The 141,005-nt window shown below is 32.7% G+C and overlaps 8 protein-coding genes across 9 annotated transcripts in view; all 8 read left to right on the top strand.

The window, feature by feature from the left end:
* Positions 1–9,468, top strand: part of LOC134229704 (uncharacterized) — an 11,893-nt gene extending 2,425 nt beyond the window's left edge. The window contains exons 3-8 of the mRNA XM_062711475.1: positions 406–549; positions 2,017–2,195; positions 5,982–6,144; positions 7,165–7,311; positions 8,089–8,323; positions 8,650–9,468. Of these exons, the coding sequence (XP_062567459.1) occupies positions 406–549; positions 2,017–2,195; positions 5,982–6,144; positions 7,165–7,311; positions 8,089–8,323; positions 8,650–9,311 (1,530 nt within the window). The 3' untranslated portion in view covers positions 9,312–9,468. The remainder of the gene's footprint in view (positions 1–405; positions 550–2,016; positions 2,196–5,981; positions 6,145–7,164; positions 7,312–8,088; positions 8,324–8,649) is intronic.
* Positions 9,469–14,113: 4,645 nt separating this feature from the next.
* Positions 14,114–16,343, top strand: LOC134229686 (uncharacterized). Of its 2 annotated transcripts, none has more exons than XM_062711453.1 (4): positions 14,114–14,236; positions 14,691–14,886; positions 15,303–15,449; positions 15,731–16,343. In XM_062711453.1, the coding sequence occupies exons 2-4, from the start codon at positions 14,692–14,694 to the stop codon at positions 16,229–16,231; spliced, it is 843 nt and encodes a 280-aa protein (XP_062567437.1). In that variant the 5' UTR covers positions 14,114–14,236; position 14,691; the 3' UTR covers positions 16,232–16,343. The 2 variants fall into 2 exon arrangements, with proteins under 2 accessions (XP_062567437.1, XP_062567438.1); XM_062711454.1 differs by lacking the exon at positions 14,114–14,236 and adding an exon at positions 14,290–14,380.
* A 4,236-nt stretch (positions 16,344–20,579) lies between these two features.
* On the top strand, positions 20,580–28,665 carry LOC134229694 (uncharacterized). Its single transcript, XM_062711462.1, has 3 exons — positions 20,580–20,674; positions 22,689–23,630; positions 25,417–28,665. The coding sequence occupies exons 2-3, from the start codon at positions 22,722–22,724 to the stop codon at positions 27,733–27,735; spliced, it is 3,228 nt and encodes a 1,075-aa protein (XP_062567446.1). The 5' UTR covers positions 20,580–20,674; positions 22,689–22,721; the 3' UTR covers positions 27,736–28,665.
* Positions 28,666–32,499: 3,834 nt separating this feature from the next.
* On the top strand, positions 32,500–39,485 carry LOC134229691 (uncharacterized). Its single transcript, XM_062711459.1, has 5 exons — positions 32,500–32,583; positions 33,470–33,740; positions 37,580–37,632; positions 38,213–38,219; positions 38,306–39,485. Exons 2-5 carry the CDS (start codon positions 33,477–33,479, stop codon positions 38,765–38,767), a joined length of 786 nt encoding a protein of 261 aa, XP_062567443.1. The 5' UTR covers positions 32,500–32,583; positions 33,470–33,476; the 3' UTR covers positions 38,768–39,485.
* Positions 39,486–42,714: 3,229 nt separating this feature from the next.
* Positions 42,715–45,927, top strand: LOC134229693 (uncharacterized). Its single transcript, XM_062711461.1, has 3 exons — positions 42,715–42,789; positions 43,681–43,963; positions 45,033–45,927. Exons 2-3 carry the CDS (start codon positions 43,682–43,684, stop codon positions 45,921–45,923), a joined length of 1,173 nt encoding a protein of 390 aa, XP_062567445.1. The 5' UTR covers positions 42,715–42,789; position 43,681; the 3' UTR covers positions 45,924–45,927.
* A 948-nt stretch (positions 45,928–46,875) lies between these two features.
* On the top strand, positions 46,876–47,513 carry LOC134229681 (uncharacterized). Its single transcript, XM_062711448.1, has one exon. It carries the CDS (start codon positions 46,886–46,888, stop codon positions 47,423–47,425), a length of 540 nt encoding a protein of 179 aa, XP_062567432.1. The 5' UTR covers positions 46,876–46,885; the 3' UTR covers positions 47,426–47,513.
* Positions 47,514–57,185: 9,672 nt separating this feature from the next.
* Positions 57,186–91,874, top strand: LOC134229680 (corticotropin-releasing factor receptor 2-like). The gene is made up of 14 exons (XM_062711447.1): positions 57,186–57,240; positions 71,104–71,756; positions 79,004–79,108; positions 79,546–79,673; positions 82,318–82,427; positions 82,772–82,898; positions 83,789–83,945; positions 84,370–84,500; positions 84,954–85,039; positions 85,439–85,574; positions 85,715–85,756; positions 85,867–85,977; positions 87,265–87,288; positions 90,998–91,874. Exons 2-14 carry the CDS (start codon positions 71,636–71,638, stop codon positions 91,820–91,822), a joined length of 2,103 nt encoding a protein of 700 aa, XP_062567431.1. The 5' UTR covers positions 57,186–57,240; positions 71,104–71,635; the 3' UTR covers positions 91,823–91,874.
* A 34,481-nt stretch (positions 91,875–126,355) lies between these two features.
* Positions 126,356–138,708, top strand: LOC134229692 (uncharacterized). Its single transcript, XM_062711460.1, has 15 exons — positions 126,356–126,602; positions 128,591–128,691; positions 129,064–129,209; positions 129,662–129,770; positions 130,579–130,688; positions 131,140–131,258; positions 131,832–131,962; positions 132,317–132,484; positions 132,806–132,933; positions 133,473–133,624; positions 133,733–133,803; positions 134,043–134,181; positions 137,303–137,584; positions 138,021–138,242; positions 138,340–138,708. The coding sequence occupies exons 1-15, from the start codon at positions 126,464–126,466 to the stop codon at positions 138,582–138,584; spliced, it is 2,262 nt and encodes a 753-aa protein (XP_062567444.1). The 5' UTR covers positions 126,356–126,463; the 3' UTR covers positions 138,585–138,708.
* Positions 138,709–141,005: the final 2,297 nt, after the last annotated feature.

The following is a 141,005-nucleotide window of genomic DNA, read 5'->3' as shown; positions in this document are numbered from 1 at the left end:
GCTCAAATTTTTCAACACAATAAAATATTTTTAATAAACTGAACTAAGGAAATAACTAGAATGAAACTCATTCTTTAATAAACGGAAATCCCAGTATGATTATGGTGTATTTCGTTGCCATGACAACTGAAATGATATTTTTTAATCATTTTCGGAAAATAAACAATACCTGCTTTCAGAATATATATACATTCGTATATACAAAATTTACAAAACATACCCTCAAAAATGAATTGAAATCTTAATATCAATTTGTCTAGAAATGCTTAAAATCTTTGCCATGGAAGGGGTTAAAGTAGCTTAATGGCGACTTGAATATTTTTAAGCCTCCAAAAAGCTTATCTTTAAGCTTCAGCTTAAAAAAGAAATGTTTGCATCAGCTTTTTTTTTAATTCTCTATACAAGGTGGTCGTTAATGAGGAACTCAGGAACCCGATGAAAACGTACGATATCGCAACGGCAGAAATCAGACAGATGCTGAAAAAATACGCACAAGGAGAAGAAGCCACCATAACTAAAACGAGACACAATGATATCGGAGCTCAAGAGGTAAATTAGGGGTCATACAAATAAACCAAATAAAGCTTATGAAATAATGCATCCAAAAAATGTCTTAATAGTTCCTAGTGGACTATTACAAGGAACGCTGACTAGTAGACTATTGCAAGGAGCGCTGACTAGTAGACTATTGCAAGGAAGCTGACTAGTAGGCTATTGAAAGGAGCGCAAAATAGTAGACTATTGCAAGGAACGCTGACTAATGGACTATTAGAAGGAACGCTGACTAATAGACTATTGCGAGGAACGCTGACTAGTAGGGTATTGCAAGGAGCGCTGACTAGTGGACTATTGCAAGTAGCGCTGACTAGTGGACTATTGCGAGGGGCGCTGACTAGCATGGACTATTGCTAGGATTGCTGACCATTGGACAATTGAGAGGAACGCTGACTAGTGAACTAGTAGATTTTTGCAAGGAGCGCTGACTAGTAGACTGTTGCAAGGAGCGCTAAATAGTAAAATATTGCAAGAAGTGCTGACTAGTAGACAATTTTGAGGAACGCTGACTAATGTACTATTGCTAGGAACGCTGACTAGTAGGCTACTGCAAGGAACGCTGACTAATGGACTATTGCAAGGAATACTGACAAGTGCACTATTGCGCTGAATAGTGAACAGCCGCACAAGACTGACATGAATATCAGATACTTGACATTTTTACCAGGCGAAATTTACAATCAGGTTAAATTATCAAGAAGTTTAACTCTCAAAACTTTTTTCACAAGGAAAACAATTTGATACATAAAAATTGCAACATAAGTAAGGGATGTTGACAACTGAAGAATTAAAGTACTCATTTTAATTATTATAAAATTTGGTTGTTCGGTTACCATTGTTATTGTAGTACAATTTTCTGGTATCTCTAATTTTAGGCTACCTCACTTGAATTTATTGTGTCCAAAACTATTAGTAATGGATATTACAACGTTTATATATCTAAAGGCAAGTTAAATGCAACAGCATGTGTTCTTCACATGCATAAAAGTTTGAATATATCCTGCCTCATCTGAATTTGACGTTTAAACGGAACAGTTCTGCAATTCAGTCATTCAATAACTTTCAACACTTTTAAAAGAATGTTTTCTTAAATGACTTAAATCGTGATTTTATTTCTATGGAGATAACTATGCTTTGCTTTGTATTCAATATTTTTGTTATCTAATCTATTTTATTCCATTTTTTCAAATACACTTTCAAATTCAAACTGAATTTGTATTCTATAGATTTTTCTCCTTTTTCTCGTTCTCTTTAATGTTGGCCTCCCTAAAATGTGTATTAATATAATTGAAAAACTACTAGAATGTCTAATTTCTAGGCATAAAATGTACGATTTTCTAGATTAAAACATTTCGACCTATTTCATTATCATATGTGATAATAAACTTGTGATTAGAAAAAGCCGCTCATCTTTACTGCTGATTGAGAAACAGTAAATCTAAGATTATATATTTCTGACAGGTAATTACACTTGATTTGGAGAACTTCATAACAAAAAGCCGACCAAGGAGTGTAGAAATAAGCAACAAAGCCTCCCAATCCCCTCCCTTTTCAGGTGAATCTACCAAGGAATCAATGATGATGTCTGACGTCAGAACTGACGTCGCATTTTGCAGACATAGACGCAGACGCATTACTGGGCCTAGTCTCATTCCATAACAAAACGATATTTAATAAAACGGAATGTACTTGAGGATTTTTTTTATCCTATTTTTGTCTTGAAGTTCGTAAGGGGAAAATTGAAACTTAATATTTAAAATCGAAATTTAAAGCCGTTTGATTTACCGAAGAGGGAACACGCAAACAACAAAGATAGATCTGTGCAAGAATTAATTGACTTTTCAACTGTTAAACAAACATTTATATTAATTTACAATAGCAGTAGTTTCACGGCATGCATGTTGACAAAGAGTTTGCTCTTGACTCACGAAGTAGATCTTTTTGTCGTGGAATAGAGTAGAATCCTTCAAAGGAACGTGGATTCTTTGGAAGTGACTATATAACCTATAACTAGGCCCTGTAGGTGCTCACAGAAATGAGATATCTTACTGTAGTCACTGACCTGGAGCACCAGAGTCTTGGACTGAATTTGAAGGTCTCCACCGGCAATTAGTGGTGTCTCAATTAGTCAAAATATCTCGAAAGGGACGCTATGTCTTTTATCAGGTAAATTATTCTACAAGATGTGTGTGTTGAACGTTTTCTTAACGCCAAACTATATGAAAATTTTGAGAATTTGTATTGAACAACAGCTAGTAAAAGAACAACTATGTGCTAGGTTATTCCAAACCTTAGTCCATCTTCTGAAAGTGGATCCACAAAACATGAAGCAATCAAGATTTGATTTTTGCACCGTCAAAACCCCCCAGAACAAATCTATACAATATTACATAGTACAATAATATGGACATATCGAACAGTGTTCAAGATAAAAAGTCTTTGTAAACAGTGCAAAGCAGGAGAAGAGCAAAAAAAGAACTCCAAATCATCACAGGTGGTATCGGGTACTATGAAAAAGTAACCATCTGATAAATGGTCACAATCGCCCAGTGTTTACAGTCAATATCAAGAAAAAACGTAAAAAAACGTCGAAGTGTTTAATTAGATGTGTTTGTTAAACAAAATGCACCCGGCGGCAACAAAGTTGGAAAAACTATTTTTAGCAGATACCGGTAGGTAGCAGTCAATGTCACAAGGTCATTGACCTTTGTGTCATTTGAAAGAACTTAATTATTGGAGTATGCATGAAGTCTCTATCTCTTATGGTTAAAAAATTATGGCGAAAGTTCAAAAAAGCTATTTTTAGCATAAAGGTCACAGCCAAGGTAAAGGGTCAATGAACTCATCTGTGTCATTTAAATGAACTTAATTAGTGAAGTATGTCTACCAAATATGAAGTCTCTGTTTCTCTAGGTTCAAAAGTTATGACAAAGGTTAAAGTTGACAACAGATAGATAAACAGAGAAACAGGACAAAAACCATAAACGCCCTGGATCTATAGATTGGCTGAACATTTTCTATGATCAAAATCAGTCAGTATCTGACTAAAAGGGGGAGGAAACAGATTAAAAGACGAAGTCAATATGTTCTCAGACTTTCTGTACAACATGACCTATATCTTGCTACAGTATTTTAGAAGAAAACACGATGTATAATAAAAATCGTTTTATCTGGAAATATTGAAGGAATATTAAACTATAGAATAGTTACATTCAGTGTAATTTTCTTTATGTTATCCATTTAAAATCCACGACGTTTAATTAAGAAATAAATAACAAGTTTATAAACTTCAATGGGAATTGAAGTGGGTCGGTCACGTGATCAAATCCTGTGAAGGCCGAGGGCCTTCTCAGAAGATTTGATCACGTACCGACCACTTCAATTCCCATTGAAGTTTATAAACTTGTTATTTATTACATATATATACATTTGAGACAGACGATTGAATACTTTCGAATATAAATTATTGCACTAACCGTCCGTCGTAGATTTTGAAAAATGACGCAAGGTGTAAATCGGCTTTAATAGCGGTTACGCTTCGAATTCACCAGGCTAAGGGTTTTATTTCTAAGGGACTATTTTGTGAAAGGCTACTTGTGATCAGTAATGGTGAACAAATTGTTATCTGGGAATATTTCTATTCGTGAAAATTGATAATCAATGCTGAAAAGACACAAGAAACACGTCCGAAGATCGATGATAAAAAGTTGGAGGAATTTCGGTCGCCAGAAAGGGATGGATGATCCGTTGGATGGAAACACCTGACCATGCCAGTTAATTTGCAATCAAGTATTTAAGATAAAAAAAACATTTAACCTACGATATCAATTATAACTAAAGGCACATTTATGATGTAAACAGAACACGGGGACACTAGCGAAAGCTTACATTGAACTATGACAGCGCCGAGGTGTTTGTCAGCTGTTCGTGGCGTGATTGCAGTCCTTTGATATTTTCCAACAGATTTACACATTTATCGTGAGTAGAATTTGTTGAAAAAATTAGTTTATCATGCAGATTTAACTAAAAGTCTTCCAAAAAAAATAATGATAAACTGTACAGCTGAAAAAAGTGACATAAAACTTGTGAAGGAAAGCTAGTTTCTATCGGTATATTCTCCATGTATACACAGGTTAAATTAATAGCCAAAAAACTGTATGAAATACTTGTTAAGGTTGTAAATAAAATAATTATTATTTTACTTGCATATTTTGTTCATTTTTATACATGAAAAGCAAGTAGAGCAAGTCATTTTATATTTATGCACCGGTAGATATTATTGCGCCGTGTGATTAGGTCACGTATTGACCTCTGACCTCAGACAAACTTCATACAGAATTGAAGATATTTGTTCTCCGTATGTTTATATAGCAGAGAGATACCACAAATGTATATATATCTCTGTAACACACGCAAAACCCTGTCACCGCGCGTTAGAATACACAGTGGGAATTATATGTATTTTCAATACTCTAGGAACACCAAATTGTACATTGTTTAGACATAATTTCATTAGAAAGAATTAACCCCGTTGAATTAACGTGAAAATGCAACAAACCTGCGTTTATTATTTGTAAGTTTTTTCCTCGCAATGTTCGTTTGCGTTACTTAACTTTGCACGGTCGAAACGACTTCTATGTCTATAAAGTACAAAGATTTTGAAGGGCGCTAAACTCACATTAAAGATTACTAAAATAAACAGTTATGAAGAGGAAAAAATTAGAAAATGTAAATATAAGAATTGAATTCAATTAAGTTTTAGATTTACTAGTATTAATATTCTTTGTAATAATGCTCCCTTTCGCCCTTTGTTTTATATCTGCGTCGTGTTCGTAGACAAATTACACGCTCCTCATTTAATTAATTGAATCATTAACATTGATGAATGAAAGAGGTCTAAAACAAACCATTATTTTAATGCACAGTTGCACTGGTTTAATGAGACGTAAAGAACAGGAAAGTGCGTTAACTTAACCTACGGAAATTAATGATCGATATCGATTAAAGAATGAAATAAAGTCAAATAAATAGGCATCGAACTTGATGTTTAATTGAAGGCTATTCGCAGTAAGGAGTTAATCGCAAGAATCAGGTCTGGTTCTGACTTTTGATTTTATGCTTATTGTTTTCTATACATTTATATTATCCTCTTTTCATCCCCAACCCTTTTTTTGTTTATTTTATTTTAAAAAAAATATATGCTTTTATATACAATTTTTCAAAAAGACATTTTTCAATTGTATCGGATATAGGGATTTTGTATTATTTATTGACTGGAAGGGAGTTGAGGTAAAGGGGGTGACTAAAATTGTAGTTAGTTAAAATATAAAAAGGAAGAAAATTGAAACACAGTTTCGTTTTGTATAAAATATATAGGTTTTTCTTTCAATTTATTAAATTATTATTTCCATTCAATCATAAAACAGGATGAAAACCAAGCTACATTTCGTCATTTTGCTTGGATTCATGTGCACAGTTTTCGGACAGTTACCCTCTGCAAATGACGTCATGATATCCCAAGATCCCCTGCAACAAGAGACAACTGCATTAACTGGTGAAACCGAATCAATATCTGCAGGTGGACTACAGGTTGTTTTATTATTTTTATTGATTTTTTTTTACCTTTTATTTGTTGTTATTATCCAAAATAACATTTGATGTTTTAGTAACATTTGATTTACCGTGAAAGTTCACTTGCCCGAATGTTTTGTATTCTGAAATCTTATTTTATATGACGTTTAATATTTTGCCTGCTCCGGAATATAGTCCAAACCGAATAATGTCTTTGGAAAAAGTGTTGGTCAGATTAGACAAGTATAACTGTACTACTGTGAAATCTCTACTTTTCTTGGGGTATAATTTTCGTCGTGCTTTTCAAAGTATGAAGAGACTTCGGAATTTATATCTGCCGCTAAATGCAATTTTCCACATATATTACTACTGAACAATTCCTAAACTACTAAATCAAACTCCAATAAATCAATATATTTTCCTGAAACCACGAAAATTTGACCCCTTGAATATATGTGATTTTACAGTATTCGCACAAGAAGCAACTCGATCATTCAGTCATTTGAATGTTCACTGAATTTTAAAAAAAGACTATAAATGGCAGAACCCTGCCATGCGATAAACTTCAGTAATCTTTGGAGAACTATTTAGTGTGAAGGGAAAATTGGAAACCTGTGACATTACCTGTACATCATTTGCAAATTACTTTTTAGGTTTAATTCAATCTATTTTATTCATTTTTCGGAGCTCAAGGTTGCTATGTCATTTTAAAAACATTGATATAGATCTATCTAAAGCAAGAACTGTATCTTGAAATTAGAAATACAAAGCAATATCCAATAGCCATAAATGACATTGCATGTTATAATTTGATACTGATTATCATCAGATGTATCGTTTTAAGAATTTCACAACCAGGAATTTACATGTACCGTGTTTATTGTGATTATGCGAAATAAAACCTTGTTTCAACCAGTCCTTGTCATACGATTTGCCTTAAATGATCATTTCTGTGGCTATTTAAACTACTTTACATGCATCAAGAACCTTTTTTCCTATGTTAGAATTTTTTGTTCCTTTTCAATTTCGGATTCCCAGGTGGTGTACAATGACGAGTTAAGGTCTATTATGAGTGAATACAACATTACGGTGGAGGATATACGCCGTATGTTAGAGGTGTATGCCAAGGGAGGTAATGCAGAAATCGTCCGGACAAGAATAAATCCAGAAAATGGACTCCAAGAGGTAGGGAAAAAAATCCATGCTTAAAATGAATTTCAATTGCATTTTGACACCTGCATATTAATTTTCTGCGATTACGTAATTTAATTGTACAGACATATATTAATGAGAGTGTTTCTTCTTTTGTCAAAAGTTTTATTGGCGGATGATTTTAAACAGAAGAACAACAAAAGATGTCAAATGAAAATTTGGTTAATAATATACATGAAGAGAATATGATATCTAGAAATTTCAACATTTATCATCACCACATTTAATTCATTAATACACGAGAAATTTCTGATTTTCCACGCGCAATTGTTAAGAATTTAAGTTTGACAATTTCTTTAAAATTATTTATAAGCAGAATTTTTTGCGATGATTCACTTTGGCCACCATGATATGAGTGGAGGTTTTCTAATCAGGGTAATGTAGCAATTCTATATAGAAATTTTGTATCAGTGGTTTCATATATCTTTTTTGAAATTTAAAAATCCTTAAAAGTATTTTCAACCCAAAACTCTCCTGGCATTTAAAATAAACTTCTTATTTTGTTCCTCGCAAAATATCCTGATACAATATACAGTACTGCTTTCCCGATATTTGTGATACCATAACTCATTTATTAGTCGCGTGTTTTGTATAATTTTGAATCTAGTCAAAATTCTACTACTGAGGAAATATTCTCTACAAATACAGTCCAAAAGGGTTCGTGGCGAATAAATAGACTCGAGAAATTATTTGTTATTTCTCGAAGTCGAATAAAGGTTTGTTTACAGTTTTATTTTTTTTCGTCAACAGATAATAACCTTAGATTTTGAACAATTTACGACTCCCAAAAATGACGGAAGTTCATCCTCAACTGTAACTTCGACAGAGAATCTACTTCCGGGACAGAAACCTGACAGTCAGGCAAATAGAGAAAACTTGCTGATAAAAACATTGGCGGATCTCAGAGGAGCGGAGGCGTACTTACGGGAGAGGATCAAAGATCTGGACGCCCAGCTACCAGCTTTGAATATTGCTTATCGTCAAGGTAATCAATTTCGCCGTAAATTAGCTAAAAAGAAATATGTATTTGCATATATTTATGTATCGAAATATGCAAAACAAAAACACGTCTGATTTTATTTTCTTTTTCATTTTGCTGTAAATTTTACCAAAAATATTAATTATTTTGACTGAATACTGATATCTTTTGAGTCAACAAGAACATATTATGTAAAACATTATATTGTATGATGAAGTGGATTAAGTAAATAATGTTTTGAGACCACATTTTGCTTATTTACATGTATCCCATAGAATGTTTTCCTGTAATGTATATTATATTTTCATTTTGACGTTCTTGTTCTTTTCCAGGACATATCTCATTATTAACAAGAAACCAAAACGCTATAGAAAACAGAAAAGAGCGGCGGAAAACAGAAAGAGAACTTCGAACCGTTCTACATGAGATAGAGCGATTAATAAGGGAAGAAATGCGAAAAAATAACCGCAACACAGATAACAGGGAACCGGCCTCAGATCTGGACAGAGAGATACAAGTTATGCAGGAGCAAAATAGAATTCTAGCTGAGATACTCAGAAGTATTCCAGACACGCCTAAACTACCGATTGATAATCAATCGGGATCGGGATCCAGCACTATTGATCGTTCCTTATCCACTTCCGGTGACGTTGCAGGAACTGATCCTTCGTACGAGGCACTTAGACAAGAGGTTCTTAGAAAGAGAGCCAGGGAGCTGTACTTACTTAGACAACTAAGACTATTATCTGGGAGATTTTCTAGCCTTTCTGGTAGGCGGGGGTTTCCTGTTACCAGAAATACACTTTTGAGGCGACAACCAATCAGAAGGCAGATTAATTTTAACCGTACCCCTCAGCGTACTAACCGACGAATGTTAACCGGAAGTGTAACCGGGGGAAACATGAGCGTGGATCCAAGAATACGAGTCATCAGCCAGACAACAAGCAATTATCCGGATTTCAAACAATTATCCAGGGAAGAAACGATTATATAGGCAACAAACAAATATCCAGAAAAGAACAAGAAGCGAGACAACAAACTCTATATTATATTGTGATTATATCATATTTCCATGGCATACATATTGTTTTATGATATTGTTTATCTTTATCAAAATACAAAGATTAAAAAGTATTTTCTAAGATTAAAAAGTATTTTCAAGTAATAAGAAATTAGTTGTAAACAGTTGTATTTTGAAAGTTCACCTTGAAAGAGAACCGATTCACGTCAATCACCATTTGACTCATTGATAGGTAATTTTATTTTTATCTTTCTTTCCTTTTATTGGCTGGGGAAAGATTTATTGTATCAACCATAAAACATGCCAAGTGACGATTTCTAAAGATGCTTCTTTCATCAACTTTTTTGTCATTAGCTTGCCTTGTTTAAGAATTTGTTCATTCGTAGCAACAGCTTTTGCCTACTAAATCATTTGAGATATATTAAGGTTAATATACTTAAAGGAATATTACTAAATGAGTAAGGATGATGACCATCGAAAAGTTGAAGAAATCACGTTTATCATAAATTTTGGTTGCTAGGTTACCATTTACGGCTTATTCTAGTTCTATTTTACATTTATCAACACGTTATCGTCCAGGTGATTATAAGGATTTTTTATTGCCTAAAATATAGGCCTATCGGCAAATTGCAAATCGTTACAAATAGTTTTAAAAACTTTACATGAAACAAGCATTGTAACACTTCTTTTTAGGAATATGTGACCTGCCGCGGGGTTGACATTAGTAGAGATAACTTACGCAATTAACTTTGAAGAGTGTTTTATAGAGGGTTTAAGAACATACTTTTTTAAGGTTTGTGTTAGCTGTTTTCATACTGTATAAATCACTTAATTTCAGCGAAACTTTATTTTCGTGAGATAGTTATTGTCCTTTTTTTAGCGAGACAAAATGTTCACAAATTGTTGTTTTTGATCTTTATAATCTGAGGGAATACAATTATAGGCGAAATTGAAATTTCGTCTCGCGTAATTACGCGAAAATTAAGTTCTCGTGAACAAAAAGTGATTAACAGTACGCAAATTACGTGGTCAAAGAAGATTTCGAATTGTTAGCAAATACAAGTCATCATTAAGTCATAAGCTTGCTAGCCCTCCCCCAAACTGAAAATGCTTGTGCCCCCTTCCCCATGGGTTCCTTAAAAGCATTATGTTGTATATCCTTGCCTCTATAGCGATTAAGTCTACCTGTTTTGATAATCTCAGAAGAATTTAATTGAATAACTTCTACAGCTGTATAATGAAATATATGGAAATAAGGAGTATTAAAGCCCAAAATAAGAGTAGAGCAAACACGGACCTCCGAAACACTAAAGATGGGATCAGGTGCCATGGAGGAGTGAGAATCCCCTGCTGACCGGTCACATCTGCCGGGTTATCCTTGTCATGATTAAAAAAATCCGTCTTCAATTCAGTGTATAAATAATGGATAAACAATTGGTATGAAAAATGTCAGTCGGCATTTGGCTCAATAATAAATTGTATTTGCTGACAAGGACATTGTATCAACCATAAAACTTACGACATGATGATTTTAAACGATTATTCTGATATCCTTTTTCTCATCAACTTGTTTATCAATTATATACCTCCTTTCAGAAATTGTGCAAACGTAGAGCATGCTCTTGCATATGAAATGAACGGAGAGATATAAACTCCGTATGCACATAATGGACGTATATTGCTCAATTAGTAAGGGGATTTGACTATTGAAAATATAAGTCATCTCTTTTATCATAAAGCTTGGTTGTTAGATTGCCATTAATGTCTTTTTTCAAGTAAAATATTCAAACATGAAACAGATTTGTCAGTCTCTGTGGTATCTTTTATCTCAAGATCGTCGGGATATATCGTATCGACATTAGAAAGAAAAGAACAATTTTATTTGACAATACGTCGTCAATATATGTAAATGTCGAGTTGATAGCCACACCAAGTGATTTTTCTTTTCACCAATCTGATTCTGTACAAATGCTGCTTCATATGAAAAAAAAAATTTGGGTCTGTTAAGAATATATTCATGGGTATTCCAAAAGATTGTTGGAAGACCTGTAGTCCGAAAACGACATAGATATTGTTAATCAGAAACGCAAGCATCTTTTGTATGTCAACTTCAGACAATTTGTGTGTACAATCAGAATACAAAAAGTAGAAAACATTCCCTGTGGTATTCTGCTTGAGCTTCAGGTGATGTTTAAATAATAACTATTATAAATTGCCATTCATCGACTCTATATGTCCCCCTGCATTTGAAATAAAAAGATACACTGCAATGTCTTTCACTTCTATTTTCTGCTTGATTAAATTTACGACAATAGACGACTAAGGACATGTGAATTGTATGTTAAACAATTTTTCTATCATAAAATTACCTAATTTGTGATTTATCAATATTAACATTACACATGTGTTTAGCATAAAGTGATTGGAAATCTATTGCAGTTACAACACCATAACACGGAAAGGGAGTCAAAAGATTAAAGATGACGTTTAATTTTGACGTCACAAACGTTGAACGCCGTGGAAAAGCAATGTCATAAGCGAAAATGAAATATCAAGCTCATTTTGAACATGAGCGGTTGCTTTGGCTATTCCATTAACTGGATCTTACCCGAACGATAATACAGGAATTTTGAAATATAAATCACATTTGCAATGAAAGGCAATATTAGTTAAAAATGTAAATATAAGCAATATATCATTATTTTTTTTTTTTTTGAAAGATATAGTATCATAACTGCAACGTTGTGTGCAAACAAATTTTCATAGCGCTTAATTCAACTTGTTTGCACACACCATTGCAGTTATGAGATTATGTCTTTTAAAGTATAATAAATTCATATCCGATTCTATTACTGTAACGTAATATTTAAGGAATCACTGTCTATTTAGTATAGTATGCCAGGGCACCAACTATAGTGAGAAACATGGAATAATTTGCATAACGGGCGATCCCATGTTTCCCACTATCGTTGATGTCCCTGGCTTACTATACTAACTAGACAGTGATTTCTTATATTTCCATTTTATTGTGAAATAAAATTGTAGATTTAGACTTTTAAAATATAGACATAAATTTTTAATTACACGAGGACTCCCATGCCAATTTCAATAGTTCTCGCCCACTGACGTCAAACACAAAGGCAGCCGCACGAGATTTTCATGCAAATTTGGCCTCCTAAGCGTCAGACACAGAGACAGATGCGCACGAGGTTTGCATGCATATTAGGATTCCTTAGCTCCTGACCTATAGACCTGCCAAATTTTCATTCCAGTAGAATTATCAAGAAATCAACTCCGCTAACTTTCAAAGAGTTATCACAGAAAAAAAATTAGAAATGGAAATATTTCGCTATCATCTGCTTATGTCTCCAAATCCCTTTTTTCTTACTGAAGAGCTAGTTCAAAGTACGGTCAATTTTAAACTGAGTCATTTTGTTATTGCTACACGGTTTGTTTAAACTTAAAGAAGTGTGGTCGGTATAATTATCTTGTTTATTAATGCATCCATTTTTGTGCAAGGAATATTGAATTTTAAGGTAAACGTTTTTTTAATCCAATTGTTAAGCTTTGGCTTATTCATTTAATTTGAATACAGAGTATCCCGTGTACTTGATTAACACGAAGGGGTCAGGTTGGGTGTGACCAGTCAACAGGGGATGTTCTGTCGTCTTACGCACCTGATCCTACCTGTCACAGGAATTTTGAGGACCCTGCGTTTTATCAAATTAAACTATTTTCAGGTTTGATTGGTTTGTACTTTTTTTCATTAAATAAATCAACTTTATTTCAGTTTATTTCAGTTATTTCAGTTTTCAGGGTTTTTTTTTACTTATTGCACTATGAAAAAATAAGGCATTTGTTTAAGATTGAAAAGATATCCTGCCAAATGCTATGTATATTGTATGCTATGTTTTAAGCCCAGGGATTTGTTCTTGTCCCTTACAATAGGGTCGCAAGTTTGGGAATTAAAACGGGACGTATAAGAGTAAAACTTTTTTTTTCGTTTACAAAATTATATTTTTACGAATTCAAAAAAAAAGGCAAAATATTTCAATCATGGAGATTGGAAAGGTCTCGAAATTATACTTTGCAAAAATAATGCAGCATAAAGGTAAATGAAAATAAAAATAATGTAAAAATTAAATTTTAATCAATGATATTTAAAAAAAAATGATCATAACAGGAAATCATATGACAACACAATGCATGCGAAAGATATGGAATTCTTTAAAGCAAAATGTTTATTATACTTATATTTATATACATTGGAGGATCTAAATACAAAGAAATCATTGAATAAATTTATAAGAAATTAAAGTTTTTTTTTTCTTTTTTGGGCTTTCAAAAATTCAAATCAGGGATATAAGTAAAAATATTTACATAAATAGAACATTATTCTCTCAGAAAAAAATGACAGAAAAAAATATTCATGGTACCCTTGGGGTTACGAGGGATCAGTTATCACATTCAGCCTTTGTAATACATATAATCCAGTTAAATAATAAAAACCATTCCTTGGCAAAACTTTCTAAAGCCTTTGATCGGGCCAATATTATATCACAAGGAGAAAATCTATTTTTCTGATTCCCATTCTTAATCAGAATTAAAAGTGGCTGGACTGTGATGTATGATATCTAGTTTGTAAACGGATTCCATTGTTGTGGTTTAAAATTACGTTTTTCAAACTTTTTTGATCAATTAGAAAGACCCTGAAATGACCATTATTTGAAAGCAATGAATCAATGGACAAAACCACAGTCTACTGAAAGATAGAGAGGACTAATTGATCGATATAGAATGATTGTCGTTTTAACTGAGAACGATACATAAACTTGAAATTTTTATTTGGCGACTAATTGTTTTAGCAATTCATTTGGGGAATTCATCTTCTCACTCAGGTTAGGCTATTACTTTTGAAAAACATTTCCGTTGCTATAATGATATAAATTTCTTTTTTATTTATTTTGTAATGTTTAACCTTAATTAAATATTTTGTTAATCCTTTTTCGCCATAATTTGCAAATTACAGTCCTTCCAAAAAGGTAACGTTGTTTTACAGATTTATTCAGTCAGCAAATACACAAAAATGTTAGGTAGTCTTCAGCTACAGTAGAGGTCTTCAGAGGAGACTCTAATCGATAAAAAATCTCTTAGTGCAGTTTGAGTATCATTTGCAAAGATACATTGTTTCCGGTTATTTTAAGCTTCAGAATCTATGCATTCTGTATATGGTTATTTGGTTCTTTACTTCGTGTATATGGTAATATTGGTTGTGTATAGTTTAACCTCCGTTAGATTTTACGTAGACTTTTGTCTTCCATACATAATACATTTCCCTATATCCTTAACTAGGATGGGTGGCTTACTACTACTGACAGCTGTTTTATGTTTGGCTAACACTGTTCCTGGCCAAACACCTGATGGCTTCAAAGGACAGGAACTGGACCCAACAAAAAACCCAACCGTGGAGACTCCAAGCATTCAGAAAGAACAGCAGCAAGAGGCTTCTGTCTCCAGTGATGGAACACTAACTATAGGGAATTTTCAGGTGTGTTACTTTTCAGATACAATGTCTTATTGGTGTCTATATTTAAAATCAGTATATATAATGCATATTTTCTAAAACGACACGTGGTTTAGAAACCATTTCCCTCAGCCTCTCCTGAAATTCAATTCCTGATGATTATTAGCATCTCCACGTTTCTCCTTCTGTTGTATGCATTCCGTATGTATGTTACATTTTAGTCTACCTTAGCTATAAACATGAAACAGAAGTTTTATATTTCTTTCCCCCCAAAAACACTTTATTACACTTGTAAAATTTGAAATACAGAATGGTGGAAATAAGAATCTACAAGTTAATTGAGAGTTTCCTTTCAATCTGCTAAAGTTTAATTAAGTAATTATCACAAAGGTTAATTCGTACTTTTTGTATTAATTACAATTTCATTAACTCCTACACAGGTTGTGTTTGACTACGCTTTGAAGGAGATAATGTCCACATATAACATCACAGTTGAGGAAGTCCAACAAATGCTTGAAAACTATTCACAAGGGGGAATTGCAGCCATCATGAAAACAATAACGGATCCAGAGACTGGAAAAGAGGAGGTTGAATGTTTATTCTGAATACTAAAAAATTGATGAACCATTCGTGAAATGCATAATTCTTATTAACATTTATGATAAAAAAATATTAAACATGTATTAATATTGCTAATTTATGAACCTCCTTTTTTAAAATACATGCAACCCTTTTATTACGTATAAGAGATATTTCTTTACAAATACTAAGACTTCAAATTACATGTTCAAGGTTTTTTAAGGCTGCTTATTCTACAGCTTCAATTAATTTATCCTAGTTTTATAAAATCTAACAATTATTGTTTCAGGTCATTTCTATTGATTTTACCGATGCCATCCTTAACAAACAGAAGGAAGAACATGTGAACGCTCAAAAAGAAATTGACGGAACAATGTCGACACAACAAAATGGTGTTAACCCTATGGAACTTAACACAGGAGCAGCAGATCCGATTTTAAATTTGAATAGAGAAGCGGGAAATAATGAGATATCTGCTCAACCTTCTGGTACAGCGCCCCCTATGATTCCCCGCCCATTCGACTCCAATCAGCCATCATATGATCAATTGAGACAAGAACTTTCCAGAATGCAGGCCAGAGAAGTTTACCTGCTCAGACAGCTTAGAATCCTCTCCGCTAGGTATTTACAAATGCTAAGAAGACGGGGGACCACTGTTCCGGGAAATGCGCAAAACATACGAATTCCGTTCCTCACACCCATCAACTTCCGGCGTTCGTCACCACGAACCTTATCTGGGATTGTAACAGGCGGAAACGTGAGAAGGGGTCCTCAAGTTCGTGTGATCTAATCAACTGATTTTTTCCAAGAAACACTAAAAATGGTTTCCATTCGTATCGTTCCTCTGTACATCTTTCATTAAAATTATAATTTTGAAAATAAAGTAGCTAGAACGTGATAAAGCGTGTTACGTGTTATGTATATTATTTTTAAGGACGCTGGGGGTCAACAAGTAAACCATCATATATATCTTCATTTTTTTTAGATATGATAACTAAAGCTGTCAACTATCATTTGGCAAAGAAAAATTGCATACATTTTAGTTTTAAAATTTGATTATTTTTGTATATCTTGATATGGAGCTTTCTTCTAAAGGAGATCAACATAATCTAAAATGGTCACAACCCCCAGCCCCTTTAAATCCAAACATTAAAAAAGATTAAATCTTGTCTCTTTTTAACAGTATAAAACCTTATTCCAGCCTGGAGGATCGTGGTTACTCTATACATATAAGTTTAAGTGTTGGTGTATGGGGATTGAGGTGGGAGAAGTTATTCAGAAAGGTTTTCGAAACATTAAAAAGATTATCAATCAGAATGTTCTTTCCCTCTATGAATTACAAGATACATAATATATTTACTTTCATAAAGTGAATATGTAGAAATATATATGTTTTTGATTTTTAATATATAAACCTGCTTCTCATTTACTATCAAGAAAACGACAGGTCCCTTGTTTTGTAGAACATCGATTTTTTCTAATCGTATAAACAGGTACTCGACACTGTTCGTGTGAAATATTCTTAAAATGAAAAACATTTTTGAAAATAGGTGTTGCATGAGTCTAGTTTTAATTTATATTTTATGCAGCTAACATTTACTTGTGGAATTGATAAAGTTTTCAAAAGGGCATCGTTGTTGTTCGATTTTCATCCGGCATTACGTTTTCAAAATATTTTCGACTATCGTTTCCATCAGCTAGAGGCATTTTTTACACAAGTTGAAGTGGTTTAATGATCAAGACTCATTTCCATTTTTTACTTTATCTATTTCCCGCGCGACAATTGATGGTTACATCAATGTTTTCTTGGTAGAGTTCCATATACAGAGGGTACTTTTAGATTTGTGGATCTTTAAGTTTATTTAGACTCAAGAAACATTTTATGAGAACTTCGAGTCAGCATCAATATGATAACCTAACAATGAAGGTCAGTATTGGATCAACATCGCTGTGCAAAGATGATCTTGTTTGGGCAAATATATTGGCATTGCATTGGCTCAACATTGCATTGTGATTGCATGGACGTTGGCCCAATATCGCGTCTTTGATGTCTACTTAAGCGCACTTTAAGTTTCCTCTCCATTTCTCCTTTCCAGCCAAGTTACTTCAAAATCTCTTTCATGCATGGAGCTGTTTCTCATTTGTACTCCACATTTCGGCAAAAACGGAGAATAAAGTGCGTGTGACACAAAGACAGATATAAGCGTATCAGACGCGGTTTGACTCGAGGTAACAGCTTAAAAATATATTTGACGTGCTCTCAAGCACTTTACACTGCACTGACATCCTAGTATACTAAAAAAAGACAGGATTTACTTTATAGATGATCTGATACACAAGAAAATACTAGGTAAAGTTTTGGTACCCATCTGTTTGGTACCAATCGTCTGTTGTCCCAACAAATTCCGGTGTAAAGTATCAAACAAAACCTATACATTCAGACAGCATAATTCCGGTACTGTACAAAGTACATCTCACTAGTTGTAAGAGGTATTAGTGGGAAAAAATATTATACATATATCACATAATTGTAATAGTGAGGGAAATATGATAACTTAATCAGCCAAGAAAAAACATACATGTATTTTGATATTATGATATTTCTTGGAAGAATAAATATTCATGTTTCCCGATCATTCATGCAATGAATTATTTCTTATACCGGTACAAGCAAAAACTTTTAAATTCGGCACCGCTCTCAAATTCACTTTCCTTTTGAACGTAAAGTACTGAAATCCTTTGACACATCACTTATTAGCAATTTTGTGACGTAAACAAGGCTATTGTGACCTGTACTACTCTCTCGCGTTTTCTGTAAACGAACAATAACTATAGTGCGGGAAAACGAACTAGGTATCCGAAGAAGTGGAACATGCCGACGACCGTGAAATATGAAGTTTTATGACTCGATCGCGTGTTGGTCTCGAACCAATCAGATAACGCGTTTTGTTGAATAATAATTATGAGGTATGGTAATATAAAATACATAAAATACATTTGATTTTTTTTATTGTAAATGTTTAAATAAAAAAAATATTATTGCATTATAAGATATATATCGGACTTATATTGGCCCACCTTTGTTAATTTTACTTTTGGTGAGACAGCCAAAAAGCGATCTATAGACTTAACTATAAACATTTTTATGCCAAACAATGTGCTTCGTGAAAAATTCAGAAACAGACGATTCCTCAATATGCTTCCGTGTCCTAACGTTGGGCAGATCTGAAAATACATTTAACACACCTCTCGATCTCGTAAAAAGCAAATATCGGTCAGACATTACTTATTAAAACCACATAGCTAAATTCATAAAATTAAGGACAGAATATAATCCACGAACATTTATACAATAGCTATAAAGCAACATTCTAATAAGTACCATTGACACAAATACTTAATCAACACATCATTTACTAGGCAATGGTCCAAAGTTGGTCCAATCATGATACAGCATCATGCATTGAACAATAGGCCAACGTAGGCACAACCAAATAAAACCAGTAATTAATTTGATATTGCAGAGCAATGGGTCAACATTGGTCCAACTACTGCTAATCAGCAACTGTTTGTATTACTCTTAAACTAATCAACTTAAGGTCAACGTAAATGCAATATGTGCATGTTTCTTGCTTTCTTAATTACACCATGAATGTAAAAATATCATGGATTGAGCCAACGTTTACTTAACTATTTAAGACAAATTAAACATTATTACTTTTCATGCATTAGGTGAAATATGGAAATAAGTAACAAACAGTATTCAATTTAAAAAGTCGATTTAAAACAAATAGAAAATTTTGAGCAGAGCAAACACGGATCTTCTAAACATCAGAGCTGAGATCAGATGCCACGGAGGAGTAAGCATCCCATGCCGATCTGTCACACCTGCCGTGTGCATTTTTCTTGTCCTTATCGGGATTAACGAATAATCCGTCGTCAATTCAATGAATTCAATAAATAGTGCCCCAACAGTAAGCATATACACGTCAGTTAGGATTTGATTTAATGATAAAATGTATTTGCTGACAAGGTCCCCGTATCAACCATAGAAGTTACGAAATGATGACTAAACTGCTGATATTCTTGATTCATCAGTTTGCCGGACAATGATTAACCTTGTTTTAGAATCTATTCTTACGTAGATTATGTCTTTGCGTATCAAATCAGTTGAGAGATATAAAATCCGTATGCAGGTAATGAAGATTTATTGTTGCATAAGTAAGGGTAGATGACGATAGAAAAAGATAAAGTCGTCACCTTTATCGTAAAACTTGGTTGTAAGATTACCAATAACGTCTTTCAGTTAAAATATCTAATTATAAAACAGTTCGTCAGATGTGTCAGACTAGATGGTATCTTTTCTTCCAAGCTCACTTTTAAATATCGTATCGACATAAGATTAAAAATAACCATTCAAAATAAAGACACTGGGCCAACATTACCAAAGAACATGAGGTCAATGTACCCCGATATTACAAATAAGTGTACCGGTACAATATCCTACTTTGACCCAACATTGGCCCATCTACATTTATACAATTTATGACCAACGTTGTGTCAATGTCTGTATTGTGATTGAGCTGAAGTTTTTGAAAACTTAAGAATTTAAAGATGTTGTTTTAAATATATATATTATTTTCATAGCATTCAATCAATAATAAAGCCACATCGAGTAGATACCTATTCACTTCTATATAATAAAAAAGAATCAAGAGAAGGTAGAATGTTGATGTTAACATGGTGAAAGCACTAGTTTGTCGTCGTATATTTATCGTGTAGAATATCAACATAATATTTAATTAATCAGACATGTCAGTTAAATTAGCAGTTTCGAATCTAAATGAAATCTTTATAAGCTAATGAATGCATCTTCTTTTGTATAAATTATTGGCAATGTAAAACATGCACTTAATGAATCCACATAATTAATACAAACAAAAAAAGATTTACAAACAATTACACTGAAAACTGTTTCAGCCTTGCATCATTTACATAAAAAACTATAAATTTTCTTTGAAACCAAAATTGATTGTTTACACAATGAAGAAAAACTATTAAAATGCGGAAATTCAGAATACATGTGCATCAATTAAGTAGACTTTAACCGTCTTTCAAGTCCTTTGAGCAACCTTGCAAGCAGTTAACAGTGTGCGCTTTCTTGATAAATGGGCTCTAATTTATAAGAGCTGCTTTTGGTTTGAAAGACAAAGACAAGGAACCTTAGCTTAAGGTAAGTCGGGTTATTTTCTGATCAGAGTACTGTGTGTCTCCCTCCTGAAGAAACTGTGTTCTTTTAATTGCTAATGATACTGTTTTTCCTCTTCCATCTGATAACAAGAAAACACAATCTTGTCCTATAACATATATCTGTTTACCAAAAAAAAAAATCCCATGTAGCTTTCAAGGTCAAGATCTAGTGAATGAATGGTGCCTACAGATTTATCAAATTTGAGAAATAGATTCCTTTATTGATGCTTTACAACTTTAGCTTGGTCAAATAAGGTGTTTCGGGGCATAATTTGTAGGTAAATAAGATGAAGAACTGTATTTAAAACTGTCATTTTCAATGCAAAATCAAGAAAACCTGTCATGAATATGGGAGTTTTTATTATATTCGACAAAGGAAATGTATCCAGATTGCCCACAGTCTCTCAGAAAAGGGTAATTTGTTTGTTCATGGCCTCTTCTTTAAAATAATATCAAATTTAATATAGGTATCCGGTTTACTTTTCATATGATTTCAAATTGAATGTCATGAAATTACACTATTTTCTTCATAACTCTGCTAAAGCCGTAAAGTACGGGAAAAAGAAAGTTGAAATTGATTATGACGTCATAATGGATCTAGCACCAACAAGTTAGTCTAGAGTCATTTACTAGATCTTGACCTTTAGAAGCTATAAAACAACAAATGAATTTATTTATTTATTTTCTGATGATTTCTTGAACAAGGTAGGATATTCAAAAAAGTTGGAGCAAAAAGGAATTCATCGATCTTGTTAAAGAGTAAACTTTTTTTTCAAATTGTACCGTCGAACCAATGATCTTGCCAGCAAAGAAAATTTATCATCCTGTCGAATACTACTTAAAACTTCTCAAAATTATAAAGGCCAATATTCTACATGCCGAATTTTCTTAAGATTTTTCATATTGAAACAAAACAAAAAACATTTATTTTCAAAACAAAACTGGAGAGAGTTGAAATTAGTCAATTTGCGTATTTTTTGGACAATCTTTATTTTATAATGTGCTTGCTATTTATGTTCTACAAGAATTCGAAATATTTGCCAAATATTAAATTACCGGAAAAATAAAACATTCTTGTGGCCAAAACTACTTTTTGTCTATTGGTAAAACTCTAATAAACAGGGGAAAAAACGTCGTTTAACACCTGTTTGTCGTGAAAGTCTCGAATTTTTTTTATATTTTCAAAAATAGGCATTTTTTTCCTTGGTGTCATTTTTCTTTTAAATATTGCATTGACACTTATATCTCTCCATAATTGATGGACCTATTTTTTAAATATAATTTTGTACTTTTTTTTATTAAAAGCTAACCAAACTGCAAATTTGAGGCATTTAAAACAACACTGGAACATTCAAACACTTTTTTAAATTAAATTAGTAAAAACTACATTTTTGAATGTTATTATTCATTAATCAATTTATTACCTAATCAAAAAAAGCTAACAGGCACCTATGTATACTACGTCATATTGATGGAAGAGCAATGAGTTATCTGTCCTTTCGAATGTCTTAGTCCCATGTTTAAAAAAAGAAATCTGCGTTTTACTAATTTAGTAACCAAAACTGGTCTCCAGAAGTAAAAAATTGTTTATTTGATGGACACATCATATTTCTAAAAAAAAAAAAAAAAAATTAGCAAATAAAAAAAAAATCAATTAATGGTCATTTCCATGAATGTAGTTTTTTTTATCGGCTATCCTTATACTTATATTCTATAAATAGATACACCTATATACTATAAATAGATATAAATCTTCATAGTAATTTAATGAAAATTATGCTTTATTATAATTATCATTGTCAGTGTTAAGATTGCTTGAAATTGTTTACTTTCCATAATTCTACTTTATAATAATAATAAAAATAGTTTATTTATCAACTTAGAAGAAAATTAACCCAATCTACTCAAATAGCATGTGTACAGTATACCTTACTCTGAAAAAAAAAATAAAAACCATACCAAACAACATTATAAATATATATTATTTTTCATTTCAGATAAAGATCATTCTAAGGAAGAAATCTACCACCATGTTCAAATTTTCGGCAGCTGTAATTGTATTGGCATCTCTGATTCAGATCTCCTCTTCACAATCTCCTCTACCACCTCTTCCTTCGGCTCCCCCGACTTTCGACTCCACCGCCGGACCTCCCGTCCTCGACTCTCTTCCTCCTACAGGACCTTCTTCATTCGACTCCCTCCCACCAACGGATCCCCCGCAGTTCGATTCTCCGACACCCACGGCTCCCCCTCAACTTGATCCTTTAGCACTTAGGGAACCACCTCAGTTCGACCCACTATCAACAAGCGAAATTCCACAGCTTGATCGTTTGCAACCGACGGATCCACCTCCATTCGACTCACTGACCCCAACAGCGCCTCCTCAGATCGATCGTTTGCCACCGACGGATCCACCTCGATTCGACTCACTGCCCCCAACAGCGCCTCCTCAGATCGATCGTTTGCCACCCACGGAGCCACCTGGATTCGACTCACTACCTCCAACGGCGCCTCCTCAGTTCGACTCTTTACCGTCTAGGAGATCCCTTCAATTAGACCCTCTACCACCAACGGAACCCCCGACATTCGTTGATTCCTTAGAACCCACAGACCCCCGTCAATTTGACTCCCTAACGCCTTCAGGACTTGCTCCTTTCGACTCTCCACTTCCGACAAGACCTCGTATCCTAAACTCTCCTCTACCCTCTGTGGTTCCTACATCTCTCGATTCCGCTCCCCCTGCCGTACCTTCATCCTTAGACAATTATGGCGGGAATGTTTCCAATTACAGTATCATGTACACCAAAAACCTACAGGACATAATGCAGAGGTTCAAGATCTCAGTAGCGGAGATGGAGTCGATGCTGGATGCTTACATAAGTGGTGGAAATCCAACAATAACAAAGACCGTGTATAACCCTGATACTGGTACAAACGAGGTAAGTCTCTCCCCCTAACCTCCCTCTCTCTCTCTCTCTCTCCTTAATGCTATTGCATACACATGTAGTTATCGATATTTCCATTTCTATTTGCTTTTTCCGAGATAACTCTTTGAAAGTTAGTTTAGTTGATTTCTTCATTTGTAGAAATGATGTTCATTCTCTACATTACTTATTGACCATATTGAAGATACAATGGGTACTAATTCCATAAGGGTTTTGAAGATAATAATGTATAGAACGTACAGAAAATGGGAATTTTTATATACTAACGATTTCGATTAAAGTTCTCCTGCCGATGGTTTGACTTTTTTTCATATCATCTACCGGAAATGACAATATTAATATTGTTGTTAAAAAAGTAAAAGTTGCGACCGCCTTTTCGATATGAAAATCCAAAGTGAGAGTATATTCTAGTCATAAGAAAAACCCAGAAGTAGTGTCTTAATCATTTTTGCGATAAAATGTAAGTGTTCATTGCAAGTTGGCAAAATCTTTTCACCGATCAAGAGGTGCACACGCATGTCTATTCTTTTAGAGATACAGATGATCTATCATTTCATGAAGGCGTTACGACCGCCTTTTAAAATTAAAAACAGTAATTTCTTGCATCAGTGTGACCAACATATTATTAAAAAAACGCTGTAATGAGTTGTCAACTGATAATCACAATCAAGTCTTCCTATATAAATATAACGGAGGGATAATGAAAAACAAAACATACTTGTAAGTTGTAATGTAAAATTTTAAAGAAATGGAAACTTTCGAGTTGATGCAGAATGTTATGAATATTAATTAGTAGTCAATTATGTTAGAGCAATCTCATTTATAAACTGCACATAATTTCTTCATACGGATAATTCAAATAGAATGTAAAATTCACCAGGCGAAAGGTCTTGAGCTAAAGAGACCTAATTTGCATAGAAATATCGTGCGACTGTCCCCCCGTGGGGATCCGGGTTAGAATAGGTCCTCAGTACTCCTTGCTTGTCGTAAAAGGCGACTAAATGGGGCGGTCCTTCGGATGAGACCGTATAAACCGAGGCCCCGTGTCACAGCAGATGTGGCACGATAAAGATCCCTCCCTGCTCAAAGGCCGTAAGTGCCGAGCATAGGCCTAAATTTGCAGCCCTTCACCGCCAATGGTGACGTCTCCATATCAGTGAAATATTCTTGAGAGGGACGTTAAACAGTATACAATCAATCAATCAATAGTGCGACTGTCTTTTTTTTCTGACATCACTTGGAAGGAATATTGACATTGGGGGCCTTGTGAAAATTCTAATGTATCAAACATTCTTTTTTAATATAATTTAAAATTTTATTGCACAGTAGAAAAATTCGCCTGTCAAGTAAATTATCCCAGGTTTCGAGCTATCCTTGATGACCTTGCGTACTCAACAAGCCAGATCTTGATTCTTTAATTTTATTTAATCTATCATTAATGAATCAGCAAGAAGCTCTAACAACATTCAAAGGTTAAGAAATCAATTTTTTGTTTTAGATAAACGAGTTACTTACAATCAAAATTTATATCTTACATATAAAGGCCAAATGTTTAGAGATTTAATAAATTCCAAAGGATTTTGACTGCGCTATAGTAAAATAATTATAAGATATAGAAATGAAAAAATTATAACACAAATTATTGTCATATTAATATCTTTTTAAAATATGAAATAAAAAACAAAGGAATTAAAATTTTTATTGATAAATTTTAAAAAGAGACTTTTAAAACAGTGATTTCTGAATAGGTTTTAACATGTACTTTTTTTCATGATTACAGACCGTGACACTTGATTTCAAGAGCATTGCTGAAGGTGACGGTTTTCCATCTGACGCCCTACAGAGACCGATATCGTCTGCTCGATCCGAACTTCCACGAACTACTGATGATGTCCTGAATGCTGGTCCTGGTACTTTGAACACAATACAACCCACACAAACAATTCCAGACACAGGTTCTTCACCGATGTCTGATTTTCTGAGGAATCCTACACCTGTAGTGGGGAACGCTAATTCACCTGAATCAAGAGATCTCGATCTTACTGCGTTCAGAGAACAAGAAGCAAAGCTTATCGATGACCTAAAACTACTGATGCGTCGCCGAGAGGCCTTAGATCAAAGTTTTTCCAGAGGGGAGTTAACTGACGAGAATTACCGAATTTCCTTGGAAAACACTGATATACAAATACGTGATAATTACGCAGTTTTAAAGCAAATTCAGGACGCCATCCGTGATTATCTGGGAATTGGAGCCCCAAGAGCGTTTAGTCAACAACCGCCAGTGGTTATACCAGAAGCTTCACCAATATCGAATTTTATGGGTCCGGACGGTTCAAGTGGAGGCCAACCTTTGACACCAGATGAAGAATTGGTTTTTATTCAGTCAGAAATCGAAAGGTTAAAACAAGCTAATGCTGGACTCTTGGAGAGACTTCAAAGTCTACAGATGCCAAATATTGACTCTGCTGTTCCTTCCGATATTAATGAAATGCCACTCAATCCAACAGTACGTGGGTCAAGCATGGATGCTATGAATTTTATGGATTCCTTTGATGGAGCAACCCCGTCCCCATCACCTCTACCATCCGTTTCTGGTGTAGACTCTATTCCTGGACTTCCAGGTGAAATCCCAGGCACTGGTTTTCCAAACACACCGAGTGATCCAATCCCTGGTAATCAAATGGGAGGAGTCATACCAGGTGACGATAGCAATGTTATTCCAAGAACTCAGATTCGTAATGACATTGAAAATCTGTTGAATGAGTACAATCGATTGAGCCAAAGGGAAGATGCAATTCTGAGTATTCTTAATCAGAATGGCCAAGCGCCTGATACTTTACCACAAGACATCACAGGACAAACACCCGGCGCCACAAGACCTGTTGGTGATTTCAGGACAGAAATGGGAAGACCACTTGATAATCAAAATGAAATGATTCCTATTGCAAGAAGAGCATCAGATCGTATAGCGCCCCAAGGAACACTGCCAAGTGAAATTGATATGAATGTTATAGGATCTCAAGACCCAACAGTGGAGCTGAATTCCTTTCCAGAAATTATGCCTCCAGTCCAGGGCACTGGTTTTCCACAAACGTCTAGGGATCCAGTCGACAATGCTCGAATGGACGAAGTTATTCCTACTGAGGAAAGAAACATTATCTCAAGAGCACAGATTCGTAATGATATCGAAAACCTTTTGAATGCGTATAACAGATTAAGCCAAAGAGAAGAGGAAATTATACGCACTCTAAATCAAAATGAACAAGACATGGTAGGACAAGCAGGAGCTACAACACAACCTGTTGATGATTTTCAGGGAGGGGTAAACATGGCTACTGAAAACCGCATGCAAATGCCTCTAGATAATATAAATGACATGCTTCCTCTTGATTCACCAGGGAGTGCAAGAAGAGATTTGGATCGTATTGCGACCCCAATGACATTGTCGATTGATCCTGAATTGGCTTTAGCTGGATCTCAAATCCCACCAGTTACACCAAGAGGAACGGAAATTATGAGACCAGGATTCCCCGAAACAATGGATATATTAACAGAAAACACGGGACCTCAATCCCAAATCTTCGATAGATCAAATATTGTAGATGATGTCGGTGATCGCCTGCCTGTCTTGGACTCTGACGTCAGCAGAATAGGAGACCCGTTTTTGAGTCAAAGGGGTCCTACCCAGACAGTGGATGAAGTCTCAGTCACGAGAACCGATCGTGTGCGACCAATTGTGAACCGAGGAGGAGATGTCTTATCCGATTCACAACCCTCAAGTGGAAGTTCACAGGGTGAAAATCTAATTTATAACGACGGTTTCATATCCATGTCTCCCGTTCAACCCGTTGGTTCTCTGGAGGGCGATAGGTCTGTACCTATAGGACCGGCGGTTCCTATCAGTGGGTTTTCTTCTGAAGCTTCCGGTCTCCTGTCACCACGAGACGATACTACGTCACTTCAAAGCAGACAGGTTCGATTCTTTAGGCGAAGACCGTTAGACAGGGGCACAACAAGTAGATTTCTCCTTCAAAATGGCGGACAGCTTCGTTATTTGGGTGGAAGAACAACATTAAGACAGCCTATACGGTTAATATAATACATGCGATGTCGTCTCAATCTATGATGGTCGTTAAATTAGCTGAGATTACGGTATTCAATTTATGTGTTTCATAGAATGTTCTCATAAAGAATCAGACAAAACGTCGTGTACAAGAAAGACATAAGCACCAAAAATTTTTATATACTTGTATGAGATAAAATTAGAAGAAAAAATTGTTTCATAGTTATATTTTAAAAAACTAATATAATTAAATGTTAGTGAAGTTACTCCTTATACTGTTGAGCATTATCACTGAAAGCAAGTATCTCAGGATGGGGACATTTCTTCCATAGGCAAGGATAAAGATAGAAGTGGATTTAAAATTAGGATAAGTATGACAAATCGAAGAAATAAATAGAGTCAGATTGGGAATGAGTTATTGGACATTTACGAGTAGCGCTGACTTTTACAGTTTACAGCTTACTTTTATACTCGAACAATGTACGGAAGCTCTTTTACGATATACGTATTGATCTAAACATTTAATTCAACCAATTAACAAATTATTTCAAAGCGTAAATTGGTTGTCCTTAAAGAAAACGACAACCACGCTACCCTCAGCTCCCGGTCTTCACATGTTAGTGCCCCTAACAACATTAGAGGCACTACCTATGACCACTATAAAGGCGTTCTTATCTATTATCAATTCTGTACCTCAATACATGATGCTGGTTTAAAAGTAAACCGTCAACTATGAAAGTCGGTTCTTCTCGTAAAAGTCCAATATTAGAAAGAGTGAGAATAACATAATGGCTATGACTAAAATAATTTCCTTGGTGACAACTCCATAGTCATTTTTGACTTCAATGTATTGTTTTTTTTTTCCTTTTTTGCAGTTAGGCGCTAGAACCGCTGTATTTTAAATATTGTTATAAATCAACGTGGATTTCTTTATGTCTTGTGAAATAAATTAAATCCAAACAAGAATTCTTTGTTTTAATTTATTATAATGAATTGGTTTCAAATGAAACTTGAAGAGGACTCGTTGTTTTAAATCTCTCTTTCCTCTGCTTTTTACACCTAGTTTAAATCAGAGTAAAACCAGGTCAAAAAGCATTGTTGCAGCCACTATTGCAATAACGACCACTCTTGAAATAATTATTTCAGTAGTGGTTTGAGAATGTATTTCAATAAGAACATAGGTTGCAACCATGAAATCATCATGAAATACGACCACTATTGAAATAATTATTTCAAAAGTGGTTGAGAGTGCATTTCAATAAGAAACATAGGCGGGCGGCAACCACTATTGAAATAATGTTCACATTTGAAATAAAGATTTCAATAGTGATTGAAATGGCAATTTCAAAAGTGATTTAAATCATTATTTTGTTAGTTGCTGAAAGTTAAATACAAAAACCACATTGCTAGACACATTGAAGTAACTTAACTATTACAAATACAAGGATTAATTGTTCATTAGGTTTTCAAACATTTTTAATTCTTTTAATGAGTTTACTATTAAAATTACAACTACTTGTGAATTATTATTTCAAAAGTTGAAAATACGTTTCACCTGGCATTGTAATAAACCGAATACTAACTTCACTAGAAATTTTGCTTTTTAATGTCCTGACATTAACGTCTTCTTTGAACTTTAATTGACTTTACTTATCCATATTTGTAGTGTAGGTAATCCCACGAATATGAATGACAATATAGTTCTATCTGATGAATATTTCATCAGAAAGTTTGTACTCAAAATTATCAGTCTTCTTCTTTTTCAATGTAGTCTAGATATTATAATTTCTACATCTAGATGTTTTGATGATCCTTTCATTTCCAGATCAATGACAAAAATGAACTATATATATAACAAATTATTTTCAACTTGAATATATCAATCGATTGTCTGTTGGTTTCAGCGGGAGCTTGCTTATAACATTCACAAACATGTTTGAATTACATGTATAGGTACATTTGTAAGTCAGTTTAATAAAGAAGTGTCCGTGTATTATTTGAAATTTCTACAAAAAAGGAAAACATAAAACAACTTTAGTTATCATATTTTAAACTCAATGAATTAGTTTATTAGACTAGACAATAGAATGTGTAAATTAGTTTATTGGGCTAGATAATAGAATGTGTAATTCATCTTAATATTTGTTTAAATAGTTGAGATACTTCCATAAAGCTTGCAATGCGGTTTTGGTATTTTTAGCACTATTAAAATAATTATTTTAATATCTTTTGGAATCATTGTTTAAAGAAATATTGAAATCAATATTTCAATTACTTTTGAAATCTATATTTAAATCACTATTCAAATCTTTATTTCAATAGTGAGCATTATGTCAATAGTGGTTGTAACCTGTGATTGTTATTGAAATACACTCTCAACAACTATTGGTCGAATTTCAATAGTGGTTGTAACCTGTGATTGTTATTGTTACTCTCAACAAATATTGAAATAATTACTGTAAATCACTTTTTATTCGCGGGAACTTTATTTTCGCGTAATTAGTGTGCTCGAATTTCATATAGTATTCATATGGATTATATAAAGCAATCACCACAATTCGTGAAAATTTTGTTGATAAAGAGGCAATGAAATAAAATTTAGTGATCTACAGTATTTCAATAGTGGTCGAATTTCAATAGTTGTTGCAAACTATGATTGTTATTGAAATACACCCTCAACCAATATTGAAATAATTATTTCGATAGTGGTTACAAACTATGATTGTTATTGAAATACACTCTCAATCACTATTGAAATAATTATTTCAATAGTGGTTTTATTTCAATAGTTGTTGCAAACTATGATTGTTATTGAAATACACTCTCAACCAATATTGATATAATTATTTCAATAGTGGTCGTTATTTTAACAGTGGTTGCAACAAAGCATGTTTACAAAGAATGAAGACAGGCCTTCTTCTTCAGAAGAAGTGATTTTTACGTCTAGTTTAAGAGTAAAAACTGTAGAACATGAAACATGTTAATAAAGGGAAAAAACAGAACTCAGATTCGCAATTTTAAACTAAAACCTGCATATATAAATGAGAATACGATGTCTAAGTAAAGCTTTAGTTATTTCACAATTGATGCTTGTCCCTCTTAGTCACCTAAACCCCTCTTTGGAACATACAGAGCCTGTGTTTGATGCAATCTTTACAAAGTATTTTTAATGTATTCTTGAACACTGTTCCTTATTTTAATCTTTAACGTTTCACTTTTTTCAATAGTTATGCATACGGTAAAAGTACTGTACATTTCCAGAAAAAAAAATACTTCATGCTATTAGTAAACTTATATAAAAGTTTAACTGTTGAGGAAAGATTATACTATTTAAAAATAATTTGGCTATTAAAAACAAATGTGTTTAATTTCATTCTCGTACATGTATACAGATTTGCAATTGGGAATCATTCCCAATTTTTTAAAAAAAAAAATAAACTGTGGTACAATTTAAATTTTCACTAGAATTTAGATTTATTTTTATATAAACAATGTCAAGACATGTATCAAAATATTTTATACGTCAAAAGAGGGGTAGATTTAATCATAAACTGCACATTCCCTTCATCAAATGTTTTTATGAAGCCAAAAAATAATAAAATAAAAAAAAAAACATTACGCCAAACATCACATAAATTATTCATCTTGTCCGATCCGCAAAAAAATAAGATATCGAACACTTTTAATTTCAATGCTTTAATTATTACTCGGAAACATTAAATTTGATGTAATTGATCAAACATAACAATATTACATATTCACGTGAACTATTATTGATGATACAATTTATATATGCCGTGAAATGATTGATGAAGGCCGTTGCGCTCTTCCCAGTAACTTTATACCTTCAATGAGTCCTATAAATATGCAGACACCTGAAAGTTATCATTCACGACAGAGATTTTTTTTTATTATATACATGCTTATAATTGAGTATTATTTGGGAATCTTTTGAAGTGAAGTTTTTTTTTAACAAAATAGAAGGGAATTAAAAATCGAGTGTGGTGTTATTTAATTTTCGAGAGTTGCCATTAGATGTAAGTATAATTGTATATACGTATATTTAACTGTGAATGCCATACATTTTCAAAAATAAAAATGTATACAGGTATTGAATATGGCTTTCTTATTTGATCTTCACGCCTATTCCGTGGTTTGAATGATAATTTTTTATTCAGGTATTTCATTCCGGCTTATAAAATGGATCATAATAACTATGATAATCATTATACCGGTTATTTAAAAGTTAAATAAATGTTTAAGGTAATACCGGTATAAGGTTACTTAAAATTATAGGGAATATTCTTAACTGAACCAAAAGCACTATATGTACTAGGCGTCTTAAATTAAGAGGAAAAAGTTTATTCTGGCCAATTCATTTTTTTTTTCATTAAATGAAAATAGATTAAGAGGGAATTAAAACAAATTAACATTGCTTATGCATTTTACAACCTATACGTATCCAGTGAATGTAATTTGTTGGCGGGGGATGCTCTCTTCTCCATGGCCCTTGGTTCCACTTCTTGTGTTTTGGGGAAGCTCTGCTCCTGATTTTTATTGTTTTGTGGACTTTGAAACTGAATACTGTTTGTTGTTTCCATATCCTTCTTCTAGCAACTGTTGTTTTATCTAAAGTATTTGACAGATTTCTCACTTTGCATATTTTTAATTTTTGTTAGGTGTGCCTCTAAATTATCTCTTAATCTCTAATGCGTTTCAATCAACTAATGTGTGTTTTTTAACTAAAACGTGTTCTTAAAATGCGCATGACGCATCATAAAAATTCCAATTTTTGTCAACATTTTTAATTATATAATAAATCCTAAGAAATGTAACACTCATCACTACTGACATAGGGAACCTTTCTCTTTAAAAGTTCTTAAGGTAAATGTTTTCTTTAATTTTTTTCTTTAAAAATGTCGCTAATAAAATAATAATTAATGAAACCAATCAATGAATTACTGTAACCGTTCATCGCATGTAGCTAGTATATATACAGAAGGAAGCGTGTGATGTTTTTGTTAAAAATATCTTTGTAAAAAAAACTGCTTGTAAATCATCACTATTCTGCTTCTTGTTCGTAACAAAAAGTAAACTGAATGAAGAATTTGTTACTTTTCGTGTGTAATTTTAACTTTACTAAAAAAAATGTATGTGGCTACCTTTATGCAATCATAACGTGTTCGTCAAACAAAACCTTTATAAATAAAACGTGTACGTCCCTTCAAAGTATGTAATTAACAGTTTGTTGCTATTTAAGTTGCAGAAGATATTCAATGACCATGCTTATCTTCATCTCCTTGTCGCTATTTTAGTTACAGAATGATGCGTGTCTTCAACTCTGTATTGCTATTTTAGTTACAGAATGATGCGTGTCTTTATCTCTTTGTTGATAAATATTTAATTTACAGAATGAGGCGTTCTTCAACATTTTGATGCTATTCAATTTACAGAATGGTGCGTGTCTTCATCTTTTTGATGCTATTTAAGTTATGGAATTGTGTATGTCTTCATCTCTTTGATGCTATTTTAGTTATAGAATGATGAGTGTCTTTATATTTTTGCTGCTTTTTAGTTAGAAAATGGTGCGTGTCTTTATATCTCTTTGTTTTTCATTAAGTTACAGAATGTTGCGTGGTTTCATCTCTTTGTTGCTATTTAAGTTACAGAATATTGCGTGGTTTCATCTCTTCGCTGCTACTTTTCTGTCGCAGTGCTATAAATTTATGTTACAGAACAATGCATGTCCTCATCTCTAGTGCTATTTTAGTTACAGAATGTTGCGTGGTTTTATCTCTTTGTTGCTACTTATCTGCACACTGAACAGAGCAGCAGCTGATCATCTCAGCAAAGACCCACCCCCGGGGGAATCCACGGACCCACAGCTACAAATCGTGTACAACGACAGGCTAAGGGAGGTGATGAGGAAATTCAACATCACAGAGGCAGACATGAATATGATGCTGTCAAATTTTGTAGAGGGTGGGAAGTCCCCAACTATAACGAAAAGCGTCCTCAATTCTAACACCGGTCTCCAAGAGGTAAGAATCTTAAGACTACGCTAGACAATTAAAGTACAGTACTAACTTCTAATAACTACTGTATACAGGGTTATTTTCGCCCTTTCACACTTGCGGAAAATTTTGTCCCATTTTAAATTTGCCCCGTCAAAAGTTTTATTTAAGTAATTATACTGTATTCTCAAAATACGCCCCGTTTTAAATTCGCCCAAATGAGGGTAGGGCGAAAATAAAACGGGGGTGAAAATTTCCCTGTTTACAGTACATGTATCATATATTATTTTCGTTCTTCAATTGTAAATCAATTGTTGATATGAAATTCTGCTAACCTGGACGATTGAGATGTGTGGTTTTATAAAATGCGCATGTGTGACATATGCAGTATGTACATGTATACATAAATGACCGTCATCTATTATAATAGCACATACTTTGGTTTTTATAGTGCTATCAACAAAGTCGTTTAATATTACACCCTCTGTTGCTCATTATAGTTACTTACTTTGATACTTTGTTATCCCCTCGCGCAACTAGTTGCGAATGTGCGTATGTGTGTGTGTGTTAGTGTGTTTGTTACAGCTTGTGGGCAAAATTTACAGAGAACCTTTGCATTAACCACTCTCAGCCTTTACAAACTTGTGTGGCATTATAAAAGGAAGAAGCCTATTCATTTTAAAATAATCGATGCAATATTTCTTAAAATATAGCTCTTTTACTACCTTCTTACCTTGAAATTTTATGTACGACTTGACAATGCCCACTTCCGCTTATTCGGGTTGCTTCAATAAACCAAAGTTTTATGTACGACTTGACAAATACCATTTCCGTTTAATCAACATGGTAAAGTCAAGCCTCAGTTAATTTTACTTCGTACTTGTATTTGCGCATTGTCATATAATTGTGCGTATTTTGAGACAGTCTGTATGAATTACCATGTCATATCGGACGCCAAGTAATTGAAGGAAGGATATGGAGATTACCTGATAACGAACAGTATTCAATATCAAAGTCTATGAAATAATTTGATGAACGTCGCGGTTTCATTACCAAACCCCAACAGATGTCTGGGAATTTGGGGTGCACATCATTCCTGAAAGCTGTAAATACAATTTCATTTGACCTCCCATATGAAAAAATACTATTGGAATTCAATCGGAGTATTCAGTATAAACCGAGGTCCCATGAATTTTTGCCATGTAGGTGCTGGCACTGTTGAATGCTCCTATATATCTCTCCGCTAGCTCAATGGCCCTGAGTGCCGCTAGTTGAATACTTATAACAAAATTTCCTTTACAGCAGTTGAATACTCTCCAGTGCACGTCTTTCATAAAATATTTGAAAAAAATGGTGGCGTCTCCAAAATATGAAAAGTGAAAAATAGAGTTTCTAAATTGACATAAATGTACTTGTAAATCTAAATGCATTATAAATGAATTGAGCTACACTCTCATAAGTTGTTACAACCATTTTCTAAAAAGGTTATATATAAATAGTCTAAAGCAATTGTATATTTTTACAACACACAAGAAACACAACAAGACACTTGATGCATAAACAGAATACTTTCAATATTTAAAAAAGTACACAAAAAAGGGACGTATACTGGCTTTTTTTTTTTCATTCCTATTATCTGTTTAAAAATAACAAGCTTAGTAAAAACAAATCCTTAAATTTTATATACTTACAATAGCACATGAGAAATTTCACACGCTGAATCATCACGAAGACAATAATAATGTTTCAAATCAAAATTCCCATCTTCTACACACATGTAGGTTGTTGTAATGTAACAAACCCGATCTATGATAATGTAATTTTGAACCCAACATAAATTTAGCGTGGGAGAAATTTTCTAACAAGTCGGAGTGTTCAACTAGTGGTCAACTCTTGTTCTGCATGAAATTTCAAAGTATTAGCATTCAACTAATGGTCAACTGGCCGTTTTATGCAGTATCGCTTTTCATTCAACTGGAGAACTGTTTTCGCATTAACAGTTGACGACTGAAATGTGTTAACATTTTCGTAGGGCTTGTTAACATTGTTATTTTTCATTACGAATAAAATGCATATTGAACTGGTAAATAGTTTTATTTTTACCTTTTGTAATACATGTTTAACCAGTGTGGCTGTTAAATTTTAGAAAGAATTAAACGGGGGTACGCGCATCATGACCAAACGTGTGGTCCACAAAATATGCTCGTGCAAAGTGATGGAAAGCTCTGTAAGTAAAATTTGATTAAAGATGTTGAAGAATTGTATTGCGAAAAAATATATGTTTATTGCAAAAATCAATTTTTCTCTCCCAAAGTTAGCGTATTCTGTGCCTTAACCACCAGGTTTGATACAACCAGATTTTTTATGCATAATTTAATAAAATCGGATGAATAAACAAACAATGTTTTGTTGAAAGTTAAACTACATATAAATCCGTTCCCCGGTATTACAAATTTTGTGTAATGAACATGTTATTAATCATTTTTCGACACTTTCTTCAGTGCCCGTCAGAATTTCCTCTGTCCTGTAAACAAACTTTTGTACTTCAGAAATGAGTTTAATAAAAACGAAAAGTAATTTATTATTTTGTTAAAATTGAATACAAAGGTGTAGACGAATCATTTTTGCATGTTTGTGCTTTTTTAAAAATATATATATTTTTTAAATAAGAAGAGTTATCGTTGGATTTCCAAGTTGCTTTACGAATGAATGGATTTCTGCTAGGTATAAGGGAAACTGCCCAATTACATATGCATGTTATGCCCCCTCCATACCCACTAAAATGCTAATGCAATTTGTTTTCTCTTAAAAAAAGACTCCCATCCCTGATAATTTTGTTAAAAAAAATAAATAGTGCTGAAAAACATTTTATTTCTTCATCTTAATATATTAAACTTAACTACCCCAACTTAGGTATCCATGTAATTCCTTCCTAACCAAGATACTATGCACTTTGCATTTTGTAAAAAAAATGGATCAACAACAACAACCCCCTTAATAATTTTGTCAAAAGTAAGGGAGCAAACATTGCAGGTTCAAATCCCACTGTGGGACGTGGAGACTGATCCTTCGAGCAAGCCTGTCGAGATGCTGGCACAAAAAAGATCCCTCACTGCTCCATGGCCGTCAGTGCCTATTATATGAAAAAATGTACTCTCCACCGGCAAGCCTTCATCCGTTCCTGAGAGGGACATTAAACAAAATACGTTGTACTATCAATCTTTAAAATTTTTAAAGTCCGAGAGAATTTACCATTACCGGGAACTTCTTGTCCGAGCAGGCCTTGTATTACTATGAAATTTAACACTAAGAATTCTAAGAATTAGTGCCTTTATATTATCTTTAATTGCTTCTAACTATAAATTGAAACATACAGAGATAACGAACAGTTTTCAAGCTTAAAAGCTTTAAGGCCATTAAAAATACAAAATAGGTGCAATGCTAACACGTGAAAACATCTGAAGTGGAGAGAGAGAGTATTCTATCCTAAATTTATGGTAAACGGTTAAAAACTGGTTTGCTAAACATGTGTTTTATATAAGATGAGGTTTTGTGGTTTCCTTCAGCTGGTTTATATGAAGAAAGATTATTTGAATAGTGTTTAGTTGCTTGCAGGTTTTATTGTGTTATCTATAGAATTTTATTTTTACCTTTTTTTCAAAAAAAATTATTAAATAATGATCTTTATTAATTTATAAAGTATTGAAAGAATTGGATGTATATCTTAGATTAAACAATGCTTGTGATTGTTTTTGACTATAGCAAGACGTTTATTTACTTGAATTTTTTTTTTACCATAGTAGACAATAAAAAATGTTATGCATACATACAACTTCTCTCTCATTTTCGTTATTTACTCATTTCAGACGATTACGTTGGATTTCCAAGGCTTTACGAATGAATGGATTTCGCAAAAAAAGTTGCCATAACGATAAAAATCCTTTTAAAAGACACACGGAAAAAAAATCCATTTATGCCTGGATGTCCGAGAGGATTTTTGGAAGAATTACTGAAAATGTATACCGAGAGAGGGCGCTTTCTAACAGACGACTGTACCGTGATCTGATGGAGAGACTATTTTATTGTTTAAAATCATGTACAGAGAAACTTCAGCATGAAAGCCATGGATTTTTATTTAAATGTACATTTTTCTTAAAGTCATGTGAAAGATCTTGCACTTCAGACACCTTACGTTTTCCTCCTTCATCGATGCATACATAAATTCATATTGTAAATTCTAAATTTAGCAGGTGGTAATAAATCAAACGTTAACAGTATAAAATCCTTTAAAAGAGCACAAAGAAAAATAGCAACACATTCATAAAGACACTAAAGCTCCTATTTTTTCTCGGAAGCCATTAAGAAATGACCAATGTAGCATTGATTTCTTAAAAGAAACAAAAAAGGTTCTATTACATATTGTACATATACACAAGTCTATTATAAAATTCAGAAGAAAATTATCTTTTTATACACGTAATTTATTTATTTCTCTTAAGAATACAAGTGCATGTTAAATTTTGTTTTTATATTAAGAGATCCATTTATATGTTTAAGATATTCTAAATGAATACAAAACTGCCATTTTTCAGGTACAAAATATTCTAAATGAATACGAGACTGCAATGGAGTCTACACCAAATGCAGTTATGGCGCGGAGAGATTCGTCACGTGTTATCTCAACAGGCACTTCCGGTCCAGTCGCAGAGGTAGCGCCCACACAGCAAGTCGTGTTGGAGAATGAACCAATAAAAAATGACGAAGCTCAAATGCAGGAAAAACTAGCTCAACTTGAAGAACTACGTAATCAAAATGCTCTACTTAATCTAAGACTTCGTGAAGAGCAAGAAATGTTATCACCTTCAGCCAACGGAATCTTACAAAGGCCTCAGACGCCACTTTCGTTTTCGACATCGATACCGGAAGGACGTGGGTCGTCTGCTCGCGCCCCAGAAAGTGTTCGAGAGAGGTTGCTTGCAGAATATCGAGCATTGCAAAACAGAAAACGAAATATTTACCAGCTCTTGCAACGATATAAAAGATTATTACTTTAACACAGTAGAATTGGTATCTGTGCATTTAAAACTTTGAAAATGCGACTGGTCTGTGTTGTGAAGATTTCTTCCAGTGAACACTTATAAAACAAACTTTGATCGTAAACACTGTTTCAAAATAACTTCTTTTCACATGCTGTCTGGCGAACTCGACAAAATATAACCTGCACAGGAGTAGAAGCTTGTCTATTGATAGACATGTAAAAACGAAATTCATGCGACAAAAAGATTTCTAACACATTGAACCTTTTTGTTGGAGCGATACGTGTCTCATGTGACAGAGAATATAAGGAATGTCTATGCATTGTGGTAAATATTCATGACATCTTGTTTGTAATCATGTTCGGATAATTGACATCTGATCTAAGAATGAGAAATGTCCTTAAATTCATGTAACTAAAACATTCGTCTTTTCAAATAACATGATCTTTTTTGGTATATTTTGTCTTGAATAATGGAAAATCATGGAACTTATCACCAACAATTGCTGCGACACGGGATATCCGTAGTTAAGGTTTCAACCGGATGTTCGTGACTTTCAGCACTATGCAATGGACCAATCACTACTGATATAACAAAGCGTAGAAAGAATGACACAGATCCCGGAAAGAACGTCGAACCCGATCCCTTTCGGTTGGTTCACGCTTTTATTAGCTGCATAACTGTCGTTCTCTGCTTCATCTGTCCGAATTTTCTCAAGCAGAGAACTACGCTACCATTTGATATAAGTACCGCAGGTGTACTATATCATTTTTCTGTTTGCAATATTTGGGATACCTTTCCAAAAACTGAAAAAATGATATACATTTATATCTATATATATATTTATACATTTTTGTATCCAATGTTTTAAATTAAAATAAAAAATGTCTTTATTTTCTTTCAAATGTTGTCTTAATTGCTCTTTATGTAAAAAATCAATCACAATTCATTAAAGATAAAAAGTGCCCTCTTACTGACATTTAACAATAAAACATTCTATCATGCACAAGGGTAATAAAATACATGACTGCGTGATGTACAGTAAAGAAAAATATATTAGATAGTAATTAAACATTTGCATATTCTAAAAATTCTTTCCATCCAGGTGCATAAAAATTCTTTAGAAAGGGTCCATATAAATAATTCTTTGATGCCTTCCTGAGAGTATATTTGTACGAATTTTTTTTTTTTTTATTATTATTATTATTTTAGAATTTATAATTAAAAGTAACTTGAATATTGGGTTTTATTATTTTAAAAATAATTGAATGTCTTTATAACGATAATAGACTTGAATAAAAACCACAAACAAAGACAAGTCTTAGAATTTTCTACATTTCCTGCATGCAGATACCAGTGATTCAAATTGGACAAATTAAACTGGAATTAGCATATTCTTAAAAAAAGTAGTTTCTTTTTAACTTCATATAGGGTTTAATGCGTTTCCATTTTTAAAATTTATAATTGTGAAAATAACAATCAATCATTACAAGTTATTAAACCAGAGCGAGAAATTATTACAAAAGAGGTGATCTATGCCATGTACGGTGTGGCGATACATCATTTTGAGTTGTCGATACAATACACCTTTTGTTAAAATTGGAATTTTAGTGTCAGAATTACATGTCTTTGCACTTTCTTGTGAATTGGTTGGTTTATAAAAGAATTACATCTTTTCATTAACGCAAACATTATTGTTTCCTATGACATATTTTACAGTATAGGCCCTCCTTGTTTATTAATTTGTAATTATTACAGCCAGTGGGATTGGTGCATTCTTTAATTATTTATTTTTAGACTTTTTGATTCATTTGATTTAAAATAGAAAAAAAATATACTTGCTAGAGAAGAAAAAGTAGAAATATATAATTAAAAATCGAATAGAAAAAATTAAAACGATGAAAAAAATCCAGAATTTGCATATAAACAAATAGAATTGGACTGGATTGACTTAAAATATATATACAATTTATTTTTTTTTTTAAAGTTTTTTTTGTGTCATTTGCAATTGGCATACACATATTTTATAACATCTTTTAAATAACGCAGTTTTTTTCCCCTTAATCCATCTTAACTGTACCTGAAGACTGTACAGGATATATGTACATGTACTAAGTGTGAGTAACAAAAGGTCGGTACTAACCAATCCATTCAACAAAGGACTAAAGTTTGCATGACAATGATGACCAGTTTATTTTCAATGCAACGTTGAATATGCAGGACAAGTCTACATAAAATAATATTTCTTTTCGAATAAATTGTATAACCGTTACGGTTTGGTATAAACAGATAAAATCTTGTGTTTATCTTCATTTAAATTACATTTTAATTTTCTTTCATTTTCTATCTTTTTTCTTTACCTAATAATTGACCAGAAATTTTAATATTGTTTTATTTAGTAAATTTTATCTACTTATTTTCATAAAAATGTTTCTGCTTATAAGGATTAATCGAAAAGACATTTAAGCTTCAAATGATTTGTTATTGGCCAAACCATTGAAAATGTTTGTAGATGAAGGAACTCTTGTCAAAATAAACCAAATTTTCTTTGTATTTTTCACAAAATTTGGTGTCGATTAATTTTATTGGTTAGATCGATGACAAAACGTATTTTACCAAATCACTTGTTCAACGATCGATCAAGAAGATCGACTATCCCATTATTCACCACAAAAAAGTGAGAAAAATTTAGAGATAATTCGAGAGGAAATACCTGTCGGAAAGGAAAGGTACACTTCGACATAAACAATCATATATCAATCGTCCCGTGATTCAATTCGGGCTCTATTGTGTAACCGCCCCCATCCGTCACAATTAAAAAAAAATCGAACAGCTGTTATAATTCCCTTTCTTGTTGAAATAAGTCGTCCTAGTTTGTGTCGATTGTTTTGAAGCTTGAATGTTAAATTTGATAATTTTTTAACGAATGACAGTAAAAAAAAAATGTGAGAAAAAAAAATTAATTGCTTAGAGGGTCTTTATTAAAATCAATATTTAATCATTATTCTTTTTTGGTACATCTATATGTTTTAAAACAAGTCAAGTCAAAAAAAAAAAAAAAGGAAAAACAAATACTCATGAAGCGAGGGGGTTTTCTTGTTCCTTATGGATCAGCAAATGAATCTATAATAATCAATTATAAAACTTTAAATATACACGTTTTCCTTTGATAAAATTATTTTTTCATAAAACTTCAAATTAAAAAAAAAAATAAGAGAAAGAAGAATTTTTTTAAAAAAAGGTTATAAAACCCGTATTGTTTTTAAGGAACATGAAATGAAATCTATTTAATTTTTTACATTTAATTAAAGACAGAAATTTGAATTTCAAATATTGTGATGAATTTAAATTTCTATTGCGCAGTAAAAATGACATTTTAAAGGTCTAAAGTTCTAATGTACTTTTTCTTTTTACGAAATAGATATGCAGGTTTAACGGGAAAATCCAGCATGTACATAGTTATACATCACTTCAAATCTTATTAATTTGATCGCCCCTTTGTTGATGGAATACTTTCTATGTTGACCTACCTTGACTATGCATATGTATGTGACGAACATTTGCGAAGAATTAAAAATATTTTTAATGAAATTCCTAACCTTGAAAATTTGAAGAAAAAAAAATGATTGATGTGCATCTAGGGTTTTCCCTTATGTATGTGATAATACAGCTGGAATTTTTCGTCTTTGTCACACTTTCTAGCTAAGTATTGTATTTAATTCTTTAACCATTATATTCCAATTGAATATAAAAATGAAGATTTAGGTATACATGTACTTCGTAAAATACATTTGAATAAATTATACGAAAAAATAAAACACGGTATAAACCAAATCACCAAATGATTCAAAAGAATTTGAATTTAAGGGAAAAAAAAGGAAAAATCCACACACCCATAGTTTAAAGTTCAGCTGATTACTCTGTAGATGATGCAAGCTACGGAAACTAAATTAATTACAGTTGATTAGTTTAATTGATTATCTATGTTAGGATATATTGGATCGTACTAGAGGTATCTACATACAAGAAAAACCAGATAGGTAAGTGAAACTTTCATTATTTAGTTTTCTTTCTGTATTTCTTCGTGAAATTATCTTATCAATATTTTGAGTAATAGAAAAATAAAAATTGTTGAATTTTGAAGGAGAATCAATAAGCTGAAAGCAATTACGATTGATTTATAAAATAAGGGAAAACATTATTTACGTTCTTGATGCAAAGTCATTGCAGGATTTTGCGATGTGATTTTCGTATACTTATTTATTAATTTCCAAGTAAGGTTTTCCAGAGTTAATTTTCTGACCGCATCCCATTCTCCTCAGTCTCAGATTTCATCGATCACACTCCCACCCACTTCTAAATTAATTAACGCAGTGGCGGAACAAGAATATTCATAACGGGGGGGGGGGGGTAGAAAAAGGACTGGGGCTGCATTGAAGGGCGACGGAAAAGTTCTGTGGGGTTCGGGAAGCCCGTGGAAACTGACGAATTCCTACAAATAAAAAGTGGATTTTTCCCTTGATCTTTGGAAACTAGACGTGACCTTATGTCAGAATACACATGGTCGAAAAATGATATTTAGGAATATTTCGTACCGAACACATGTCTGTTTCAAAAGCTAGTGCAAAAAATATAATAAAATAAATACAGAACTTGGATATGTTATCATTCCTTCAATTTATGTACCAAAATTAATTAAACTGAAGGTAAATGCTTGTTATACAAACAAAATAAAAAAAAAATAAGAATAAAAAACTTTAAAAGACGGCGGTGCTGGTTCCGCATTTGGTATGTGTAATACCCATTATGATTTTTTTATCAATTCAATTCTCTCAATAACCAAAAACTTTATAATAAGACGCCTCAAGAAAATATCAAACGATCTCAACATTTTTTTTAAAAGATAGGTACGTCTACTCTTTTTTTTTCAGGATGGCCCGTATTTTGACGTTGCTTGTATCGCTGTGTTTTTGTGGAGTTGTTTTATCTCAAGAACTAGACGATAACTCCACCTCAGTAGATCCGCCGGTCCCATCTGAGGTACCAAGGGATCATGCTGACGTACAGATTCTTTACACGGACGAGTTGATGAAGGTCATAGAGAAATACGGACTGACTGATGACGACATCATGCACGTCACTAATAAGGTCAAAGAGGGTAACCCTCCCACTGTGAAGAAACTTATAAAAAATGAAGAAACCGGAAACGAAGAGGTAAAGAGACATAAGGGGGGGGTTTGATCCTGGGCAGGGGGGCAATAAAACTTTGGAATATATACAGATAACGAACAGTGTTTAAGCTCAAAATTGAAGCAGAACAAACATCAGAATTTGGATCAGGTGTCATGGAGGAGTGAGCATCCCCTGCTGACCGGTCATACCCGCCGTGTGTTCTTTGTCATGATCAGGAAATAACGGAAATATCCGTCCACAATTTAGTGTATACAAAATGGTCTAACAATTAGTATGAGAAACGTCAGACAGCATTTGCATTTGCCAACAAAGTCATTGCATCGTCCATCGAACCTAAGAAATTACGACTTAGAACGAGACTGCTAATAATGAATTACATAAACTGCCTGCGAGGAAATTATTCGTCGTTGCTTGTACCACACACACCCATCTGCACTTAAAAGAAATTTGGAGTTTTGCGATTCCCTGAGTCTGCCACCTGTTTTTCATTTCCCCCCTTTTTTCCCCATTCGCTTTTAAGACTTTTTGTCTTATTTCACTTTTCTTTGATGATACACATTCTCTCATCAATCATCTTGGAAATACCATAATTGGTATGATAAAAAAGAGACCCGTAAAACTTGCACTGAAGCCCTTCGATATCCTTTCTCACGAACAATAATGGTCTCCTAAGTTGGTCCTTGTAGAATACATGTATAGTGTAGTATCAAATCTCTAAATCACATAAGTACATGTTGTATCGTCTTCTAGTAGAAAAAAATCTTAAAACATGTCTTGTAAAACTGCTAAAAAAAACAATTTTTAATTCCTCGACCTATTTTTTGGGGGTATCTGCTTCGTATTCAGAATAAGTTCCCTTCTCTACACAGTTACGAGCCTTGTCCACCGATTTACTCCAGTAATGTCCCCTTTTCTTTTATACATGTAATAGCTGAGTCTTTTCAAATTTTATATGAAACAGCTTGGTGTCATCATCCTAAAATCTTTATTATAAGTTATGCATCTATAAATATTAGGCGACATTTAAGCTTTTATTCTTGAGATAATTAAAGATTATTTTATCTTATTCCAATATTTGTCTTTTTTTCAGATGGTCGAGGTAAATCTTAAAAACTTCATTGCCGGAGGTCACGTGACAGACCTGACGCCGATTCTTTCTCCTACAGAAGCTCCATCAGAAAAACCAAGCGTCACAGACACCGTGTTACCCTCAATAACAAACCTAACACAGCCCGAACCCGAACCGGAAGTCATGATGCCAACAAGGGAAGAAATTGTGGCTGGTCTCCGAAAACGCGAGGAGGATTTACTGGTTAGATTGGAAGAAAATCGAAAGGAATACGAACAAATAGCCCAGGAATTGATGGAAGTTCGGAAGGAAATAGTGATGAATACTCCAGATGAGTATGACTTGTTAGCAGGTGACGTAGTAACCAGTCCTGATGTGCCTTCCCCAGTTATATTATCACAACCTCCCGAAGTGCCCCCACGTCCATTTAGTCAAACGCCTCGGGAAGCCATTCCCGACGATGAACAAATTAGGAATGAACAAATCGCCCGCGAGAATCTCCGAGCACAAAGACTGGCCGTTCTTCGGGGAATTCTTCGAAGGAATCTCCTGAGAAGACGTTTAGCAGCCTTGACCGGATTTCCGGCCAATCTTCCTAGATCTAGAGAATTCTTTGTTCAGCCATCACGAACCATTCTCATACCAACTCGCCGATTCGGTGCGCCTCTCGTTGTAAGAATTCGTCGCCGTCCATTACTGGTCATGCCTACTCCAGTTACTGTTCCCGTGGTGCAGAATCAGCTTCCGGTTGTTGTAGACGTACGCAATCCGGAAATCGAAACTAGACCTTTTGATCCTATACCACGTGTTACGAATATAGTGGTAGATACACCAGATGATGTGGATGAGCCGAGATCAGACGTGCCTCTTCCTACAGAAGACGAATCAGATAGCCCAATTCCCGTTGTTTAACCAATCAGATAGTCCAATTCCTGTTGTTTAACCAAAACAAAACAAATTAATCACATAACTTCCTGAATTTCCAAGGGCCATTGGAATGGCTTTAAATGGGAAAAATATTAAAATAAAAAAATGTTAAAAGCCAGTAAAAGGAATTAAATGATTTAATGTTTCGATTTTGTTTGTTTTTGCTTTATCTCTAAAAATGCAAAATGGAATAATTTGATGCATATGTTGAGGACTGAAGCTTATTTAGTTTGCCAATTCCTTCTAACAGAGGTTCCCTTCTGAGCTTTTGAGCACATTTTGTCTTTACCTGTATTTCAGAAATTCTGCATAATGTTTAACTTCTTGTTATAAATTTAAATTCTACTATGCCAATCAAATTATATTTAAATAAATGATCATGTTAAAAACATTGGGAACTTTTTTGTTGCCATAAATTTTTAATGTATTTTCAAAATGAAATAAGACTGTGCTTTTTCCTATAATTTATTTGATCAAAACAATATTGGAGAAAACGCTTCGAAAAATTGGTTTTTGTGTTTTGAAACACGATTGGTGTGTAAAGAGTACTACTGTGTATTAAACTATTTTTCTTTGTTCTCCATTATCATTCCTTCGTTGTTATAGTAGTTGAATGACCAAGGGTTCGTCAACTCATAATTTAAAGCCAATTAAACTTGATTTATCTTCAACAATCATCATCCACGATCATTCAACTAATTGATTTCAATCAAACTAACAGGTTTATATATTAAACTGACCTCAAGAAGTTTTACACCGTTTGGATTATTTCTTCACACGCCGGTAAGGCACTTTTGGTTTATATGCATGTACACATATAATAATAATAATATAATGAAGTTCATGAAATACAAGATTATTTGTTTATGGAAGAAACAAAAAATTCACTTATTTGGTTACCTAGGATATAAATACTTTTTTTTTTATATTGATCCAGAAAAATCATCATGATGGTCCGTTTTCTCTGCATGCTCGTGGTTCTGAGTTTCCTGGATCAAAACCCCTCTGCACAATTTACGTCAACACAAAACTCGGTACCAAGTCCCAATGTACCAACAACATCCGGGGATTTTCAGCCAATTACATACAATCATGAGTTCAGAGGTCAGGCCGAGCTATCAAAACGATTGGTGGAAATGATAAACCAACTACAGGGCTGGTCAACAGACGTGTCTCACATATCAACACACTCTGGGATAGGAGGAACAGGCAGCAAAATTCAGAGATTTCTATGTTATTACGATATATTTTGCAAAGAACTTTTACACATCAAAAATTCAGAGCGCCACCTGGATAATCCTAACGAGGAACAAAGCGAGCTGTACCGGATTTATCTTCCGGTTGGCTTCCTTAATCCTTTACCTGTCCAAGAGACCGAAGAAATGTATGCCGCGTTAAATCGGGACAGGAGTTATCGTTCCTCGGTCAACCCACTGACAGCAAAAGAATCTCCTTTATCGGAGGATAGAAAACCACACGTCTTGTAACTGTTTTTGTTGTTATAATGATATATATATTTTTAAAACTTTCTTACTTTGAGAATTTTAATGTAACAAGCAAACTTCAAAGAATTGTGGCCCCTCAATTTCGAAGTCTTTGTGAGCAAGATATTATTGTTGTGGCGTATTGCGTCAAATATGAACGCCCTATCAGGTGTTACTGGGATTCAAAAGTTATCAGCAGAGTTATTTTTTTGAAAAGTAAGTCAAGCATGAAGATCAAGGTCAAGGGGTCAGAAATCATAAGGTAGCATGCTCTGAAGTATCTCGTCGAACGTAATACACATGTCAAATATGAAAGCACTATTTTATCTCTATCAAAAGTTATTAGGAAAAAAAATTATAACATTTTTGAAAAGAAGGTAAAGCTTCAAGTTCACGGTGTAAAAAAAATCATGAGAGTGTATTTAGAAAGGTTTTATCACAAGTACAGAGGCACCTGACGTTACTTATTTTTCTTTTAATAAGAAAAAATATACACATACCTAATAATATTTTTTTTAAGTAACGTCAGGTGCCTGTGCACAAGTAGTATACACGTGAGAGGTGAACCTGGCTACTAATCTTTTCATCTAAAAGTTATGACCAAGGTTAAGGTTTTTTAAACATAAGGTCAAACTCCAAGGTCAAGGTCACGGGGTAAAAAAAAAATCATACAACATTTGGAAGGGTCTTGTCACAGGTAATAACATACTTAATATGAAAGTCCTATCTTTTCTCCTCATTTAAAAGAGAAGACCAAGGTTAAAGCTTTTGTGACAGACGGACAGACAAATGATATTTTTAAGTATCCCCTCGCTTTCGTGAAACTGGCAAGTGCGAAACGTGCTGAAAAAGTGCATTCTTATTGGACAAGCGATGGACGGATATTTACCCAGTTGCAGGAAAAGGGACGCAAATATATGATCCAGTCTATTAGAGATTTGTATGAACTGGCCCCACCACAGTCCTATCCACCACAGGATGTGTTTTCTGAGGAAATGTAAATTCAGTACCCATTAACTATTTAATGGTGTCATCATTTCATCCACAAACTTGAAATCAAAAGTGTTTAAAGCGATCTTAAATTTGGTCTTTTCAAGTTAATAATTACTAATGCATATCAGTATGGTCTATTTATGATATTTCTTAATTGTTTACCCTAAACTCTCCCAATACAATCACAGTATGATTACTGTTACTTGGAAAATCTTGTACATAGTACAAATACTTTTATTGTCTTTCAACAATGCTTCTGTCACTACACGCCATGTTTTGCCTAGTGACACAGAGGTGCCATTTTCCTCACGCTTGTTTACAATTTTTATTTTGTTTCCTTCATTATTGTTCTGTTCTTTTTTGTTTTTTGAATTCTTTCTACACAAACTTTTTTTTCAACGTTTTTTCGATTTTATTTTTAACCAAAGGTCATACAAACAAATTTGCATGTTTACTTATTATATGTCTCCTTGTGGCTGGTTCAAATATTGCTTTATACGTCTCTCTATGTCTTGAAAATGGCTAACTCAATAGAATAATATCGAGTCGCAATCGGACTTTTCTATTGTAAATGTAGATGTACATCAAAATCTCTGCTATTCTACGTACTACGATTTAATGATTTTGTTCATTTTTTTATTGAGTGTCTTAATTATATTTGGAAAAATACTAAATGCTTATTGTCAATTATCCCATGACCGACAAATTTTTCTTTGATCTTCACAAGGGTGTATTTCTCATATCAACAAAAGTGTTGTGATATATTAAATATCACATATGTGATATAAAGCTAGTGATATCCAACCGTTATACACTAGATGTAGGAGGAGCTATGCAAATGAGACAAAAATTCGTTTCTAGATTTTAATGAACTAACAGAAACAAGAAAAAACACACAATACAGATAGTTAACACAGTTTAAATCAAAATGCACAAATCTTTACAAAAAAAGACACTGACACGGTCTAGCGGAGCAATTCTCGAAGCGGATAGCTTCATCTCCCATAGGAATTCGCACATTCAATGGTAGTTTCCTTCCGGGCATCCTCTGAAAAGTTCATTTCATGAACACCTTGCTCTCATGCACAGTAGAATATCGGAACAGATTTGATATAAAGTCCTCGATCGGGGGTAGGGAAATCCGTATGCGCCCCTGGTTTCAATTACAGTGTACAAAACATGATATAGTGTTCGAAAGTTCTTGGTATATAAAAGTGAGTATTTCGGGAATTATTTTAAACTCACCAAGTTGTTGTTTCGCCGAGATTTCCAGTCGTTGAACACTTGAACCATGTTGACTGCCCATGAACTGATGAAGTGTTACGGCGTGTGGTTTTACTTTCTTGATTTTTTAAGCGCACTTATTTCACTGGCCGACACATGTTTTCCGAATCTGTATAGCTAGTATTTTCAGTCCATTCCGTAAAATTTTCCCGTTTCAATTCCGGAAATGATCCCAAACACCAACACCGTAAATCGAAATTCATAAAAGTCCTGGCCACATGGGCCATTTTTAAATCCGATCGCCTGAGTTCATACAATCTGAACTGCTTGACTCGATTGAAAATGATCCTCGTCGTAGGCTTGCTGCAAAAACGGCGATTCTTTACGCTATAGACCCCTTCTACTACTTTCTCCAAATCCATAGAATACAAATGAATTGATTATCTCAAGAAAATGATCACGTGGTACAGTACTAAGAAAATTTACCAAATTTGTAAATCCGTTACTTGGATACCAAAAACCCTTCGCGTTAAGACTATCACGTGGTTCTGATGCAGAGTCTTTATTAGTTGATGCAAAGAAAATACCTAATATGGGAAGAGGTCAAATGAAGGGTCATGGGATAAATCAGTTACATGATTGACAGCTCGATGATGCATACAAAATATCGTTTCGTTATTGCAAACTCGGAGGCTAACGCCTCCTCGCGTGCAATAACTCAACGATATTTTGTATGCATCATCTCGTGTCATCATGTAACTATTACAAGGGGCACAAGAAAACATTTTTTTAAATTATGTGTTACAAATTATGTACTTCCTTATTTTGTTGTCAGGCGACATAGAGACAAATCCGGGGCCATCTCAAAGTATACAATCCTCACTAGACATTTTTCATTTAAATGTGAGAAGTATTAGAAACAAGTTTGATAAGTTTCAGAGTATTGTGTCAGATTTCGATATTTTATGTTTCACAGAAACCCATCTTGATGCTAACATTTTAAATGAAGACATCGCTATTGACGGATTTAACTCAATTTTTCGTAAAGATAGAAACTCTCATGGGGGCGGTGTAATTATATATGCATCTGACTCGTTGCGCACTAATAGACGCCTTGATCTTGAACCTGTGAACTTTGAATGTGTATGGGTAGAAATTAGCGATCCTACCTGCAATATCTTGCTCTGTTGTGTTTATCGTCCACCTAACTCCGATAATTCCTTTTGGAAAAAATTCGAATGGTCTCTTGAAAAAGCTGTTGATATATCCGATAGAATTTTAGTCATAGGTGACCTAAATGTAAACTTTTTAAATCTTCAAATCACACATGTAGTCAACGAAATTCTTTTAAAATACTCCTTTCAAAACACAGTATGCGACGCTACTAGAGTCACGAAAAACACGAAATCTCTCATAGACCCAATTCTTGTCAGCGAAAATTTACATGCCGATGTACTGGACTCGGGGACAATAGATGTAGAACAATCTCTCAGCGATCACAAAGGCACATACATATATCTCAAATCACATACAATACAAGCACAATCATATGAAAGGAAAATATGGCTATATAAAAATGCAGATTTTGAAACACTGAACACACGCATACGCAATACAGATTGGAATACACTTAATAATGACGCTAAAGATATAGATCAGGCGGAGAGTAATTTCTCAACAAGTTTTTTAAACCATGTTAAAAATTGTATTCTCGAAAAAACAGTAACGATTAGGCCTAAAGATAAACCCTGGTTCGATTCCGCATTACGAAAAACAGTTCGACAGAGAAATCGTGCAAGAGATAAAGCCCACAAAACAAAAAAAGAATCAGATAAGGATAAGTTTAAAAAACTACGTAACAAAGTAAATAACATGAAAAAAGTAGCGATGACAAACTATTTTAACAATATAGAAACCAATCTTATCGAAGCAAGTATCAAAAGTTCTAAAATATATTGGAAATTATTAAAAGATGTTTTTAAAACCAAGGTTAGGTCCGATATTCCACCGCTGCAGGACACTACAGAAAATGGAAATGTACATATTACTTACAGCGATATTGACAAGGTTGAAGCGTTAAACAGCTATTTTGCTTCGATTTCGTCTTCGCATGATGTCGAACCCGAATTACCTGCCTTTTCTTTATTGTGTAATAGTGTTCTTAATAGTATTGAACTAGTTGAGCAGGACATTATTGATATAATTTCTATTCTCCCTGTGAGCAAGGCCATAGGACCTGACAATATCAGTCATAAAATGTTAAAAGCTACCATTTTTAGCGTCTCTTTTCCCTTGTGTATTTTGTTTAATAGATCTTTAAGGGAATGTGTATTTCCTAAACAGTGGAAGGTAGCTAATGTACTTCCTTTATTTAAAAAAGGTGACCCATCATTATTATCAAATTATAGACCTGTGTCATTATTAAGCTGCGTAGGTAAAATTATGGAGCGAGTTATTTTCAAATATGTTTATAATTATTTTCATTCTAACAATCTTTTTTATAAATATCAGGCTGGTTTTTTACCAGGTCATTCAACGGTTTATCAACTTATTGAGACATATGATTACATAGTTAAAGCTATTGATGAAGGAAAACACTGTTGTATGGTTTTTTGTGATTTGTCTAAGGCTTTTGATCGGGTGTGGCATAAAGGTCTTCTCTTTAAGCTACAAACATATGGTGTTAGTGATAAGTTATTACTATGGTTTCAAAGTTATTTAGATTTAAGGACACAAAGAGTATTGCATAGGAATACTATGTCTAGTTTTAAATCTTTACATGCTGGAGTCCCCCAGGGGTCTGTATTGGGGCCACTTTTATTCTTGATATATGTCAATGATGTTGCTGAAAATTTGTCTACCTTAAGCAGATTGTATGCTGATGATAATTCTTTACAGAAATGTTCAGAAAATGTACATGATATTCAATTAGGATTGAATAATGATTTAAATCAACTTGAGCGGTGGTCTAAACAGTGGCTATTGAAATTCAATCCTACGAAAACCAAAGCTGTATTTTTTAGCACTAAGAAAAATGTAGATTTACCATTGCTCAAATTTCAAGATTGTGACTTAGATTTTGTATCATCACATAATCACTTAGGTATTCTCTTTTCAAACGACCTCACTTGGTCAGCGTACATTGATTCTATCGTGGCCAATGCATATAAAAAATTAGGTCTACTTAAAAAACTGCAATTCAGGGCCAGTGCTAAAACTTTATCTCTTTTATATACTACTTTTATAAGACCTCAGTTAGAATACGCAACTGAAGTTTGGTGTGGGTGTTCTAGTCAAGATTCCGAAAAATTAGAAAAATTACAACTTGCAGCGGCAAGAATAGTCACTGGGTTAACTTCATTAGCATCGCGAGATTCTCTTTATTTTGAAACTGGTTGGGAACCACTTGCTGTAAGACGAATTTCCAAAGTTAGAACAACTATGTATAAAATATATAATAACATGGTACCCGAGTATCTGAAAGATATATTATATAAATATTGCATGTAGTTGAGTGTAACATTGAAAATTTTCACCCCAAGAAAACCATTGTCAACCGCGGCGCAGCCGAGGTTGACAATGGTTTTCGAGGGGTGAAAATTTTCAATGTTACACTCAACTACATGCAATATTTATTATATTATACTGAATATTTTTATATAAATACATATTACAGTGAACCGTGCGCGCATAAATTCTGCGCAGTCGCTATTTTTTTGTAATACTACCCGTCGTCAAGCAATGTTGACTGTTGCTACGCAGGAGAGCGTGGCTTCAATATTCAGCGGGTAGTAGTGTTTTTTATCAAATGTGTCTCGACGAATCAGATTCAAGTAATTTACATGAAAGTATAATATTTCCAAATATTCGATCACACGAATCAAATTACGTAACAAGACAGTCACAAAATTATTGCATCCCTAAGTGTATATTAAATATATATAAATCATCATTTGTTCCATTAGCAATAAGGGAGTGGAATTCTTTGTCTTTTGACACACGACAATCTACTACTACTGTATAGGTTCCTTCAAAAATTGTGTAAACTCTCAGAGAACACCCACCCCGTCCTTTTTTACTTTTGGTGATCGTTACTGGAGTGTAATTCATACTAGATTAAGACACAATTGTGTTCTAAATAAAGACTTATTTAGATGTAATATTATTGACAGTCCATTATGCACTTGTGGAAAAATAGAAGACGCATATCATTTCTTTTTCTCTTGTACGAAATACGCTGCTCCAAGAAACGACTTGTTCAATGCTATTTTTAGAATGATTAACTTACGTATTGTAGACACTCATGTTCTGTTATGGGGAGATAATTCGATCAGTATTTCTGAAAAGTTTATTTTTAAATGTGCAATTGTTTATCAAGAGATCTGGTTGTTTGTGAATGTATTTAGATTCGTTTGTACATACTACATCAATGTACATTTTGAACATGCATTACCTACGTTAGATAATCTTATTGACCTTTGGTTCCAGTGTAAATTAATATTTGAACAAAACTTTGTGTAATTAATTGTTATAAAGGAGAGGACGTTCTAAGTATTAAGTACTTGTGTCCAATCCTTTTGTTGTAACATCTTAACAATAAAATATGTTCAAACCAAAGCGGGGCCTAAATATATGTTCGTTTGAAATTTTGAATGAATTTGAATGATCGGATGTCGACTCGTACTATTTATTCAATCCATAACAAGAAGGACAACTCTTTATCAGGAAACAAATTGCACAGATGTCCGGAATAATATCGGTAAGACATAGCTACAAACCCACATCACAGAGAGAGAGAGAGAGAGAGAGAGAGAGAGAGAGAGAATTGCGTAATAACGTTTTGTTGGGAAAAAATTCCCAGGCAAGTTCATACGGCCGGTGTTTTATATAAACATATGTGCATACATGATCCCATTTTTACCTTCGATTTTTTTTATTAAAAATAAACAAACCTTTTGCAAGAATTAAAATGGTTAGAATTAATTAGCAAGAGATAGTTTCAAAAGTCGTTATTATATATTGTATGTTGTCAAAATTAATCTATCCTTTGTAACTATTTATACGAAACATATCTGAAAAAATTCTCTGTTTCAAAATATTTATCGCCAAATTTTGTAAATATCGTTTAGTAAAATTATCGTTTAAATCACACACAAAACTTATCTGAGTCAAAATAAGTAGTTACTTTTCTTGATTTAAAATACAGGTCCTTGATAAAACATGTAAAATATTAATTAATTTACACTACGTACGTTCAAAAGTTTAAATACATGTAAAAATACTTTAGTGCGTCGATGATTTCATTATTCTATTTAAAATATCATATAGATTTTTCTCTCGGTCTCGTTTCATGTATACGCTTTCTCGCTCACTGCATTCAGTTAAGCCTTGCCACGTCTTCTTTCAATTACGATTTCTTGTAAGATTTTTAATCGGATGAGGGAGGCTACTACAAAGGAAACTCCAAAGCTAATAAATAAAAAAAATAAAATAAAGAGAAAAATTAATAAACGAAATCTATTTTTACCAATGGATCCAAGCTTGAAGCTGTTACATGTACGTTTACTTTATACACGTGTATATCGGTAATTTTATTGGGGAACATTGCCCCTTTCCCCCGGTTCGTACAGCCACGATCGACACATGTAAAAATCTAATTTGTTTCGGAAACAGAAGGGAAAAGGAAAAGAGAACTGGAGTGACAGAATACCTATCAAATTACGGAAACTCGTCCTCTTGAAAATGAGTTAATGTAAAACATGCGTATGACCTTGAATTTTGATCAGAGTAATTTAAAACAATGTAAATGTTCTGATAAGCGTGCAATCTACAGACAATAGAATTAATCTGATACAAGGCAGATTAACGGCTGTTAAATGTCTGAAGAAAAATGCGATTCATTCATAACACCTTGTTTACGTTCTGAATGGTTAATATGAAAAATGGATGGCGGATCAATGAATTATCCTGCAAAAAAATCTCTAACAAAAGTGTACATATTTTTTTATCATTAAATAAATCTCTTTAAAAAGGAAAAAAGGAATTACTTTTAAAAAAAAATAATTTTAGATCCGCCCCATTAATTTTGATCGCTGGCAAACGTTCAGACCTCTCTCACTGGTCCTGTAAGAAAATGATTGACGTCTGCTGCAATCGATTATGTGCACATGCGTCATTGATGTCATTTACTTTGTACAGAGGTGTTACGAGTTTCAAGGAGATTGCTTAGTTATGCGGAAAAACACAAACGGAATTTTATAACATGTGAAGGGCAGAGCCCTCCAGCGAAGATATATAGCGGTATGATGGACAGGTGTGAATGTGCAATCCAAGACATGGAAAAATGTCATGTAGAAATCATTCAAGAAATTGAAAGAATGCTTATTTCTGAAATTGACGATACGTGAGTTAAGAATATTTCCGTTATGTTTCTTGTGTATTTTATCCCGAAAATTCGACCCCCCAATATAAATAAATAAATAACCTTTCCGTCAAACTCAATTAAGATAAGGAGGTATGTACTATAAAATATTGATATATTTCGCTAATTATTAAAAGGGTTTGGAAACCAGAAGAGAGCAGAAAAATAAATAATCTTCAAAGAGTTGCCGATCGGAGGCTAAGTGCATTTCCAGACAAACACTACCTTAAGGGCTTATTTCATTTATTTACTCAAACAATCATGAAAGAATACAAATACGTACACATTAAATCATTCAGAATTTCATGAAACTATACACTATCATTAAACTCCTTAAAAGATTAAATATATATATATATATATATATATATATATATATATATATATATATATATATATATATATATATATATATATATATATTAAGTTTCTTATTCTTTTACATGCTGATACTTAAAAACCCGTTTACTTTTGACAATAGAAATACATTAATTAGATTTTTTTTATTTCTTTGATGTAAGTAGTTAAAAATCGAATTCATTCTTGCTGTACCATAGAAATGTTGGAAATAACGAGCTGCAGATTCATTTAAATTAAAAGAAATATATACCGGTGTAGTATAAAAAAATATTCGCACACAAAATTAGAGATTTATATGAAGCAAATGAGGATTTTTGTTGTTGTTGAAGTTATTTTAAAATTCTGTCTTAACACCCCCCCCCCTCCCGCCACCACCACGACTAACAAGCACGAAAAAAAATATTGGAAAATGGGAAAAACAAACTATATTGTTTTTCGGAAAGAACAAAATAAATGCGTGTCCCTGTTTGTATTACAAAACAGTGCTCCTACTATCATAAGGTTAAATTAAAAACATAGGAAACCCTACAACTACCCAACAACAAGTTATTATGAATCCTAAGCCGAACTAATCTTTAATTGTGCCCGATCTCTTTTCTTTGGCAATTGACCGATAAAATATCTTGTCTGTGTATTGCCGCTAATCCTCGACTAGCTGCCAAAATCGACCAATGCCAAAGCTAGAATGAGTTAGTAATTTTTTTTTTAAAGTTCCATCCTTTTTCATACGTTGAAAACAACATTGAAGGGTATATCCGTAGATTTTCAATGGGAATCCGAATGGACAGCGTGTGTCTGTGTGATTGATCCGTTCTGACTAGTAAGTGAAATTTTACTTTCCCCCTAAATGATCGTTGGTAACCTGCAAATATGACGCAACATTTTTTTTCAGCCACCCCCACCCCAAAAGAATTTGATTTGAAACTACCTTGAAGTTCAAACATTTTTTTTTATTTATAAAAATAAGCATATTTAGAAATATTAAAGAGATTAACATTTCATAATGCCTTGACAATCCCGAGAATTTAATTGATGTTAAGTTGATTACTATGGTGCACATGTATATGTATATGTATTGTGATTGCAAACACTCATACTCGTATGTTAATGGGCCTGTTATGTATTATTAGTTTATGAAATTATTGCGCATTAATTGCAATTGTTTTTTTTTCTTTTAAAGATTCAAGAAATATATCTTAGTAAATAACATGAAGTTATAAAGAGTAAAATGTTAATTAACGCACTTTTTTTTTCTTGTGATATTAGCGTTCTCTAATGTTTACAGGGGACAAAAAGGAACACTGCATCGAAATATAATATTTTTAATTAATGGACAAGAATTTAACAAAGAACAGATGATGTTAAGAATTTTTAGGTAACGTTTTACACGAATCAATTTTGAAATCTTAAAGTGCATTTTCCTAAGATTTCTACAGAAAGATTCACCTGTACCCTAGTTAGGAATTTAACATCCCCACCCCGTCTTTCCTTAACATGCCTTTAGACGATGCTTGGCTCACATTTTTTATTACCTAATTAAGATACATAAATGATTACAAATTCTTGAGAAGATTGAGATAAAATTTAGTATAAACACAGAGAGTGCGATTCTTAGAGGTCCCTAATGTAAATGGCCTAGTTTTCATGACAGTCTTCGTACATCACTGATATCTGTTTCTGTCTTTGAATTTGAACCTTTAATTATCACTCCAATGGCTTTTGAAATTATACAAATAACATTGTCTTTTTTCCGTAATATTTTTTTTTACAAGTATGACGGTGAAGATTTATTTTAGTGTGATTATTTTATCACTGTGTGACATATATTTCATTTTCTTCTCATCCTTTAAACATGCCTGATTTTTTTCTTCATATATTTCATTTTCTTTTCACCTTTAAAACATGCCTGATTTTTTCTATCATATATTTCATCTTTTTTTCTTCATCTTTTAAACATGACAAAATCAAAGTACTTGTGTAATCACAAGACGCATTCATATTTCTTCATTGAACATGTTGAAAGCACACGTAAGTCAGCAGGTATAAAAATAAACGGGATAAGAAGGTTTGACTGAATGTAAATTCGCTAAATACAAATCATTACAAAGAATTGTGGCCTCCCGCTTTCAGTATCTTAGTGGTAATGCACATATGAAATATGAAAGTTCTGTCTCTTCTCTTTCAAAAGTTATGACAAAGGTTCAAGTTTTTATGACGAACGCACAGACGAATGCGAAGCGGGGACTAAAATGTCAATATTGCCAGCAATAGGGAAAATGTTTTGATAATGACCGTAGGATCTTAGAGGGGATGGTTATATGTACCGAGCATATTAATAAAATGAAACGATTCTCACTTGCATATATCAAAAGAAAAAAAGATTATTTAAGTCTAGTAACTGTTTCAATTGCATGGCACATTACCCATTAAAATCAAATTACTGAAAGCACTCATGGGAGTTGAACGTGATGTTAAATAAAATCTTTGATCGGGAGGTTAAGTGAATGAACAATATTATTATTTCAAATACACACAACTGTTTCAGATTTTTTGAGTTGCAAAAATCTTGAGAATTCAGAGACATTGAATAGCAAAAAAATGCAGGGACCATATTGTTGCCTGCTTACATTAGTCCTTTTTTATACCCCCTGCTTGAAAAGCGGGAGGGTATTATTAATCTGGATTTCCGTCTATCTGTTTGTTACGCTTTAGGCATACCCATCTCTTATCCGCAACTCCTCTTACACTACTGAACGAAATTTTCATAGAATCTTTATTACATATTGCCGTTGTGCATCTTCTATTACTTTTCCATCCTACACATATTTTGGGTTTCCCATTGCAAAACATGGACACTGCTATTATATTCATATTAGAGGCGGTTGATCATTTATATAATTCACTGCTCACAGTCTTCAAATTTGTAAGATATTTTTTCCTTGGCACCTTTACCCATGTGTTGTGAAAATTTCAGTTTCGCGGGAATAATATCAATGTTGATAAAATATGGATTTTAACACAGCATCCTTTTAAGAGCTAACAGGTTTGTTATATAAAACTTCTCTGTGAATATAAATGTATTTCAATTACACGAACATTGTACATGGAGTACGTCAGAACTTAATCTTTTTTAATATTGTGAAGAAAAAAGCAATACCAAGTTTAAAACAAATATTTAATGACAAACATAAAAACAGTGGTATATGTGAGAGTTTGTGTGCGCACGAGTTATCTGGTGTGTAAATGAGGTTTAATTTCCTTTTATTAAAAAAAAACAACTTCATTTTGTTGTTTTTACGAAATGATTTTACGAAAACATCAGTGTCCGTTTTTTTGTTTTAACATTTATAACAGAGTACTAGATTTACCGCTTTTGGCAGGTGATACTGCTGATTAAGTAATAGATACGCATGTTTCCTATAGTTTTTATGCATTAATGAATTCATTTAAACCAAGAAAATGTTCATGAAAAGCTTGAATAAATTCTGTGTACCGGTAAAAAAAAAAATTGCTAAAAATCCGGGACCGTCGGGCGTCGGGACGACTAGATTTACCGCTTGCTGTTAGTATGTAGAGTTGTCGATCGTATCTTTTTCAGTGTATGACGCCACACAAAAAATGAGTTCCATTACGAAAAACTTTTGAGGTTCTTTATAATCTAGTTTTACTTTGAACGAAATCTAATATTCAAAGTAAGATTACTTTATCATTATTACATTTACTTACATTTCAAAATATGAAAATTAGATCAATTCAGGAGAAAATGACATGAACTATTTGTGGCGGATGTTTATGCATGTTTTCTGTTGAATATCATCGGAGTAAATCAGCCGACACAATAGCCTCGCTTTCGGCTCTATGTAATCAACACAAATTACTGCGCATGTTAAATACGTGATGACCATGGGAGATTGAACATAGTTCAACTCCCAAAAAGTAATAATATTTAGATATATATATATTATAATTTTGGTAGATTAGCGTGCCTGCATTGGGAAAATTACTGAATAAGTGGGTAGAGTTACACTGTAAATGCAAAATTCGACTTTTATAGTGACTAAATAATTTCCTTTTAAACGAGACAAATAAAGATAAAACCTAAAAGAACTGACAGGCGATTCTTTAGAGTTGTTTGTAGTAGTTAGGTCTCGTTAACAAAGTGGTCACAACAAGTACATTTTTTAATACATGTACAATGTCAGTCATGGAAACAGAATTTTTTAAACGTTATTTTGTCTCTTTACAATTCAGATATCCGGAGAAATTGACGCATTGTACAATGTCAGACGTAAGCATTGTTAAGGGTACATTGAATCATGAGCTTAAGGCCGAGTGGATAAAACGAATGGCCAGTCACTGGTTAAGGGCTTAAACTATTGAATGTTTTTGTTGGGTATTAATATACTTCGGACTGAAGACTATATTTAACGATTAAATTGTAAAAATAGAACGAATTTCGAGACTTTTGACCTTTTAGACAGGTAGCCATCACTGTATATATACTTTAATCACTTTTTGGAATACGAATTTAAAGTCCGTTATCGCAAACATGTTACCATCAAATGTACTTATATACTGACACGCAAAAGAAACGCAACAAGCAGTAATCTACAAATGGGTTTTTTTTCCTTACGATTTGCAAAAGCGAATAAAGTACTGTTAAACTCACTTTTCAAAACATAAGAGATTTGATAAAAATGTTAAATGTTTATCAGTTTACTTCACTAAGTAAAATATGATTGTTAAAACACCCCCCTCCCAGCCATTCAAGTAAAACGTGCAAGACGGCCCTAAACAACAATTGCAGCTTAATTTCTATGATACAATAGGTTTATTGATATCGAGATCTGAACGAATCAATTATTCTTTGGCATTTTTAAATGCCCGTTTTTCAGATGATTAGGTCGAATTTTCTCTAACTGAGAGCAGTGTAGCCACCCCTGGACTTCCGGTACAAGGACTGCCCTTAATGCATTTGGTACGTAAGACCCTGTTGAGGCGTAATGTAGTGAAATTTCGCATCAGCAACTCTCCATAACCTTTACATTAAAATTTTCCAGTTAGAGCAATGGAAATGCGTACATAAGCCATTTTCAAGTATTTTTTGAAATTTGCTTTACTTATGATGAACAGTAAAAAATCCTTAAAACTCCATAATATTGCCAAATGTTGTGTTAAACATGCAATTTTTGATTTCTGTAAAGCAGACTCAAACTTGATTTCCGGTATGGTATGGAAATCGTTCAACCGTTAAATTACCGATGTTTACGAAATTGAAGATATTCATAATTTTAAGATACAAAATTCTTTACTTTACATAATTACACTGTACTTCCCCATAAAGTAGGGTGTTGCGTTTCTTTTGCGTGTCAGTATAATATGTATCTGACGTCCAAACCCATGTTTTAGAAACACGTTTAATGATGTTTATGAATTGTCAGCAATATTATTTTTTCATTGAAGTGTATTACTTCAGATTGGAAAAAAAATAATGTTGTTGTATCATGTTTATCCTGTTCAAAAAGTTTGATGTGTGTACATGTATTGGCATTTTTATTTTCTAAATAAAGAATAAACATGTAATTCCCATTCGTCATGAATAATTAGGGCCATTGAGCAGTGAAGGATCTTTTTCGTGCCAGCACCTACTGCTACACAGGATCTTTGTTTATACGGTCTCACCTGAAGGACCGGTCTCGACATTTAGAGTCTTTTGAAAAGTTGAAAATATGAAAAGTTTACAGATGTACGAATGGAAAAACTGGCAGACAGATCTATTTTTGTTTCTGTCTTTGAATTTGAACTTTCATTTATCACTTCCAGTGGCTTCTGAAATATTACCAAGTGAATAACATTGTCATTTTTTCCTCTTTATTTAACTTTTTTTTTTTACAAGTATGACAGTGACTGAGTGAGGGTTTATTTAAGTGTGATTTTTTATCATTTATATTTCATTTTCTTTTCACCTTTTAAACATGCCTCATTTTTTCTATCATATATTTTATCTTTTTTTTTCTTCACCTTTTAAACATGACAAAATCAAAGTACTTGACTGTGTAGTCACAAGGCGCATTCATATTTCTTCAATGAAAGTACACGTAAGCATGGTAAGTCAGCAGGTATAAAAATAAACAGGATAAGAAGGTTTGACTGCATGTAAATTCGCTAAATACAAACCACAACAAAAGAATTGTGGCCTCCTGCTCTCTGTGTTTTAGTGTAATGCACATATGAAATATGAAAATCCTGTCTCTTCTCGTTCAAAAGTTTTGACAAAGGTTAAAATTTTTATGACGGACGCACAGACGAATTTGAAGCGGGAACTAAAATGTCAATATTGCCAGCAATAGGGAAACATGTTTTGATATGTTAGAGGGAATGGTAATATGTACCGAGCATATTAATAAAATGAAACGGTCCTCACTGGCATATATCAATCTAAAACAAAGATCATTTAAGCCTAGTAGTTTTGAATTGCATGGCACATGTATACCCTGTTTTTAAAAAAATGAAAATAAGAAATATTTTCTTGTAGATTAGCTTGTGATAAATTTTGAATTAGTGAATAGAGATAAATACAAAATTCCACTAATGTAGTAAATCTAAATTTAACACGGTAGTTTTTTATAGAGAAGAAAAATAAAAATAAAACCAAATAGAACTGACAGACGATTCTTTAAAATTGTTTGTAGTAGTAAGAACTCATGCTCACTTCGGTCATCATAAGTACATTCAGTACATTTATGTAGGATATCAGCACTGTAAAGGGTACATGGTATAATGAGCATAAGCTCGAGTGGATACCCCGAATCGATGGTCACTAGTTAAGGGCTTAAACTATTGAAATTTTTGTTGGGTATTAATATACTCCGGACTTAAGATATTTAACGATTGAATTGTAAAAATTGAACCGACTGTAAGTCTCTTGACCTTTTAGAAAGGTAGCCATTATGTACTTAAGACACTTTTTTGAATACGAATTTAAAGGCCGTTATCGCAAACAAGTTACCATCAAATACATTTGTAACATGACGCCCCAACCCATGTTCAAGAAAAGAAAAACGTTAATGTTGTTTTATGAATTATTAGTAAATTGTAATATTATTTTTTCATTGAAGTGTATTCATTTAGTTCAGAATGAAAAAAAAGTTTTAGTATTATGTTTATCATGTTTAAAGAGTTTGATGCTTTTGCAGTTTTGGTTGAAGCCTTAAATGACTTTTCTATATTCTAAAAATTAAATAATGTACACATAATTCCTATCCGTAATACTTGTAATTGAAATTTGGTTAATCATGGTATCATTTGCAGAAGTTATATTCAAATGGATGAATAGGCAAGGCGCTGCTCGGCTAAATCTTGTAGGTTTTCTATGCGCATCAGAAAAAGAAATACAATTTTGAGGTTGAATATTTTAGTACATTTAAAACTTAAACCAGTTTTGCTGGGCAGAATGTGTGGCTCAATATGCAACTCTAATAAGAAGAATGAAAACAAGGCTACAAGGAAAGGGACTAGAAGAAGTTTTATGGTTTAAAAAGAAGAAACAACGTTATAAAAATCGTGAGCTTTACGACATATCAATAAATTAAGAAAAATACATAACAGAAAAACGAAACAATAAGCTAATAAGCCACAAGAATCACCTAGGAACTCTGGTCATGCTGTTCACCAGATTACCCCCCTTGTAATACCTTTATGGCCCCACCCTTACCCTGGAAGTCAAGATCTGGACAATTTAGAATATGCACCACCCCGGGATGCTTCCAGATAAAGTTCAGCTTTTCTGGCCCAATAGTTCTTGAGAGGAAGATTTTAAAAGATTTTTCTGAAATGTTTCAATGTTAATTTTAAATTTCCTATTGTAGCCCCCCACCATACCCCGGGGGTTATGAATTGTACAATTTAGAATCTGCACTGCCTGGGAGTGCTTCCACATAAGTTTCATGTTTTCTGGCCTAAATGTGCTGAAGAAGAATATTTTTAGATAACCTCTACCTAATTGTGTGTTTTCTTAATTGTGCTTGTCTCTTCTTTTTTTCATTCTCCTTTACCCAAGGGTGCTTTGTACAGTGTACAAAGTTTTGTTTTAATTGGCCAATTGGTCTCGAGTAGAAGTTTAAAATGTGAAAGTTTACAGACAGACGGGTGGACAAACGCTAGACAGACAGACGGGTGGACAAACGCTAGACAGACAGACGGATGATAAGAAAGGTTCACCTGAGCTCCAATGTACTAAAACATCATCTAAGTCAAATTTTACCTGCGCAAATAATCTTCTCCTTTGCATTACTTTCTAAATGATATCAAACAGAAAAACTTTAGGAGATTTCAAAGACATTTTTAATATAACTTTTGTATGACAACTTAAGGATATTTGGGGCCGAGGATTGTCATCGTATTTTATGATAATCCAATTGAAAACCAACACAAACTATGTACATATATATTAAACCTAAATTTTCTTATTTTGGCCTTCTTTCAATGGATTATATATATTCTCATGAACAAAAATAGGCTTTGGTCTTAAACATTGCATAAAATCGGAAAATGACCCTGTATTTCATGTATATTTAATTTAGAAGTGCATTTTCTCCCTATTTTTGATAAGATTTAAGGGCAAATGAACATTGCAATGTGGTATTAGCCATTCGCTTCTAAGCGTAGATTTACCAACCTGGCGACTTTCGGCTAAGTATAAACACGACTAATTCAATTTATTAACTGAAGTGAAAACGATAACTACAAATTAAAGTTTGCTCGGCGTCGGGACAGGCTAATTGCCTGTAAAACCTTTGAAGGGAAGATTTTAGTTAATATTCAGTTAAGCACCCCTAAGGTGAAAACATTTAATCATTGATAAATCAATATTTTGAAATCTGCTTTTCATTACAATGTCTATAGATAAGCACGTGTATTTTCTGTTTTGAGAAATGTACTTTCATGCTTAACCGCTGATCATACATGCACCAAAAATTAGACACAAAAATAGAATGTCTCTCATTTAGTGTACGACTCCCTGAACCTAATTCATATTTGTTCAGAATGACTTTTAACGTTCTACATTAATTATATGATAAAATAAATTAAATATTTCAATTTAATCTGCATTTTGCATTTTTACACTCTGAGTCAATCTTTATAAATATTGCACACGTTCTATACTCCTAACATATTTTATTGTGTTTAAAATAAACTGGGAATCGGAACTTCCACCTACAATGTAGAAGTGAAAACGGCATACTGTTATGAATATTGTTACACAAACTATTACGCATATTATTACAAAAACTGTTACACATATTGTTATACAAATTGTTACACATATTGTGAAACCAATGAAATACATATTGATAAATATATTGTTACAAATTTTGTTCCATGCACTGTTACAAATATAATTACATATTTTGTCAAACGTAATGTAACACACTATTTCTATACAATATTGTACACATCCAGTTCCTAATTTTTTATGTATTGGAATCATAGATAATAATCACGAATTTCTAGATAACCTATGCGTATTTTATAACATTAGTTAATAGGTTTAAGTTTTATTTGCTAACAAAACCAGTAAAATAAGATATCAGTTCTATTCTTCCTTAGATGTCTTTTTTGGCAATCATACACTAGTCTAGATTCAGCATATTTGCGATTAAAAAGTACATGATTTCCCCCGTTTGTTTCAATGAACACTTGTCTATAAAGGGATTGTACTCCGGTCGGTTTGTCTGACATAAAATACTGCGTAATTCGTCAGAGATTTGGATCGCTCATTACGGTTTTATTTTAAAACAGTTATTTTCTATACTTTGGTATAAAAATTACATAAATACATTAATGTAAATATTGACTTCTGATCCCATCTTATTTGCTGAGAAGCTTTAAACAAATTCTAGAGGGATAAATCTGCCATACTAAGTAAAACGTTTAGGAGACTACGATGACAATGTCATTAGACTTGAATTATAGATGGCGTCTTGTGACTTGAAGTGTCTTTATTAAAACGTTCTCAGTTTTTCTTTCTATACATTTGACTATAACTGAATTCCTCATATATATAACAGCTTTGTATTTTGTATCATTCTTTATAAATTCAACTGTTTTTTTTTCTTCGCATTGAGTACAAAGACTAACCCTCAAAACATAAGAAAAAGATTATAAAAGATTTGTTTTTTCATTGGGCTTCTCAGTGATATCTTGGATAGTTCTAAGGAAAAGTGTAGATTTCACTTTTCGCTAAATATAGTTTTCTTTGTAATATTAAAGATGGCCCTCTTTGTCATACAATTAAATATATAAATTAATATATAAATAATTTAATAAATAAAATAATCAATATAAAAACAAAATAGGAGAATGCATATTTCTATGATAGACCATATTCCTTTAAAAGCAGAACAGCATTGTTTAATGTCAGTTAAGAATAAATTGTATTTCCTAAAAATAATTTTCATGTTAAATGATGTTATATTTGTAATCCCAGTGGGAATATCTATACAAATACTTTTCTATTATAAGTCAAACCTTAATATTTAGTATGCAGTACACACCACTATTCTCATTTCCCATCTTTTGAATTTGATTTCTAAGACAGAGGTAACTTAGGCTTTTCTATAATTCTAGCTTTTACCAGAGTGATCTAGCGAATAGTTACACGGCGGGCTGCCTGGTCAATGTGATGATCAATCTAGAGTTGATGCTGCTGAAACGCGTGACAATAAAAAGACCCCATCCTTAGTTCACTTCACGAGTCGGTCTGTTGTGAATGGTGACTTTCATTTCAGGAAATTAAAAGCTAATAGTCAGTAAATAGAATGGATGTTCTTCATACAATTTTCTGGTTTGACACGCCATTGCTGTTTAGAATTGATTGAAGCTTGGTATCAATTAGCAAGAGTTCTGATTAACACCCTTGTATTATGAGTTAAAAATTAAAGGTATTGTTAAAATGTACATGAAATATTATAGTTACACAGTTTACAAATGCATCTGTTTTAAACATACAGGTAGGAAAATACATGACAATATTCTAGTATACTTTGAATAATTGTATTCATTTTATAATTGAACATGCCTCAATACCATGAAATTTTTATGTGAAGGATATGGAGATAACGAACAATATTTAATATCAAAGGCCATAAAACAATACAAAATAGGAGCAGAGCAAACACGGACCTCTAAAACATAAGAGGTGGGATCAAGTGCCATCGAGGAGTGAGCATCCCCTGCTGACCAGTCATGTCCGCCGTGTTCTCCTTGTCATGTTCGGTAAATATCGGAAAAATCCGTGGTCAATTCAGTGTATAAATAATAGACTAACAATTAGTATGAAAATCGCAGTCAGCATTTGACTCTGTGATAAATTTTATTTGCTGACAAGGTCATTGTATCGACCAAAGAACTTAAGAAATGATAAGTTTAAACAAGACTGTTGATATTCTTGTATCATCAACTTGTTTGTCAATAATTTACTTCGTTTTAGAAAATGTTCATACGTGGAGCATGTTCTTGCGTATCAAATCAACTGAGATATATAAACGCCATAAGCAGGTGATGAAGGTATATTCCTGCATAAGTAAGGGAAGTTGACGATAGAAAAGGTAAAGTCATGACGTTTATCATATAGCTTGATTATAGGATTACCATTAACGTCTTTTTCAAGTAACATACACAAGTATGATACAGATGTGTCAGACTCTGCTGTATCTTTTATCTCAAACTCACTAGGATATATCGTATCGACGTAGGAATGGAAATAACTATTGTTAATTGACAATAGGTCGTAGATATATCTAAATGTTGAAGGCCACAGTGAATGTTTTCTTCTTTTCACGCATAAGATTTTGCTCAAATTCTGCTTCATATAAATACAAAAAAGATCCGCTAATAACGATTAAAAGTTTTGTTTTTCAAAACTTTAATTCTTAACATATAACATTGTGGAACCACAAAATTAATTCATTATTTTGAGCTGTAATAAACGTTTGTCAAAATTCTGCTTGCTAAAACTTGATACAAAGCCTTGTAGAGCCACATAAAATATCTAAAGATTTTTCTTGCTAACAAGGCAAATATCAAAACTATATTTAAAAGGAAGAAACGTTTTCATTCATTAAGGTCATACGACACGTTTCTCAAAAATAGATAATTTATACTTAAAACAAGTTTCTTCTTAAAATAGTGCACCTGACCAGTTACCAGGCATTTGGACAAGATACCACAGGGTCATATTTCTTATAAAACCCTTATGGGTAATATGATGAATGGTCCAATATCACAATTTTTGTGTACTAATATTTAAAAACAATTTGAAAACAATGTAGAAATCAGAAGAAAATGTCAAATATGAACAATTTATTATATAATACCAATTTTAGGAATACAAAAAATTAATTTTAGGAACGTGTCGTCTGATCTTAATGTAAATAACTGCTATTATTAATCCTTCAATAGTTTTCGTTTAGCTTATAGTCGTTAAATTGCAAAGAAATCCCCTGGAAAAGTATATAAAAGTTAATATATTTTAGACGAATGTACTCTTATAATGGAGTCAGTAGTAATTATCTGATATTAATAACTTATTTTAATTTCAAGTTGTATAACGCATCAAGTAGATTTAAAGTAAAAGCTTTCATTTAATTATGTTGTGCGTCCACTCTAAATTTCCCACCTCTCTAAGTATATAAAGGGTTTAGACTGGTACTGAAATCCTCTTACAAATCGGTTAGCCGCGATTTCAATTTTACAAATCTCATTACACTTTGCTTCATTTCATTTTCTTTCTATGTTCATCAAAACCTGCAGTTTTTACATTGATTATTTTCTTCTATCGCTCCTTAAGCCTCACACACTTATAGAGGAACAACGCTCTCCTAATTTTAAATCTGTTAAGGATTGTTTGGTGAGGATTGGCCAGTTCTATTCTGGTCAAGATCAGCCATGTTTTTCCCTGTTCTTTTTTTCTTAATTCATCAGAATGTAGAATGTGAGGGATAATTACTATTATATGCATAGAGTAACTTTCCTGTAAACATGTATTGGTGAGTAGAATTATTTCACATTCTGAGAAACTGTAAAGAACTTTATACGGATTTAATTATTATAGTATATTCCATAGACTCCGTTCTGCTTAATGATTTTGTGTGCCGAGTATAGGACAAAATTTGCAGCTTTCCACCGGCAAGTGGTGGCGTACGTCTCCATGTAAGCGAAAAATTCTTAAGAGGGGCATTAAACAATATACAATATCAATCAATCAATATTGGATCTATTTCCATAAAAGCTTTTTAGCTGGTAAACTAATTACATTTTATTCCTTACTATGAACGTCTATCGGTGAAAATGATTTGAAAAATTTGAAGATAATAGCAGTAATATATTAAATATGATTTAAAACAATACAAGGTGGTCATACAACATGGATCTATGAAAATCCCAGTGGTGGGATCCGGTGCCTAGATCGAGGAAGTAACCCCTGTTGACCAGACACATCCGCTCTCAGTCTCATATATTGATCAGGTAGATGAAACATTCCTTTGTCAAAATCTGTACAAACTACAAAACCCCAGCAGCTGATGCGACCTAGTGATATAGGTAGCTACAGACATTATTCATTTCAATAAATGGTCCCATCTTTTTGATTACTAATATGGATCATAACCACCAATAATATAACCTATTAGTTTACATCCGAGATGTAAAGGATGTGGTTTTTATTCAACTTATTTTTTACAAGTGACATTTTACCTTTGAAAATTATTTCGGGTGTCAGCAACTTGACGTTCATGGCATCAATGGTAGGTGTTGACATGTTTATAAACGTGAAATTAATATCGACAGGGGATGCTCTAAGGGACCTGATCCCGTATCTTTAATTTCCAGTTGTCCCTGTTTATACACTTTTCATAGATTTGTATTGTTTTCAGATTTATTTTATACCGGGCACTTTCCATTATCTTAATCTTTCTTCATTGACATTACAGTGATATCAACAACCTCCTTTCGGTTGGCATGTCGGAATTATTTAGTTCTTATTTTGACCATTTTAGCAATATATTGGTTATGATCCATATTAGTAATCAAAAAGATGGGACCATTTATTAAAATGAATAATAATTGTAGCTACTTGTTAAGATGTTTAAAAGCTTATAACGTCAAGGATTAAATTTAAGAAATATCTTTTTAACATCAGTTAAACTTCAAAATTTGGATTTGGAAAAGGTTTACAACTGTGCTCGAATTTCATTTTTTTCCCTTACATTTGAAATTCAAATGTGTAAATTTATGAAGTTATAATCTTTTGTGGGTTAAGTTTTATAAATCATAAAAAAAACTCAAAGTCAGTCTTAGATTATAACAGAGATGATTTGTTACTTATACTCCCAAGAATCAATATATGAAACAAATTGATTGTCAACAAAGCAAAAAGCCAAGAACGTTGTACTTGGTGACTAGAAGATTGGACGATTAAGATTCAATCTGTTTTGGTGTTCCCGATTTACTTATATAATGCCTCCAATAATAAGACCTAGGAACATGTCAACGTCCGGTATCTCTTAGCATAACGTTAACAGGGTTCTGTCATCCTGCTCTTTGGAATGACGGATGGACCAAAGAGAAACATTTGTCAGATTCATCTCTTCAAGGAACTAAATATTCTCTTGTAATTTTTTAGATGACATCATTGATCAAGAGAGAAAGATCGAGGGATCCAGAGCGCCGGGGACTTCAGTGTGAAGAATACTAACTAGCTGTTATATACAAACGGACTTCTTATGTTAAAAGAAACAACCTCGAAGAAACTTCATTGGTTTTCTTATTATTATGTTAAAATTTGATCGTATGACATAAAAGAAGCATAAATGTAATTTCTATGCTTTGAGGATTAAAACGCGAACCCCAATATTCACCGTGTGGATAAGACAGACCAAGGAACAGAAATCTTCAAAGTAAAAGAAAATATTCGGAAACAGTGAATGGAACATCTTGATAATGGAATTCATGAATTATACGATATTGACATATAATAATTATTGTTGAACTTCGCTGACCGAGCGAACATTGTCATTTTTTCTTTTCCATTACCAGTGTTAGGAAAGGGAAGCAACGTCTTGCTGTGAACATTAAAAAAATGGCATTCTTGAAGTTATTTAGAAAAGGAATAGGACAAAGTGTTCACTTCTATAGATAAAGGATACCGTTAAGCTATGGATGCTTCTAGTCTGACGACAGAGGCCGTACCGGGAAGTACCGAGGCCATTTCTGAATACTTACGACTGCAGCTCCATTGTCACAGTGATTCAGAACTTAACATAATCAGGAGACCAAGTAAGAATACACAACAGCTTAAGGTTCATCGATACTCTGATAAGAGAGATAACTCTTAATGACATTAATGTCTATTATTCCTTTAAAGATTTGGCAAGTTGAAGTGTCTTTTTTATCCGATTTGCCCCGTAGGCTATGCTATAATTGTTTGTATTTTGCTTATAAAATACATTTGTGTAGAAAATCATTGAGGTTCAAGCAACATTTTATATGCGTGTGCAGAGGGTAATGAACTTTAAACCTAGCAATATTTATTTCTTTATAAATGAAGCCTATATCTATAACTATGTAGATAATCATAGCTATAGCTACATTGTATGTTAGTCATACGCGTGGTGCAGTGGCTAGGCGAAGAGCGTCTGCTCTAGAGTCGCGAAATAAGGAATGGATCCTTACGTTGCTGGTTTGAATCCTACTGTAGGACGTAGAGTAGAAACCGGTTCTTCGGATGAGACCGTAAAAACCGAGGCCCTGTGTTACTCTAGGTGCTGGTACGAAAAATTAACGAAAGGGACATTAAAACAATATACAATGAATCAATATAACTATGATAAATTGTTTAAGCAAGTAAACCCTCGGGCTTAAACCTGAAAATATTTTGCTTAGTTATAAATTATTATATTTATAGCTATGTTAAATTATATAAGCAATAAAGCCCCTGGGCTTAAACCTAAAATATTTAGATAAGTTTAAGGTGTTTCCACCCTCACAATTTTAATGGTTCAAAGTACAAAAACTGCATTTATTTTCTTTTTATATTCTTTACATTTTTCAATTATTGCAAAAAATGTATTGGTCACCATGTTATTTAAAAACTGGTTAAAAAGCATAATTCTGATGCTGAATGTTCCTAAATACTTACTACTTAAGCTTATAAAATACTTTTGAACTGTGAGTATCAGGGAAACTATTTTATATTAGAAGTACAATATAGCAAATGCCTGAATGAAGAGACCTTAGGAGGAGTTATTATATAGTTTATTCATAGTCCTAATATAATCTATACAAGCGCAAACAGTTTATAACATATTCACCGGATTTGAGGCCGTATTCATCGGAGAGTCAGTGCACGTGTGGCAGCATTGTGACGTCACAATCAACGTTGTAAACAATGCTTGCAACGGCTGAAGCCAGCTATGTATCTGAAAAATGTTAGACAAACCTATCGCAGAATTATTTTAAAACATTTGGACGTCTTACACATAACTAAACTCGAAAAGGAAAACACGGAGGTTACAAACTGTAATCTGTGTGTCTTTTAAAATTTTCAATAACGAAAGTTCATGAATGAAAATGGTGCCGTCGTGCAGCCTTCAATGTCTTATTTATTTAAATTCGGACTATATAATACAACAATTATGGACTCTTTTGGTGTTCAATATGGTTTGTTATTCACCAGAAATATATCAATATTGATATTTTTCTGGTGAATAACAAACCATATTCAACACCAAAAGAGTCTATAATTGTATATTATTGCCCTTGTCAACATTTTTAAAAGTTTGAATAATTGATTAAATAAAGAAAATATGCATTTTTAAAATTCTTTTACTAAACAATATTTATCATTACATCTTTTGTAAAGCATTCTTCTAAAAGATATTGTTCTATTAGGTATAAATTTAAACTAATTACAGTTTTTGCAAAAACCTATGACATCATAGGAGGGTGTAATTACCTTAATATAATTTTTAAATTACATTTATTGCTATGTTACATTTAAAAAATAAGAAAATCCACCAGGTTAAACTTTACCACTACCTTAACCATTAATTCGTTATAAATTATATATCTATTGTTATGTTTCATTATATAAAGAAGAAAACTTCATGGCTTTAACCCCACATTTAATACATCTCATTAATCATGATATATCTGTAACTTTGACTTCAGCAACTTTAATAATATTTGGATTTTACCAAATATTTCATTTTGATGTTTAAATAATGAAAAGAGTGTATATTTTCAACATTGGAAATGCATGATATATAGGGTTTCCCCTGGTAAAACATAAACATAAACTTCGCCAGTATTTTTATGTAGGAAAGGAGGATGCTAATTTTACCTCAGAATTTTCTGATCTCATCTCTAAATAAAAACTGATCATCAATGGTTTAATATAAGGCTTAATTTCGAAAGCTTTTCTATAATTAAAAAATGTAGGAATTTTTAAAACTATTTTAAATTATACGTTCTTTAATAAAATTTAATACTTTCTGACCTAAATAGGCAAGAATTATAATTTATTTAATACGTGGGCACATGCGGATGATTTCTTGTCGACAATACAAAAAGGTCTTAGTGATGTCATTTCCGGCGACAGCGGCAATAATTAACGTGTTCTTTATTTCATGGCTTCATCAGAGCACGCGATAATAGGATTGAAGAGCAAAGAATTGTGTCATTGTGTTATGATTGGGGAAATTACAAATCTTCTATGCGACATAATATTATCAAGAGAAGCAATCGCTCTCGCTAAGGCCCCAACTAATTACCGAGAGCAAAATCGTTAGATTCATTGAAATCATTGGAACCCAGGTACAATGTACCAGAACAAAATTTAAGCATGTTTTACCAATAGGCAAACGAAGATTTTCTAGTTGTGATAATTATGCGAGAAGTTTTATATACCTGCCAAAGTGTCTGTCGATTGAAGAACAATTAGTTGCAATTTAAGCAAAAAACTTTAATTTTACTAAATGCAAACAGATGCTTTTAATATTGAAACTATTGCTATGGATATCTCGCATAGTATAACATCTTAATGATGAAATATATTGAGAGAACAAACAGTACTAAAGCTCAAAAGCCTATTAAACAATGCATATAATGGAACAGAGCAAACAGGGATCTCTAAAATACCAAAGATGGGATCAGGGGCCATGGAGGAGTGAGCATCCCCTGTCGACCGATCACACCCGCCGTGTGCTCCTTGTCATGATCAGGAAATATATCGAAAGAAATTGACGACTATTCAATGTGTAGATGATCTCCTAACAATGAGTATGAAGAACGCCAGTCACCAATTCAGTTTATGATAAATTGTATTTACTGGCAAGGCCATTGTATCGACTATGAAACATGCGAAATGATGGATTTATACGACATTGTTGAAAGTTTTGTTTCATAAAAGCGTTTGTCAGTAACTTACCTTGTTTTAGAAATTAATCATACGTAGAGCATGCTTTTGAATTTCGAATCGAATGTAGGCGATGAAGGTATATTACTGCAAAAATAAGGAAAGTTGACTATTGAAAAGTTTAAGTAATAATGTTTAAAATGAAACTTTGTTGTTAGATTACCATATCCGTCCGTTTTTAGCAAAATATCAAAATATTAAACATAATATGCAACGAGTTTTTGTATCGTATAAAACAATGAAGTAAAGTAAAAAAGGTCTTTTCACATATAAACAATGTTAAAAGTAGAGATAACCTTTGGTATCGGCACGATGGTTCTAACCAACTAGTCAACTTCTGCCATCGACTGAAGAAGCGAAAATCCTGATTGGTTAGTTAATTTTTTCATTAGTTGAATAATGTATGAATTACAGTGGGAATTTCTGTAATATTTTAGAAAAATTCAATGCTTAATAGAGTCCATCATGCAAGAAAGCCAACAAGTCAATTGACAGACTCTTTGATTTTTATTTAAGACTTGCAAAACAAAAACACAAAAAGAAGGAAAAAGAAAAAAGAAAAAAAAAACAAGAAAAACAGGGCAGTGTGTCAATTGTTATATCAAGGTTTCAATCTTTAATCTTCCCCTTTACCGCTATTGATTGCTTTCGATTTGAGCTGAGCTGACTTCTTTTAATTAATTATAGGGCTTCATCACACAACAAATTACATAACATTTTGTTAAGTTATCGATAATGATTTTTCTCGATCTTTTACTTTTGTTTACTTTTTAAATGCCCGACAATGATTTATGTGACTGCTTTCTTTCCAAGCATTTGTTTAGAAATATGCAGTGCTTGAGGTGATATCTGATCGTTTGTTTTTATTTTGATTTAAGGTTAACCTTGACATAGTTATAAAGGGACATTTGAGAAATCAATTGGTATTTTGTTGGTCCTTTAATTGAATAATAATCAAGATATAAACATGCATGGTCACTTTAATGCTAGCTATTTTGTATACTAATTAATAATATTTTGATTTTTGTTAAAGGGACATGAACAAAGTTTCAACTGATTGTTTTAAAAAACATTTTTAATGTTTACAATTCCTAATTAACGCAATTGAAACGATAAGCAAAAAATTAAATATCATTCGTTCATTTACAAAAAAGGTACAGAATATGAAATTCTTCATAATATAAACAAGGCTCGTTCCTTGTTTTTGTTTATATACAGAAACTATATTTTCAACAATAAGAGATTCAGCAAATATCTAGAATATGTCATCATATTTAGAATTAACTTCTTTGTTTAAAATATCTTCTTTGAACGGACATATATTAGTATATCTAACCTATGTAAACACAAATATGACACGGGCCTTGTTTACATAGCAAAGGTTTTGAGCTCTAAATCTGTCATGTATCTGAACAACTGAAATTCATATTTTTAAAAATCATTTAAGAAAAAAATAACCTAGGTTAAGTATTTAGAAACATAAAAAATGAAAAAAAAGAATAACTTTCAGCTGAATCCGCGTCTCTTTAAATGTTACCTTATGAATGTGATAGATATGTAGAAAAAAATCATTTGATTCCTTTTTTTTATAGTGTACAAGAAAACACATGTAAATGTCACAGTGGGAGTGGAAGTGATAAGTTACAATTCTTTCCGTGAATTGTTCACTTCATGATTTTATTATAATTGTAAAAGCAAATACGTTATATTAATAGTACCTTTTCATTGAATGAAACATATGGAGAAAACGAACAGTATTCAAGCTAAAAAGCAATGAACAGAACAAACACGGACCTCTTAAACATCAGATGCCTTGGAGGAATTGGCATCTCACACCGTTCATTCTATCCAAATCATTGTCCAAGGTCTAAGATATACACGTTACTAAAGTGTATTCTCATTTACTGTTTGAACTCATGAGTAAATTACTCAGGAGCCATCTTTTTATATCCATCCTTCGTCAGAGAAGGATGAGGTAAGGTTAGGAGAGGGAGATACATAAATCGGTCCTAACTAAAAAAAAAGTACTATAGCAAACTAGTATATCAATATAGTAGATTATCTTAAATGAAATTCAGATAGATATTTTTTTTATTTTTAGCTCTTTTAAAGGCCACTCGAGTTGAAGGCTGAGGTTATCTTTAATGATTAAAATTTTCCGGTTGTCTGTCGTCGTCATTGTCATAGTCGTTATTTTCGTAAATTTTTAACATTTTCATCTTGTTCTTAAGAACCACTGGGACATTTTCAACCAAACACAAAGTATCCTTGCGTGAAGGGGTTTCAAGTTTGTTCAAATGAAGGGGAAACAATTTATTCTAAGGGGAAATATTTATGAATTAGTGAAATTATAATGATATCTTATAAGAAATTCCTCTTGAAGAACCTCTCGGCCACGAAAAATGAAATTCCTGCGCAAGAATATTCTACTAGACAGTGTGATTTTAAATTTTTAGTTTGCACTACGGCACAGGGTTGCGTTAGAATGAGGTATCACTGTTTCACATAGAAATACATAGAAATTTACAAAAAAAACTTCTTGTAAAACAATAAATTAGTGATAGGTCAAAAATTTAGAAAGCATCCTTAGGTAGTGTAGATTTCAGTTGTTCGTATCATGCCCCTTGGGGAATTGGCTGGGCAAAAGTGGTTGATCAAAGTTAAAAATAGGAATACATAGGTAAAACCTTAAAAAAATCTTTAAATAAAATGCTCACTCCTCCATGGCACTTGATCCCACCTCTGATGTTTCTGTGGTCCATGTTTGCTCTGCTCTTATTTTGTATTGTTTTATGGACTTTGAGACTGAATACTGTTCGTTATCTCCATATCCTTCTTTCTTAAGAGCAGGAGAGCCATGATTAGTTATAGCTATATTATATGAAAGCATCCTTAGGTAGTGTTAAATTAAGTTTAAATCATTTTCAAGTAGTATAGATTCTAGTTGTTATATCCTAACCTACGGGGTAGAGAAGGGGTAGAATGTGGAGTTTCAAAGTGTAATAACATTTTACCTAGAAATACATGTACATAAGTTAGGAAAAATGCATAAAAATCTTCTTGAAAACAGCAAAGCTGAGATAAGTCACCTTTATATGGAAGTATTAACAGGAAGTGTAGATTCAACTTTGTTAAAACCATTAGCCCCAGAGGTAGATACGAGCTATAACGGGTCCGTGATACATGTAGTAAAGATCATTAAAATTTTTCACAAGAACATTAGATCCATTATTGGTTATAAATATCTAAAATCATTCAAAAGCTTATGAAGATTTACATTTGTTCAAATCATGACCAACCAAGAGAATAGAGGAACCATTATAATGGATCATGATGAAATAAAGAAATATAAAGAATATATCAATAAAATCTTATAAACAGCAAACAGCCATTTTATGTCATATTAATTCAAAAGGATTCTTAAGAAGTGTTGATTTAAGTTTGTTCATATCCACCACGAGCAAGCAACGATTTTTATTTAAAATTCAATACTGAACAGATTTTTGCTTTTTCCTAAACGAAGTGCTAAGGTGAGCCTATTACTTAAATTCCTTGAGGTAATTTCCTGACACTGAATTTTTTTTTTTTGCATGTTTACAAATTTTTCCATATGAGTGAAAATTCTCGAAAGGGAAGTTAAACAACACACCCCATTATCAAATTGTTGCTAAAGAAATATTAAAATTTTTGATCTTCAAAAACGTTCTCGAGTAACTTTTAGAGTCGATTGAAATATTTATCAATTAACTCTAGTGAACAAATAGCTGACTATAGTAATTAAGTTTTTGTTAGGAGATTGCTATATTGTGACAAAAAAGGATAAAATATAAGTAGGTTAATGCAAACGTCCTACCTGTTAAACATCAATTGTATTTTTTTTCCCATCTGGAATAAAATCGTTGGAATAATATAAAAAAAACCTCTAGTACCATATATCAGTCTTATATCGAGCCTCATATCTCATATTCACAAAATGTACTTCTCTCTTATCTAACGGCTTATATCATTTAAAAGATAATTTTTAAAAAAAAATGTATTCGATTAACTCTTTTATAAACTCAGATACAATGATATTAGTAGAAGTCAAATTTTTTATATTTACTTTTAGATGAAACTTACTGTGAGCCTCATCACGACTCATTCCATTGTTGGTACGCGACAAAAAGTAACACCACAGTTACTGCCCCTTGTCCAGCTGCCATTGGTGCACCAGGTAAGGAAATAAAATATCTTAATAAGCGTTACTTACTAGCTAATATTCTAAAATTGGTACTTCTTGTCGTAGTGATGATAAATGAATCTTAATAATAATAAACAAAGGCAAAGATGAAATATTTGGGTATCTTTGAAATATTTGAAAGATGAAGACATTTTACTAAGACAATTTTAAAAATCTAAACAATCTAAATACTATCCCAATCATGATTTAGAGCAAACAATGTGTGTATCCGGTCGATAGGGGATTCTTTGTCCTCCATGGCACCTCATAAAATCTCTAATTGTTTTAAGGGGGCCATGTTGACTCTGCTTCAAATTGATAATTTTTAATTGCCTTTTTAACTTAAATACTGTTTGTCATCTCTATATTTCAATAAAAAGATGACCTTTATTTCTTTCTGCTGAAAAGTAATGGTGTGTAATTTTTTTCAGATCATGTCCTGGCATACCGACATTGTGGGTCAGATGGACGCTGGAAGAATATTACAGATTACCAACAGTGTATCGACTTCCTAGACAAATTGCTTCCACCACAAGATGTGACTAGCTTAACTCCCACTGTAAGCTATCATTTGAATACAAAAAAGTAGTTTATACTTTTATTCAATCCAATGTGTTGGGTCAAGCAAAAATAAGTGAAAAAAAATACATGACTATTATTTATTTGAATTCTTGGGTTGAGGAGTCATGAGGAACCAATGATAACTGGAATATAATTTTCCTGGTAATTTATAATAACAGTGTTCTCTTCCCGACTTTATTGATATGCAAACAGAAATATATGTTTGATTTTATACTTTTAATTGACGTCCCATTTGAGAATTTTTCACTAAAGATGTCACTGGATGATATCTCTCTGTGAAGTTAGATTGATTGATTAATTGTACATTATTTAATGTCTCATTCGAGAATTTTTCACTCATATTGAGACGTCAGCGTATGCTGGTAAAGATCTAGAGTTTCAAATTTAGACCTATACTCTTCATGCATGGACATTGAGCAGTGAGAGATTTTTCATCGTGCCAACGCCTACCGTGACATGGGACCTACGTTTGTAAGGTCATATCCGAAAGACCCATGACTTTCACTCATAGTTCCGAGCGAACAGTCACTGCTTATGTTTACTTCTTAGGGTTGAAGGGGCGCCGAGAACGAGAATCGAACCTGGGCTTCCCGATCACGAAGCGAACGCTCTACCACTAGGCTACCCTAACCGGTCTGTTAAGTTAGAAAGAAAAAAAATAATTTAGACTGGGGTGTCAAAATATGAGATTTCAAAAAAATTACATTTGTTTGTATTCACTATTATCCCTATTTACTAAACATATCACTGTTTAGCATTGTTTATTTTCAATAAAAATAAATGAAAATTGTCACTTGAAATTCATGAGAATTCTTTCAAATACTGTATTCAACTGCTCAGAACCTCAAGTTCTGATGAAACATTATTCAAGTATTAGCATTATTTCAACAGCCATGATTTTTTGTATTAAAAACTTATGACTTTTATTGATTCCTGAAATTTAAGTCGTATTTCCCTGCCGATCACGATGTAATGACACATTCCTCAGGTATCAGACTACATTTTCCTTTTGTAATACAAACTTATTAATATTTTCTAATCCCCGAAATTTTCGCCGAATTACTTGTTATTTCCTGATCATGACAAGGTACACACAGCGGGTGTGTCGGCAGGGAATGCTCAGTTCTCCACGGCACCTGATCCCACCTCTGACGCTTTAGAGGTCCGTGTTGTTCTTCTGATTAGTATTGCTTAAATGAAATAAAAAGACTTTTGAAAGAATCTTGTTTCTTATAGTACCTTCTGAAAGATTGTGTAATTTCATGTTAACATATTCCTTTTTTAAATTACGAGCTGTAAGACAACACTTCTGATCCCGGAAAAATTATAGATATGTTTTACTAATGTACTTATAATATGGTCTTAAAGATACTTAAACAAGTTCAGAGCTAATTATATAATCTTTAATGAAGTACAAAAATAATGAAATAATTTTCAACTTCCCAGGTAATCTTGGCTATAATTGAAATTATAAAAGATTACAAAATATGAAGTTTTATTACTCTAGGTTGTTGAACATTCCTGAGCTGTTTTGATTATGAGGGGCTTATTTCGAATTTAGTTAATATTATAATTTTTGGGTTCCTCCCTTATGCGGAACACTTCTGCGCTGTTCTAAATATGAGGTATACTTATTTTGGATAAGGTTAATATGGTGTTTTATTCCTCTGGTTAGCGGAACGTTAACATTCCCGAGTTGTTCTGATTATGGGGGATATTTATTTTGGATGTTGTTAATATGATGATATAACATAATAATTCATATTTCTTTAGTACCCATGCTTATTTATGTATTTTAGATTACAAATAAGTTTTGTCAACAAATTATATAAAAACCTTTTTATTCCGGTAGGTAGCGGAACATTTCCGAGCTGTTCTAAATATGTGGGATACTTTTTTGGATAAAGTTAATATGACGTTTTATTCTTTGGTAGGTAGCGGAACATTCCCGAGCTGCTCTGATTACGAGAAATATTTATTTCATGTAAATATGATGTAGGTGTTTTTTTTACGTGGAATATTTATTTAGAATGTTCTTAATATGATTTTTTACCCTGTAGGTAGCGGAACATTCCCGAGCTCTTCTGATTATGAAGAATATTTATTTTGGATGTACTAAATATGATTTTTTATTTCTGTAGATAGCGGAACATTCCCGAGCTGTTCTAAATATGTGGGATACTTTTTTTGGATAAAGTTAATATGATTGATTGATTGATTGATTGTATATTGTTTAACGCCGAGGCGGCAATCTCTCAGCCATATTTCGGCGGACTATTCCTATTAGGTTAATTGATCGGTAAAGTTTTTGTTGTGAGCCTACTCTTTTTCGAACTCCAGAGAAACGATCTTTTGCGTGCCAAGGGGGTTGTCATCCTTGACACGGGGCACCATTTAACGTCCCGTCCGACGGACTTTGTTAATATGACGTTTTATTACGTTTTATTCTTTTGTAGGTAGCGGAACATTCCCGAGCTGTTCTGATTACGAGGAATATTTACTTCGGATGAAGTTGATATGATGTTTTATTCTTTTGTAGGTAGCGGAACATTCCCGAGCTGTTCTGATTATGAAGAATATTTATTTGGATGAAGTTAATATGATGTTTTATTCTTTTGTAGGTAGCGGAACATTCCAGAGCTGTTCTGATTATGAGGGATATTTATTTCGGATGTAGTTTAGTTTCCTTGTTCTTCCTTTGCATTACTCTCTTCGTATTCTGTTATTTCCGGTGAGTATGAACGGATTTCTGAGTTTTGACTAGGGGTTACATAAGAAGAAATACAAAAATTGTATGCCTGTAGTAAAAGTGTGACTATTGAATGCAGGAATGAAATAAAAAATGTTGATATAAACTTTTTATATGTGCTTATATACCTTTGAAAAAAAGAAGATTTAATGAATTTTAAATTAAAAAAAAATCGATGAGAGTTTGTACCATCTGTCCTTCAATTTAAAATAATTCAGGTAAGTTGCACATATTTATTCAGTATCCATACCCTCTTCATGTATTCTAGACCTAAAATTAAAGTATTGTCAACAAATTGTATAAAAATCGATTTTTTGTCTATATAGGTCTCTTCAGTGCAGCCGAGTGTCTATACATAAACATCTAGTCGTCTCCTTCATCCTTCGCTTTGTCGTCATCGTTATTTTGTTCGAACCTTTAGTGTTTGGTCATGATGTCTACTATACCCGCGTGGTAAGTCATGTCTGTCTGTGTTTATACAGTTAACATTAGTGTTTGGTCATGATGTTTATTAAAGTCATGTCTCTAAATGTTTATAAAGCTAAAGTTAGTTTTTGGTCATGATGTTTATTAAATTAGGAATGTAAGTCCGGACCAAAATTGGTTTACAAAGCTAACATGAGTGTTTTTTTCATAATTTTTATAAAACAAGGGACGTAAATCCAGTCCAACATTGGTTTACAAAGCCTACTGTATACTAACTATAAGTGTCTTGTCATGATGTCTATCATACCAGAGTCACTGTGATAATACTTATCCAATACTACTTGTTTTAGATTACTTTTCGTATTTAGATGTTTATTATTCCGGAGTATTAAGTCCAAACATATTTACTAAGATTAGAAAAGGTATTTTATCATGATAGGTACTACACCAGGAATTGTAATTACTTTCCAACTCTATATCTAATACATAGCAGTGTATAAGCCTTGATACAGGCGTATTGGACAAGATGAAAGAGCGTCTTAGACCTAGCGATTTTTCCGCGGTAGTTTTGCTTTTTATTTTACATTCCTTTTTTAGGATACTTATTATGTTTATTTTCCCTACAAGACATGGAGTGTAAGATTATAAAATTGCTGCGATTTAAACATTCACCGATTTTTGACATTTTTTGAAGTACCTTTTTTGCCCCTAGAGGACTGGTGTGTAAGATTATAATATTGTTGTGTTTCTGTGAAGTTATTCATTCAGTGCGTCTTATTTTGACATTTTTTATTTTTTTTCTTGCTCTAAAGCTCTGGGCATGTCAGAATATAGTAGTTCAGGGACAGTACTTTGTAACCGTGAAGTCCGGCTTTCAGTACTTTAAGAAGTTTGATTATATCTTTTTTTCCCTACAGGACTGGGTCTGTAAGATTATAATAGTGCTAGGACAATACACAATGGTCAGTAACATTTTCTGGATGTTCGTGGAAGGCCTGTTTCTACACAATAGTATTGTTGTCACCGTATTCTCCACGGATGCTCCTTTTAAAATCTTTTGTGCCATAGGATGGGGTATGTATTACATGTATCAAAGATTGTACATGTTTGTTGTTTTCTGATAAATTAATTTCTCAAATACATACGATAAAGACCGAGCAACGAGTACCTTTTTATTTGTCTGTATCATAATAATTTTATTTTCAAGTTGTCAAAAATCAAACAAACAAAAAATATTACCTATCAAACAATAAATATCAAACAAAATGAAAGATACCGAAGGAAAGAAAATAGATACCATGCAAAAATTAAATGGATGCTCACTCATCTATGGAACCTGATCCAACCTCTAATGTTTTGGAGGTCCGTGTTTGCTCTGCTCCTGTTCTGTATTGTTTTATGGAATTTTGATCTTGAATACTGTTGGTTATCTCAATATGTTTCATTTAACCTGTTATAAAACGAGGTTACTGATTAAAATACCCTTTTATATTTTTAGGTCTGCCGGGAGTGATAGCTATATCCTGGGCGATCGCCATGCATTTTACAGTCTTCACGCCATGTTGGCAGAACAACTCTGATTCCCCCTACTCTTACATTGTGTCGGGGTCAATACTGCTAGCTTTAATTGTAAGAAGTATTTTGTAATACAATAATCCTCTTTTCACGCTAAAAAGAAATAAATGCAAATTATTTCGCAAAAGAATTGATAAAGGTCACATTTAAAAATGCCTGATGGGGTAAGTTCGAGAAATTAGCCGTTTATCTCGAGACTGTTAAAAGGAAAAAAATAATCATTTTCCAAGTGATAGTTGTTCCTCTAATCAAGAGGTTAGAGTTATATCTCCTATCAGCTTGTTAACTAACCTGATTGTTTTAGGCAAATATCCTTTAGTTGAACAGTAAGAATTGCTGTGAACAGTGGTTCCTAGACAGAGTTCAGATTTCATACATTAACCAGGTTTCGCCGATATATATCTGCAATATTGCCGATTCGGCGTCAAAAATTAATCAATCAAGCAAACAGAAAAACATTTTTGTACTGAAGTTTTTCTGAAAATGTTTGTTTTTTTTTTATTTCAGGTAAATTTGTTCTTTTTAGTCAACATTATAAGAGTGTTGGTGACGAAGTTAAGAGCTCATAATACTCATGAATCATCAAGAATTAAGTGAGTATAATGTTTGGATGAGTATAATGAGAAAGTCATTTGAAAGTGTAAAGTGAGTACAAATAAATCTGTATATTACATTATTATGTAATGTACAAATGAAGTGAGTGAGGTTAGTAAATAAATGAGTATATATATTGAAGAAATGAATGAACAATATGAATAAATGAACACATTTTAACATGAAAGAGATAATTAGAGGTATGTAAACCTCTCTCCAATGTTTTTGATTTGTATTGTGTGTGTGAAATCTATGAAGTATATTACATGAATATTGGGAAAATATTACCAATACATGTATTGCAGTACATTTGACACAAGAAAACGTCTACTCAGAATTCTTCAAATTGATTTTATCCTTCAATTTTTTATTGATTTATTTATTGTTTGATTTTGTAGGAAGGCCATACGAGCTACTGTAATTCTAATGCCGTTGCTGGGACTGACCAATCTTATAATGTTATTTAATCCAAATGATGGAGGATCCTACGCCTCCGTGTATCAAGTCACAAATGTTGTGCTTCATTCCAACCAGGTCTGGAACTTTTTATCTTATACTTTTACCGTTTACATTATTAAATATAAATGGAAAGCAATTGTTATATTTTCCCTCTTTAGATCTTTTTCAAAATATAATAATTATTGATTTTTTAACAATTTTTTTTTTCGTTTCAGGGAATCTTAATTTCTATTTTTTATTGTTTCTTAAATGGAGAGGTAAGTCAATATAACACAAACATCATCTCCTCGTAAGACATGATATTTTGTGAAACATATTTTTTTTAAGGAAAAGCCTTTTTATGAATTCCTTTACAATACCTTGACAGGTGAGAAGAGTAATAAAGCAGAAATACAGAAGAATGAAGATTCAGCGGATACTGAAAAACAGTAGTCGGCGCTACTCCAGAACATCATCATGTATTCTCTCTCAAACGGAGGTAAGATTGTTTAGAATCAGAGAAAACCGATATCAAACTTCATCATTTTCAATACTTATGTATAGTTGAATATGATTAACTATAGTAGTACAATTCTCTGTTATTCTTGGACTTTGAGAAAAGCATTGTATTCTTGACGTTACCTAACCAGAGTCAGATAATTGCACAGACTTTTATTCACTGATGATATATACATGGGATAGAAACTCGGACGAATAAAAACAAGGTTAGCAATAATCGCTGGCAACAACAATTTAAAGTTGCTACTGATATTAATATTTTAACTAATGAGAATCTATTCGCCATGTGACAGACGCTTATTACGTATCGCCGATAATACCACACCTTGCTGACAATCCAAGAATTACAGGGAATTGTAATAAATCAAAGTTCTGAAGTTTTTCCTATGGTCAATCAAAATTCTTTATGTTATAACGACTTAAAGCTTCAAATCTTCATTATAATAGTAAATCAAATTTTCACCATAGTAAATAAAAGTTCTACTTTTTTACTCTGGTCCTCCTACAGATAACTATTAATAATAGTAAACTTTAGTTTACTAGTTAACTCTAGTGTTTCGGTTAGTACAAAATTGTAGCATGTGAGATTAGTAACTGTTGATGCTCAATAGACCAGTTACTTTATTTCTTTATTTAAAATAGTTTTTTAAGATGATATATGATATACTAAAACGCATTAAACCCCTACTCCATCTCAACAGGTAATTTTTTAAATATACTAGGATAGCTGCTAGACTGTACCATGTAGTTCTCCTTTGAAGTTACATGTAAGACTTTGAATTAACCCCCTTGAGTATATTAACCTTAAGATAAATTGGAAGAATAAAGGTCTAACATAATTTTCGTCCCATTCAACATTTTGAATAAAAAAGTTTGTAATGACTCCTTAAAGTCACAGGCTGCTGCTTCTTTACATCTTAGCACTGTAGAATGGAAACATTAAAACTTTGATATGTTTTTGACAGTTTCTGTTAATATCAGTAACATTTATAGTAAGCTACTTTTTCTGCAATTGGAGACGTTTGTACATTTATTTTTTCATATACCATTTTTTTCCACAATAAAAACTAGACACAAGTGAAAGGAATATGCATTTTTATTACATTTTTATTTAATTCTGTTACCTTGTTATAACGTAAAACATAATTGAGCATAACAGACATATAGAGTTATTTTGATTTCAAGTTATCTTAAAAAAAATTCATTATACAATAAAAGCGACATAATTACATTAAATCTTAAGCTTATAAATGAATTCTTATTACAGCTAGATATGTCTTTGAGTTCATTGGTAAGGAAATAAATAAAATATCTAGATTAACATTATGCTTGCGCTGATGCAAATAGCTAACAATTACATGTAGCTACAGCTTTAAGAAAAGCTATTTAATATTCACTTTCATTTTCTAGAAAAATAAATCGAATTGAAGTGATAACATTGAGTTTTATGTTTTTTAAAATTAAATACTGAAGACTTTGTATAAATAATTATAAATCCTGACATAGATGTTATCTATTCAGAACGTTATTAGAGCCGCAGTATATATTTACTTTTGATAGAATACCAAGCATTTTAAGAGTACACTTCCCTACCAGCTTCTGGTTCCTTTTAAATATGATTGTCATTCTTACAAAAATAAACTGTAATTGAAGTGGAACAAAAAAAAACAGAATTTTTGTGAAACTCACCGAGGTCCAAACCAACCCCCCCATTATCTGTTCCCTTATAAGGAGAACTGTGGAAATCCAAATGAGACAGATTGGCATAGGGTAGGCTGCCAGGCAAAAACTGAATGAGAAAAAACTATAAACTTCCCTTGCTAGAGGAGTGATAGAGGACTTACAATGTTAAAGGATTATTATTACCAGTGTATATACGCAAATATTTACGTCCCTCGAACCTACCAACCTGATACATGTACATTGATTGATTGGATCTTGATTAATGTCTGTCTCCAAAATTTTTTACTCATATAGAGACGCCACCACTTGCCGGTGGAGAGCTGCAAAATGTGTCCCATACTCGGCATCTAGGGCTATTGAGTAGTGAGGAATCTTTTTTCATGTCAGCAGCTATACTGCGACACAAGACCTCAATTTATACGGTCTCATTCGAATGAGAACGCATCTCGGGGTGGAATTCGAACCCGCGACGTAAGGATCAACACGATACTTCGCGACTCTTGCCAAATTGATGTAAGAAACACGATTGCTTTCCTATACACCAATGTTCAAACAACGCTTTATGGTCAATCGTACAAATCCATTCAGGGTTCATTGACATGGTTTCATTATTCATTGTTGTTTCGTTTGTTTATTTGATTCTTTATTTGATTTTGTGTATTTTTAAGCGGTTAGCTTCGCTAACCGCTTTATGGCATGTGTCCCATTTTTATCGGTTTCTTAATAATTGTATTTGGTCGACACCGGAAACTTCCATAAGGCGCTACCTATTTTTGGGAAACTTCAACAAAGCCTCTACCTAGTACCTATGATTTGTTTCTAACACATATAACATATGTTAAATAAAATCAAGACTATCAAAACAACATAATCTTTCGGTTTTTTTTTTTATTTTTTTCTGATTTTGTTTGTCAATGAAATAAATTTATAATTGTTGTATTAAATAAAGTTTATGTAAAGGAGCATTTGGTGTCTAGATTAAATTTCCGTGACATCAGCTGATGGCGATCGGGCCCTGTGACGAAATTCGAAGTCAGCATGAAGTTTAGCTGATAACATTATCAACGCGTTAGATTTAAACTTTAGGAAGAAATGTATAGCGAGAAATATCATATTTGAACCTAATGTTACACGAAAACAAGTAGGCATTTCCGATTTATGTGTTAAATTGAAGCCTGAATCGAACAGGTGGTCGAAATGGCGTTGGACACCTTGTGTATTTATATATAGAGGGGGTAGAATGTTTCGATATTTGGCTAATTTAGAGACTTGCTGATAAAAATTCAGGTGCTGTGATTAATTATAAGGCACCCCTCATGAACAATAAATATTTGACCGAATTATGCTACTGGGCACAGGGAGGACGGGTTAATTACTGGCTAAATGGGGTTGAAGGTTATTACCGACTGCAAAACATCGGAGAATCTCTCGATCGAGTTTCATTTTCCAAAATATTTAGGCATCCCTTTAATTAACTTAAGTAATACTAGTACAAGAAGAAAGCCTTTATATAAATATACTGAATACATCTGTAAGTTGTACAGTTATGGATTACTTCCATAATGAAACGTTTGTTTTCTTCTTCTTTTTTTCTCAATTGAAATTATTTAAAAGATGATAAAAGCTTTGTTTCCAAGGAAAAAATTCTGTACTCAGTCTAATTATTACAAACGATTTTAAACGATCACATTTTTATTTAAAAAAAAAAAAATTATGGGAGCCTGAAAATACTAAAATTAATTTTAAAAAATTGGAGAAAAAAATTTAATCGGCATACGATCCTTTTCTAAAAATCAGCCGATATAAAATATGCACAGAAAAAAGAGGCATGAAAAATCTTGGATAAGCACAAATTGAAAATTATATCTAATGAATGATTATTTTTGAAAGTTTGCTAAATTCCTATGCAAGGTATAAGTTGTAAAAATACTCTTTAAATTTGAATTTGTCCAATTCGTTAATTATCATTTTGAGCCTTTGAGAAAAAATAAAAATTAAAATACAGATGCTTACAGACATATTGATAGAAGGTCGCATATTTGTTTTTACTTAAAAAAAAAACCAATGTATTGCATATTGAAGAAAGTGACAATGATACCTAGGTAATTCTTGCAATGGACAATTAAATTGTTCGTTATACACTGACTTCTAGTGAACCTTTGAATTTTTAAAATACTAGTTTTGATGGATTAAACAACAACTTTCCTTTTCACATTTTTTTTTTTTTTTTTTTTTTTTTTTTTTACAATATTTCATGAAAAATATTTGCCAAATACTCAGTATATGTTCGTTTATACATATCGTGCAAGACTCTTTTTTAAATAATTGTCATATACCATTTACTTATTCGAACATTTAATTGTATGAAAAGTCAATAATGTACATTTCTTAAAACTTTATTATCTTGTTTACTTGTCTTTCTTCCTGTGAGAGAAATAGTTCATAATATTAATAAACAGATGTACTCAGTATCTGTATCAAAATACAAATGAACAGTGATCGGTTCAAAAGAAAAACGGATCCTTGAAAGTTCCGGTGCCTAGGAGAAGTAAGCATCCCCAATGACAGGTCACACCTGCTGACCCGCAGTGAGCCTACGAAACTGAAGCTCTCTGAAATTAATTAATTCTCTGCTCGTCCATCCGTTTTTCTCAGACTAGCCAGTTAAAAAGATATATGTACAGTACTCCAAATCAATTAATCTAAAGAATTTGAATTATCATTTTATTTTCTTTTTGAGTTGTTTGCTATAGTAGTCTTTACAGTTACCTAATTTCAGAATCAATAGAGCATGAAAGCCAATTAAATTTGCAACATCAACATAATTTTTTTTTTCGTTCTGAGCACTTTTGGACGCCACCAATGGAGACAATTAGGGGGAAATTTTTGAAATTGAACTTCTTGTCTTTCAAACTGAAAATCTCATTGATATTTTGAAACAAAAATTTGTGACATCAGTCTGGGAGGTTATTGGTTATACCATTTAGTTAAGTACTACAAAATTCAGTGTGTCTGCTTCTTCGCTGATGACACTGGAAAAAGATATGCATGCCTACTTTAATATCATGATTCAATGCATTTTTTGTTATTGTACACTGTACATATTCGATGAAAGCATGCTAACCGCTTTTCAGTACTTTCAGTACTTTGATTTTATTTTCTTATCTGTGTTTTGGTTTCTTAATAATTGTATTTGGTCTGGTTCTGGTTTTATAATAATTTTCAGTTATTTTTTATATTTTTGGGAATTTTTTAATTTGCACATGTTTATTTTATTTTATTTTATTTCTCAGTTTTTCAATTTATTTTGTTCACAGACAAGGGGAGATCAATCGTCTTCCTCAGATAGTAACATCTGTATGGGAAATCTTAATAACAATTCCTATCAAAAACTGACTTTGATCACGGAAGTCCGAGAAAAACCGAGATCGGAAACCAACCTTACTAAGAAGAGTGACGTCATACAGCAGTCTGCTTCCGGTTCTGATCCATCAAACTTAAAAGTTACTCACTCTGTCAAATTTAGATTAAGTTCCAGTGAGAACGACTTACAAAAATGTAAAATGCCTTACTGTGAAATATCAGCTGAAAACGTGTTCGATTTGCCATTGGTAGAGGTTTCCGAGGCCGATTCCAGAAGCAAAGGCGTAAACGTCGGGATCGGCATTCTACGCAAGACTGATGCCAATGGAAATGCAGATAAAAACCAAATTATGAACGAAAATGGATTTACAAATGTAAAAAGGAGTGTAAATAGTCAAAGCATGACCCAGATTGATATTCTTAGCAAGGTAGACGTTGTATGCAGTGGCAATGCTACCATTTTTAAGAGTGAATCCAACAATAATAGTAGTGAATCTCAAAATCACATCAAGGAAGTGGATAGTAATTCTATCAGCTCCGTAAAAGAGTCCGATTCGGACTCGGGTAGCAGGTGCTCTAGAAAATCGGATTCGGATTTTAGGCGGACATTAAAGAGAGATAACTCTATTTCAAAATCAAGTGAAACTGACGTTGGCAAATTGCACGAAAGCAGATGGTCTCTTCTCAGCAGTAGTGAATTCAAATTAAATATTGTCGGAGGTTTTGCGGAAGAAGTTAAAGAGGAGTTATTTAGATTAATCCAGGAGACAGAATCTTGATGTTACTTCTTGTCTTATAATTTAATTTATTCTTCATGTATTTTTGTTTTATTTGTCAGATTTGTTTCATTTACCATAAACATAATAATTTATTTTTATTAAGCTTTTTTATTTATTTAGCTGTAAATTTTTATTTCTTATCGTTGTTTATAAATGTATTTTGTGAATCACTGATGCCCCCGCATGGCAGCTTATACATGCAAGATGGGCTGAAGTTTCTCAAATGCATTATGAAACAAAGCTCAAGGTCAAAAGGTAAAAATTGTTGGTAAGCAAAGTAAGGTCTTTGCATAAAGAAGACAACTGTAAAATTTGAAAGCCATAGTGTTTACTGTTCAAAAGTTATGGTTAAAATCAAAATTATTAAAAGTGGGTCAAACTCTATGGTCATGGCCAAAAGGTCTAAATAATTGATACCAACTGAAAAGTCGTGTCACAATAAATGCATATATGTGAAGTATAAAAGTCCTGACACAAACTGCTCAAGTTATGACCAAGGTTAAATTGTTATTATTGTGGGTTAAATAGGTCAGACTCCTAGGTCAAGAGGTCAAATTTGGTGGTACCCAAAGCAAGGTCGGTTTTGTCACAAGGAATATACATGTGAAATGTGAAATTGATTGCCCAACCCACTCTAAAATGATATGGAGGCTTTAAGTTTTTGCAGACAAATAGATTGAGAGAAAGACGGACGGGCAGGGCGACCAAAGCTCCACAGAACTTATGTAACCTATTTTTACATAACATTTTCTGGTTTTGATGATTCTGAGTGCAGAAACTATATCACCATATCGTCGTTTACGAAGCATAAAGATTACCATATTACTTCCAGTCGAAGACATTTTATGTCATGATTTAAAAAACTTAAATTATTGTTAGAATTTAAGGAACACTTATCGTACTTATACGTTTTAGAGGTACAATGTAAAATGTTCAAATAAATAGGACTTTGAACGTTCTGACGAGTAAAAATCATGTAATATTTATAACACGATTATGATCATAGATACATAGAATCTAAACTAATTAGAAATAAACAAAACGGCAGTATACAGCTCTGACGTTAAGAAAAAATAGGGTTTGGGAAAGAAGAAGGTATGGTTTTAGCTTTATTGTGCCCTAAAAATTTAATGTTTTCAAAAAGTTCTAAAACTGAGTTTATGAAAGATAGGAAAGAATTTGGCATGAAGGAGTACCATTCTGGAAATATGACGTCATTTATTTGATGTAATCGTCTATTTCAAACAGAAAGCTTCAAATGACCCATTTTAAGGGGAATTTTCCTTTAGAAAATAGTGTTCACAGCCGTCGCCCACTTTAATTTTTGGATATGTTGTGTAAAATACAATGAAAAATCAGATATCTAAAAAATCTTTGTTGGCGATGCCTGTGGACAATGTTTTCTGAAAGAAAATTCCATTGAAAATTTTTGTCTTATGCAACATTTTCAGAAAATACGGGAAAATGCACATGTTTATGACGTCACAATTAGCATTTAGAAATGCATGTGAGAAAAATGATTGGTATAATTTTTTTGCATGGAATTCCAATTTCAAAGTACAAAAGTTATTTTTTTTTTTTACATCTGATTCATTTTTAACTAAATCAAAGGGCAATATTTGTATTGAAACTGTACCTTCTTATAATTTGCCACATAAAGGAAAATCCAATACTATAGTTAGTTGTGTTTTTTTAAATCAGATTGACAAAGCCTGATATAAATTTGTTCTATGTCTTTTCAATTTTCTTTAAATATATTTTTTTTTCATATTTTTGCTTTGAAAAAGCAAAAATGATATTGATTGATATTGAATAAATGATCATGGATATATTCGAGTGGAATTTTTTTTTGCGTTTGCTCGACCTTGACGAGGAGTATAAAACGAGTTTGACATATCGACAGGGGGATCTTTCTCCCTCGTAGCACCTGAACCCTTTTGATGTTTTTAGACGTCTGTGTTTTGTTCAAATCTAATTTTTTTTATCGCAGAAATGTACTTCTTTGATTGTAATACATGTTCATTTTCGTCATATTTTATGCCTACATGTACTTCAACAAGAGTGTTCCCTAGAACACTTGTGTCGCCTGCACAAATTACAATAAATTAATGGTCATTTTATTTTCTTTTTATCCTTCTAGGAATATCATGATCTATAAAAGCAAAGAAAAAAAATTCATTTATGTTATGACCGAAAGGATAGTCTTTGTATATAAATTCTGATATACAATTAATAATATCTCGATGCTTTTCCTTGTATTTAAATTTCGGGTTATGTGATAATGAAAAGCAAAGAATTTTAAAGCCCATATTTTGTGATCATTATCATAATAGTGTACTTATATTAAAAACAATGCCTCAAAAATAAAAAAAAAAGAACACAAGTCACAACAACTCTTGGGAGTATACTCATAAAGGTAGGTGACGACGGTTGTAATGTTATTCCATACTATCATGATTAAATATTTAACTCTTAAATATCATGATTATGATAAATATCTCACAAAGAACTCTATTACAAAAGTTCAAAGGTCAAGAGAAAAAAAAATCTCAAAGTTGGTAACTATGGAATTTTACGAAAACAAAAGTGTGAAGAAATATATGACCAAAATATGAAACCCACGATATCTTTAACAGCTTACAAGATATCGATTACTACATGTAGTATGTCAGACAGACGGACTGAAAGACTCAAATTATGATTATCCTCAAGCTTTGCATTGCTCTTAAGGTCAGACGACACGTTCCTCAAATATATGTTTTATATCTCATGTTATTATATATTTTTTTTCATATTTGTCATTCTCTTCTAACTTCTACATTTTTTTCAAAATGTTTTTAAATATAAGTACACCAAAAATTGTGTTATAGGCCATTTAGAAGATTACCCATAAGAGTTATGTAAGAAATATGACTCAATGGTATCTTGGCCAAAAACCTGGCAAGCTACCCTAATTTTTTGCGAGAAAACTTGTTTAAGTACCTATACCTCCACGACAAATTCTTTTAAAATATATATTTTTTGGAGGGGAACGTGTCGTCTGACCTTAAGGCCACAAAAAAGTAGAAAATGCAATTTTAAGAGCTTTACTTTCGAACTAAATGTATGCACATTAATATTATATCGAAAATTCTACACCGTTCATATTAAATTTCAACTAGGGTATACGGATAAGTAGTTCCATAAAACCGATTAACATCTTTCAAATTTAAAATTTGATAAGAAATAGTTCCTTTTATAGTAGATAGTTGAAATATTTTGCCTTATTACTCCGAATAAATCCTTTTAAAAATAGTCCATAAAAAGTCCTCTTTACAAAAAATGTTTGACAATACCACATTAAACCTACATTGACATCAAAAGGGTCGACAGGTCGACAGTTGACACCTCTGACTAATGAAAAGTGTCACCACAAAGGTCGACAGGGTGACAGTTGACACCTCTTATTGGTTAACCTACATTGACATCAAAAGGGTCGACAGTTGACACCTCTTACTAATCAACAGTGTCACCACAAAGGTCGACAGGTCGACAGTTGACACCTCTTACTAATCAACAGTGTCACCACAAAGGTCGACAGGTCGACAATTGACACCTCTTATTGGTTAACCTACAATGTTATCACAAAGGTGGACAGGTCGACAGTTGACACCTCTTATGAATTTTCAAACCCATCTGAGATATTAGGGTTAGTTTTCAAATCCACTTGAGAGATAAGGGTTAGTATTCAAACCCGGCTAAGAGATTAGATTTAGTACTTGAACCCTCTGAGAGATAAGGGTTAGTTTCAAACCCACTTGAGAGATTAGGGTTAGTTTCAAACCCACTTGAGAGATTAAGGTTAGTTCTCGAATCCACCTGAGAGATTAGGGTTAGTTCTCGAATCCACCTGAGAGATTAGGGTTAGTTCCAGAACCCACCTGAGAGATTAGGGTTAGTTCCTGTCAACCCGTCGACCTGTCTACCCGTCCACCTGTCAACCCGTCGACAGGTCTACCCGTCGACCTGTCAACCAGTCGACCTGTCAACCCGTCGACCTGTCTACCCGTCAATAAGTCAACCCGTCGACCTATCTACCAGTCGACTTGTCAACCCGTCGACCTGTCTACCTGTCACCTTTCGACCTGTCAACCCGTCTTCTGCTGGAAAACATCTTCTAATTTCCTTTTCATTATCCAACAACGCGCATTAATTCGAATTTGGCGCATGAATCAGATTATAAAGCAAGGTGCATAAATTCAAGTTTGGCGAATGAAAATATTTTTATCGGGACTACTTATCCATATATCCTAGTTGAGCCCATATTGATTTATTCCTTTCATCATGGGTTGTTTGGAAGTTCGTGGACGATGGCAATCTTCGTTATATACCTTCTTCAAGATATTTCTTAAAAAAAGGAGATATGTATAAACCGAACGCGTTATGCTTCCTCTTTCCATATCGTTTTTTAAATCACTATATTAAGGAATGGCTGTAAAGCCTTCAGTTTATAAGTTAAATCGTAATGGATTTCAATTGGACACATCGGTTCATGATATAGCTTTGCAATTTCCAATCGTTTATTTCTATGCTTTTACTTTTTTTCTAATTAAGAAAAAGAGTTCTACGTCGAAAGATTAAATAATCGAGAAGTTAATGTTCTTTTTTTTGCTTTAATGATATAAAAGCTTATATCAGATAGAAAAGAAGAGAAATTTATTGAATTGAGAGGTATACACTTAGCTTATAACTGAGATTTAGTATACCCAATTTAAATTACAATTGCCGTGAGGCAGAGGTGCATTGAGACATCACGTTACAACCCGCAAGGATACATGTATATTGATAGCATAACAAGTACTTTAATGACCTCAACGCAAGTTGACTTCTTCGCCTGATAAACAATAGAATAAATTTTACAACATGATAAAAAGACATGAAAAAAGTATGTGCTGAATAGTATCATTTTTTTGAAAATGTAGGATGCAGCTGAATTATTGTTCTGGTGTTGCAATTGAAGTACTAGTATCTTTTTATTATCAAATAAATCATTTATAAGGATGTTTTTTTTTTCTTTCACAGATGAAGCTGATGTCTTCTGGATATTTCATTGTCGCCAATACGACCTTCACCGAAGGCCTAAGGAGAGCTTGACCTTTAGTTTAACCATCAGCATTCACAGATAAACTGCAAGGTTTTCCAGGTTCATCTGCCTCTCAGAGGAACCTATGGATATTAGAGTATTGAATGATATACGAAATCTTAGCTTGGAATATTCTTAAGAAGCGGAGACTTAGGAAAGAACTTGGACCAAAACATAGTTCAACAATTGTGTATTCTCTCATTTACTAAGTATTGTTGAATCTCAGTTCATTCTTGACAGTCATGTATAATCCCGTTAAATCCCTCTCTCTCTGTACACATTTATTGATCCTACATATGTAAAGGTATTATACCGACAAGTTAATCAAATGTTTAATTTGAATTTCGAATCCTTTAAAAATGTTTTAAACAATGCTGTCAAAGTCTTTTCCTTTTCAAATTGCATGCTTGATTTATGATTTGATAATAAACAAAAACGAAAATAAATTCATTAAATAATAAACGGAATATTTTTTTCACTCATTTGTAGGGGAAAAGAAAAAACTGTAACTTAACATCGAAATTCTGTTACATTGCTTATAAGTTTAAAGTGAAATCATCTTTGTATAAAGGAGTTCGAGGTTGATCTAAGGTACATGTACCAATTTAAACGCTTCATTAAAACTTTACAAACAAAGACAAAACAACAATAACGACAAAAAATTCAAGGCACTGGAATTGTTTTTAAAAGTCTTCATACGTATATTATTCAAAGAAAATTGACTCTGAAATATTGCATAGTGTGTTACAATATTTTCAAACCGTTAAGCAAATCAAATATAGATATTCTAAGAAACTTTCTACATATACGACGTAAGATATCAATGGTATTTAAATGAATTTACTTGAAACAAACAAACAAAAATAACGAAAAAGAACTATCCTTTCCTGTTTGTTTAATTCAGAAGAGAACAAGGTAATTCATAGAATTTGTGATCTCCACTTAAGGAAGAAAAGGAGGATGCTCAGATTTGGGGGTAGGTGGGTGAATAGAACCATTCTACGGGGAAGGGGGTGAGTTGAACCTCCCTACAAAGATCTGCAGAATTATTAAATATATGTACTAAAGTAAATAAAGACCAGGTTAGGTTAAAAAATGAACTGTCGATACTCAAAAGTACTTGAGATTTCCCCCGAAAATGTAAAGTTTCCGCACAGACAGAAAATATATTAACGACCTTGACTTTGAACTGTTTTTAACTCAAAATCAATAGAATTCTTCCTTAGGCAATAGATAATTGTAGTATAAAATTTATTTGAAAAGTTTAAAAGGTTCTTGAGACATCGCGCTGAAACGAACGTGTTAAAAGACAAAATTCGTGAGTTTATGATCTTGATCTCAAAATGAATTGGGTCTTTTTTAAGCCATGGGGAGTTGTGTAAATTTCACTACAAAAGCTCTAACGAAAGGCTTTTTGAGATATTGAGCGAGTGGAGGGGGGGGGGGGCAAAATGGATTGGATAGATATCAGGGGCAGAATATTTGTACTGATCCCTGCTGACGAAGCAGGTACATGTAACAACATTGTCTTTATTTGTAAGGCTTAATTATTCAATTAATTAAATTGTATTCAAGAGTAACTGGTATTATATTCTACTAGTGGTAATCCTACTTACACGCATTGCTCCCTTTCTAAGAAAAAAATTCTTCAAAATCATATACCATGTCTGAATATCTTTAAAATCCAAATAGCTTACATGAATTTGAATTACTTTATCTATATGTGATTCCAAAACTTCATAAAAATCTTTACAAACAAAAATACATAAAGGATTCGCGTAAAAATTCCACGAATTATCTATCTTTTCACATCACGAAAAAGATCCCTCACTGCTCAAAGGCCCTGAGTGCTGAGTATAGGACAAAATTTGCAGCTCTCCAACGGCAAATGGTGGCGTCTCCATATGAGTGAAAAATTCTCGAGAGGGGCGTTAAACAAAATACAATCAATCAAATAAAGCCCTGGCTTTTTGATATAATTGACAGTTGCTTGATTAATAAAAAAAGCACTCGTAAAGTTACCTTGTATAGGTCATTTGTTTTCGTTGGCAAAAAACATTTTGAAGTTCCACAATCTGCTGGAATTCTTGTTGGTACGTTTTGTGCCCTGTTAAAAAAAAACTATTGTATTTATTTAAAGTGAAATTTCTCTAAAATTTTGTAATTGAAGTGAAGGAAATACGTGTTTTGGCCTTTAACTCGATATTTAGATATATCAACTGCGTAATGTCAATGAACAATGGTTATTTCCTTCCTATGTCAATAGGATATATCCTGGAGAGCTTGAGATATAAGATGCTACAGAGTTTGAAACATTTGTTCCATATTTGGTATGTCACTTGAAAACAACGTTATGGTAATCTAACAACCAAGCTTCAAGATAAACCTGTTGACTTCTAATTTTTAATCGTCAACTTCCTTAAGTTATGCAGTATTCTACTACGATTATTGCTGAGATCAAAGAAAAGTCGCTGACATTTTTTTCCAATAAATCACGAACGTCATCAAAAAACTATCAGATCATAAACATGTATCAAACGTGTGCAGTTGAAATGTACATTTGACTTAAGAATGAAATACTTATTTAGACCACATCGATGTGTCGTCTTTTGCAATTTAAACACTGTGTATTGCAGAAGGTAGCTGATGAATGTAGGTTTCTAAAGAGAAGCGGGGCTGTTTCACGAACCTCACGACGCAATATTTAAACTCCGTGATTTTAGTGATAAAGTGGTAAAACAAGAAACTGATTTTGTTATTGCATTTTAAAGAGATTAATCTATATAAGCTATATAAGCTACAAACAGATTTAAAATTAATAAATGGTTAATCTTAATGCAGCGAAAGCACAAATCGTTCAATTCACAGGTAAACAGGTAAAAAAAATTACACTCTAGTGCTAAATGGAACAGCGTTATCACAACATCGTGACCTAATTCGTTTCTCTATCGAGAAATGATCAGTTGTATTTTAGAGCTGCTCGTACATGTAGTAGAATAGAAATAAAGTCCTTGTTGTCGTGAATGATGCAGAACGACCTCCTCGGTCTCGAAATGTTGTTTGAAATATAATAGACTCGGCTAACGTCTCGGCATTTATCTTTCAAACAACATTTCTCGACCTCGGAGGTTATTCTGCAACGTTCACGAAAATGCGGACTTTATTTCTTAAATATACCTTTATAATTTTTTATGGGTTTATATCTATAAGATTTTTCGATATGCAAGAACATGCTCTACGTACGAACAATTTCTAGAACGAGGTAAATTAGTAATAAAAAAGTTATGAAACAAGAATTCAGCAATCTCCTTTAAAGTCATGATTTCGAAAGGTTAATGGTCGTTACAATGACCTTGACATCAAATTCAATTTATCATTAAGTCAAATGCTCCGCAGGTAGGTTAAGATTACAACCAAATATTCAACTTGCCTATATGATATGACGACATAGTAAGCTATATGACGTGAAGTTTAGAGATAACAATTTCTTATAATCGATATCTAAGATTGATTTGAGGTCGTAAAAATTAATCAAAATATGCAGAGGCATAATACAAACAGAATTTTTGTCGTTTCTGGGTCTCTGTAGTTATCACAGAGGTTAATTACCAAACCCGTGACGTCATAACTGTTGATCATGCAGTAGCAGAGTGAAAGTGAAACGTAACGAGAATTCATGTAAACAAACACAAGAAAAGCATTTAGAATGAATATCACGTGTGATTCATGAGGGAATAAAGCTTATGAATAAGGTATGGTAATATACTTCAACAATTTCTTCGTAAAATTAAAGCAGGGAGGGTGTTTACTTGCCGATCAGCCTTTCCTCTGTCGTTCGTAACAAATTAGATGCAAAAGTTCAACACTACGCCGCACACTTTGAAACTTAATTTTTGTTTCTATCTAAAGTTCTTATTCTGTTGTTTTTGGAAACTGCTGTTAGAATCGTGGTTTACGGGAATTAATGCATTTTTTTCGATGTTATGAACAAAATATAAAAATTTTGGGAAGGTTTCGTCAGAAAGAGTTGAATAATTATTTCTGTGATAGGACAGTAGGATTCTAGCAGCACTTTTCATGGTACAGAGATGTTTTTACATAATTATTATTACAAAGTGAAATTAATTATCCCCGGGGTAGTGTTGAACTTTTCACTTTTTCATTAAGGGATATTTTCTAATTATAGACGTCACGTGGTGACGTCGTGGTGAAGTGCTTCATGTAGTATAAGTCCCATTGAAGTCAATAGAATGCATAATTATAACAAAAGTTTTATGCTTGACTTTTCCGATTTATTAGTGTTACATAATTATAAAAAAGTCCTTATTCGCCTAATTCTGGTCCATGTGCTGCCTTAACATACCCGCGTCACTGAAGTTTTTTTTCATTCTGATTGGTGGGCCATTATTTATAAATTGAATTGTCCAAGGATTTGTTTTCATATTTTTTCCGATCATGACAAGGAGCACACGGCGGATGTGACCGATCGACAGGTGATGCAGAGGTCAAAAGCACGTTATCCCACCTGTGATGTTTTGGGGATCCCTGTTTGCTCTGCTCCCATTTTAAATACTTTTCGTTTTCATCTATATATTTCATCTCATCATTTCAAACTCTGACAGAACAATGATAGTCCATTGCAATGAAGGATAAAGAGATAACAAACAGTATTCAATATAAAAGTCCACAAAACAATACAAAATAGGAGCAGAGCAAACACCGTGGTGGAATCAGGTGCTATGGAGGAGTGAGCATCCCCTGCTGACCGGTCACACCCGCCGTGTGATTCTTGTCATAATTGGGAAATAACAGAAAAATTCCCATCAATTCAGTGTATAAATAATGGTCTAACAATTAATATGAAAGACGTCAAATATATAAATTAGTCTACACATTCTCTTTATTTCTCTAGATTTTAAGAGATTTTATTGATATATGACATATATATCAATAACAATTGACAAATAAAAGATTTGTGTTCAGGCAAGAAAACATATATATTATTTAGGATAATTACCGTCATACTAATAGGTGTTGAAAAAGAATGACTCACATTAAGGTTCAGCGGAGAAGCAGGAAAGGCCTACTATTAGTACACATTCTTTGTTTTATCTGACTTCCTTGTCGGCAAGAAGAAAAGTTAAGTACCTTTTACCAATTGTGTGTATTGTCACATTTTAACACTACAAAAAACATTATTTATGTTCATATAATCAACAAGAATAGAGCTTTGATTGATAATTTTCTTATATATATTATATAACTTTGTGGAAGCACAATGAAAATGAAATATATTTTTTTTTACAACATTGCTTTTTGAAGTTTTGCAAAGAATTGATATCAAACAATCAGAATTTTAAATCTAACACGTGTAGGATATTGAATGATGTTGAAGATATAAATTAAAGCATATCAATAAAAATATTTATTAATTCACCAAGCCATCTTAATAAAAAGGAAATGCGGTGTTGAATTAATCATTTTTTTGTATCAAAACATTAATGGAAAATACATTTATCACCATTATTTATCACTATTAATTATCATATATTTTAGTTTAATTTACTCTTTGGCTTGATATTTAATTATTTATATGGATAATTAAAATCATGTTTTATTAAACTTTTATACAAATACTTTGAACCGACCATTTTTCGCGTCAAGTTTTCTTTCATGATTTGTCGGTTTGAAATCTTTCCAAGACGATTAATTTTCGCTGAGGAAATATTCTCTACAAATACTAAACAAAATGATTGGTTCGCGGCGTTTAATTTTTACGAATAATACTGGCATATGAATGAAGGTATATGTAGATTTATGGTAACCGTAGCTCACTTTCGTTCTAAACGACCATATAGTGTAGGATAGCACCGCGAAATTTCCATCGGCATCGAAAGAAACTTTTTTGACTTGTCTAGATGGCCGAGTGGTATAGCGCGCTGTACCTTTACTGCAAGGAAGACAGATTACGTTGGTCGAGAGTTCAACCCCGGAATGAGACGTAAGAGAGTTTCCTTATGCAAGGGATTTCTTTGTGCTTTCTTAATTGATATTCTTCCTAACTTATGGCAAATATATCAGTTTAAGCATTGTTGTAAAGTGTGCTTGATAAATAAAATTAGATTTTTAATTACAACTTGATTTTTGGTAAAACTAGTGTCTTAATAATGCTTTCTTACTCAGCCTCATTGATATGATTGCATCAGGATAATTTCATCGGCGTCATAGGTCCGTTTTAATTTATTTTAACGCTGTTCTTGTAATTCAAGGAAACAGATTCCATTGCACGAGAGTTCAACCCCGTGCTGAGGCGCAAGTCAGTATCCTTAGTAAAGGATCTGTACAAAACACGGTCATTGACCGTCTAAAACCTTAAGAGAAATTCGAATACAATAATTTTTTTTCTCTCACAAGCTGTGTCCGTACAATTCCTGTCCCCACCTATTGTTAATTACTAATGGTAGAAATTGTAAGACACGCTTTCATTCATTACAAGATTAACAATTACATAACGATCGTATAAACTTACATGATAGTAGACAACGTTAGACACGATTTCGTTTATAACAAGAATTACAATTACATAACGATCATATAATCAGAGCCAATAGGTTTGAACAAATAAAGGAAACAATAAAACAGAAAAACGATAAGTTTGTGATAATCTCCGGAAAGTCATTTATTATCGGTGATTTCATGCTAAGAATTATCATAAATTAGTTTCATTATTAATGTATTTAAATTCTGTGAAATCAAAGAATCTTTCACATCTACAGAAACCATGAACTGTGGAGGCATTTTTGCAACAATTGTCTGGGTATGTATTAAATGAGAACCATAATTAATAAGCTGTAAAATTATGGTTCATTTTATTTTATTTAATTTTTAAATTTTAATGCGAAGTCTTTTACAAGTTGTCTTTTGATAATTGACATTTTTCGACAAATATAAAAGTTGTAAAAATTTACTAAGGTTAAAGAAAAAAGAAAGTGAGACTATAAAAAACTATGGAATCATATAAGTCATCGCTTAAAAGTTAATAAATATAATTGAAATAATATTTTTTATTTGTTTAGTCATATTGACATGTAAGCATCCTCATGTAGTTAAGATTTGAATTTGTTCCAGTGAGGACCCCTGGGATTAGGGAGCGGCCACTGTAGAATCATCTTTTTTTTAAAGTAACACTGTAAACGTATTACATTTGGCTTTGTATTCTTTTTAGCGGCTTTTGTGGAACGCAGCAAGTACAACGCTAAATGTCTTGCACATATACACATAAAGAAGAAAAGGAAAAAGTGTGCTAAGTCAAATCTACGCTAACTTATTCAAAAGTCAATTTCCGCCAAATACCGTACACGCTAAATATAATACATTTACAGTATATAGGAAGAAAACTATTTTTTTTCTCAAGAACATCAAACTTATATGCTATGGTGATATGGAGTTATCCTCAGGTAGATTGAAATCCAAACCTTCCCTATTTCGTAAACCTCTTTTAATATTGAAGTGATTTGTGCTTTTTCCCCAGCCGATATGATTAATTGAGCGATGTTGCTTATAAGCCTCTTGTTTTTGTTTCCCGCTTAAATTTTGATCTCTCTGTCAGTCAGCGTGAAACATTTGTTTCCAAGCGAGTCTCCGAACCTTTGCAATGAACATTTACATGACCTATGTAATCCCTATTGTCTAAAAAAAAAAGTCGCCTGTTGATATTAAAGTCAAAAAGTTTAGTAAAGGCTAAAATAAATATACTCTTCAAAAAAAAAAGAAAAAAGAAAAAAAAAAAAGAAACGCATATTAGAATTTTAGTGACACATTGTACCTAGATGTTATTTAGTAAAATTATGTATTGATAATACAGAAATGTGGTTTACAATAGGAATACCATCTAAATGTCATAATTACTCAAGAGTTTTAAAATCCTAGACAGTTTAAGGTACCAGGTAATTAAAGATCAATATCTGGTAAGCCCCCCACAGACACAAATGATAGCCAAAAAAAAGCATCTAATGGAAGCAAATACGTGTTAAAAAACTGTATAGGAATACTCTTCCACACCTAATGTAAAGCTCCGGAGAGCTGTTGCGGAGTCTGAGGATGCGATTGTGTTTGATAAATAATGTCTTCCATTTTTTCCAATGCTGCTCGATTGGGTATAAATCTGGCGTTTTAGATGACTATGGCAGAAACAGGTTGTTGTTGTTGCTTTGCAAGAATGGGAGTGTCAAACGAGACGTATGTTGCTGTGTCAGACTGAACTACGGCTCTACAATTCCTCAAAATTGAAAAGGCATGTGCAGGTAGAAAATCGTAAGAGTACCTTTTTCTCTCAAAGTCCTTTGAATACGAACCATATTAGTCTTGTTTTATGTGATACCATTTTCCATATCATTACACTACCACTTCCAATGTTTTTAACGTCTTTGAGGCAGTTCTCTGTCTAACGTTTATTACGAAGCCTTTTCACTCTAAACTTTATAAAATGCTTTCCCATAAACATTCAAGACTAATAGCTAAATCAAATTTTCCGCGGTAATGGTGTGGTCATACTCTATTGATCGGAGATTTTTGAAGTCGATATTTGGGATGTTGTGGGGTCAGAACAATGGCATGAATAATCCTTATGTAATAATTCATAGTCAGCCGAAAACCACAATAGCAAATGCTGTAGATGACGTCATTGTGTTTTATTCATAAAGTTTACGTAATCCTCTGAAGTGAAGCTGTGCTGCTGATGTCACATGTGGTCTCCTGTATTTTTTGCGAACATTGGGTGTTCCAGATTAATGTTTTATGTTTTATAGGTTAGATATGGTGCTGTGCACAACATTAAAAACTTTTGCAATTGTAGACTGTGGTACATCTGCTACCAGTTGCCCATTTTCCTTTTTGTGCTATGCAACATTCAGCTGCAGCATTTTCAGAAAGGTTCAATTTTCAGATAAAACCAGATTGAAAATATCGAGAACCCCCGGAATTGATAGACCCTTTGTGTCTAAAGTAATTGTATCAAAAACAAGCAAAGGTAAATTGAGATCAAACATTTTAAGGAATTTTGCAAAATTGGGTCTTTTTGTCTGTGAGATTTGTAGAGTAGATGTAAAGTTAACAATTGCATTTAAGAAATATTGCATTTTACTCGAATGCGTCATATTCTTCTAAAAATGAAATTATGAAAAAAAATTATCAAACATTTTACAGGATATCGTTCCTACTATGCTTTTTTTGAAGAGTATTCTTTGTTTCGTGTAAAATTTTTACAGTGTAAAATAATGAAATATTTTTACACTTAAACAACAAGTATATGTGATTGCTGTTTGTGATTTATTTATCAAACGCTAGTGATAAGATGGTCCAATAATTTGTCGGTAAGATGAAATTCTTTAATTGTGTAATATGTTGTACCAGAGTTATAGGATGGTATTAAGTACATTTTAGGTTCATTATGATGCTAATAGTCCATTTATGTGACCACAAAATATTGTGTTAATCAACTGCACCGAAGTCATTGTTGCGAAACGCTTAAAAAATATACGAGGTCTGTCCAATAAATAATGTCCTAAACTGTATGACATGCAATACAGATATCATGTGACATTAAGATTAACTTTTTCGCATTACTGAATCTTTAATGAATTTAGAACAATTTATGTGACTATTTTTCATCACATAATTTCATTGTGAAAATCTGAAAAAAAAAGTCAATTTAGGACACTGCATTAAAAATGAATGGTAAGGAATCAGTAAACTAGAGTGAAATTACACGCTTCATAAAAAGCATATCTCATGATGAATTACAAAGAAAAATTCCCTGAAATATGTAAAATTTATGGCAACCAATCTCTGTTTATAGACAGAGGAACAGGTGGATTTCAGTAACAAAAAACATATATTGGGCATTAAAAAATGGCCACCGTTCTTGCTAACAAAAACAACTAATGTACTGTTTGCTAAGTTTCAACAAATAATCATTGATGATGTATGATTGACTTTAAGACACGTAGCAATTTATATTTTCATTTCGGGAGAAGTTCACATTGTTTTAAAGAAATGTTTGACTGTAAAAAAGTTTAGTACTCAAAGATCAACCTATGTTTTGAAAAGTGAGTGAAAACATAGCGTGTAAGAATATGTAAACAATTACATATTTTATGTATTTTAAAATATAAGTAATTGTTGCTATCCACATTTGTTTGAAGTTACAACAGATAATAAAACTTGAATATATTGCTTAAACCCTTGAAACGAAATTTACAATAATGTGCTTGACAAAAACAGGAAAGATCTGAGAAGAGTAACGAATTGCAAGAGCTCAAAGACAGATTTATATGCAATTTTCTTAAATATTAGAGGTTTTATTGTTCAAATTCGTATTCGCTGAGGCAGTTTAATTTCTGGAAGACTCTAGAAAGCAAATATTTTTGCAAAAGATCAAAAGGTTAATCAGTGAAAGGAACCAGAATCAGGAATCCACTGCATTAATTTTTTTTCATGACAGCGTCCAAACCCGTGCGCCCCGAAGAGTACAAGAGTTTTTGGGATAAACAGAAAGTTAATTTTTTTTGGCATTAGCAATATTCGCCAGATTTTTCTCCTCTTTACTTGTTTCATTTTTCCAATCTTGAAAAAATCACCTTTCAGGAAATCCTAAGATCTACCATTTTTCAGTATACTAGGGGTCATACTCAAAATGAGTTCCAAATACAATCAGAAATTGGATAAAAAAAAATTACAGACATGTGTTGGAATGAATAGAGAATATTAAGTTAAATCATTAAGACTCTAATCATTTTTAATTTTATTGTTTACGATGTCTACGCAGAATTTAATAACTGCTCTTTTCCTCAACTTTAATATTTTCCTTAAACGGTTTTTTTAAACAATGCCGATCACATCTTAATGGATTCTAACATCGATTTTTCAGTTTTTTTTTTAAAAACCATTGAACGTTCAGATGTGGCATATTAGACGTTATAACTGATTTCAATCTCAAACTGTAAAATGACACATATGAAAATTACAAACTATAATCAAGATCAAACGACTATTACTTGTAATACATCATTGCTTATTATACACGGGGTGCTCTGTTTCCATTTACTCAAAGGATAAAAGAACCAAATGTACTTTAAATAAATGAAACTGACAGCATTAGAAATAGCTTAGTTTCATTTGATGTTGATATAGGCCTCAAAGGTGTATATACTTGTTATTTTACGGAGGACTGTGTGCTGACAGACCACTGAAATACTTAAGCAATATGAATCATTATTTTTAAAGATAAAGTGTCATAACTGCAACAGTGTATGTAGACAAAGTGAGTAAGCGCGTTATGAAAATCTATTTGTAATTATGAGACTATATCTTTCAAAAAGACAAACAGTTATAGGACAAACAACAAATGTTCTCCCATAGATTCCATACAAAGTTGAAACCCTGTCAATGATATGTATATTAAATTTAGGGCAAGCGACTTTATTGCCGTAAAATTTCGAATTCTTGGAAAACAAAATATGCCAAAAATATACCGTTTGTTGCACTTTTAATTTACTTTCAAATTCTATTTGTTTGTCACATTGCCTTCAGCATCAAATAAAATGCATCCTTTCCTTAACCTACTATATTTTTTTTTACCTAACACTCCTATATATCTCAAAGAAGCTTAAGGCTTCATAATAATAAATTTTTGACTTAATAATGACTCCAAAAAGTCCTGTTGACAGCAGTAAATACCTTGGAATCATTGAACGAGGGATAATGCTACGTCATTATAATTATTGATCGCTTAATAATGACTTCTTAATCAAACTTTCTTTGATGGCGAAGTCAATGAACCGTTCCGCTGCACTAAAATTACGGAGACTGTTATATTATAAGAAGCATGTTTTCACCATTGTGACGTAATAACAGTCGAATCAGGTTGGCAAGTGTTGTGTTAGATCATTCCCTTCCAGTCCTTCTATAATAAAACTATTATGGACTTCAGTGAACGGTGTTTATGTGGTTATAAGAACTTACGTGAAATAGACCTAAAACATAGAAAATGGTATCGTTGGCTCGGTCGCTATTCTGTGTCTTCAGTCATTATCTCTTGCTATGGGTCCTTAAAACAACATATTGACCTACACTGAGATTTATTATTAGTCTACAATATATTTTATTGATTAAGAAATGGATTGAACAGCAGGCATAAATGCCTATGATCATTCTCTCCATATTTATTATTAAATGATATAGGAACAAATTTTTAAATGTATAACAAACTTCTTTCACTTGAAATCACAAAAACTTGAATAAGTTAAAATCAAAATTAATATTATATTTCTTAATACTGAATTGTCGTCAAATATTGCTCATATTTTTTTTCATAAGCCGAAGAACTTATAGAAATTGAAAATACATAATTTTACCAAAATCAATTGCACCAAAATCTACAGTAAAATTCGGTTATAGCTAAGTGCTGTGGACCTGTTATTTTAATTCGCTATATCCGGAATTCGTATAACCATATATAGCGAATTCGCAATATGCAAGTTTTACAGCAAGTATTACTATCAAATATGTTAGAGAAGCAAATTTTACAAAACCTACCTTTGATACCTAGGATTCTACAATTGAATTTCATTTACAAATTCTTAAAGAAAATAAAGTCAGTTCAATTAATAAAATTTTAAGAACTTAGAAAGTTCGTTATAAAAGATGTAAATTTCATTATATTTTACCTCAACGGGACTCAAAATCAGTTCGCTATATCCGTAAATTCGTTATATCAGAGTTCGTTATAACCGTATAAATTCTACAAGGATTTGAAAAGAATCTAAACGGGGTCCTTGAAAATGTTCGCTATATCCTCGAGTTCGCTATATCCGTGTTCGTACTAAACGAGTTTTACTGTATTACTTTTCAACACTTAAATGTCAAAAAACCAAATCAAGTCATACGAACAGATGAAAAAACAAGGTGTAGCTTTTGACAAATAAATTAATGATACACAGGAAACCGTGTATCTTAAGTGATTATTTTCCGAATTTTATGATCAATACAATGAAATTCTTAGCAAAACATGTACAATCTTATACGTAATCAAATTTTACTGTACCATTAAAATTGATTGACATTTATTTTCGTCCGTTTAGCTTGGCATGACAATCAGCGCATGGCGGGTGTATTTGTGTAGGGATTACCTACCAGCCCAGATTGTTATATCTTTAGAGGTCTGATTTTCTCTGCTTCTAATTTCATAGCTTTCCTAAGCTGGAAGCTCGGGTGAGCTTTTCTGGTCACATTTTGTCTGTGGTCCGTCCGTACGTCTAGCTGTCTGTTTGTCTGTATTTTTTTTCTTTTTCTTCACATTTCTGACCTCTCAGGAATCATTCGGTAAATTTCAATTACACATTCCACAAAGCATCCTAATATAAAGGGGATTCCAGATAGTTAAAATAAAAGGCCACACTTTCATTCAAGGACAGACAATTTACAACTAATGAAAAATTGGTGAATTGATTTAAAAATCTTTTCAAGAACCAGCGTGCCAGAAAAGATGATACTTAAATGGAAGGTAATGTAGATTCAAGATTGCTCAAATAATAACTCCCGTGGGCAGGGCAGAGCCACAAGTGGCAACCAAATATTTACAGAGGAATATGAAGGGAAACATATTTTTAAGAGTCATTCTCAAGAACAACAAAGACATGATTAGTCATTTTAATATAGAAGCATCTTAAGGTAATGATGAATCAGCTGGGGTAGGGTGGGGCAGCAATGGACGAGTAAAGTTTTACAAAGGAATATATTTTTTTTTAAAAATAAAAATATTTTTTCTTAAAAGAATAAAAAAAGAAAAGAAAATCCGTGATTGGTCACATTGATACATGTATGTAAGCATTCGGATGTAATGCAGATTTAAATTTGTGCCTATCATGAAGAGTGGTGGGGTCGGGGGTATGTTGTTAGAGTTCAGAGGTTAACAGTTAGTCATAGAAATATACAAGCATCCTTAGTAACCGTAGATTCTGGTTAATTCAAATCATATCTCCTTCCCTTATGTGTAGGTAAGTGCCAATTATAAATCTAAACTTTCAATACGTAGTTGATCCTTACGTCGCGGGTTTGAATCCTACTGTGGGACTCGGAGACCAGTCATTCGGATGAGTCCGTGTAAAACCGAGGTCGCAGTAGGTGCTGGCACAAAAATGTAACCTCCCTGCTCAGTGGCCCTGAATGTCGAGAATAAGACATTTGCAGCTCTCCACCGGCTAGTGCTGGCGTCTATAGATGAATGAAAAATTGTTAAGAGGGACGTTAAACGATATACAATCAATCAATTATTTTTTTCTTTCACAGATATTCGTATGGCTGGAGAAAAGTCAATTAATTGTTATACCTGATGATATATCTTTGCTATTGAACGGAATCTCTGAACAAAGGCTGAATTATTCGAATCCGGAAACAGTAGCCTTTATGTCAAACAGGAATCGCACTCTAAATTATACTAAGACAATTCAGAATGACGTAGCAAAGTTTCTCATCAGCAGTTTCTTGACGTATTGTCCTAACATTCCTCTGTGCTATGACCGGGGTGAGTTTTACCAAAATTATTCCGTTCCGTTCTACAGGAATTTATCCTCCGTTTGTCAAGAATGCAGCTGTGCCTCTGATTGCATAAATAACTGTTGTGTCAGCAAATATATTCCAATAAAAAGCAATACTTCAGTTAGTTTCGAACACGACAGAGCTGTTGATTCTAAAGAAGGGACATCTGTTCCATTGTCTTGCAGAAGTACCCGTTTTGGTGCAGTTTATAATAGCACAACGAATAAAGAAATTGAAATGTCTACACCGAAATATTTGCTGGTAGTAAACTGTCCCGAAGGATATCCTAGGAATTATGTCTGGCAGAGGTGCAAGAAGTTTCTACCAGATACACAGCTTAGGAATGAAGAAATTCATACACCTGTAACATCAGTTAAAACAAATCAAAGTTATCAGAATAAGTATTGTGCACAATGTTTTGATGAAAATCAAAATTATCTTCATTTCTGGAAAAAAGTTTTCGTCACAGATAATTCTGAAGAACTACACGGAGTAAAAGAAAACCTTTTCCTTTCTGCCTACGAGAACAGATTGATGGTGTTTTTCAAACCACCATCCTTTTTAGAACAAACTTTGGCATGTCATCAACCTGATGTAACCCGTTGTAATGTAACAGGACTTTGGAGACAATATGACGAGAGATTACTTTGGGCCTGTGAAAAAATGAAACAAACATTATTATTCTTTCATTCTAGATTTAACTTTAGATTTAAGAATCTTTATTGTGCAATGTGCAATACATTTTCTCCTGAATATACATTGCCAATTTCAGCTGAAGATAAACTACTGGAAGCAGACTTTTCTTTTGGGAACTATTTCAGGCAAACTCTGGGCTTATTTCCATCTCTTCTGGGTTTTACAGCAGTTCCAAAGATATCCAATTACAAAGTTGATAGTATCTGCGATTCTGAATTTTTTTACAGCCCTGTATTGGTAAGTTTTACTTTAGCTAATATCATACCCAGTTAGAAAGTAAGCGCGATTCTGAAATATTTCACAGTTATGTATTAGTAAGTTTTACATCAGACAAAACCATGCAGAATATCAGGGTTGACATTTGCAAGCAAGTTTTTTTTCCAAATTAACAATTGGTTTTATCGGAATCAAGACTCCTAGCTTTTCTGATTATACTGACAAAATCGGAAATAACTAAGCCGTCATCGTTGGTAACCTACGGATAAAAATTATATCATTTTTCTTATGTATCAGCTTGAGGAAGCTTCTGGACTGACAACCGTGGTTTGTAACGATGCAGAATCGTTGAAGTGAAGAAAACGTGACAAAGCCGTGATTACTGAGCACACAAGCGATAATGTTTGGTCTGGAAATTAAATTAAATTATGGGAAATCGTTGCTATGCCTCTGTAATTATTTTGCTTAGTACTGCAACGAAATATTGACAGATTAGAATTTGTTTTATATTGTCTCGTAAATCCTATGAAAGAATGGCTTGACCAACTCTACTTATATTTACATATGATGATTGATTGTCTATTGATTTTTTTCTAAACAATATTTGGATTTTCAACCTAAGTACATGTATCTCCTTTCCTGTAAATTGTTTATTGAGCTCGTTATATATCTTCGTGTTGCTCACTGCGCTTAGTATCATACATTTAATTTTAAGCGTTGCGAAAAGTGCCCGAGTTCTGTCTCTACGAAGTCTTAAAACAACAACTGAGTAAAACAAATCACTCTCATATGTTTAAGACATGAATATGTCCAAACTACTTTGAAAAATTCTATAACTATCAAATTGATATTATTTCGTTTTACTTCGTAAATACTGTGGTCGAAATACTATGATCTTTTTTGAAAGTATAAACTATTATCAGTTGTACTTAAGCTGGCTATCTTCATAACCAAGGCCTTTATATTTGTTTTTATTAGAAAAATTTCACAACTATCTGACCAATGCAAAGGACCTTAAAAAGCACCATTGCCAGACTTATCAGTATTTTCATACCTTAATAAATCGTTCTTTTTTATGAAATATAGACAAAATAGACAATTTCATTTATCTCTTGTCATGTATCTCTATTATATGGCCTTTACTTTGAAAGATTCGATTGATGAACTGTACATTGTTGTTGAAAATGTACAAAATCAAGACCTTCTTGTTCAAGAATTATACTGCAATATTATTGTAGAAAATATGCTAATGTACAGTCTAACTTTGCAGCTAAAGGTTTTTTTTGAAAGAGCTGAACTTGTCTTCCTATTCTGTTAATAAACTGTGTAATGCTCTTTTTTTCAGAGAATATGTTTGCCCATCATTTGTGATCCTGAATACATACAGCAAGGGCCTAAATGCCAGCGAAGAGTTTCAAATGATTTAGATAGACGGTTTTTCATTACGGCTTTGATTTGTTCTAAAGAACAAAACAAACCTGTGAATTTAGAGAAATTTATCAAATTTCTGACTAAGGAGCTGAAATTTATTTTTAAGAACTTTCGATTAATCAAAATTAGATTTCCCCCATCAGTTTTTACAAAAAAACATATGCATTGTCATCCTTTTATAATAGATACAACGACAGATAAGTTAGCAAATGAGGCTTTTATGACAAATTTTCTTTTGCTGTTCTTTCAAAACGTATCTTTAAATTATAATAATGTTTCATCGCATCTAGTAATTAAATCAACAAATTTTGATGATTATTTTCTATCTTCATTCGAAACAAGAACTTCAATTTTACTTCAGGATAAAAACAGATATTCATTTTTTTATTCCACAGTAAGGGTGTCAAAACTTAAGTACTGTCCAAAGATTTATTTACCAGAAGGTTACCATGTGAATTATAGTGACTTTGAAGTTTGTATCATCGAATACGATGTTTGTTTAAATAGTCATCTTGTGAAATTTGAACAAGAAAACCAAGTCATCGCTATATGTTTGGAAGATTATAGAAGAATGGTAGAGAACTATATAAGAAAATCTAGTGACGAAGGTTCACCGGAGACCTACTTCTCAATTGTCTGTCTCTCTGTCTCCTCCTTCGGTTGTATCCTCACGCTCATAACGTTCTGTGCTTCGCAAAATGCATTAAATACAGCAAAAAAGTTGTTAATAGCATTGTCCCTCTCTCTTTTTCTGGCCAATACTTTTTATACGACCTCTCGATGTTTCATCTATTATTATCCAGTATGCATGATATTTGGATTACTTTCTCACTTTTGTTGGCTGTTGGTCTTTTCTCTTATGACTGCTCTGTGCTTCGATATGTTTCTATTATTGTTTGGTGTTTTAAAATTTGAAACGTCTATCAGTTTTACTGCATATCTAATGTCTACCCTTACACTGGCCATGTCAATGGTGACAACACACATTAGACTCAGCCACCAATTCAGTGAAGGATCAAGCCTGGGTTATTCAAAAACTACTTGTTTTATTGAAAACCGGACACTGAAGGTGTTTACTTTTGTTCTGCCTGTAGCGATAATGGTACTTCTGAATACTCTCGTCTTCATTTTAACCATTTACTGTATTAAAAGGAACACTACGATTTCGAACTCTCGGGATAAGCAAAATTTTAAGATTTATCTTAAGTTATCGACAGTTACAGGGATGGCTTGGTTTTTTGGATTTATTTATGAGTTGGTTGACGTTCCCTTCTTTTCCCATATCCATAGCTTTTTCAGTGGCTGTATTGGGATGTTTATATTCATAGCATTTGGAAATCAAAGGGATACAAAAATAAATGACACAAAAGTTGTTTCAAAATCATTATCTACTCATTGTGAATTCTATCAAAAAAGGTCAGAGATATATAAAAATCAAAGGCAAGACTCTGGTATGTGTTGAATTCAATGATGTTGAGGCATAGAGGTCGGTAGATTTTAAAAATATCTAACATTTCGGTTATTTGATTTTGCAAAAAGCTACATTTGCTTTAAATAAAATTTCACAATTTTGTATCATAAGGCCACCAGAGTCTCTTAGACGCCGATTTGTAACGTATCTTAACATTTCTAGCTTCTTTATAGAGCCGATCTTAACAAAATTTGGTATGTGGAGAAATGATAGTAAAATAAAACAATTTTACGGTCCCTTTCCTTATTGAGTTTGAAGAGAGTGACAAAAACTATACAAATTTATGGTATCTTTCAAAATTTATATCTGAGATTGAAAACATTCCAACTGTGGCCATTAATATTAATGTAATAAGCATTGCGTCCAAAGACATAATTGAGAGATTTGTAACCCTTTGAAAGATTTCCTCTGATCAAGAATATTTCTTCAAAAGTCTAATTTAGCAAATATGCTGAGTATATAGCTATAGTTAAGAACAGACACGTCTTTTTAAATCCTGTAGCCACATAGTCAGGTTTCTACTGCAAGCGAGTAAAGTCTATTGATTTGAATGTTAATATGTAAGATTATTTTGAAATGGATATTTACCAAGCATGTTAATTAAGTGATTGGTTATAAATTAGGATATTTCTTTCAAACCTATGTGTTTCCCCGCAACCGAACGGGGTGTTAGAATGGAGCTTTGTTATTTACATATCTATTGGGCAGTGTATGTTATACTTTCAAAACCTTTCTTTCTGCTCCAAGGTAAATTGCAAATAAACTAAAAGCAAGATTATTGTCAGAAAAGGACCTTTATTCTAAAGTTATGGGTCAAGAGAATGCATTATTTCTGTTGAAGCCTTCTTCGTTGCTTTTTCCTGATTACTGATAAGACAAATTGTTTATTTATAGATAAAACAGTATGCATTGCGAATGCAAATGCAATTGAGGTCATGGAGTCAGTATTTTCTGTGCTGTTTTGAGGGAAAGGCAGTTTGCTTTTCGACAGGAGAGACATTAATTCTCATTTGTTTGTCAGACTGCCATTATGCCCGTCTGTCACAAACAATTCACCTTGTCTATAGCTTGTGACTGAGAAGTAAAAGGGCCTTTATATTCCATATATATATCACCTTTGACAAGACCAATTGGCTTTGAACTTGAAATCTTACCAACTGTTTTACAATGTAAAAATTACATCATTAAATGTTAAAATTACTCTGAATTGGTAATGGCTTTCAAAGAGAAAAAATAAGACTTTCATTTTACTCGAACATTATATGGAACAGAGACTCTTACTCCTATACGCAATCCTTCAAATTTGACCTCCATTTCAGGAATATCATCTTTCCTTTAGACTTCAGATCTTTAGGACATAGGCTTAAATGTTTGATATGTGTATTATGATTGAAAAAGCGGGGAGAGGGAAACAATTATTTGAATTGCTTGTAATATAAATGATTTAAAACATCGAACATTATATGGAACAGAGACGAATTTATATCTAAAAAGACAAAGGTTTTTGAATACTGTGTAAAATCATAGTTGAAGGAAATCAAAATATGGAGATAACGAACAATATTTAAGGTGGGATCATGTGAAATGGATGAGTGAGTTCCTCTTGTCAACCGGTCACATCTGGCGTGTGCTCCTTTTCATATTCGGGAAAAAACGGGATAACATGTTGTCAATTCAGTGTATCAAAAGAATGTAAAGAATGGATACAATTAGTATGAAAAACGTCTGTCAGCATTATCTCAATGATAAATTATTCATGTATATAGGTCTTTTACAGTGTTGTACTTTACTTGTATATGGATCTTTTTAAGTGTTGTATTTTACTTCTATATGGACATTTTGCAGCATTGTAATATTCTCAGGTCACCCATAGGGCCTTAAGAAATGTTTTGTTTTACTGAGATAAAGTAAAAAAAGGTGATGAATAATCCACCAGCAAATTGTCGTTACCGATATTTGTACCACTTATTTTGTATATTTAATGCCCAGCTATATTCTTACATGTTATCAATAATGGTATTTTCACGGAAGACAGGAAAACAAATACCATAACAAATATCTCCTTTGAAAATTAAACCTCTAACTTTGTTATAATATACAAAATAAAACCACCTGAGTATCAAATGTTCCTCTTTTTTCTTTTCCATATATATACAGCTACACTTTTATTCGATAATCCCAACTTTCTGGTAAAAGATGTATGTGTGTAAATATATGTAAATGTATATGTTCTAGATATAAAGATTATTTGCATTATTTATGCATACATTTGATGATCAAACTTCTTATGTACATTTAATAAAGTGTTTAAATGAATTTATAACTTTAAAAAAGTTGGTCACCTGAATATTGTTATCTGCATCCTTTTGACATCGTGTATTAACATTTGAAGATTTTTAACTTCACTGAATCTGATAAATTAAGTTTAACCAATTTTGACATGTATTGCCAAATGTTTCAAGGAAAATAAAGTTTGTGATTTTCTGGGTCCCTGCAACCCTGAGGACTGCGTGTTCAGGGCTAAAGCACTGAAATTTATGCAATCTTTAATTATTTTCCACTAGACTCCTGGATATCAGGCAGTCAAACTATTTGCATTATTGTTAAAAGCATTCAATCTGCTGCATAAAATGTGAAAATCATGGCCCAAGGCTCGGGGATTCTAGACTAGGATTGGGCTCTATAGATTACACAATGAAAGTATTTTAATTTTTCATGTTTTTGGCTGGTACTAACCAGACAGAATCTCTGTTATGACGAAGAGAGATGACTCTTCCTTGTGTGAAACCCAGAGGTTCTGCTGTTAGGGTGCGTGGGGATCTATTGAATATATATAGAAAATACATTAGATTTTGATATTCTTCTCCTCTGCTCATGGGCATTTCGAATATGAACTATCTACATAGTTATGATAAGCAAGAATGCTTCTCTAAGCAATGATTGTTCTTTAAATACAGTAATTTTTATGACCACAATAATGAGTTTGGTGTAGGGCTGGATGTATATATGAAATTATAAAGTAAAATGTAGATAGACTACAGGTATAGTCATAATCAATAAAAGGGTGTTTCTCATTGAATTATGAAATTCAAGGCCCGTGGGTCAGGGGTACCATAGAGGGGGTTCTCTTATAATATACTGAAAACGTATCATGCTTTGGAATCTGCTCCTTACTACATGGATCCATAAAGTGTAACCCAGAGTGAGAGGTTCCTGTGGGATAAGGGCACCAAATATAATGCTGATTATCACTTATTCGTTCATTTTGATTGTCTCCCAAGGTGAATCTTGGTATGGATTTCATGTAAATAAACTAAGCATGCTATATGTAAGTGCATAAGTATGAACGATTGATTTCATATTTCATATTATATTTCACTCATATGGAAACGTTATTTTTTGCCGGTTGAGAGCTTCAAATTTGTCGTATAATAGGCACTCAGGGCAATTTAGCAGGGAGGGATATTTTTCGTGCCAGCACCCACATTGACAGGGGGCCTTGGTTTATACGGTCTCATCCGAAGGAATGGTCTCCACGTCCCATGGTAGGATTCGAACGCGCGACGTAAAGATAAAGTCCTTTCTTTGTAACTCTAGAGCAGACGATCTAACCATTGGCGGTTGTGTAATTATGTTAGGCTTTTGATTAAACGGGAGGTGTATTTTATTGTTCAAAAGTTGTTACATGATGTTCACATGATCTATAAGGTCAAAGGGCCTTTAATTTTTTTTTGAAATTATTTATATGAATGTACGAAATATATATTTTGTTGTTTGCATGTTCATTTGAATGATTATGTATACATATGTTGAAGTGACTTTTCATAATAATAATTGTGTGGGATTAAATTATTAAAAAAAACTATTTATTATTTTTCTTTCATAAAAATATACTTACGGGTATGGTGAACAGTATTTTATTTTTGTTTTCAAGTATATTTACATAATTTATGTACTGTGAAATCACAAATTTTCGTGGGGGTTAATTTTTGTTGTTTTCTAGATATGAAGAGACCCACGAATTTATGTCCACCACGATATCCAATGTTCATTGATACTCTGATAAGAGAGATAACTCTTAATGACATGAATGACTATTATTCCTGAATATATTTGCCTAGTCAAAATGCCTTTTTTGTCCAATTTTGTCCCGCAAGCCATGCTATCATTGTTTGCATTTTACTTATAAAATACACCATTTTTCGAAATCATTCAGGTTCAAGCAGAATATTATTTAAGTGAGCAGAGGGTTTATGAACCTTAATTTGTCTTCAAATTTGTAAACGTTTAATTCAAACATATATGTTTTACAATGTCATATGGAATTGTATGAGGCAAATAGCACACTCAAAACATTGCCATTTAAATGTCCAAACCTTACCTAGAGGACAATAGTTTAGACACCAATAGCGTTTTCTTAACCCTTCTAAAACGTAGACAGAAAAAAGAGATTTTTTAAGTAGTGAAAAAACTTTGTTTCATTCTTTCATTCAATTGTTCAGGGGAGATCGAAAAGCTTCGCAAGAATTATTAACAATTATGAACAAAATTCCCTTTATGAATGATTTTTGTCGGGATGTTCTGTCGATTGGGAAGTGATGCAAAGGAAAGTGTGTCTGACGGGGAACGTTTCTAAAAATTTTTTTGTTTGGTTTCCTTTATTTGCTATTTTTAAGCAACTTAATTTCATTCATTTGTTTTCTGACATTTTTGTTGTTACTATTTTGTGTCTTTATATATCAAACACTGCACTCACTCTACATGTTGAGTTATAAATGATCTCCCTTTTTTGGACTGGTGATTACTATTATTGGACAGGTACAGGTACATTTTGAGACTGCAAGAACAAAGACATGACGTCACAGAAATGTTTTTAAGTGAAATGATCTTATAGGTACAATGATAGAATAAAATTGTAAAGAATAATTTTTTTTTAGAAGCGTTAACTTTTTTTATATGCGTGATAGTTTTTACATTGTCTACAATATAAACAACTGCATAATTATATGAAGAAATTTATAGGTTTGTAGGTTTTATGTTGTGTGTGGAATTATATAATCAATAAATTTAAGTATACATCAAATTTACACGCATTTAAATGAATGAAGTATACAAGAGACATAGAAGTATTAATAATGCTGATCAATCCTTACAAACAGCATCTACAATGCATTCAATACATACACATTAATTACAATATAAGTATGATTAGATTAAAATCTAAGATCCCTTTGCATACTCGCTACACTAACATTTAAAATATCCCATAGAGGGTCACATCAGAGGTCAATACAGAACAACTTAAGACATTTTCTTCAACAAAAATACGATGATTTTTTAGGCGACGATTTGATTGTTTTATAGAATTTGACCTTTGACGCGGACCTTTATAAAGGATGTTGGTAGATATTAGTGTTGCGGGTAAGCCAGAGTATCTTAGCATTTACTCTTGATAAGATTGCATTTATCATAGCATGAAATCAACCTTAATCATGTTATTCCAACCAATACACCAAAAGTAATTAATAAAATATTAAATTTATATTTAAAATATCATACAACAAAAACTTATATACATTAGCACTTATGTAAATGGGAATTGCATTTTTCTAAACTTTCAAAAGTAGAAATATTGGTTTCTTTCCCTTGTCAAAATATTATGTTCTTCTCGATTATTCATTTTGTATTAGTCGCCCGAATGGCGCAGTTCCTTGAGTGTCTCCTTTAGATTCGCTAAGTAAGGAACAGGCCTAGGGGCCATAAAACTTAGACGAGCTCACTTTTGATCCCAGTCCCACTTTTTCCAAAAGGAATTAATAGTGGAAAAGTGAGACTTAGATCAAAAGTGAGCTCGTCTAAGTTTTATGGCCCCAGGGCCAGAACCTTACATCGAGGGTTCCTAGTGCGTCTCCTCTTGATTGTTACTTATTTTTAATATACTGAAAGAAAACACAATGTAGGGTAGCATTATATTGTATTCCATATTTTTTTCTAAACTTGACCAAATGCTACTTTAAACCTAAATTGGAGTTCAAAAATGGCTTTGATTTTACGGAGACGTTCGTCTCAAACGCGCAAGTGAGCGCTTTATACCAATTTCATCCTTATGTTTACCCCAACCAAAATTGGCCAAGTTATATAAATTCTTTCCAGCAAAATATCACACAAACCTACCCGAGTGTATTCGTACAATTCACCTCGTCGGACAAACTGGAATATGAAGTAATAAGGTGTCTGAATATCCACTCTTGACCAGCTTAGGACTGTCTCGCTGGAAAGGTTTGATGAAATGTACATATGAGCTGTGACCGATGCATTAACGAGACATTCCTTTCAGTATTCATGTATTATAAAACATGGGTATTGTGTAGAAGTAGATGCAATTGTTATGAGTATAAAATGCTTTTAAGGTTTTTTCTATAATTTACCTTGTTTAAAGCTTTATGAAACATATGGAGTAATAAACAGTATTCAAGATTAAAAGGTCTGTAAAAGAATACAAAATAGGAACAGAGCAAACACGAACCGCCAAAACATCAGAGGTGGGATTAAGTGCCACTGAGGAATTTATGAACATCCCCTGCCGACCGGTCACACCAGCGTGTGCTCCTTGTCATGCTCGGGAAATAACAGAAAATCCGTCGTCAATTCAATGTATAAACAATGGACTAAGAATAAGTTTGAAAAACGTTAGTCAGCAATTGACTTAATGATAAATTGTATTTGCTGTATAGAAGTTCATTGTATCGACCATATAACCTACAAAATGACTTCAAACGAGACAGCTGAAATTCTTGTTTCATCAACTTGTTTGTCAATAATTTATCTCATTTTGCTTTTATTTTTTCTAAATTTATGCGCTGAACGCTTCTTTCAGAGGAATTGTATATCTCAGTATGCACACTGTTGTAACTAGACCTATTTTTGTATTAATGTTCAACAGAATTGAACAAATGGAATCATATTGATAAGAAAAGTAAATTGTTTGTTGTGGCAATCCACTCGACAGTAGAATACATCGACGACGTATCATCAGTTCACATTAATCATTTACAGTCATATATCGTTATGACATATCCCAGTGAGCTTGAAATAAAATACAACAAAGTCTGACATATCTCTGATTTCACAAATTGATATTTTTTCTAAAAAAAAAATACCGTCCTGGTAATATAAAAACAAAGCTTCATGAAATCGAATTTAAATTTTCAATTGTAAACTTAATTATAAAGCAATATACCCTTATCACATGTATATGTCTTAAATATTGTATAACAAAAAAAAAAAAAGAAAGGTTTACTCAACTTAGTAAAGTAGTATTAAGTGTTTTATCATATTTTAAATATTTTATCTTTTAGATTTGCATTTTTGTGTTTACACTGTATACATGTATAAATTAACACACTGCAGTCTATTATTCCGAAAAAAGTCTTTTCCGAAATAAATGCAAAATCCTATAAAAAATTTAAAATAGTATTTAACAAAGAAAAGACTGTTGTACAAAAAAGAAAAGAGATATAATATAGAACATGGACAGATAGAAGACATATAAACAAGGGGCCAATGGATCACACAGAATTTCACAGGAAGAAAAGGAAAGACCTACTATTGGTACACTTTCATTGTTAAGTATGACTTCCCTGTTGACAAGAGAAACAATATACAGTGTACCTTTAAACATATTTGTGTACGTCAAATGTTAACAATACTACAAACTTTATTTATTATGATCGTATTATCAAATTGTATGGAAATTTAATTAAAAGTTTCTATGACACATGCCACGTGCTTAAAGAGATTGTTTCTTGTTATCAAAAGTATTGAGATTTTTTTGTGAAGTGTATTTTGCACACATAGCTTAATAAAAATCAAAACAAAACATGGGGGTTAGTGCGCTTATTTTAGCACTATGGAGCAATTACTATGGCCATTTTGCGCTACATTCACGTTTAACACAGTAAAAACATTTTTCAAAGCTTTTCCTTTAATATTTTTTATCCAAAAATTATCATTGGATCGAAAACGGTCTTTTTTTTATCACATTAAAATTTGTAATATCAAAAATAGATTCAAATTACTTCGCAAAGTCAATTATTATACCTTTCTGCACTCAAAAATTGATAACTAATTTTTCTGGTTTATAAAATTCTTATAGTAATAAAAGAATTTGAAATTAATGTAAAATTGGGCTATTTTTTCAAAGACTTTCTCGATAATTTGATAGTGTTTGCAAAATATGTTAATAAAATTCACGAGTGTTAAATCAATATATAATTTAGGACCAGCATAAACATTCACAACAACAAATCAATCTTTTTTTTATGCTGCATGTAAAGAATAGGAATCTAAACTCAACAATGATGAATACATCGAAAGCAGAAAATTATATATTTTTTTCTTATAAAAATTCTTAAGCCGTAAGCTATAGATCCTCATAAAATGTTATCGGTATGATATTTAATCGTCGGGTTTTCATTGAATATAGCATTAAATTAAATTAAATTAAATTAGCATGATAGAATCTAAACATTCTGTAAGAACTAAAACTTTCTGTAGAATTTTTTAGATAGAGGTCATGACATATCTTAAAAAATGTCTTCCAAATTCTTACAGACAAGAATAAAAAAAATATGGATAGCAATACATTTCTGTAATATGTAAAATATGTTCAAAACAAACAAAACATCTTTAAAAAAGAAAAACTCCAATTGAAATTGTTTTGAAACAAATTTTCACAGAAATTATAATATGTTACTACATATACTAAAATATCATTTTTGTAGATTGAACACATTCTCAAAGGATTAGAATTCACTATATATTCTTTCAAGTTTGATTTTTTCCAAAATTACAATATAAAATTTTTTACAGGCTGAGTTTTCGATGTATTTTTAGTGTGTTTTTTTTTCGAACACAGCCAAGAGCACACGACAGGAGTGGCCGGTTGGCAGGAGATCCTCCACTCTCCATGAAACCTGATCCCACCTCGGATGGTTTGGTGGTTTAAATTTGCTCTGATCCTAATTTGTAATTTTTATAGACTTTTGAGCTCAAATACTGTTCGTTATCTCCCAGTATTTTAGAACTTTAATTTCTTTTACAGGCAGTGTGAGACAAATCTTCAGTACACAAACTAGATAAAACTGGAAGGAAAAGTATTTTTTCTCGATAAAAGTCACACGTAACACGGTTACAGTGAGTGGAAGGCCCGTGAAACAAAAAAAAAAAAACATTTTGAAAATTTCCATTGAACAATAAATGTCCATTATAAAAAAAACTTTAATTTATCTACATTTGTTTTAATAAATCTACATTATAGATGACATAAATATTGAAATTCTATAAACGTGTATTGTCAAACAATGCAATTCACATGTTTTTCCCTAAATGCAAAATCTTATGAAAAATCAAACTATAGCATTTTGACAAAGAAAAAAATTGTTGTTAAAACAATAAAAGAGATATATAATATAGGACATGAAAAAATTGAAGTCAAACAAACAAGGATCATTGACTCACAATAAGGTTCACAGGAAAAGTAGGAAAGGCCTCCTATTAGCTCACTTTCATTGTTAAGTATGACTTCCGTGTTTGCAAGAGAAAATATCTACCTTTAAACATATTTGTGCAAAACAGTTCAATTAACATTATTTATTATGTTCATATAATGAACCTCGATAAAGCTTAAATTCAACGTTTCCATGATAAATCTCACGTGCTTAACAATTCTTTTGAAATCTAATTTTGAAAATATTAGAGTTAAGTAGTAACAACCTTACAAAAAAGGAATACACATTTTATAGAAATTATTTTTGTTAATTCTAAAATATACATGTAGAATGAACACATTCGCAAATGATTTCACCAGGCTTTCAAATTTGATTTTGTCCAAGAAGAACAACTTAAAGATAATATGATTTATATCAATTAAGTTCGAAGTGCTTTAACTGAATACTTAGGGGTTTGACAGAAAAATAAGTTAAATACTAACTGACTTTCTCTCATACTGACTGTTATTCACACACTGATTTTTCCATTGATTTTTTAACTGTTTTCTTTCTTTTCCGAACTTGACAAGGAACACACGGCGGTTGTGACCGCTCGGCTGTGAATGCTTACTCATTCATGGTACATGATCCAATTTCTGGTGATTTGGAGGTCTGTGTTTACGCTGCTCCTATTTTGTTTTGTTTTATGGACTTTTGATCTTGATTTTGGCAATGTTCTGTGGACTTTGGAGATCATAATCTGTTCGTTATCAACCCATATTTCATAACAAAATGTAGAGAACAAATAAAAGTCATGCCGAAATTTGATGATATATATCGTGGCATAATAAACAAGCATCAAATCTATCTCATACACTGTATGCTGAATTGATTTGATTACGCCAATTGTTTGGATAAAAAATTATATTATATCGTGCATAAACATAAGCAGTGTTGCTTAATCATATTTCATAATGTCGTGTCAAAAACACATCAATCGACCTAATATAAAATTCAAATTTTGTACAACTTGAAGTTATTTTAGACAATCGGCTTTTTTCATATAATAAATAAAAGAAAATCAAATTATATTGAATCTGATTGCTTTCCGGTTTCAACAATGTAAATCGTTGCAATTGAAGCATAGAAGTCAAAATATTCAACATATATTGGAATCAAATATTTGATCTTCAATATGACGCAGAATCAAAGTTCGTTAAAAACAATAAAGAGTGGGATGTTTAATGATTTTATGTATGAACTGAGAACGTGGACAGAAAACAATTGGGGTATTATAGGAAAAGTGAGTAATTATTCCGGCCTAATATAATATATATATGTATACCTTTATTGTTAAAGTGAATTCACACGTACACTTTATTCGCTATGTCAAAAGCCCATTTTACTTTAATATTGCTGATGAAGGGGGTCACTTTTACAGCGCACTCGTAGCATTTCGTTTATTCTATACTGCTAGGATGTTTGTCTGTAGACAGCTTCTATATACGTTTCACCTACTTATTACAATCTGTTGCGTTGAGTCTGCTTTTAAACATGACGTCACACCCAGTTGTCCGGAGTCCGCCGAGGAATGCACCTTTAACTTTCGAGTGAACTACATAATGACCATGGTGTCCTATAACTGGACAATTGACGAAGGGAACCCAGTCTTTCTCAGAAATGGAACGTTCATGAAGAAGACTTCAGATGCCGAACATGGAGTGGCCTATTTTTGTGAAGAAATGCCGGTTACCTCGGAAGGTAAGACAAACTTAATGAATTGATATATGTTGATTGCCTTCACCTGACAATCTGCCTGAAAGTGGACATTTTTTTTTGCGAACATCAAGAAGACATTTTTATACATTTTGATAATTCGGCATTAATGATGAAATTATCTGTAGAAAAAGTACCCACCTTCCAACCAAATCATTTTTAAACTTTTTTAGATATTAACATTCAAATAAAAATAATGATGATATCTGTTCCATAGGCGTCGGAACCGGGGGGGGGGAAGCTAGGGGGGGGTCATCCCCCCCCCACTTTTTTTCCCAAATATATACTTAGTATAGGCATTGAACATTGCGTAGTAGGTTTAGCCCCCCCCCCCACTTTCCACAAACACGTCGCAGTATAGGTTAGAAATGGGTAAAGTAATGAAAAAGTAGTGAAGTTTGGGGAAAAAATTTCAATACTGAAGTTCGAACCTAACACCCCCCCCCCCCCCCCCACGAAATAGGATTTTCGTCTTTTTCTTTTTTTCTTTTTTTTTGCTTGTCAAGTTTTTTTGGAAGGTATAAAATTTTTTTTTTATACACTTAGCCCCCCCCCCACTTTCAATTTGCTTCCGACGCCAATGTCTTCATTTTTTTACTGTTCACTAATTTCAAAATTTGCAGACCAACAAAATGACCAATAAACTATATTGCAGTATTATTAAATACAGACCCGTAGGAAGCAATCTCAGTTAGTGGTGGGTGCTGTCATGCATACCAGGCATTTTTTGACAAGCGAAAAACAGGTCAAAAGACGTATATTTTAGGCGGTATAAGCATAAACTAGCTTTGTTTCTATAGTTTTCTATATATCGGCAAAAGAATTAGGGAACATCCCCCCGTGCACTCCCCCCGGTTCTTCGGCCATGGTATAATAAATTTTCTAATATTGTACTATAAAGAAAGTCCTATTAGATGTGCATTTTACTGCATGTAATGTATGTTCCTTTTACGTAATTTCTTTAAACAAATAAATTCACATTCTGAAAACAGACCTAGTAAGAATATGATTACATGTAAGTTATTTTGATGACATTTATCCTAATTGATTTTTGTCCATAATCCTAATGTTTTAAGCATCCCCCCGTGCACTCCCCCCGGTTCTTCGGCCATGGTATAATAAATTTTCTAATATTGTACTATAAAGAAAGTCCTATTTAGATGTGCATTTTACTGCATGTAATGTATGTTCCTTTTACGTAATTTCTTTAAACAAATAAATTCACATTCTGAAAACAGACCTTGTAAGAATATGATTACATGTAAGTTATTTTGATGAAATTTATCCTAATTGAATTTTGTCCATAATCCTAATGTTTTAAGCATCCCCCCGTGCACTCCCCCCAGTTCTTCGGCCATGGTATAATAAATTTTCTAATATTGTACTATAAAGAAAGTCCTATTTAGATGTGCATTTTACTGCATGTAATGTATGTTCCTTTTACGTAATTTCTATCAACAAATAAATACACATTCAGAAAACAGACCTAGTAAGAATATGATTACATGTAAGTTATTTTGATGAAATTTATCCTAATTAATTTTTTTTTTCATACTCCTAATGTTTTAAGCATTTTTTTCTCAGAATGGCTTAAAAGTAAGGCTCATTATAGCATTTGGCGTACGTTAAAAAATACAAGGAAATTAATTCTCACTGTCCTCTAGAAATGATAGGTGACTAAATGGATTTCTTTTATTTGTCTTTTTCTCCTCGTTCGTTTTAAAATCATAGGATTCTAAAGAGAGAAAAAAACGCCATTAAAATAAATAGGAAAGGCGTATTAATGTTTTGACAAACATTTTGTATTGAAAGGTGACAATTTCTTGGAGGTAACTTTCAATACAAAAGTTAATACACGTATACCCTAAAAGAGAATGGGTATTCACGAAGATCCTGACTTGGTTACATAGATTATTCTACAGTATGATTCTTTTTGTGTCATTTTTATTTTTTATTTAACATTTTATCGCTAGAGATGGAGGAAGTTGTTACAGCTGACGGGAACTACAGACTCATGTTTGCCATTAACAATCAGTTTCCGGGTCCAACAATTTCTGTTTATGAAAATCAAAGAGTGAGTAAACAGGAGGCGCATAAAACAAATCGAAAAAAATAATAAAAATAAATATGCTTATTTCAGGTATTATTGTTGAAAGCAGAATAGGCAACTTCTGTTATAAAAGCTATAAAAATTTTTTCTATCTTTAAAATCAAATGTTCTTCTTTTTAAAATTTACCCTTTTTGGTTCCTTAACAATCATATTTTCTAAATTTAGAAATAGGTAGTTGTGGAAAGTCTAATTAATTGATACTGAACTGGTTGAAATAGATTTGAATTTTAAACATTAACGACAACAAAATATGTCAAGCAGAATTCATATATTTTTAATAGATCGTGCGATGAAAGAATAAACTGTGAAATTTAGTCCCGGAATTTTGTTCTCAGGTAAAAATTCATGTTTACAATGATCTTGCGAACGAGGGCGTTACCTTTCACTGGCATGGAATGTCCCAGAATGGTTCTGTCTATATGGATGGCGTCTCCATGGTTACACAATGCCCGATACTTCCCGGGCAGATGTTTACGTATTTGTAAGTATTCCAATTGAACAATCAATGATTGGCCCTGCCAGAGACTAAGTGTAGTTGCATATAAATTATTTTTTTAAGTTAAGTCATACAAACATTGCATGAGAGAGTTTTACTGTCATGTTGAACATTTAACCCTTAGAAAATATCTGAATTGTATAGTATATCATTATTTCAAAGAAATTATGTTTCTAATGTTACAAAGATGCCCTTTTTAGAATAAATGAGCTTTTGAATGGAACTGCCTCCCCAAATAAGATTTCGAACAACAAGACCACTAATATTTAAGAAAATGGCATATAAAAATGTCTTTGTGCTCTTGCAATTCGTTGCTCTGCCCTTCTCAGACCTTTTCCGTTCTATTCTAGTGTGATGAATATTGTGATTGATCTCAAAAATACAGTGAGGGATAAAATTCATGATCTATACATGGAACATGATTTGATTTATTTAAGGTTCACAGCTAATCCCAAGGGCACACATTGGTATCATGCTCACCACGGTGTTATGAGGTCGATGGGCCTTGCAGGTGCTTTTATTGTTCTTCCTCGTAAAGGAAATGAGGTACTTAATCAAGTTAATATCATTCTTACCCATTTGAGTGTTAGTATGTAGTTAAAGCACATTGAGAAACGAAAGCAATGGCGTCTAAAACAACTGAACAAGAAGCCATTTCGTAGCTCAATTAAACTAAACAACCTCCAAAAATGCCAAATCTAGTTGAACAAATCCACCAGTCTTGCTGTTTCATCTCAACCAATTCTCCTCTGTAGCCTAATCCAATATAAAAACTTTGTAGCCAAATCTTTACTAATGTAGCCTATTCCAACAAAACTAATTCACTGCAATTACTGAACTGAATCAGTCATCAGGTCATACTGAGGAAAATATCCTATGTAACAAATTACAACTGTAAAAGCAAGGTTACCTCTGTAACTTTTTCAATCTGAACACATTAATCAATCCAACTGAATGTATTTACTGAGAAGAACAAACGTATCTAATGATATCCAACTTACAGAGCCCCGTGGTAACATATTACAACTGCTTGTCGTAAAAGCAAAATGGTTACCTCTGAGACTCTGTGTCACAACAGTTGTTAACGATTCCCTCCCTGCAATCTAAGTAACACATAGGCCTAAATTTGCAGCCCTTCACCGGCAATGATGACGTCTCCATATCAGTGAAATATTCTGGAGAGGGACATTAAACAGTATACAATCAATCCAACTTACAGACAATTAAAAAAATCAAGTTAACTTATATTGATAAGTTAGTATGTTCTCGATTTAATCAAGATTATATGAATCATTAAGAAAGCAAACTTATTTCCGAGTAAGCAAATATCTTGTTATTTATTTATGTACCACAGAGAAATGACGTTCCAAAACCCGATAAAGACTATGTTTTTGTGGTGCAAGACTGGTCTTACCCAGAGAGTGATATCCAGCTTGTTAAATATCAGGAGTGGTACATGTTACCGTAAGTAGAGAGAGAGAGAGAGAGAGAGAGAGAAAGAGAGAGAGAGAGAGGAAGAGAGAGAGAGAGAAGAGAGAGAGAAAGGGAGAGATCAAATAAACCTTCAAATATGCCTGAAAGAAAAAAGAAAGTAAACAGACAATAAAATTGAATTTTTATGGAAAGGGTGTATTAATTAATTATTATTTTGCATTTGAAATAAACCTGCCAGATCTAGAGAGAAAAAGAAAACAAAAGCCAACAAACATTGAGTTTTTGGGAGAATGGTTTATTTATAAATAATTTTTTTGCATTTAAAATAAAACTGCAAGAGAGAAAAAGAAAGTTAAAAGGCAACAAAATGAATTTTCATGGAAAGGATGTATTTATTAATGATTCTATTGCTTTTTCTAATTGTTCTTCACAATAAAAACGAGTATTCAAAAGTATTCACAATGTTGAATTTTAATCTTAGGTTTGTAAAGAACATGGATACCAATGATTGTCTTATGAACAAGCTGACCTATGACGGGTCTATCTCAAGCCTGGCTATGCCGTACAATAACGCCCTGGTGAACGGAAAAACGAAATATTGTACGTATAAAGATATTTACACACCGTGAAATTACTTGAGAACATTGTACGTATAAAGCAATCACATAAACGAAAAAAAAAAACGTTGTATGTCTAAAAACAATGATATAAACAAAAAACCCTCAAAATACTGTACGTATTATAAGAAACAATAAAAAGGGAAAACTGAAAATTTGAAAATAAATAAAGAGACAATGATACAAACGGAAAATGAAATATGTACGTATAAAATAATGAAATAAACAAAAACACGAGATAGTGCACGTATAAAGACATTGATAAATGAACAAGATGATTTTATTTGACAATGCGTAATAATAACGCCCTGGTGAACGGGAAACAATAAATTAACTGTAACTGTTTTGAAATATAAATGATATTTGGAGGACGGTAAGAAAACGTGATAGAGGGCGAGGCAATTATTTAAATTAAACACAAAAATGTATATGTATCAGGAACAACCTTGATGTTTTTAGTGTCTGATTATAACTAGCTAAATATATTTAGAAACGGACAATTGAGACATTATTATAATATGATAAAAAAATTCAACAAAAAACCTTTATATTTCAGTTTCAGGTGACAGTTCAGAGCTACAGCGTTCTATCCCACTGGAGAAATTTAATGTCGCCTCTAACAGTTACACCAGATTCCGAGTAATTAACTCAGGGATGACTGGAGAGTACAAAATTTCCATTGATGAGGTTAATTTTTAAAAAGCAACGGTCGAATGATTTATTCCACCTCTCAACATGCATTGATGATTCCTGTAGTATGAATATTTCCCAGCAACTTTTAAAATATATCCAAATTGTTACCTTTGCGTATGATACTTTTCTTCTTCGATTTTTTTTCCCTTTATTTAGGATATAGTTAAATAATAAAAAAAAAATTGCATGAAAATAAATATTTACCTATTAGTGAAAAGAATTCTGAAATTAAAATTTACTTTGTACAACACAAGAAAAGTATACATAAAAGCTGCATTAAAAAATATGCATTTATTATTGAAAATACTTTAATTAAGATTTACATTGTGCGGTTTAAAATATTTACAGCACAAGCTTCTACTGACCGATACAGACGGCGGTGACCTTGACCCAATTTATATTGACTTCCTCCTCATTAGTCCCGGGGAAAGCTATGACGTCATTTTATACGCTAATAACACTCCTGGAAACTACTGGATACGTGTAGAGACGGTAGAGGTTATGGATTACAATCATGTAAGTAATTCCTTTAAGAACAAACGCATGATACGGTTAGGGTTTTAGATTTTAAAAAAATCCACATAGTACTCACTCTTATCTTTGTATGTGAATAGAAATTTATGTTCGAAAGTTTACAACAGCAATCTTGTTTGCTTGAAAAAGCGGGATTGGTGTTTGTGACGTCACGTGGAAATTTCCTATTTTTGCAATGTTTTAAAATTAATGTAAAAATTGAATACGAGGTAAAAATGTAAGTCCAAGTACACTTACACATTTTCACGTCTGCTATTGTTTTGTAGTACTGTATATGGTGATATATGTATCTTTATTTGTCAGAATCCAGTGAAACCCAATGTAAGCTTTGCACAGCTTCATTACAATGAAGCAGAAGATGAACTACCTGACACAGACGAGAGGGAATGCTCAGAGAGGGAGCCTTGTGTTATGACCAATTGCCACTGGAGGTACATGTATATTGTGACGTCATCACCCAACAAAAAGTGTAATCATTAGAGCATGATTTTTGTGAGGTCAATGCTCAACAAACGATCGTGTTATCTTATTGTGATCACAAGTTTTCACTATATGATAAATCTTATCATACAGAAAAAAGTTTAATATTTTCAAATGGTAACCGTATTTTTCTCTACAAAATTCCTGAAAATTTCCTAAATAAAAATCTAATTCTTGAAAGCAGTTTAATCTATTTTAAACATCATATTTATTTAAGTAGTTTTATTTTATGGCTTGAAAAAAGGCCACCCACTTTTAAGATATTATAAAGCTGCTACAGGACAAATGGAGGGGCAAAAAAAAAAAAATAGACAAAGTTTATACCATGCAAAGTATAGTTTTATCAAATACCCATTATCTTTCCATATGAGAAATAAAAAAAAAGACGTTGTGAAAAATGATGACAGTTGTCAACTAATTTGAGATAGTTTAAGTTCTAGCCGTATCAAGTACAGTTTTATTATTACATGATTTGAACACTGATTTGTAGTATTATATCGATGGCTAAGTGGGCCCCATACACGAAATGTCTATCAGTAGCGGATTTAAGGGCATCGTCACAACAAAGAGATACATATCCTGTTGACGTCCCCACTTCACGTGACGATTTTCAGGAGATATTCCTCAACTTTAATTTCAGAGGTTACGCATTTATCAAGTAATCAACCTCAGAATATTCAGCAAATTTTTCATGTGATATCATTGGACATATCCATTTACATTATAAATTTTGAATATTCTCATGTTTAGGGACTGACATGATGCGTCGTCGTCCGGCAGTAAACACAATTCATTACAAAAGTCCACCAATGCCACTTCAGGTACGTTTTAATTCCTTATTTTTTATATAAGATTTTTTTTTCAAGACACATTTTTCTTTAAAAAAACCAATTTGTTGATATTAGTTTGACCCAATCTTTATTTCTCTAAAAGCAGTTTCGGTGAATATCAGAAAAATAGTACGAAACTGTTCCACAGGAAACTTTCAAAAAGCATAACTGTTTATATTTTACAAATTAAATTCTTTACCATTTCCATTCATGTTAATCTATTCTTGTAGGTATTTCCCGACCTTGTAGAAGACAGCAGCATTGTATGTAATAACGATTACATGGATAAATGTGGGGAGTACTGCCGGTGTACTCACGTTGTCAAACTGGATGCGTGGAAAACAGCGCAACTTGTATTTACGGCTGAGGGTAAGAGGGATAATTATCAATTATGAAGTCCATTTTGATTTTTTCATTCAAATGAATACTGTTCGTTATCTCCATATTTTTTTATTCAATGGATGTGCTTCTGAAATTATTTTGTTTTGTTTTCTTCTTCTTCTTTTTTTTTTTATTTTGCTTTTAACTACAATTGAGCTGAAATGCTCAAGTGAGCTTTCTTATCGATAAGTATATATCTTCAGTTTTAAACCAAAACCGCAGGCCGATTTCAATCAGAACATTAACAGCATTACTGGATAAGAGAAATTCAAGTTTTCTATCAGATCGAAAGAGCCATGTTTATTTTTCAATGAGAGATAATTATGTGGTTGATAAGAATCTTTTGAAAACCTACCGGGCCAGCAAAAAATAAACATATAAAAGTTTAATTTCAGACTTTATAATTACTTATTTTAGAACATGACCCTGAGAGGATAGGCAGGATAAAGGAAGGAAATCGAAGTTTAGCATATAAAAATTCTTCATCAATAGAACAGCAAAAGCATTATTACATGTATTCATAGTTCTTTGGATTATGTACATTGTAGTAGGTAGTATAAAAATTTGTTAAAATAACGGCACATTTGTTTGGGGATGGGCAAAAATTAAGAGAAGGGGAGTCAACGTTTTACAAAGGAAATTTAGTAACTTTCATCATAGATTTTTTTCCTAGGAATAATGATTAGTCAAATTTACAATATTGCATATTGTACATTTCGTTTGTTAAAATCACGACCCGGGTGTAAGTTGGAGTAACGATAGTTAATCCAAGTTTTCCATTGGAATGTAAATAAACACTCTTGACAGAATTAAATGTTGTTAATTGATTTATTTTTTCCAAAACATAACCCACTAGGGTACGGTATTGTCATACATGTACTATATGATGAATGTTCTTAAAGAATAATCTGAAGATTGAGAAACAGAGGGATCATAGATACTTAGCTGAGCGTTTTGAGTCCTATGGGCCTCTAGATTTATGTTCTTACGAGGGTTGTCCGTAAAGTTCGTGGACAAGTTCAAATTTTAAGAAAGATGGTTTCCTTGATATTCATTATTAGCATATCTATAACCCTTTACTAAATCTCAATTACAAAATGTAAAATTATTTTCAATTTCAAATAAATAATTATAATAATGGCTTCTTTATTAGACTTGGGATGGTGACCCGGAGCACCACAAGATTTTAATTAAAAAGTTATTTATCACTTTATAAATTTCATTTGTATTTTGTAAAATTCTGCGGAAATTCGGATTGCTTTTACATTCTGAGGTTGACAAAAGTTATAACTACAAATCTGCAAAATTTGAACATTCAGAGTTCAAAAATGGCTGAGAAATCGAGATTAGAATCTATTAGGACAGGATCGGCTTTATTCGAAAAAGGGACGTTTTTTGAAATAGGCGGAGCAGTGAGCAGTAATAAAATTCTGCGTAGACGTCGGGAAAACACCAACAGAGACCCTGAAATGCTGTAAACAGTCGGGAAAATATAGTGTAGAAAGTCGTTCTTAAGTATTTAGTTGAAAATAAAATTTTCAGACGGAAAGAACAGTTTACAGGATGACATGCGTGAAGGAAGACCATCATTCCGAGATTGCAATGCTGTAATAAGTTAATTTAGTAACGATTTTGCTGTAGCTGCAATAATGTAGCCCTCTCCGATTTTTTTTTTTGGGAGAGGGCTACAACTCCTTAGGATCTCCATAATGGTGCAAATGCGGCAGTGAATCGCTCCCGCATGGATTTTGGCTCAAATCATCAGTAAACGGCTATTCAATAAACATCTCTTAACTGGACTCCAAAAAATAATTATGCAAGACATAAATCAATCCAAAAATATTCTCAACGACCCATATATCGGTTATTTTTCGTGTATGTCAACATCACAACTTGAATTTATCCGCCATGTTTACTGACCTTGAATGATTTTATTTTAGGACAGCCAATGAGAATTTAGAATCTATAGGAGCGGATCTTTTAGGAATTCCCTTATCTTTAGCATATATATTGCTGTTTGCGTAAAAATAACACTTGATATGGTTTTATTTATCGATATTTTTGCGATACATTTCAGCACAGTCGTTTATAAACATTGACATTTGCTTGTTTTAGTTGTTCTAAATTTCAAGCGAAAGTCTCAGTACGTCATGCGTGAAATGTCATGGCTCCTGCTGGTAAACATGCAGATGTATTTTACATGGCTTTAAATTTCGAGTTTAGCGGGCTTTGTTGTTGACAGTGAATAAAAATTCCGTCTTATAAGAAGTAAGTTGAATGTGAAAATAATTTGTTTTGCCTTCAATCGCCCGTATTTAAAAAATATATTTGCACCATTACGGAGATGCGATGGAATTGTAGCCCTTTCCAGAAAACATCAGATAAAAAAATCGGAGAGGGCTACATTATTGCAGCTAATTTTGCTGTATTTCCTTAAATAAAGTCGGTTTTACGCGGACAGGGGTAGGATGATTTCAGGTAATAAGTCAGGCATTGTTAAATATTATTTTACGTATGAAAACTGAACATTTTGTGCACATTTTTAGGACTGGTTAAAGCAAATAAGAAATGTACTGAGTTGAATGGAGACTATGTTGAAAAAAGTTATATGTACTCGTATTAAGCTTTTGACGTCAGGTAACGTCAAAGATTTTCATTTTAGTGCTCCGGGTATGAGTGTGTTTCTTTTTTGTATCTGATAAAAATATGACTATTTGTGCTTTGTTTTTGTTGAAAACTTGCATTTTAATAAAATAAAACATGAATTTAGTGAAAATAATAGTTTCATATATTTTATCAATGTTTGTCAGTAATTATCAATGTTGTCCACGAACTTTACGGACAACCTTCGTATTTATACCTTTTTTAAAAAACAAATTTTAATTGATTTTTAAACAAAACAATTATTATTGCTTGCTTTTATTGTCAACGTCGTTCATGAAATTATATTTGTCTGCGAAAAAAAAAAGAATTACTTTTCTGCAAAAATTACGAGTAAGAGTACCAGAACAGATATGCTAATTTTATAGTTTTATTAAAAAAATACCACCAATAAGGTTTATCGTTTTTTGTGTTCAAACTTTAATTTATTTTTAAATGGTGCTTTCAGTTAATGTTACCAGAGGTTCAGCTCACCCTATACATCTTCACGGAAATCGTTTCCACGTCATAAAGTACGGTCTTCCAGTTATTAACAAAACAACAGGACTAATTGAAAAGGAAAACCAAGACATAGAGTATTTCAATAACTACAGTAAAGCAAAATGGAGGAATTCTAGCTGGGAGTTTGGTAACGTTCCTGATATAAACATTGTGGATCCGCCCCACAAAGACACGGTGGTGGTGCCATTTAGGGGCTATGTTGTTGTCAGACTACAAACAAATAACCCCGGTACTTCAATGTTTTTTTTTTTTGCAACTTCATTCATTGTGTAATTCTATAATAAATTTATTTTGTAGGATTCTAATTTATAGCTTAGTTGCGTGCTTAAAGTGTAGATTCATGTATTTGGATTTTTCGAGGCATATTAAGAATGCTCATCTTATTGAAGAATTTTGGTCCATGCACATGCATATGTAGAATACCGACATTGGGAACATTTGGTTCATAAACTGTAATATTAAGGATAACTTCCTATAAAGAGTTACTGTTCAGGGACTGTAATTTGAAGATTAACATTTTGATTTTAGTTCATGCACTGTCATATGTAGAACTATGCCATTTTTGTAGGACTTAAGTTTATGCACTGTCATATATGTAGGATTAAGCCTTTTTGTAGGATTTTAATTCATGCACTGTCATATGTAGAATTATACCTATTCTGTAGGATTTTGGTTCATGCACTGTCACCTTGATGACCACATGAGTCTGGGGATGGACGTAGTTATACAAATTGGGGAGCCACACGAGATGCCAAAACCTCCCCCACATTTTCCAAGATGTTGGAATTTCAAAGCGGAATCCAAATCTAAATCTTCCTCAAAGTCACACTCGAAGAAGAAATCCAAATCTGAAAGAGAAAATGACGACAATTTCCTACAGCTGCCTGGTAATTCACGTCTAATTTCCTAAAAATTCGCATTCAATGACGATATTTTTTCAACCTAGGAAATGATAATGAAAACCCACTTTAATCTCAATTTCAGCTGTTCCTGATATCACCACCAAAGGACCTGAAGAGATTCTTCATGACACTGATGATGATCATGTCTTGAAAATACACTACATGTCGTATGTTGTAATGGTGGTATTCATGATGTTTTTCCTCTTCAGTTTCCTTCTCTTGTCCCTGTTTATCGTCATCAAACATTGTAATTGGACTGGTCCTCTCTTCAGACGCCGAGGATACACTAAGATCGAAAGCGAACAGCGAGTTAGATATTCAAAATAAACAAAAAGATATAATTAATATGAATGGTTTGTTTCTATGTAAGATGACTCTGTTGATGCAGTGATGGGAAAAACAATCAATGTTGAAGAAATATGATGGTGTATTTAAACGTCTCTCTGTATGTAACATTATTTTATAAACTGCAGTCATTATAAATTTTTTGGTTAAACATATTTATTGAATTCGTGTATGCCCAACGTTCTGTGGAATTGTGGTATTAAAAAAAATAATGGACTTTGAATACTTCATATTTTTATGTGATGATTGCCACGCAGTAAAGTACTAGTTCGGGCCACAAATGGAAATATGGACTATTTTTTCTTTACCCAAGCAGTTATTCCCTCTACCGATATCAGAAAATTGTATTGTTCAAATCTACTCTGTTTAGAGCTATCCAATAGTTTAAAATACGAAATAATTTCCTTTAATTTTGTTGGTATTTGAAGACCAAAGGTATTTGTCTGACATTATAGCCGTGTAGCCTTAACTGTATTGCACAAGTGTAGAATCTCTCCTTGGTATCGATCTCAAAAGTCTACAAACCAAACAAATAAATGAAGTATTTATCAGAACAATTGTGTAATATGTTTATCAGCATTCAACAAACACTTAGAATGAGCCATTGAGGTCTTTATTTTACAATCCTCATACGCGGGTTTGTTAAGGCAGCACATGGAAAAGGTTTCGGCGATTTACCACTTTTTTCATAATATGTAACATAAATCGAAAAAGTCATGGATACAACTTTTGCTATCATTATGCATATTATAGACTTCAATGGGACTTATACAACAGAAAGCACTACACCACGACGTCATCACGCGGCATCTATAATTAGAAAATATGCCTTAATGAAAAAAATTCAACACTACCCCGGGGATAATTAGATTCCATTTGTAATACTAGTAATAGTTATGTAAACACATCTCTGTACCATCAAAAGTGCTGCTAGACTCCTACTTTACTATCAAAGAAACAATTATTCAACACTTTCGGACGGAACCTTCCAAAACTTTTTACATTTTGTTCAACGTTATCTTGTTTACACACGTAATCTCTATTATTTGACACATAGGTTCCTTAAGTTAACCAAAAAAAAATCTATTGAACATAGATTCACAAGGTGGATGTCATTGTCGTCGAGGATGTTCAATGCCCCTTGGCACCTGATCCCACATTTGATTTTTTTTGGAGGTCAACGTTTGCTCTGCTTCAATTTTTCTTTTGTTTAATGGACTTTGAACTTGAATATTTTTCGTTATTTCCATGTAATTTATTCAATCAAGTTTTACAAAGAGGACTGTAATGAAACTAGTTAAAGAAAAATAGGATATTGACGTGAACCAGATAAAATGCATGTGAAGATTCAAATGCCAAATGCTGCTTTTGTGCATGATTTGAAAAGGTGAAATGTTTTCTCTGGTTGTTATGTTATTAAAAAAAAAATCATGTTTTACCTATGCAGAAAAAATATCTTCAAGCGGAATTTAAAAAGAAGGTAATATTGTATGGATGTAAATGAATGTATTAAGATATTAGAATTGACTCATACTTTACAAACTAATAGAGGTAATTGGTGATTAATAAATTCAAATCATGCAATATAAACTATTCTATCATGATAGTCAAATCATTAGATAAAAAAATATTAAGTTTCAAGCCATTTTAACGATGATTATTTCTTGTTTTAGAAGAAATACTATGCCTTCTGGCCTTGTTTACACAGATTCCAAAAATTGTGTCAGATTGCTTCACTCAGTTCTACTTAACTTTAAATTGAAATAAAGCATATCAATTAATTGCTCACAAGCACAATAAAATAAGTATGAATTAAATATGATACGGAAATGTTGCCGATATTCAATCTTGTCAGCAAATACAAGTTATAGTTAAATCAAATGCAAACTGACATCCTTCAGACTAATTATTAGGCTGCTATTTACACGATCGATTGTCGATTGACTTACCCGTTATTTTTTTTCGATAATGACAAGAAGCACAAGGCGGATGTGACTAACGCATTCCTTCAAAACACCTAACCCCATCAATAATGTTGCAGAGGTCCATGCTTTTTTTTCTACTTTTCTGATTTACAGTAATAAAGAGATTTTTGAGCCTAAATGTGTTTTGCTTTCTCAATATTTATATATATTTTTGAAAATATGTTAATATAACTGCATCTCTATGCATAAAGTTTATATAAATGATATTAATTTTCAAAAAAATAAATAAAATAAAACTCTGACGAAATAATACTCCAGTAACTTTTAATCCAATAAAAAAAGAAAATAAAAATTAATATGATAGTAAAATCTTTGACCTGATCCCACCTCTGATGTTCGGGGGGTCTGTGTTTGCTCTACCCCTATTTTGTATTGCTTTATTGACTTTGATATTGAATGTTGTTTGTTATCTCCATAT

This window comes from Saccostrea cucullata, unplaced genomic scaffold, assembly GCF_032062105.1.
Source record: "Saccostrea cucullata isolate Sc308-1 unplaced genomic scaffold, CSIRO_AGI_Scuc_v1 ctg208, whole genome shotgun sequence".
NCBI classification, from domain to species: domain Eukaryota; kingdom Metazoa; phylum Mollusca; class Bivalvia; order Ostreida; family Ostreidae; genus Saccostrea; species Saccostrea cuccullata.
This window is presented reverse-complemented; position numbering and strand designations above follow the sequence as displayed.

Excerpts from the sequence above, each read along its gene's own strand:
- LOC134229691 (XM_062711459.1), top strand. The coding sequence starts at position 33,477 with ATGTTGCGTGGTTTTATCTCTTTGTTGCTACTTATCTGCACACTGAAC. Across the intron at positions 33,741-37,579 it reads CTAACACCGGTCTCCAAGAG|ACGATTACGTTGGATTTCCA; the intron begins GTAAGAATCTTA and ends TACTCATTTCAG.
- LOC134229694 (XM_062711462.1), top strand. The coding sequence starts at position 22,722 with ATGTTCAAATTTTCGGCAGCTGTAATTGTATTGGCATCTCTGATTCAG. Across the intron at positions 23,631-25,416 it reads CTGATACTGGTACAAACGAG|ACCGTGACACTTGATTTCAA; the intron begins GTAAGTCTCTCC and ends TCATGATTACAG.
- LOC134229693 (XM_062711461.1), top strand. The coding sequence starts at position 43,682 with ATGGCCCGTATTTTGACGTTGCTTGTATCGCTGTGTTTTTGTGGAGTT. Across the intron at positions 43,964-45,032 it reads AAGAAACCGGAAACGAAGAG|ATGGTCGAGGTAAATCTTAA; the intron begins GTAAAGAGACAT and ends TCTTTTTTTCAG.
- LOC134229692 (XM_062711460.1), top strand. The coding sequence starts at position 126,464 with ATGACCATGGTGTCCTATAACTGGACAATTGACGAAGGGAACCCAGTC. Across the intron at positions 133,625-133,732 it reads CCTCAACTTTAATTTCAGAG|GGACTGACATGATGCGTCGT; the intron begins GTTACGCATTTA and ends TCTCATGTTTAG. Across the intron at positions 138,243-138,339 it reads CAATTTCCTACAGCTGCCTG|CTGTTCCTGATATCACCACC; the intron begins GTAATTCACGTC and ends TCTCAATTTCAG.
- LOC134229686 (XM_062711453.1), top strand. The coding sequence starts at position 14,692 with ATGGGTGGCTTACTACTACTGACAGCTGTTTTATGTTTGGCTAACACT. Across the intron at positions 14,887-15,302 it reads TAACTATAGGGAATTTTCAG|GTTGTGTTTGACTACGCTTT; the intron begins GTGTGTTACTTT and ends ACTCCTACACAG. Across the intron at positions 15,450-15,730 it reads CAGAGACTGGAAAAGAGGAG|GTCATTTCTATTGATTTTAC; the intron begins GTTGAATGTTTA and ends TTATTGTTTCAG.
- LOC134229680 (XM_062711447.1), top strand. The coding sequence starts at position 71,636 with ATGGATGCTTCTAGTCTGACGACAGAGGCCGTACCGGGAAGTACCGAG. Across the intron at positions 82,428-82,771 it reads TTCGTATTCTGTTATTTCCG|GTCTCTTCAGTGCAGCCGAG; the intron begins GTGAGTATGAAC and ends TTGTCTATATAG. Across the intron at positions 85,978-87,264 it reads GTATTCTCTCTCAAACGGAG|CTAGATATGTCTTTGAGTTC; the intron begins GTAAGATTGTTT and ends TTCTTATTACAG.
- LOC134229681 (XM_062711448.1), top strand. The coding sequence starts at position 46,886 with ATGATGGTCCGTTTTCTCTGCATGCTCGTGGTTCTGAGTTTCCTGGAT.